Source organism: Salvelinus sp. IW2-2015, linkage group LG30, assembly GCF_002910315.2.
Source record: "Salvelinus sp. IW2-2015 linkage group LG30, ASM291031v2, whole genome shotgun sequence".
Lineage (NCBI taxonomy): Eukaryota > Metazoa > Chordata > Actinopteri > Salmoniformes > Salmonidae > Salvelinus > Salvelinus sp. IW2-2015.
The window spans coordinates 6,352,442-6,474,225 of record NC_036869.1 but is presented as its reverse complement, the minus strand read 5'-3'; the positions used below and the strand labels follow the sequence as shown (position 1 = coordinate 6,474,225).

Below are 121,784 nucleotides of genomic sequence, written 5' to 3'. Positions count from 1 at the left end.
AATCGCATCACACAATAGTTTATACCATCACGACCATCAACATGTGAGCACCAAGTAGAATCTTCATCATAAAATGTATCTCTGACATCACAAATGAAACACCTTGTGCACTGAAGGTCAAAATGAGGCGATGTCCTCACAAATGATTGTGAATTCTGTCGATTGCTACATCAATATTTAAATATTGATAAATTCCACACACACAAAAAAAAATCGGCACAATGACAAAATTCAGTTACAGCACAATTTTAATCATTTCAAATCTGTTTAATCCATCCAATAATATCTGTTCCTAGTAGATACTAGTAGTCTAATTTTGATTGTTCATGCTGGATTGATGAATTCCTGTCTGTATGTTCACTCTCAAGCTAACACACGAAATTGTACATGGAGACCTGTAGTAAATAGTGAACAAACACTGAGCAAAGCTATAAGAGGAGGTGGGGTATTTATTTGACTGAAACTGTGTTGAAATACTCTGTGTCCTCAGTGGCAGTGGGGAGTTTCCTCAGGGCTCCACCCTGGATGGGCACCCTCTCCAGGGCCAGCTCTGTATTGGCCAGGGGCCCTCCTGTCAGGTGGGCTGGAGTGCTCTCTACAGTCATCACCCGCCCACAGAATTTCTGAAACACACACACACACACACACACACACACACACACACACACACACACACACACACACACACACACACACACATAATTGTTTTAAGGCAGTGGGGAAATCAGAGCAACAGAACAAGCATGGAAACAGGGGTGCATGGTATATGTCCAATATAGCACGGCTAAGGGCTGTTCTTAAGGCAAGATGCAATGCGGAGTGTCGTAGGCCGTGGTATATTGGCAATATACCACAAACCCCCGAGGTGCTTTATTGCTATTATAAACGGGTTACCAATGTAATTAGAGCAGTAAAAATAAAAACGTTTTGTCATACCAGTGGTATACCCTTGATATACCACAGCTTTTAGCCAATCAGCATTCAGGGCTTGAAGCACCCAGTTTATAATTATCAATATAGTACAGTACAATATCTGCATCACAATGACTTACTGTAATTTGTAAGCCATGAATCTGTGTAGGATGGAATATAGCTTCCTTATGCTTTGGTTTAGGTCTGGATGAGTCAATAGATCTCTCCTGATGCTCTTTTGTCTCCTGAAATAGAACTTGATAAAGTAATCAATCACAAAGTCTTCTCTACAAATAGCACTTTCAAAGAAAGATTAATTGCTAGAGGCGGACATAGGATAACCTTTAAAATCTTGTAGTTTGATGTCTTTGCCACAAAATGCTCCCAAGACTGGGCTGTAAGCTCCTGCTGTTTCCAGTTGGAACTTATCTGTGAAATTAAGAAATAAACAGAATAACTTAGTCAGACCTTAATTATTTTAGAGCCCTTACACACATTGGGGCCATTTGACCCCAGCTGTTATAATGTCACGGGTGCACACACGCACACACACACGCACACACACGCGCACACACACGCACACACCTCTGTATACATGCGTTTCTCCTCACTGACGTCCTCCTTGTCCCGTTGCTCCAGCATGCTGCTCTGCTGTGTGATGACTCTCCTGGCTGTGTCCTCTGTCATCTTAGCAATGGTATCCAGGGCCTCTTCGTCAGGGGTGACTGGTCTCACTCCCTCCAGGCTCAACTCTTTGGAGATCTCATCCCACACCTCGCCAACCTATTGAGATAGCTTACCGTTAAAAAAAAACGTTTTTTCGTCATGATTTGACATGTTTTTTTCCCCTTCTTCTTGTCTTTGTCAGTTTGACACTGTTCTGACTGATACGGATATCATATCAAGCTTATTTGTGTGTGACTGACCTGTTATAAATGTACATTCTAGGATAGGCTAAGAGAGGACACAAATGTTCACCTTAAAGTCCAGATATCTGGTGACAATGCTTAGGGTGATATAATCTTCCGTTGACAATCCAGGCAGGGCTTCAAAACCTGGAATCAGAAGCATTATTTTACCCAAGGAAACAACTCACAAACACACATTACTGTAAAGCATACATTTGTGATAATTTCGACATTTCAGGGTGTTGGTATGGCAACTGCTCGGCATCGGCCCGTAAGGTGCTACAGAGGGTAGTGCGTACGGCCCAGTACATCACTGGTGCCAAGCTTCCTGCCATCCAGGACCTATATACTAGGCGGTGTCAGAGAAAAGCCCAAAAAATTGTCAGAGTCTCCAGTCCCCCAAGTCATAGACTATTTTTTCTGCTACCGCACGGCAAGTGGTACTGGAGTGCCAAGTCTAAGACCAAAAGGCTCCTTAACAGCATCTACCCCCAAGCCATTAGACTGCTGAACAATTAATCAAATGGCCACCGGACTATTTACATTGACACCCCCCCCCTCCATTTGTTTTGTACACTGCTGCTACTCACTATTTATTATCTATGCACAGTTACTTCACCCCTACCTACATGTACAAATTACCTCGACTAACCTGTACCCCCGCATACTGACTCGGTACCCCCTGTATATAGCCTCATTATTGTTATTTTATTGTGTTACTTTTTATTATTTTTTACTTTCGTTTATTTGGCAAATATTTTCTTAACTCTTCTTGAACTGCACTGTTGGTTAAGGGCTTTTAAGTAAGTATTTCACGGTAAGGTCTACACATGTTGTATTCGGCAACATGTGACAAATAAAGTTTGATTTGATTTAATCCGTCCCTTGAAAATAGTAGTCAATTGTCCTTTACCAAGTTTACAGAAGACAGAGTAGATCTTGAAGCGAAGGTTCTCAGACACATCCATCACTGCAGCACTAGGCCTGTTAGCAGGCAGTGATACCTGGGAATCCTCCTCCTCTTGGTAATAACACAGAATAGGCTTCTTGGGATCTAGCCATAAAATAGAAAAAAAGTTATAGTTTTAGTAGTAGGATGTTACTGTAACTCCATTATGAAACAGACAGAAACAGAGGCAACATTTACTGTATTAGTCAAATAGTATTGACCTCACTGCATAGCATTTCACTGTCATTGTGTGATTGTTAACAGCAGTAATCCCACTTAATTTGAGTGATACCATGGACCCACCTGAGATCCTTCCATAGAGGTCTCTGCTCACCCCCAGCTCTGCCTCTTCCTGCCTCCAGAGCTGTAAGAGTAGCCCCGGGGTGGTCAGGCTCTTCTGCCCTCGCCAGGCCAGGATGTGAGACATCGTCTTGGGGTTGTCACACAGCTCCAGCAGGGTTCCAAGGACCACATTCTGCATGTTCCTAGGGCTCGACTGCAGGTAAGATGGGTTCAGAAATTCAACATGGTGCAGCAGAAAAAGTCCTGCTTGAGCTACACCTAAGGATGCCACACCAAATAGTGTACTTACATGAAGCAAGTCAAGCAGAAGGAAAATGCCTTCTTTTTCCAAAAACACATCTTCTGTGGTGTAGCATCCAACGATACAGGACCTACAGTAAAACAATAGCCCACAAATGAGAACATACAGTACAAGAGTCGCAGATGGAAGAAGTAAACTGATGTATTTGTAAGTGAACTAACCAGACGCAATCCACGGTGGAGAGGATGAGTTTGTTGTGTCCCAGGCCACTGTAGAACTTCTCAGTGCTCATCTTGAGGAAATGCACCGTCATCTCAACTCCCTCCGATCCAAACAATTCCTGAGGCATATAGTAGCGTGGAGTTATACCCATTTTAGTCTCCATTTAAATTCAATGAAAGCGAAAACATCATAGCGCATTGAGGCTTTTTAACTGCTGTTATGAGGGTAACACATCATTCTCCAATATCCTCTTTGAAGATGTTGTATTTGTATATATTAGGGTTCTCCTTTACCTGCTGCCAAGGCAGCAGGTATTCTTCCTGGTGTCCAAACACACTAAGGCACTTACATTACATATAAAACAAAAGATCAAACAGTATATCATATAACAATATTACACCACTACATATCTATAATACAAAATGTATAATACCACCATACAACAATATTACAATGTATGTGTGTGTAGAGTGCGTGTGCTAGCGCTTGTGCACGTATGCGTGTGTGTGTACCTTTCTGTGTGTCTCTTCACAGTCCCCGCTGTAATCAAGGTTCTTGATCTTAGTTTTACCTTTCTGTGTGGATTGTTCTCGCAGAGTGCTGACAGGATCAGCTGAATGTCAGCCTTGATCTCCAAGGTAATAACGTCCTCCTCCTCAGGACTCCCCTCCATCTGCATAATGATCACTGGGAAAGTTGTGCTCAACATTATGGAAAAACACAGATACTTTGTGAAGCTTGCATTTGGAATCAAAATCTAAATATCCATAATAGCTGTAATATTCCAAAAGGAGAGGTACCGCCTGTCATTACCAAGCAGCTGGCTGATGGCTCCTTGATCAAAGAGGTCCTGGTTGATTGCTTCGTTGCCTAGGGACGCCATGGATCTCAGCAGCCTCACACAGTAACGCATCTGAGCCTTCTTACTGCCCCTCCCTCCAGTGCCATGGAAACTATGGCCCTGTCCAAAGTAGGCATCTGTTGGGCATAAACAATGATGTGATACAAACAATAGTTGCAGATCAAACCAAGACACCAATTTCAAGTTCCATTAAATTCATAGCTAAGTCATCATAAGTGGCCAAACAAATGTGTGAGGTACCAGTCTCTGAATTACTCCCACCATACAAGCCAATATATGAAATTAAGAACATTGCTTTGGAGAAGTCCATCTGCAACTAAAGTTGTCTACACACCACTACTTCTGTTCAACTCCTGTCCAAGTTCGTGGTAAGTTCCCAGTGTGTCCCCTCTCCTCACCTCGCTCAGTGCACCACTCCAGCAGCAGCAGAAGGCAGGTGTTTCCCTGGCAGGTCATGTAGTCATCCAGCATCAGTGGAGCCACGGTGGCCAGAGTGGCCAGAGCCTGCAGCTGCAGCTCCTCCTGCTGGACAGGGGTCCAGTTGCGTGGCCCTGACTGGCCTTCAGGAGGAGCAGCAGTGGGCTTCACTAGGTGGAGCAGGGCCAGGACAACATGGCCCTCTTTGAACAGCTGGTAGACACAAACATCATGTATGAAGTTACAGTTTATAACGCGTCAGAAAGTATTAATAATTTGTATGTACTCTGGAATGTTTTTCAGACTATCAATGGCACACTAACGTTAAATAATGCAGCTAATCAATCGTTCACATTACGGAAGTAAAATACTCATTCACCTGCAGAGCAGATAAGTCTTTTGACATGACAACAACCAGATTTAGTAGCAACCTTTTCATCTCAAAATCTTCATTGTTATAGGATAGCTTGAGGTTGCGCACCAACGGGTTGTGACTCTTGACTTGGATACAAAGAAAAATAATATCAAAATAGTTCATGACCATTCAACTCCATTTGGAAGATAACATGTAACAGATTTACTTTATAATGCATTAATAATTATCACTACTTACAAACACATCATCATTTATATATATGAGGAAAAAAGAGGCTTACGTTCTGGAAAAGTAACAAAAAGAATGAGCTGCTTGGCAAATAAACTCTCCTGTAAATGAGGACAACCACTGATGAGGAGACAAACAAATATCAATAACATGTGATGCTTGAAGTGTGGTATGATTATTGACAATTGATGACATTCCTGTGATTTACTTCCTGCTTTGATTTAGTAATACAATTTGCTTACAATGAGTGGAGATTTGGGGTTTTCAGCTATGAGAGTTGTGATCACCAGTAGATCATTCCTGAGTTGGAAGTCATAATGTCGAAAGCCATTCAGCAGCTGGTGCAAAAATGCCTCTTTCAGAGCCCTATGTTTGAGACAATAATAATCATTAGTACTTAATTTCCCTTCACATATTACACAGTTAATTTGTAATGGTTGTAAACACTTCTTCAATGTGAGTACTGTTTATTGCACTCACTCATGCAGAATGTGAATGAGCTCTTAAAAAATGTAGGTAAAAGTCACATACATAATACAGTCCATGTTGCTGAGTTGAGCTGTAACCTCCTCTTTGCAACCTCTCTCCAGCAAGTTCCATAGGATCTCCGAGGAGCGGAACAGGACTTGCCCTGATGGGTCTGGCTCATTCATATGGAAACAGATCTGCTCTGCCCCCTGTGCCTTTAATATTAGGCTACAGTTCACATCTGTGTACAAAACATACACGTGACTGTAGGAGGTGGAATAAATAGAGACAGACTCCTTGACATTGGCAGAGATAAACTGTAAGTTACTGCTATGATTGGTCCTTCTTTAAAGAGCTACATTATCTCAAGAGCTACTTTCTCTGATGAAGGATGAAGAGCTCTAATCCAAAGTAGTGCACTATAAAGGGAATTAGGGTCCCACACTGCCAATATTCTGACTTTCTCTAGGTCTGGGATTTCCGAGACTATGCCAGTTGGGAAACATACAGAAACTAATTCATACAGAAACTAATTCACCAGTCCTTTATAGCAATTCATGTTTGAATTGTTATTTACCAGAGGAGCTGGAGAGCATCTGAAGAGTCTGTAGGACCTGGAGCTTGACTGCAGGCTGGTTCTCCAGGAGGGCCATGGACAGGACCAGAGTCTCAGCCAGCCCACTCTGCTCCAACAGCTGCACCCTGTAGCCTAGGCTGGTAGGGTAGAGTCCTATAGAAAATAGGATATTACAACAGAAGATAATAAGCATATTTCTGTGAAGTGGTACACCATTTCAGACAGGTGAATGTCTTACAACAAACACAACATCAATATCATTTAAAATGGCTCACTCAATGAATGTTTAGAGAATCTGTGAGAGGGAACAGCTGGCTTTGAGGCAGCTGCAGGCTTTGAAAGACTGTCCATACCATCCACACTGTGTTTTGATGTCACAGAGCTGTACACGGATATAATAGAGTGGCAGATTTGGTTCCTCACTTCAGCGTTTGGCACCCTCATCAGGAACCCTGCAAACATTAAATAAATTGGTATCACTTTTGGATGACCAGATGCTTGTATGACCACAGCAGTACTGCATGCGTTACGTACCCATCTGAGAGAGTGATTCTTTGACAGTCTGTGCGTAGGTCACTTCATCAGAGGTCTTTTCCTTTAGAAAAGGAAGCCTAAGTAATACAAGTTATAGTCTGTAAGCTTGTATTTGGTTTGAATAAGCAAGAACAACTGATTGAACAAGCAACAACTTACCTACAAATCTTCAGTAAGTCACATAGCACTGAAGTATATTCAGGGTGATCTTTGGACTTCTCAGCACAGATATATAAAATCTTAAAAACATCAGCCAGCTCTTTCAAAAGCTTGAAAAATTTATTTTAAGGACAAATAAGCACGTGAAGAAGTAGCCTAACTATGGAAATAATGGTGTCTAAAAATACCCCATGGAGACCTACAATATCTCATAACTATAATTATTTCTGGGCAATAAAAATGCTGAACCCAAAAATAATTAGCTGGTAATTGGGACCTAGGGAATTCAATGTGTCTACATTTGGTACTCGGAGGACATGACACTGCCTAACAACATAGGCTTATCTATTTCCAAAACATCATTAGGGGATATGAGTCAGAAGAGTTTACACCCTGGCACAATTAGTTCTGAACAAGAAAATAATCAATCAGCCCAATGAAATCAAGAAAAAGTCAGGTAAGAAGGATACAAAGCCTTTTTGACATCTCTTCACTACTTTCTTCAAAGCAAAAATCTGTCTCTCTTTCAAAGTAGCCTGAAGCAGAGATAAAAATGTTTGATTAACATTTGGCATTTCCATTGAATGAATAACTTAGTTTATGATTTTGTTACTAACCTAGTAATAGTTTAATGATTTTGTTGACAAATATTTATCACTTACTGCTAAAGGATCCTCAAGAAAATGTATCACACGACTGAGTTCAATAGGTTTGGTGAGAACCTGAAAAAACACATGAATGCATTTGATAAATTCACATGAATCCAGATTCATAAGACAAAGTTAACCTTTATTTGAAATGCATGACAAAGTAGTTTAAAACATGTCAAAGTAGAAAAATATAAATAACTTACTTCCTGTTTCTCTTGATCATTGTCTTTTGCTATATGTTTGATAACTGGGATCGCAGGTTTTCTTCGATGCACTTTGGCTTTCGATCCAGTTGAAGTTGTCAAATAACTTTTAGTCATTGCAGCCTCCGATGCAAGCATTGCAAACGCGTTTGTGCAAAAAAAATACCTGCTTTAGAGAGTTCCGCGTGTACAACTGAAAATGTTCAGTTAGTTGACATAACAAACATTACAAATACATGGAAGAAAATAACTATAGTCGATGCCTCTCACAAAAACACCTACTTCTGTGTTGGCCTCAGACCTACCTATGTGCGCCTGTATCCGTTACTATGGTTATCTCCCTACTACCACAAACAGAAAATACCACATCTTGAAACGCCTACTTTCCCCGTTCTGACACATCGGAAGTGGGTTTTTGGTGACAGCATTCGCCATTATTTCCTTGACAGAATAACGACAACAAAGGCAGATTGATTACAATTAATTCTTACAATCGTCTCAAACAAATTAATAAACCCTGAATAACTCAATTCGTCTTTGCACTCGTTCTAAACAACGCGTTTTTATTTTTGCACTCGTTCTAAACAACGCGTTTTTATTTTTATTTTACAAAGGGTAAAGTCTAAAAAACTTAGTCCACTCTGTTCATAACAGATTATATTGAGATCAAATGTTTAATCGATGAGAAAATGTGGAGAATCTCGGCCAAAATCCATCTCGTTCCATCTTCTTCCACTGCCAGCCAGTGAGCAGCTTCTTCATCTTCTTCTTCTACTTCTATGGTATAGTGGCGTAACAATCAAATGTTCAGTCTGCCACCAACTGTGCGGATGGGTAATAAGGATCGGTCCGCAAACATAAAACATTTGGGTAAAAATAAAAGATCACACTAACTACCAAAAAAATTCTAAATAATAACCAAACAAAATGAACCTGCTTTTCTGTAAAAAAAAAAATCGGAATCAGGTCCCAACACAGGTTCAGAAGCCTCCTGTGTGGGCGGGACATTTCCTAGCGACAAAAGTCCTTGTAGTGTTTCTGCCGTGAAGTCTTGGAGCCCCAACAACTTCTCAGTTGCACATATAATGATATCCAGCTTATTTGACTTCTTAGACACTTGTGCTGTACAATTAACCACTGTGGCTATAAATGCCACAAAAATCCACTTTCTTCACAATGAGTGTATCCAGATCACCCGATTGACTTAAAACACTAGCAACTGATTGCAATGCGTTCACCGCCATATCTTCAACAGTGTTGCCTCTTTCCCCTTCGACTCTCTTCACCTCCTCCACATAGGAGATCCTCTGCGCAGCCCTGATCTTTGACACCTCAACCTCCTTCACCCTAACAGGGCACACAAGGAAGTCTGGAGTATGATCCCCACCACAGTTTCAACATTTTCCATTCACAGATTCTTCAATATTATACTTCTCCTGTCTGCAAACATTTGATACGTGACCGTACCCTTTACAATTTCCGCACTGTAATGTTTTGGACACAAATTCTCTCACCGCATACCTCACATATCCAAGTTTTATATATTCAGGTAGAGTCTTCTCAAACAACAATAACATCATCAGGCTTTTCTCCTTCCTTCCATTTACCATACAGGTCAGGCGATGTGCACTGACCACTGCTGGGATTTTCTGACTAAGATACTCATCATCTACAGTACCAGTCAAAAGTTTGGACACACCTACTCATTCAAGGGTTTTATTTATTTTTACTATTTTCTACATTGTAGAATAATAGTGAAGACATCAAAACTATGAAATAACACATATGGAATCATGTAGTAATCAAAAATGTTTCAAAGTAGCCACCCTTTGCCCTGATGACAGCTTTGCACACTCTTGGCATTCTCTCAACCAGCTTCATGAGGTAGTCACCTGGAATGCATTTCAATTAACAGGTGTGCCTTGTTCAAAGTTAATTTGTGGAATTTCTTTCCTTCTTAATGCGTTTGAGCTGATCAGTTGTGTTGTGACAAGGTAGGGGTGGTATACAGAAGATAGCCCTATTTGGTAAAAGGCTGAGTCCATATAATGGCAAGAACAGCTCAAATAAGCAAAGCTTAATGACAGTCCATCATTACTTTAAGACATGAAGGTCAGTCAATGCGGAAAATTTCAAGAACTTTGAACGTTTCTTCAAGTGCAGTCACAAAAACCATCAAGCACTATAATGAAACTGGCTCTCATGAGGACCGCCAAAGGAAAGAAAGACCCAGAGTTACAGAGGATAAGTTCATTAGAGGTACCAGCCTCAGAAATTGCAGCCCAAATAAATGCTTCACAGAGTTCAAGTAACAGACACATCTCAACATCAACTGTTCAGAAGAGACTGCGTGAATCAGGCCTTCGTGGTCAAATTGCTACTAAAGGACGCCAATAAGAAGAGACGTGCTTGGTCCAAGAAACACGACCAATGGACATTAGACCGGTGGAAATCTGTCCTTTGGTCTGATGAGTCCAAATGTGAGGTTTTTGGTTCCCACTGCCTTGTCTTTGTGAGACGGAGAGTAGGTGAACGGATGATCTCTGCATGTGTAGTTACCACCGTGAAGCATGGAGGAGGAGGTGTGATGGTGTGGGGTTGCTTTGCTGGTGACACTGTTCGTGATTTATTTAGAATTTAAGGTACACTTAAGGTACACTCCTCTTCCGCTCTTCATCAACACAATTAACCAAAACAAGGCCGCTTCTAGTCACCTTGATTGAATCCACCTTTCCCATTGCTTTCTTCACAGTCCTCGATATTACAAATGGATTTCCCAAATGAATCTCCTTGTCCAAAAAACGCAGCCCAATAAGAAATGCATTATTGGACCGGTCCTTGTCTTCTACTACAACTTATTTTCCATTAATTATCACACACTTCACTTGCCGCACTTTCGGATTCAAGCAGAGTCGCCATTTTCCCCACAGGCCACTCCCGGCCTCCCACTCCGCGTTGTGCCTCTTGTTTATCGGTCTGGCACCACAGCCAGTGGGATTCCTCTCACTACCATATTTGGTGGAGATGCCAAGCAGATGCTTCACATTTATACATCTGGTGAAATATCTTTCTCATCGTTCTATCTGTGGGAATACACTCGTGTCCGCCGTGGACCGGCTCGTACATAAAGCATCCTCAATTCAGGTTGCAAGGGCATCATTTACCTCCTTAACAAGCTTTAATGGTAACCGTCAGAAAAAAAATTGAAAAATATGTGTACTGTCCATAGATTGTATATGTAAAAGTACTGTTTCTTAATAAAACACAATTTTCCACCACCATGTTTGGATTTTTAGACAAGGCAGAGCCCCACCTGTTTAGCAAAATAATAATTATTACTATTATTATTACTACTATTACTATTATTACTATTATTAATAGTTATTTTGGCATTAATACATGTCACATATCAGTTTGCAAACAATGTAAAAAAGTTAATAAAGCTACATACAAACATGGTCTCTTTTTTGCTTTCTTGAGTAAGGAAGCTCCAAAATGCAGGTGTTTCATCCTAGATCAGTGGTGGTGGGGTAGCCAGCGGAAATAGGGGTTGGTAATGTTCTCTAGTTGCGCTGTTATTGGCTCAGTGTTCTGTCACTCATGGGGACACTACGTCGCAGCAAAATCTACGGGGAGAGCTCGAAAATTCCAGCCCCTTCGGTCCTGCCATAGAGTTACATTAGAAGTGCCCATCCAAGAAAGCTCAAGGTCATTGGCCACAGATAAAATTACGTAATTTTAAATCTACAGTAGCTTTGATTGGACTGATCATGTCAACATCATACTTTCATAATCTTAGCTAGCAAGCTAGCAGTCATCATGAATCAAGTCGACAAACTACTGGCAAATCCTTTTCAATTCTTGTCATTTGAAGATAAATTATAGATAAAATGTCTCGGTGCTCATTTGCCATAAACATTACACAACAAGTCAGAAATTGCAAATACAACAATGAGTGGTTTGGAAGGACGCAGTGGCTAACTGCAAGCATCTCAGAGCAATCACTATTTTGCATCCCCTTCCTGCTATTCAGTGGAGAGAGAAAGTGGATACCTAGTCAGTTGTACAACTGAATGCCTTCAGCTGAAATGTGTCTTCTGAATCAGAGAAGTGCAGGGGGCTGCCTTAAATCCACATCCACAGCCCCTAGTGAACAGTGGGTTAACTGCTTTGCTCAAGGGCAGAACGACAGATTTTTACCTTGTCAGCTCGGAGATTCGATCTAACAACCTTTCGGTTACTGGCCCAACGCTCTAACCTGTGTGTTGTCCAAGTATGGATTTAAGGATTTAATACATGTGTTTGAAAGGGTCTCAAAACATGAGCATTGTGCATCACATATACACAATGCTGTTAAACTGGGATTACTGGGGAAATCAAACGTTGTGGCTCAGCTAGACATATAGACGAGCCACCGACCTTCACAACCAACAAACGGAGGAGAATAGGTACGTGCTTGCCAGAATTATAGCATGCATTAAATTGTGTGGCAATAGGCTCTATGCATTATTCCGCCTCCAACGTTCTAATTTACTTCCGACCGGGTTGATGACCTCCAGAGCAAGTTCTGCTATTGTTTTTATCATTAGCTTACTAGCTATCGTCGATGCATTTCTGACTGAAATAGTTCACAATGACTACGTTTAAATTACAGCCCCCCGAAGGAGGTGCTAATGAACATTGTTCAGTGCCTTTGTGTTCAGTTTCTTCCAAATGTAATGGTATTGTGACCTTCCATCGTTTCCCAGTCGATGTAGAGCTCAGAAAAAGGTGGTTAGAGGCAGTACGTCGTGCCAACTTTACTGTCACCAAACACACAAAGGTGTGTAGTACACATTTCATCGAAAGTGACTTTGTTGAGGGAAAAATTGGGGGGCGACAATACCTAAAAAGAGGTGTTGTTCCTACTGTCTTCGCGTGGAACTGGCAAATTCAAAAGAGACCTGGTGTTTGGGAAAGAAGACTGAAACCTCCTGCTCCGACTGAGGGGGGTGAAGAACAAGGTGCGCTGCCTATGGACTGTGCCGTCTCTGATCCGATCCAGAGCATGGGCCAAGCCAGTGTAAATGTACATGTGTTTATTTGCTAGCAGCAAAATAATAATTTGTTTATCTACGACATGTATCAATCATTTGTGTTGTAGTGAATATCAGTTTGTGTGGAGCTTGTATTGGCTTTAATTAGGCAATGAGTAACAGGGGTGGGGGAAAGAAATCAAGTAAACACAGTACAGCCAGAATGCAAGATTGAATACAATGTTAGAGATGTTGAACATTTGCTGAAATACAATTTTTTAACAAATCTATTCTACTGTAGATTTCTTCACAAGAACATCAATACTTATTTTTCATAAAACCACTAAACTTGGCACCCATGCAGGGGATCCATTCAGGTGCGAGATAGACACTTCTGCAAGTAGTGGTAAAAATAAAAGTGGTCAACCATCTCTCTTATAGTTTTTGAAACCTGTAGATCTTATAATATCCTTTCAAATAGGATGTCCTCCTGTGCACAGATGACAAAGTCACACCAGCTACAACCTGTGAGAAGGATTTGACCTTGCACCTGCCAGTAGTAAGCATGAGATCTCTTCAACTTCAGCTCTCCATTCTGTATCTTCAGGTAAGGGCAGTCAACATAACTTGGTACATTTGGGCACTTGACCTCTAAGAGTCCAAAGTGTGGTCTTACACTGGGATCAATATGATGCCATCTGGAGAGGATCCTAACCATGGAGCATCTGGGGGCAACTACGAAGCCACACGGAAAGAATGTAACATTCTTCAGTGTGCAGTACTCCTGTACAGCCACTGGCTCCATGGCTAGCCCCTCTTCATTCCATGGTCTGCATACCAGATCCCTTGAACATCCGCTCAGCTTGGTGGTCAGCTGAGGTCTCTCCCCGAACATGGCAAACCTCTCGGAAACGAGAGGATGTTATTCTCAATTTTCCTGAGCTGATGCCATTCCGGGCTGCTGCTCTGCTCCCTTGTAGCAACCTGGACTTTGTGTGACATCTCATAGGTTGTCTCTAATGCCTTGAGGTGGAACTGCTCCTGATGGCTAAGGACGTAAGCACACTGGGAAGCCTGAAGCCTGTAGCCATCTAATGGAAGTATTGGTGGAGAAGGGGCATCGGCAATCTTCACAATTTCACGGGTCTTTGGCTGTGGAAGCTGATAGGACAGAACACTGCCGGCTTGCACTGGCCCGAAGGTGGATTCAACCAGGGGCACGTCAGCTGACATTTCCATTGTTGTCACAAGAGGGGCAGTAAGTGGAGAAAAGTTGGCATACGTTTCTGAKACGSRGAGAAGGTCCAYGTCAGRCATGTATCCATTGAGTGCTTTGTCGAGAGAACTTCTGCAAAACATTTTAAAACCTTAACATCAGGTTGGAGAGATTACTATGACAAAGACTCATGTAACTTTTCCAGAAACAGCACAAGCCCGAAAGTTCAAATAAAATGAATTAAAATATACAGATTTATAGATGATATATTTCCCCCCAGTCTTTGTCCCAAACATTTGTCATTACATCGTAAAGACGCCACTGTTTAGGCTTATCATCTGGATACAATCACAAGAAGATGTTTTCTAAAATGTTTCCATTCTAGGAACCTCCAATTTACCTTATTTCATCAGCACACGAGTTAGTAGGTTTACGGAACTCTATCCCATCAACCGGACCTGGCTTCACACCCTAATTAACAAGAATTTACTGTTACATAGGCTGAATACTTTTCAGGTCCATTTCTTTATGGATATTGATAGACTCACAAGTGTTCTTGGCTTGTGCCAACGCTGTTCTGTGTCTGTGCAGCTGTGAACTGGTGGTGCAGCAGGAATGTTTAGTTGAGAGTAGTGCGCTGTCTGGTAAAGAAGGGCCACCAGATGATTGCACAGAGCCCTTCCTGCAACACAGGAGCAGTGGCTTTGGACCACTATCACTGGTATGGAGTGCTTTAACACCATCTGTGAARATAAGTGTGATGAAAGACTGAAGTGAGAAACAAGAATGATGCGGCCCATAAATAACAATAAACATAATAGTGTCTAGTCTTCTTAACTAGGGGCTCATTTAACTATACAGGAATACATTGTGTCTCAGTAACACAATTACCAAACACTGCATCAACAGATCTTTACCAAATAACCTGTTAAGTGGGAAATTCTAAATTGGGATTGGGACCCATCATTAATATCTATCTACTGATAAGATTAAACGTTGACACTCTCCAACACATTTTGACCATGATGACAGTGTCTCACAGAAGATGTTTAAGAAGGTCCCTAGTAGCTATCTATAACCTTTCCCTACTCTCATGCTGTGCTGTTCGGCTTTTCACTCTTCCTCATGGACCTGTGACAGGCAGCCCTCACGGTGATCTCCCCTGTCAATGTATCTTTGTTAGATACTGTGTAGAAGACATGAATAACAATTATTTTTAGCTAGCAAATATAGCTAGCAAGCATAACTTAACCAAGCTACCGAAAATACACACATTCTCAGGTAGATTCTGTCAACGTTACATCATTTTACGAAGTAACTAGCTAGCTACAGTTATGAGTTAAATTAGCTAGCTAATGATTGTAGCTAGCTAATGTCATATCTGTCATTGACTTAGTACTCACCTTCATAGTTGTCTATGTAGCTTCCTATATACATCTTGAACCCCTTTTCATTCTTGCTAGCTGGAGTCTCGGAGGCTGATTTAACAATTCGATGTACATCATTAATATTAATTTGAGGCAAGTCCTGAAGACACCTAGTAAAAAACTGCGACATAGTGGTAGTAACGTTATATCGTCGATAACAACTAGACTGACCTGAAATTGCCAAACCGATAGGAAGTGTGTTTAGAACGTTCGATCATGGAATGTGCATAAGGGCTATTGTGAGACAGCACTGCGGGGCCATGACGAGTCGGCCGACTCCTTGAACCCAGGCGTTTTCAGGTGTATTTTTGAGACCATGCGTGAAGGAGATTACAGGCTACAAAGGCATTATGACGACCAACACATTAAGGGTACATCAAGCACGATCCAAAATGAACTTTTGGATTGTATGTTTGTAGTGTATATAGAAGCTATAGCTGAGGTGTCTGCGACTCCTTTTCCATCTGTACAGGCAGACGAGACCACTGATGTCTCCTGTAAATCACAGATGGTAATAGTGCTGCGCTACATATTACCAGACAACAGTGTGTGAGAGGTTTTTGTAGAGGTGAAACACAAAACTGGTGTTGGCCTCTCCAACACTATCAAACAAGTCCTAGCGCCACTGTCAAGGAGAAGGAGAAGCTGGCTACACAAACCTACGACAGGGCAGTGGTGATGAGTGGTAATGTACGTGGTGTCCAACCGCTACTGAAGGATTCCTTTCTGACTGCAGATCTCCAGTGTGCTACTGTACCAAGCTATGGCCTGTGGGCAACCAGGAGAAGTTGAAAAGGGAGCTGTTCACTGTCTACCGGCATCCTGAGCTGCACACTGGAAAGACAGCACTTTCTTTAATTTAAATCACTCTACGAGAACAACCTGCAGGAAGCCTTGTCTAAGACGGCCTCTCTTTTCAAAATCATCATCACCACTCCGATGACAACCGCCGAGTCAGAGAGAAACTTTTCCACCCTTAAAAGGATAAAAACCTTCATACGCAACTCCATGGGCCAGAAAAGGTTAAATGCATTGGCCATGCTGTCAATCCAGCATGACTTCATCCAGAGAATGCCAGACTTTTATGACAAAGTAATTGAGAAGTTTGCCCAGAAGAAAGACTGCTGTGCCAACTTCCTGTTCAAGTGAGCACAGCACAACAATGGTGAGACCATAAATATGTCTAGTATGCTGCTGCAAAAGTGATGTATTATGTCAGGGACAAATGTACACTACCGTTCAAAAGTTTGGGGTCACTTAGAAATGTCCTTGTTTTTGAAAGAAACGCACATTTTCAGTGCATTAAAATAATATCAAATTGAGCAGAAATACAGTGTAGACATTGGTTAATGTTGTAAATGACTATTGTAGCTGGAAACGGCAGGTTTTTATGGAATATCTACATAGGTGTACAGAGGCCCATTATCAGCAACCATCACTCCTGTGTTCCAATGGCATGTTGTATTAGCTAATCCAAGTTTACCATTTTAAAAGGCTAATTGATCATTAGAAACAAAACTGTTGTGCTGATTAAAGAAGCAATACAACTGGCCTTCTTTAGACTAGTTGAGTATCTGGAGCATCAGCATTTGTGGGTTTGATTACAGGCTCAAAATGGCCAGAAACAAAGCACTTTCTTCTGAAACTCGTCATGACAGCCTTGAGTTGGGGAGGAGTGAGCACTTTGGGGTAGAGGTCAGGTTAGATGAAGTGAGGAAGAACAGATATAACTAAGGTTCTGTCTAGCAACAAATGCATTGGCTGTTCAGTTGTGGAGGAGGAGATAACTGAACAGCCTAGGAGAAAGGGTTAAGTACTATGGCTATGTTCCAATTATCTCTCCTACCTCCCAAAGTGTGCACTTGTTCACTTCCTGTCACTGATTTGAAAGGAAATGACTGGTATGAGAAATATGGTGGTGGAAACTCCCACTAGCCCATGCTTTCACCAATTCAATGCTTTTTAGATGTGATAACGAGTGCACACTAAAGGAGAAAGTGTAGGTTCAAGCTATTGACTACTCAAGGGATTACCTCATTCAATGGGACTCTTTGAACAGCACAGAAAGTAAGGATTAATTATCTTAATCTATGGAAGACACATTTCAGTTGCACAACTGACTAGGTATCCCCCTTTCCCTTACAGTCATTTTAGAGAGAAACTAACGTCCTATCAGTTTGTATAAAAGGGGTGGCAGTTTTCTTTTAGGTTCTGGTGATAGTCCCACTGACTTTTCTTCAGAAGAATATAATTAAATTCAACCCTCCTGTAACGGTTTTCTTCCAGGGGTGAAGGAGAGGACCAAAGTGCAGCGCGGCTAGTGTTAAACATGTTTAATAAAGAACAAGTGAAACACTACAAACAACAATACAAAATAACAAATGTGCAAAAACCGAGACAGACCTATCTGGTGCAGACAATCACAGAGACAGGAAACAAACACCCACCAAATCCCAACACAAAACAAGCCTCCTATATATGATTCTCAATCAGGGACAACGATTACCATCTGCCTCTGATTGAGAACCATATTAGGCTGGACATAGAAACAGACAAACTAGACACACAACATAGAATTCCCACCCAGCTCACGTCCTGACCAACACTAAACAAGCAAAACACATAATAACTCTGGTCAGGACGTTACACCTCCACTTCCTGAGAGAAAGCTGAAAGCCATCCACAGTCTTGGAGCAGGCTTCATTGAAAATGTAAGGGTTTAGAGCTATAATATCTTCTGGGTGATTTAAAAGAAACTGGTTTATCCTGTCACCAAAAACGGTGTCTTGACACACCTAATCCGCAAATTGCTTTGCCGTTCCCTTACCGCTTTTAGGACGAGAAGATCTAAGGTGCAGACTACTTTGGTCACGAAGATGTTGCTGGTCAGTGCATGAAGGTCCTGCGTGAACTCTTCAAGGAGCAGGTAATGGAATAACCCTCTACTAGGAAGAGAATATCGCGCAGATGACATTAATACACAGTTTACATTACTACACAGATTTTATTACTACACAGATTACGTTAGTTACTACACAGATTACGTTATTAAACAGATTACGTTACTACACAGATTATGTTACTACACAGATTACGTTACAATACTACACAGATGGCATTACTACACAGAGGACATGACTACACACATTACATTACTATACAGATTACATTACTACATTACTATACAGATTACATTACTACACAGATTACATTACTACACAGATTATACTACTACATTACATTGCTCCACATATTACATTACTACACATTACATTACTACACATTAGATTTTCAAGATATTCAAGGTCTCCCTTGTAAAAGAGGTCTCCTAACCTCAATGGGACTTCCTGGATAAATAAAGGTTAAAGCTGCAATATGTAACTTTTTTTGTATTAACTTGTACCTTATCCTCACGACTTTTCCATTGTCTTGGCCAGGAGTTCCTAGAGCAAGTGAAGTACTTTGTGATGTGGTARAGCAGACATGTGGTCTCAGATGTCATACAGCTTTGTGAAGACTGGAGGCAACGGGAGGCCTATGACATCATCGCTGAAGATGTCCAAGGAAAAGTGTTCTTTGCTGGGGAGGTAAGATCCATTTTATCATTCTACCCCAATGTATCACACTACAGGGCCCATATTCACAAAGTGTCAGAGTAGAATTGATCATCTAGGATCAGGTTCCACCAGTCCATGTAATCTTATTCTAAAAGGCACAAACCGTCCTGGATCAGTACTCCTACTCTTGAGACACTTCATGAATATAGGCCCAGGTCTTCACAGCAAAGATAATATCGGTGAGAGTAGATTTTCAATGCATTTCATTCTTTGTGTCTTTCTCTCTCCAGGAAACCAACAGAAACGTTCCTATTTGAGTGGTGTCCGTGAAGCAAGTAAAATCGCCTTACCTGTGAGCAGTCAGTCACACAATACCAGCATGACTACATCTCAGTCGTACAGAGCAACGCTTCAGTTCCTCACTCAACTGAGTCACTACTCTTTTAAGTAGTGTTTTCAACCAGTGTGTACTGTACCTCGTGTGTGAGCAGAGATGACCAATGCTGTTTGTAATGCGGCAATGTTATGGACATTGAATCAATGTGGAAAACTGATTGGATTTGCACAAATTAACATAAGGGAATTGCATAATTTTCTTACCCAGCTTTTAACCTAAATGTAATGACATTACGAAATGTTTTGTTGATTTCACGTTAGTTGACAACTAGACATGGAACTGACGTCTGTGCCCAGTGGGACACCTCGTGTTGGTTTAGTTGGAGATCACTGTAATAAGAAATTAAATGATTGGCAGCGCAAGTATGCTTCTAAACAATTAATTTTGATGTACAAATGGACATACAGTATTTCTATTATATATGGATTGTTTGTCAATAACTATTTAGTGAGGTGCATGCCAATGTTGTGCACACATCATCAATGGCTTTCAAAGTTCCAATGTGTTGGTACAATGAGCGCTTAACTGTTGAAGTAATAAAAGTTGATAACTTAAATGGATAAATTAGTAGTTTTTGCATTAGCACTTTTGTGTTTTATAATGATGAATTAATTAATTATAATTTCTGTTTTCAGAACAAAACTGGGCCTGAATATACTTTAAATTACCAAGATAGAACTGCCAAAGGGGGATGAGTTGCAATCTACTGCAGAGTTCTGTCATACTTCCAGGTCTATGCCCAAACAGTTCGAGCTTCTAATTTAAAAAATGAATCTCTCCAGAAATAAGTCTCTCACTGTTCCCGCCTGTTATAGACCCCCCTCAGCTCCCAGCTGTGCCCTGGACACCTGTGGGGGATGAATCAGAATTAGTTGGGTAACATAGATAAATAAGATGTTTTATTGACATAATATGCTTATGTGAGATACTTGTCATTAGAATGTCTCCCTTTGGACTATACTGTTGGCATTTGCACTTTTCCCTTCTCATCTAGGGAAAAGTCACTTGGGGCCCAGAGAGGGGAGAGGTCAGGCTTGTCTTTTACATGTCTCTGGTAATATGCAGAATATCAGAGAGGTGAGAGGTCAGAATGGAACATTGTCTTCATATGTGAATGTATCTGTTAAACCATGTGAAGGGATGGCGTGATTAAGGGGGAACCAATTATCTCTTGGCTCCATAATGTCTGTCCGCAAGTCACTCCCCTCAGTGAGCTTGTCCAGGAGTGGGGAGAAGAGGGGATGTACTTGAGATGGGAGTATCTAGAGTTGACAATTGATATATGCCATTGGATGAGTTGGTGTTTTTGTACTATGAAGTACCAGGAACGAGATTAGAACCTCCTCTTAGAGACCAAACTGAACGATAATTTATAGCTAATGCTATCTGGCTATGGGATACTCCTTTCTCAAGTAAAAGGCCCTTCGTGAAGTTTTACTAAGATCTGTGGTTCGTCATGTATGTTGAGAGAGGTGTATCTTGGCTATAAAAGATCTTGGCATTCTTTTGTAGGGACTCTCAGAATTAATTATAGACACTGAATTGATCTGAGAGTCAAAGGGCTATGGTGAAGCTCATATAATTAAAGATGAGGTTTAAGTATAACGCTGACTGGTGTGTAGTTTGTAACTCTCCTCATTTGGTAATACAAGAAATTGCCACGACACACCATATGTGAATTGATTGCCCCCCATCTATCTTCAGAGTTCGTTCTATTGGGTGACCTAAACTGGGATATGCTTTACACCCCGGCCGTCCTACAATCTAAACTAGATGCCCTCAATCTCAAACAAATTTTCAAGGAACCCACCAGGTACAACCCTAAATCCGTAAACATAGGCAACCTCATAGATATTATCCTGACCAACTTGCCCTCCAAATACACCTCTGCTGTTTTCTACCAGGATCTCAGCGAACACTGCCTCATTGCATGCATCCGTTATGGGTCCGCGGTCAAACGACCACCCCTCATCACTGTCAAACACTCCCTAAAACACTTCTGCGAGCATGCCTTTCTAATCGACCCAGCCCGGGTATCCTGGAAGGATATTGACCTCATCCTGTCAGTAGAGGAAGCCTGGTTGTTCTTTAAAAGTAATTTCCTCAACATCTTAAATAAGCATGCCCCTTTCAAAAAATGTAGAACTAAGAACAGATATAGCACTTGGTTCACTCCAGACCTGACTGCCCTTGACCAGCACAAAAACAACCTGTGGCGTGCTGCACTAGCATCAAATACAGTGGGGCAAAAAGTATTTAGTCAGCCACCAATTGTGCAAGTTCTCCCACTTAAAAAGATGAGAGAGGCCTGTAATTGTCATCATAGGTACACTTCAACTATGACAGACAAAATTAGAAAAAAAAATCCAGAAAATCACATTGTAGGATTTTWTATGAATTTATTTGCAAATTATGGTGGAAAATAAGTAGTCCCCACGATATGCAACTTTTCAGGGAAGTCAGGAACCAATACACACACTCAGTTAGGAAAGCAAAGGCTAGCTTTTTCAAACAGAAATTTGCAACCTGTAGCTCTAACTCCAAAAGGTTTGGGACACTGTAAAGTCCATGGAGAATAAGAGCACCTCCTCCCTTCTGCCCACTGCACTGAGGCTAGGAAACACTGTCACCACCAAGTCCACGATAATCGAGAATTTCAATAAGCATTTCTCTACGGCTGGACATGCTTTCCTCCTGGCTACCCCAACCCCGGCCAACAGCTCTGCACCCCCCGCAGCTACTTGCCCAAGCCTCCCCTGCTTCTCCTTCACCCAAATCCAGATAGCAGATGTTCTGAAAGAGCTGCAAAACCTAGACCTGTACAAATCAGCTGGGCTAGACAATCTGGACCCTCTCTTCCTAAAATGATCTGCCACCATTGTCGCAACCCCTATTACTAGTCTGTTCAACCTCTCTTTCGTATCGTCCGAGATTCCTAAAGATTGGAAAGCTGCCGCGGTCATCCCCCTCTTCAAAGGGGGTGACACTCTTGACCCAAACTGTTACAGACCTATATCCATCCTGCCCTGTCTTTCTAAAGTCTTCGAAAGCCAAGTTAACAAACAGATCACTGACCATTTCGAATCCCACCGTACCCTTTCCACTGTGCACTCCGGTTTCCGAGCTGGTCACGGGTGCACCTCAGCCACGCTCAAGATACTAAACGATATTATAACTGCTGTCGATAAAAGACAGTACTGTGCAGCCATCTTCATCAACCTGGCAAAGGCTTTCAACTCTGTCAATCACCGTAATTCTTATTGGCAGACTCAACAGCCTTGGTTTCTCAAATGACGGCCTCGCCAGGTTCTCCAACTACTTCTCAGATAGAGTTCAGTGTGTCAAATCGGAGGGCCTGTTGTCCGGACCTCTGGCAGTCTCTATGGGGGTACCACAGGGTTCAATTCTCGGACCGACTCTTTTCTCTGTATATATCAATGATGTCACTCTTGCTGCGGGTGATTCCTTGATCCACCTCTATGCAGACGACACCATTCTGCATACATCTGGCCCTTCTTTGGAARCCTCCAAACGAGCAATGCCATACAACACTCCTTCCGTGGCCTCCAACTGCTTTTAAATGCTGGTAAAACTAAGTGCATGCTCTTCAACCAATTGCTGACTAGCATCATTACTCTGGACGGTTCTGACTTAGAATATGTGGACAACTACAAATACCTAGGTGTCTGGTTAGACTATAAACTCTCCTTCCAGACTCACATTAAGCATCTTCAATACAAAATTACATCTAGAATCGGCTTCCTACTTCGCAACAAAGCCTTCTTCACTAACGCTGCCAAACATACCCTCGTAAAACGGACTATTCTACCGATCCTCGACTTCGGCGATGTCATTTACAAAATAGCCTCCAACACTCTACTCAGCAAATTGGATGCAGTCTATCACAGTGCCATCCGTTTTGTCACCAAAGCCCCATATACCATCCACCACTGCGACCTGTATGCTCTCGTCGGCTGGCCCTCGCTACATATTCGTCGCCAGACCCACTGGCTCCAGGTCATCTATAAGTCTATGCTAAGTAAAGCTCCGCCTTATCTCAGCTCACTGGTCACCATAGCAGCACCCACCCATAGCACGCRCTYCAGCAGRTATATTTCACTGGTCATCCCCAAAGCCAACACCTTCTTTGGTCACCTTTCCTTCCAGTTCTCTGCTGCCAATGACTGGAACGAATTGCAAAAATCGCTGAAGTTGGAGACTTATATCTCCCTCACTAACTTTAAGCATCAGCTATCTGAGCAGTTTACTGATCGCTGCAGCTGTACACAGCCCATCTGTAAATAGCCCATCCAACTACCTACCTACCTCATCTCCATATTGTTTTTATTTACTTTTTATTTTATTTACAGTATTTCTACTTGCATATCATCATCTGCACATCTATCACTCCAGTGTTACTTTGCTAAATTGTAATTACTTCGCTACTATGGCCTATTTATTGCCTTACATCTTTACTCCATTCGCACACATTGTATATAGATTTTTCTATTGTGTTATTCACTGTACTTTTGTTTATCCCACGTGTAACTGTGTTGTTGTTTATTGTCGCACTGCTTTACTTTATCTTGGCCAGGTCGCAGTTGTAAATGAGAACTTGTTCTCAACTGGCATACCTGGTTAAATAAAGGTGAAATAAAAAATACATTTAAATTTTTTTTAAATAAGGATGGTCCATTTGGTTTTAATCAGTGACTGGTTCGTGTAAAGACAGTTGTGTATTGGTTGTACTTGCATTGTTTTAGCAAGTAACTTGGACTAATGTCTCTGTATGAAAGGGATATAATATCCTTTTCATACACAGACCAGATTCCCACAAATTTACCATGGCTGCTTTTTTTATGTGTGTTTTTTCGTATATCTGATACCAGTACCCATTTCAGACAGAATACGTGGTATATTACCTTTCAAAAATATAAGGCAATGTTTATATGACCCCCTTTCAAACAGCCCCTTATTTACCACTTTCTTGCAGGTATATCCCTTTTAGGGTTGTTAAACCATGGGGCTGTTTACATTTCAAATTAGGGAGATGTTTTTTTAGCAACAAAACCGACAAGGTTCTCTCAGATTGTTGACAACATATAAAGTATACATATAAAAAACACCCAGTTTAAACATTCCTACATTTGCACAATAAGCACTTGTCTCTCAAATACATCGTTACAGTTGTTGGTTTGCTAGCTAAAGAATTGTTGCCATATTAGCATATACGTCAAAACAAGACATGGTATCAAGAACAAGATAAAACTAGCTGAAACGAGCCACCTACGATTCTCCACATTGCAGCTCCTTGTCACTAGGCGGGTAGCCTAGTGGATAGAGAGTTGGGCCAGTAACCCGAATGGTTGGTGGAACGAATCCCCGAGTTGACTAGGTAAAATCTGTTGTGCTACCCCTGAACAACGTTCCCCGGTAGGCCGTCATTGTAAATAAGAATTTGTTCATAACTGACTTGCCTAGTAAAAKAAAAAATGTGAGAACGTTTACATGCACCGTAATAATTCTGCTGATCTTAATCAAAGTAAACATGCACTTATTAAAACACCTGGTTTTCTGAGCAATCTTTCAAATTATTAGAACATGTAAACCCCTTAATCGGCGTTCCAGCAGTGTATTTGATCTGTGCGAGTGAAGTGATTTGGGAACAACTGAATGTATGCGTTCTAGTAGTTTTATATGTCCGAACTCAGAATCAAATATGCTTAACAAAAATAACATGCTTGCTGTGGTATAACGTTTATTTTGATTGTCTGCATTTATTAGAGTAGCCAGATTTCAGATGTGTCCATGTAAACAGGATTATTAGCGATATCGTTTTTCCTAAAACGTGCAATGCCTGTAAACATTTTAATCTAACTACTAATCTGTCTATTCACAATAATCGCATTATTGTGTGCAAGTACTACTTCCGTTCCTCTCTTCGCCCCTACTTGGGCTTTAACCAGGGACACTCTGCACACATAGCCACCCTCGAAGCATCGTTACCCATCGCTCCATAAAAGCCGCAGCCCTGGCAGAGCAAGGGGAACAACTACTTCAAGGTATCAGAGCGAGTGACGTTCCCGATTGAAACGTTATTAGCGCGCACCCCGCTAACTAGCTAGTCATTTCACATCGGTTACACATGTAACCATACTCATTGTTGCTGGCTATCGAGAATCACAACAACACACATATTTCTGCCACATTGAAGTGTGTGCATTGTTTTAATGATATTGTCAGCTAACCCTTCTAATGGAAGTGTTAATGAATTTACCTGCAAAAAAAGCAGAGAACCATTCACACAGACCCGATACCTGTATTTTGGTTACATGGTCCGTGAAAATAAACACTCGTGATTATGTATTTTACTTATCCATGTCCATGTTTTTACCTCCTACTCTTACTCTCTCCAAGTAATTGAGGCTTTTTTGGTAGGCTACCACACTTTGTTTGTAACACAACATGGGTTTGTTGTTTTGTTTTCTATCAGGTTCCTCCATATTCTGTCAGATGTTACCACGTTTGAACATGTCATTCATGAAACGTGTAGCTTAATAAATTAGCCAAACTGCTCTAAATGACGACTGCCTTACTTAATTGAGACTGAAGGTCGACTGCAATCAATTCTCATTATCTGCACACTACATGGGTGTAATGATTAGTCGAAAGAGTTTCTATTGTACAATGATAGTTTTTATTGGACAAATTCAGGTATGTCCCTCCCCGTTTCGTTCTGTTTGCTTCCATTTAAGAAACGTTTTTGCAACAAAATCGGCGTTTTGAATACGTCCCACCAAACGCTGGACCATGACGTCATCAAAAAAGGACAGCGGGCAATCTCGCAATCGTAAACAAAAGGACATTTTATCTCGCAATTTTTCTACTCCTGGAAAAGTCTCTCCGCACATAGACCTTTGCGTAAACAGCTGTCATAATATTACAAGGCGAAAACATGGTGGATATACGCACAGGTGAATATGCCTCTTGAATCTATACAATGACCGATATTGGTTTTATTCTTTGTGTTCACATCTAACATGTTTTTTTAGCTGTACCGTCAGAGTCCTTAAATATAAGATCATCCGACGATGAACCCTTAATTACATTAATAAACAAGAAGCACCAGCCCAATGAGACCCAGGGTAAAAAAAGCCGGAATATCACTAGACAAGATTCAGGTGAGAGAACATGTGAAATGAAAACCTTTATAAACACCTATTAAATAAAGTAACCCTTACAAAAAATATTGCAATTTTCAAACTGCAGTAAAAGTGCAGTTAACTGGTATTTTGGACGCAATAATTGTAGAATATACTGCAGTTATGCTGCACAATTACTGCAGTAACAAAAACTTATTTTGGATGCAGTATTTGCAGCATACTGCAGTTATACTGCAATCTTTTTTCGTAAGGGAAATTACCTTATTTCGAGTAATATGTTGATATTTGCTGCTTGTGTGATTAGGGTTAGATGACACTTCAGATGATGAACCCTTGACCAAGTTGGAGAAACTTCCCAGACCTAAAAAAGCCACTGTACAAGCGAAGGGGCAAGGGACTACTTATATCAAAAGAGGAACAGGTAATGGCATCCAGAAGACAAACAACAAGATCGCAGGTGAGAACCTCTCTCAAGCTCCTCTAAATGTATGTCCTGAATACTGTAAAATACACACACACTACTACTATTCTGAATGGATGAATGGAAGGAGGCATCAATTTGTTTGGTCTTTGTTGTAATTATAGGTTCAACCCAGGATGAGCACTCCTATGACAGCTCAGACGAGGAACCCTTGATAAAGATGGTTAAAAAGCTCCCTAAACAGACATTATTGCCATTCAAAAAGAGACCCTTCAACACAGCCAGAGAGGTGAAYGATGTGAAGGGCAGAAATAACATCCAGAACACTCATAACATATGCACAGGTGAGACTAGTTACTCAATTCTTGTATCAAGGCTATATTTCTAAGCTACAGGACAGGTATTGAGGAGTTTACCACATCAGTCACCGGCTTCATTAATAAGTGCATCGACGATGTTGTCGCCACAGTGTCCTTACGTACATATCCCAACCACAAGCCATGGATTACAGGCAACTTCTGCCCATAGCTAAAGGCTAGAGCTGCCGCTTTCAAGGAGCAGGACACTAATCCGGACACATAAGAAATCCTGCTACGCCCTCCGACGAACAATCAAACAGACAAAGTGTCAATACAGGACTAAGCTTGAATCCTACTACACCGGCTTGTCGGATGTGGTAGGGCTTGCAAACTGTCATAAATTACAAAAGGAAAACCCAGCCGAGACCTGCCCAGTGACGCAATCCTACCAGACGAGCTGCTGAGGAAGGACGGCTCATAATAATGGCCGGAACGGAGCGAATGGAATGGCATCAAACCCATGTTTGATGTACAGTGCCTCCGGAAAGTATTCAGACCCCTTGACTTATTCCACATTTTGTTACGTTACAGCCTTATTCTACAATTGATTAAATTGTTTTGTCTTCAATCTACACACAATACCCCATAATGACAAATAAAACCCGGAAATATTACATTTACATAAGTATTCAGACCCTTTACTCAATACTTTGTTGACGCGCCTTTGGCAGCGATTACAGTGTCGAGTCTCTTGGGTATGACGCTACAAGCTTGGCACACCTGTATTTCGGAAGTTTCTCCCATTCTCTGCAGATCCTCTCAAGCTCTGTCAGGTTGGATGGGGAGGGTTGCGACACAGCTATTTTTAAGTCCGGGCACTGGCTGGGCCACTCAAGGACATTCAGCGACTTGTCCCAAAGCCACTCCAGCGTTGTCTTGGCTGTGTGCTTCGAGTCGTTGACCTGTTGGAAGGCGAACTTTCGCCCCAGTCTGAGGTCCTGAGCACTCTGGAGCAKGTTTTTATCAAGAATAACTGTGTACTTTGGTCCGTTCATCTTTGCCTTGATCCTGACTAGTCTCCCTGTCCCTGCCACTGAAAAACATCCCCACAACATGATGCTGCCACCAGCATGCTTCACCATAGGGATGGTGCTGGGTTTCCTCCAGATGTGACACTTGGCATTCAGGCAAAATAGTTAAATCTTGGTTTCATCAGACCAGAGAATCTTGTTTCTCATGGTCTGAGAATCTTTAGGTGCCTTTTGGAAAACTCCAAGCGGCGTGCCATGTGTGTTTTACTGAGGAGTGGCTTCTGTCTGGCCACTCTTAACCATAAAAACATGATTGGGGAAGTGAGGCAGAGATGGGAGAACCTTCCAGAAGGACAACCATCTCCACAGAGGAACTCTGGAGCTCTGTCAGAGTGACCATYGGGTTCTTGGTCACCTCCCTGACCAAAGCCCTTCTCCCCCGATTGCTCAGTTTGGCCGGGCAGGCCAGCTCTAGGAAGAGTCTTGGTGGTTCAAAACTTCTTCCATTTTAAGAATGATGGAGGCCACTGTGTTCTTGGACCTTCAATGCTGTAGATGTTTTTTGGTACCCTTCCCCAGATCTGTGCCTCGACACAGTCCTGTCTCTGAGCTCTACTGACAATTCCTTCAACCTCATGGCTTGGTTTTTGATCTGACATGCAGTCAACTGTGAGACCTTATATAGACAGGTGTGGGCCTTTCCAAATCATGTCCAATCAATTGAATTTACCCCGGGTGGACTCCAATCAAGTTGCACAAACATCCCAAGGATGATCAATGGAAACAGGATGCACCTGCGCTCAATGTCAAGTCTCATAGCAAAGGTTCTGAAAACTAAATGGAATTAAGGTGTATATATATTTTTTGTAATACAATTGAAAACATGCTAAAAACCTGTTTTCGCTTGGTATTGTGTATTTTTTATTTATTTAATCCATAACATAACAAATTGTGGAAAAAGTCAAAGGGTGTAAATACTTTCCGAAGGCACTGTATTTGATACCATTCCACTCATTCTGCTCCCTTGGTGTCCCTATCACTAAGAACCATGGACAACGCCTTGTCCCCCTGGCTGATCTTAAAAGATTTGTCATGGGCCCTCAAATCCTCAAAAAGTTATACAGCTGCACCATTGAGAGCATTTTAACTGGCCGCATCACTGCTTGGTGTGGCAACTGCTTGGCATCCGACCGCAAGGCGCTACAGACGGTAGTGGGTACGGCCCAGTACATCATTGGGACCGAACTCCCTGCCTTCCAGGACTTCTATACCAGGGGGTGTCAGAGGAAGGCTCTAAAAATTGTCAGACTGCCATCCAAGTCGTAGACTGTTCTCTCTGCTACCGCACGGCAATGAGTATTGGAGTGCCAAGTCTTGGACCAACAGGCACCTGAACAGCTTCTACCCCATGCCATAAGACTGTTAGGTTAATAAAATGGCCAACCGGAGTATTTACATTGACACCCTTTTATTTATCTTTTATTTTGTAAATAATTGTCTTACTTTTTTAACTCTGCATTGTTGGGAATGGRCTCGTAAGTAAGCATTTCACTGTGAAGTTTACACCTGTTGTATGCAACGCATTATACCAATAAAATTGGATTTGATTCATATACAGAAATGTACTAAATGGCTTTAGCGGGGAATAAACTTGCTTTTCCTGTTCATCTTATTGTCTATTTAACCAGACTCATCAGGTGACAGCTCCGATAATGTGCCACTGATCAAGATGGTAGACAAGCTGAAGACACAAACCCGAACAAAGACACTCCCTACAACAGCCAGAAAAACACCCAGTAAAGTTCTTAAACACAACAGGAGTATAGTTGAGAACACACAGCATCTCTTGTCTCTATACTTTCACTATGGCATAATATGTCTGACAGTTGTATCATTGATTCTAATCCAATAGTCTTGTTTTCTGATTACATGGTCAGAATCCTCCGATGACAGCTCAGATGATGAACCATTGATTAATCTAACCAGGTCTCCATCTAAAGACACTGTGAGGACAATACTGAAGAGCTGTGTCGCTAAAGAATCCAACGGCAACAACTGTAGTCAAAGAAAAGGCAAAACCAGCAGAGGTAATTTATCCTATAGAGCACATTTTTACAAATATTGCTGAGTATGCTGACAGATCATTTTTTTGATGGGTCTCTGTTTTTCCTTTATCCTGTTTGAATTGTCAGAGGAAGCGGGGAATTCTGATTCTGATGACGAGCACTTAATGAGCCTAGTTAAAAAGCCTCTTAAAGCTGTAAAGAAGACCATGACACCAGCGAAGAAGAGTGTGCCAGGAAAGACAAACAAAGCAGTCAACAGATGGAGCACCAACATTGTTCAAAGCACGAGTGAAGGTGAGAATACTTTTTCAGCACTTGTCGAAGCATGGATTTAAAACAATCCAAAATACACCCTAGCATAGATTAGGTTAGGTTGAGTCTTGTTATGCAACGGTTGATTTGTATTGCTTTTTTAGGGTCTTTGGATGATAGATTAGATGATGAGCTGTTGATTAAGAAGATGGTGAGGAATCCATCAATGAAAACCCTGATGGTTATTCTGGAGAGGTGTGAAACTAAAGAAGCCTTGGCAGATTACTATAGAGCCAATGTGGGAAACGCTGGCGAAAGAAGTGCAGGTAAGAATTCCACTTATTGTATATTTCCCTTCCCATTTAGATTATCTTTGACATAGTCGAGAGCTTCACTGTTTGATAAATCACATTGAAATCTGTCAGTGTCTACCTATTATGCAGTACTCATAGGGTTTTTGTGTATTTATTTGGAAGAGGATTAACTCTTGTGAAAGATGGTCACGAATCCCCCTCATTCTTCAACAGAAGCTATGGCAGAGAAGAGAAATCGGTCACAAGACTGCTCTGACGATGAACCTTTGATAAAGATGGTTGGAAACCCAGAGTCATGATTATGGACTAGTATAGATACCGGAATAGTACTTCATTTTAGGACGACAGCATTCAGTAACAAACTTGTTGAAGATGGCACAATAGTTACTGACACAACCACTTTTTTTCTTGCTTGAGTTGACTGTTTTATGGTGAAAAGAAATGTGTGTTGTCTAACTATTAGGTGATTTGGGATAACTATTTTMATTTTTTAATTTGTGTTTTTATAACTTATTTATTTTTGTATCATGTTTACCACATGGATGCTCGTGGTAGCATGTTTTATAGTATATTTATGGCCATGCAAAAGTTGACTCATTCAACAATAGGCCTGATTATTTTTAATTGTTGCCAATTATGGGTCTCCAGCTTAATGAATTACAGTACATTTTTGTGATTAATAGGGGGGGAGTCAGGTACTCCATTTATTTTGACTGGTATGTACCATGAAATAGGGAGCAGTACTATTCTTTTTCAAACACTGAAACTGTAGATGTGCTTGTTACAGTCCACGCATATAATGGCTTGCCATTCAATTGTGTGATATTACATTATAAAAAAATTATTCATGAATTGTTTTCACAATTTTAATTAAAGAACAGAAGTTTCCCATTTGTCTTAGTCATTAACAAAAAACACACCTTCACTTTAATGGGAGATATTAAATCGGCGAAGGATTCCAGCTTCTAAACTGAGACATCTGTAAAATGAGAGGCTTTTTTTTGCAACTCTGCCTAGAAGGCCAGCATTCCGGGGGTCGCCTCTTCACTGTTGATGTTGAGACTGGTGTTTTGCGGGTACTATTTAATGAAGCTGCCAGTTGAGGACTTGAGGAGTCTTTCTCAAACTAGACACTCTAATGTACTTGTCCTCTTGCTCAGTTGTGCACCGGGGCCTCCCACTCCTCTTTCTATTCTGGTTAGAGCCAGTTAGCGCTGTTCTGTGAAGGGAGAAGTACACAGCGTTGTACGAGATCTTCAGTTTCTTGGCAATTTCTCGCATGGAATAGCCTTCATTTCTCAGAACAAGAATAGACTGATGAGCTTCAGAAGAAATGTCTTTGTTTCAGGCCATTTTGAGCCTGTACTTGAACCCACAAATGCTTATGCTCCAGATTAGATGTCGACGATTATGATTTTTCAACGCCGATATCGATTATTGGAGGACAAAAAAAGCCGATACGATTAATCGGCCGATTATTTTTGAATAATAAAAATATATATATTAATAATATAATATAAAAAAAAACATATAACAAATAATAATCATAATAATAAAAAAATATATTATTTGTAATAATGACAATTGCAACAATACTGAATGAACACTTATTTGAACTTAATATAATACATCAATAAAATCAATTTAGCCTCAAATAAATAATGAAACATGTTCAATTTGGTTTAAATAATGCAAAAACAAAGTGTTGAAGAAAGTAASTGCAATATGTGCCATGTAAGAAAGCTAACGTTTAAGTTCCTTGCTCAGAACATGAGAACATATGAAAGCTGGTGGTTCCTTTTAACATGAGTCTTCAATATTCCCAGGTAAGAMGTTTTAGGTTGTAGTTATTATAGGAATTATAGGACTAGTTTAAAAATGTATACTTCTGTGTATTGATTTTAAGAAAGGCATTGATGTTTATGGTTAGGTACAAGTTGGAGCAACGACAGTCCTTTTTCGCGAATGCGCACCGCATCGATTATATGCAATGCAGGACACGCTAGATAAACTAGTAATATCATCAACCATGTGTAGTTATAACTAGATTTWGCCAAATTTGGAAATTTGGCAATTTCCAAATGCCTGAAGGTACCACGTTCATCTGTACAAACAATAGCTTGTCTTAATAGCTTCTACCCCCCCAAGCCATAAGACAGCTAATCAAATGGCTACTGGGACTATTTGCATTGACCCCCCCCCACCCCTTTTTTTTCACGCTCCTGCTACTTGCTGTTTATTATCTATTATCCATGCATAATTACTTTACCCCTACCTACATGTACATATTACCTCAGTTACCTCGACTAACCTGTACCCCCGCACATCGACTCAGAATCGGTACCCATGTATATAGCCTCGTTATTGTATTGTTGCTCATATTCTTTTTACTTTAGTCTATTTAGTAAATATTTTTCTTAACTGCATTGTTGATTTAAAGGGCTTGTAAGTAAGCATTTCACAGTAAGGTCTACACTTGTTGTATTCTGCGCATGTGACAAATAAAATTTGATTTGATGTCAAGGCTTCAAAATTCTTGTGACATCAATAAGGGATCTTAGCTTTCACCTGGATTCACCTAGTCAGTTTCATGACTAGAGACGGTGATCCTAATATTTTGTACACTCAGCACAGGAGGTTGGTGGCACCTTAATTGGGGAGAATGGAATCCTGGTAATGGCTGGGGTGGAATGGTATTAAATACAGCAAACACATGACATTCCATCACTTCGTTCCATCCATTATTATGAGCCGTCCTCCCCTCAGCAGCTTCCACTGACACTCATTGTATGTCAGGTGTGGATTCGCCATGCCAGAAGGGTTTTCCCCAGGTGAATGAACAATGAGGATATTTATTGCAATTTTTTGTGAGAACCTATGTCCAAATGCTCCAGACAGGCTTGATGCAAACTAGTGCCTGCTAAACATGGTTTCTTTCATTTATTTTCAGTTGATTACATTGTGAAAGATATCTTCAATGATCACACCTTTGATCACACATGGGATAGAAATGTAATGTTCAGTCAATTTTAATGGGTTGTGCAAGTTTATTACCTAATGTGAAATCAGTGTAATGTACTGTAGCATACTATATTCGAAGGCAATTTTGAAACATGTATATTASATTTTTTTTGCTATTGGAGTAACTGGTTGTTAAAATAACTAAATTGAGAATATCATTATTTTGTGTTTGTGATTAAACTCATATTTCACAGATCAATTGTTCTGTGGTGAAAGATGTCTACAAACAAAATGAATGCTCAATGAAAGCTTTTGAATGTAAGTCTGGCTGTGTTACCAGTTTGGAGTTTTGTACTAAGAGTTTTGAAAATTCATCACAAAATTGTGAAAATAGGATCAAAGCGATATAAAAACATGTTCAAACAGTTTGTTTGCTCCTCAACGTAGCTCCCCAGCAACTGTTCAATCCATACACTGTGTCGTGTCTCTGACTTTAATGTGATGACAAGCTATTTTGTTTGATTACGTGATTGAATTAAAAATTGCAACAATTAACTCGTTAATAACCTGGAGCACCACGGAAGAGTTAGTTTATATAGAGCGACTATCTCCCAAATCCACTCTTAAAGATCCCTAGATCTTTTATATCAATAGCAGTCAATCAGTCATTAATTATTCTTGACCTAATATCAGTCTCATCTGAACGTCGTAAAATTCTTGGTTATCTGCACGAACCCAGCCTTTACTATGAATGATACATACACAAATTGGCTGAAATATTTATTTACTAACTAATTAAGCAATTACAGAATATACATTATACAGTAAATACCGTCCCCAATGGACTAAACAAAAACAGTTTGGTTATAACACGATAGATTCAGAGTGTGGGGGGTTGGAAGGAAGACTAAGGAATGGGTCTCTATCGGACATGGGAAGCTATTCTCACATAAATACATATGCCACTAACGATCGCTCGTTAGGTCGCCATTGTTCTTGTAGATTCTTCCGGGTCGTCTTAGAGTGAGATGTTGTGATTTTCTGCATCGGTCAATGTTCTTACTAGATTTGCTACCTTTGCAGCTGCAGTCTGTTAGGCTGTAATCTTGGACTCACTTCTTCTTGAGTGATCAATATTTCAGAGTTCATACCATTTCACGCGTGGAGCAAGCTCTCACGTTTTCTGGCCTGTAGAGTTGAAATTAGAATTAGCCCTTTTTAAACAGGTGACTTTTCGTCACGGGGGCTTTTATTCTAGAGTGGAAAAGGGGTTGGTTCATTATTTCCAACCAATTTCTACTCACTTGGGCGGGGCCACTGACTGGGCACACATTACCATAAAACAAACACTTTTCATTTTAGAAGACTAAATCACATTATCTTTTCAAAAGTATTCTTCTACTTCATCAAACATTTTATCCAACATTCAGATGCAAGCCTCAACTGAAGAACCTGTATAAACAGAGTTAGGGTAACGTGCCTGTATTGTCTTTCATTAGGTCACAAACATGAAACAAAACGGACCGGGTGTTAGCTGGCTCCTCCACCAACCGTTTCCACTTTCTCTAAATTAGGAACTATGTTTAATTARGAGTATTTGGCGGGAGAGTTCCTTTGTTCTACTGTGACCCTCACAGTAGGGGGTTGTTCACATCTCTGCTAGCCGATTCATTGAAAGGGCTAGCGTCATGACAACTGATATACACAGTGCCAGTGCGGTACTTTATTTGCATACCCCACAAACACAGGTTTGAGATGAGATGTACTGTATGATGGAAACATTTAGTTTAATAAAAAATAAAACACTATAGGATTCTATGATTAGGATATTGGTCATGCAAATAACATTTTAGGTTCAATAAGTGCTTTACAGGGTTAACCATATTGTTTACAGTTTTTATTTTTACTTTGTCTTTCAGATACACATTTTTAGATTATCAACAATAATTTTCTGTACTCATTTCAAATGCTTGTCCTTCCTCATAGAACATATTMCACATCATTAATAAATATCACTTTGGCTCATAATCCCAGCGATATCATAGATTGCTAGACTGTGTTCCCAACAACGTGGCCTCTGCTCTCCTGTGTTTCTGTAGTGTGACCTGCAGCTGCCAGTATCTGAGGTAGATCCACATGAGACTACCGTTCTTGCGCTTGTCAGTGTTCAGGTACTGTGCACAGTGGCGGTCATTTTTAAAGATGTCCTTGAGGCCGGCCTCCATATCCAGCTGGGCGAGAGCCCGTTCTCTGACAGCTCTGACCAGCAAGTCCTTCTCCATTTCCAGCCTCTTCTCCCGGGGCACCAGGATGCTGCAGAAGGCCCCCTGCCTCTCCACCAGACCCTCCTCCACCTCCCTCAGAGCGGCTATGGCTCCCCGGTGCCACTCGCTCTCCCTCTCCAGAGCCGTGTGGAGGAGGGCCCCAGCTCCGCCAGCCTGCAGCAGTCGGATCTTCTCCCCAGTCAGGGCCTCCCGCTCCTGGCTAAGCCTCCTGCGATCCTCCATCAGCTGCTGGCTCTGGGAGGCTATGGCCTGGCGGTAGCCCTGCACGCGGTTCTTCTCCTTCTCCAGTTCCAGCTCCAGGTGGACCGTCTCCCGTCGGTTCTCTCTCAGCGTGTCCTTGTACTTCAGCTCCATGTCATCACGGATGGCCTGCATGCTCTTGTCAAACTTTTCTTTCACCTCCAACACTTCCCTCTGTGACTCTCTGGACCATATCCACCCTGAAAGATGTTTGCATTTAGCTTGCTATCTACCTGTGCCTTACAAGTTGTGGATGCACAATGTTGCCACTTACTCAGACCTTATCTYACCAAATGAAAGTAAGGAAAGTTTGTCATCAGACATGCCAATCTTGGATTTCAGGATGTGCATTGAGAGTTAATGCATATGGTAAGACATCAACAGTACAGTACATTTTCACTGGCCTAAAATTGATGTATGTAAACTGAGCACAGTGGCCCTCTGATTGCCCAGTAATGCAGTYAGTAACATTGTTATTATGTCTAGTCATAACAGGCAACCTGCTCTGTGCTTCTGAAGTCTTGAGCAGGCAACTTGTGTAATACAGTACTTACGGAAGGCAGCGAGACCGATCATGGGCACCAGTAGGGCATAGTTCCACTTGTTCCCATCGTTGCCCCCACCACCCCCTCTCTGCTCTGGCCTGATGTTCCATTCCTGGGGGTCATTCAGGTTGTTCATCTGGCCTGCAGAGGTAGCATAAATTGAATGAGTGACATCTCTGCATATTAATAATGTGCATGAACTGCTCACAATCTGGGGTAAACTGCACTGGTGAAAACACAACCAATAAATTATTTATTGACGCAAAAGCATTTAAATATGGGGTATTACAAATGACCATATTCGTCATGATTCTGAAGGGTGCGTTTCTACTGTTCCTACTTACTATCTACATGAACTACAAGTTGACAGAAATGGCTCGATGGTTGACTGTCAAACTGGAGTTTTTCATAAGCTTGAATCAGAGCTAGTTTGTTAGCTAACTAGCTATATTTACTGATCTTGGATCGATGCATTCTGAATTCAGTTCCGTTCAAACCAACTTAGTTAATAGGACCTGATCCATAACCTGCAGAAAGTGTTAGCTACCAAAAGGAAAGCATGGCTTAAGTAATATTGCAGATACCTTCTGTTCAAGAATGATAATGTCTCTTCAATCGAACTGCATTCGTCTCTCTTCCGGGTTAAACATAGCGTAATTTMCCAACTAAACTCTGCAGAGGGGAGTTACATTTGAGTCAATTTAGATATTGTCAATATAATGAGTAACCCGAATTATGAGTTGTGAAATATCAAAACATTAATATAGAAAGTTAACGTACTTGATGATTTAATAAATAKATAAACGAGGACTATTTATTTTCCTTTTGAGATGGTATGCTCCGGCACGTGTCGGAGCAGTTTGGGGACGTTGATTTTCCCAGACGAAGCGAGCACCCATCATGGCCGCGGTGTGTACTGCCTCCTGTGTCCTCACCAAAAAGATCCTGTCAGCTAAGGCGGTAAGTACAGTATTTGGAGATAAACTGTTGCTATAGAATATCGCTATGAACTAATTTATCTTTTGGACTCATGAATGTGTTCATATGAGCTGGTATTCGCAGAGAATTTAACTTTAACCCACCCTGTTTTGTAACATCAGCTGGTCAATGATATCTCACCATAGACGGAGTTTCGTAGCTAGTTACCTAACTAGAATTTGCAATGCAATACTAGGAGCTAGCTTAATTTGTCACASCTTAAATAGTTTTCATAATAAATATCCATGGCAATTCGATTCTGACGAATAGTTTAATAAATATAATTTGTATTGCTCGTGTATGACGAGTGAATTAAACCTTGCAGTAGCCATTAACATCAGTGCATTGAAGGTCAACCAAGGCATGTTAGCTAAGAAGCTGTTAACGATGTGGCTGACCAAGCAGTAGGCTAGTTCCCAGTGTTGRCTGAATCTGTGATGAGTTGGTTTGTGTTGTCTGTCAGTCATTGATTTATGTTTGATGACAAATMATGTCTCTCGGCTACCTTTCTTTTGAATGTGTGCTGTGTTTCAAGAGGGGATGTTGAGACTAAGGCAAATTGGTTACTTTGATAGCTAATGTTAGCTAGCTGGAGTTGGCCAGCTCTTAATTGTAATAGTGTGCAACTGCAGCCCGGGATTTGGGGCGTTCCCCCCCCCCGAGCACCCCATTGGTTCCTGCATGAACGAGCACAACATCGTCATGCTTGTGTGACGCCTTTGGATGTGGGTCAAAAGGGAAATAATACTTATCTGAGGTTTTTCGCCCCCGACTGCTGTGTACCAGAGCCATCCTTATGACTTGCTACATAAGCAAGCACAGTGTCTTTCGTTCCCGCCTGCCAAACACCTTCCCTCGCCATCGTTAACAGAACTGCGGTATAACAGTACTCGACGGGCAGGGGCGAAAGACACTCTAGCCACCGTTTTCGGCCCGGCTTCTGTGGGGTTTATTGACGGTTGGCACCCAACAGTATGGTGCATTACAGCCATCGACTGTACTGGAGCGCCCCTGCTTCCCGCCAAGGGACCGGAGTTATAGCTTAAAAATGTACCAACAAAAAGTATGAAGATGGGTTCCTCGAGATGCTGAAATGCCCACATGCAGGAACGCCCTGAAATGCGGGCTGCTTTGCACCCTTCTCCTGAATTTGGGACTGGGTGTGTTTTGAGGATGTTTGAATAAATAAGCAGGGAAGTTATTTGTTTATATTGGAGGAAGTGAGAGAAAATATGTTTCTAGAGAGCATTTACCTAGTTATGATTTTAAATCAATCTTTGTCGCAAAATATGTAAATGTTTAACACTTTATACACCCACACGTGTATCAGAAATATTGGTTGGGATGCTGCTAAGCACTTATGCATGTTGTGAAATTATTTTTAACACAATTACACGGAACCCAAACCGGCTGCGCGCGTGCGCCATCGTACATACATTTATTTTGTCCCTCCACACCAAACGCGATCATGACAGCAGGTTAAAATATCAAAACAAACTCTGAACCTATTACATTAATTTGGGGACAGGTCGAAAAGCACTAAACATGTATGGCAATTTAGCTAGCTAGCTTGCACTTGCTAGCTAATTTGTCCTATTTAGCTAGCTTGCTGTTGCTAGCTAATTTGTCCTGGGATATAAACATTGAGTTGTGCATTTCAGGTAAAATAACAAGGTCCTCTACTCCGCCAATTAATTGGAAGGAGGAGAGATGACTAGAAATGATTCGGTTGACCGTTTTATGTGTGGATTAATTGTCAGAGTAGAGGACCTTGTGCATTTCAGGTAAAATAACAACCTAATGTTTATATCCCAGGACAAATGAGCTAGCAACAGCAAGCTAGCTAAATAGGACAAATTAGCTAGCTAGCTAAATTGCCATAAATGTTGAATGCTTTTTGACCTGTCCCCAAATTAATGTAATTGGTTCAGAGTTTGTTTTGATATTTTAACCTGCGTTTTGGTGTAGGGGGACAAAATCAATTTATGCACGATGGCGCACGCGCGCAGCCGGTTTGGGTTCCGTGTTAGGGTACATGTTGCTGCAGCAGTCTCACCTTAATTAATTATGTAACCATCAGCTGGCTGTGTTTTCACTGTATTTTAAAACATTGAGCAAACTACACTAACGTTAGAGGCCCACAGACAAGTCATAAATTGACTTGACATTTTGTGGATAAGTCTAGTTCTTGCAATTGAGAACATTCATCAATAGCCATGCATAGCCTATGATATATGTCTATGTTCTATATTCTGTCTCCATTTAGCTTCAGGCAGTATCCCAGAGCTCCAGGAAGCTCCACTTCTCCATCTACGGGAAGAACAAGGCTAAAGTGTCAGATGGCGTAAGTCTGCATACTCCATGTTCATCTTTGACATTACTGTATGAATGGATTCAATAGGTTTGCACAAAATATATTGTCTTTTAGATTTATTTAATTTGTCTCAGTGCTTGTAGAGACAATTTCTATTATACAACTCTAGCTAGAGAAAATACTGAAATGTTAATGTTTTGTGCTTGTGTTTTTGCTGGTCTCTACAGATCTCCACACAGTACCCCGTGGTAGACCATGAGTTTGATGCCGTGGTTGTGGGTGCCGGTGGAGCAGGACTACGTGCTGCTTTTGGCCTGTCTGAGGCTGGCTTCAACACAGCTTGTGTCACAAAGCTRTTCCCCACCAGGTCGCACACGGTGGCTGCACAGGTATATGAAGTTATATTCTACAAGATTCAATGGGAAATGACCATGTAACAGCAGGAAATATCCCAGATTGTCCCCTTAAAAACTTCTTAGGGATAGCCCCCTTTTTAAATTTAATTTTAGCCTAAATTGACATACCCAAAACTAACTGCCTATAGCTCAGGCCCTGAAACAACGATATGCATATTCTTGGTACCATTTGAATGGGAACACTTTGAAGTTGTGGAAATGTGAATTGAATGTAGGAGAATATAACACAATAGATCTGGTAGAAGAAAATACAAATATATATATATACTTTTTTTTCTACCACCATCTTTGAAATGCAACAAAGGTCCCACATTTAGCCATCACTCTGTAATTCCGATGGTGTCCATAAGATGGCAGCAGTTTATGTGCAAAGTTTCAGACGATTAACTTGAAGTATGAGCAAACTACATGACATTTAGTGTGAAGTCATCCAGGTACATTTGGGCAAATCGTGAAGGAGACATTTACATTTTTCTGCAAGAATATCATCAAGTCTGTATACTTGGACTTTGATTTAGCTTTTCCAGTATTTGTAGCCATATTATAAGTTCAACATTTGCAAAACACCCAGTTTTCATAACTTCATAACTCTCCATATTCTTATAATTTTTGTCCAAAAGGAAAAAGCTTACTGTCGCACAAGGTTAGCAGCTACATTTTGCGACATACAGGGTTTCCCGATACTCCTGTAAAGCCTAGCTCATTGGCTATCTAGCTAGCTTTGTTTGACCCCGATTGGTGCTTATTTGACAAAGTTACAGTCGATCAAGTGAAGACCGCCCGCATCATCGGTGTGCCATGAAGGGGTCGCTCTCTGACCCAATTTGGTGTCCTATAGGATATACTACACCCATAATGATATAGTGAAGTCTGGTTATGTTCTAGGATCTGAGGAAAAATACGAACATGATTTGACTGGTTGAAACAACGTTTAGGGTTAGATTTTCAAAGATTCCTTTCTTTGCAAATTGAACGAGTGGAAATACAAAATCGATCGTGCATGCTATATGGACCTTGAAATATGATATGAAAAATTATTTTATCTAACGAAACGACACTTAATGTTATCTCTGGGACCCTTTGGATGACAAATCAGAGCAAGATTTCAGAATGTAATAACACATTTCCCCTTCAGAGGTGAATTTATAAAACCTATCGCGGTGAAAAAAAAGTGTTTTGTTGTTAGGAGCTCTCCTCAAACAATAGCATGGCATTTTTTCCCCGCAGTAATAGCTACTGTAAATTGGACAGTGCAGTTATATTAACAAGAATTTAAGCTTTCAGCTGATATAAGACACTTATATGTACCGACATTTGTTGTTACTCTAAAATGTGCGATTGTGACAATGCGCTGCATGATTTACAACTGTCCCGTTGGCGGGACACCTATCCCCAAGAAGTTTACGTTTTTAAAGTCCTGTGTTGCATGATAACAAGTCTCACCAACTCTGTTTGCATTATACACAGAAGGCAGCAATGCCATTTTAAATTCACAATGAATTAACCATATCCCAATGCAGTGGCTTTATTAGCCAACTTAATGTTTTACACTTGTATTAGACCTACATCCATGMAMTATSKACWWWWWWWGTMSATAKTKCAAGTCCTGAACAGTTGTTTTTGCATTTAGGGCGGGATCAACGCAGCTCTTGGAAACATGGAGGGAGATGATTGGAGGTGGCATTTCTACGACACAGTGAAGGGATCTGATTGGCTGGGAGACCAGGACGCCATACACTACATGACAGAGCAGGCCCCACATGCCGTTGTGGAGGTGAAACACACACACAGCTTTTTAGATATGTCAAAGAWAACAAAATAGTAAAGCAGGATATTCACTAACTTAAATTAAACTATGCCGCTGATGGTTCTTTGTGTAAAAACGAATGTATGGAAAGGTAACGAGCCTCTTGAAAGGGGAGTTGGTAGATGGGGCCAGTAGGGGAATGTGGCAAGCGTGGGGCAGCAGGTGGTTAATTAAGAAGTGGTTTTAAGAGCGTTGGGCCAGTAACCAGAGGTTTGCTGGTTTGAATCCCTGAGCCAACTAGGTGAAAAATGTGTATGTGTCCTTGAGTAAGGTACTTTACCCTAATTGCTCCTCTAAGTCGCTCTGGACAAGAGCATCTGCTAAATGACAAAAATGTAATGTAAAAATACATGCTAGTGGTAGTGTAAGCAAAAGTCCCATGCTTAAAGGTGCAATATGCAGAAATTGCTCCGCCATTTCCTGGTTGCAAAATTTTTAAGTTGGCCTTCAGTTTGGGAAAAATCATTGTACCATCTAAACAGCTGGGAAATATCTTTTCAATATCCAAAAATATTGTATTTTCAGCTGTTCGACGCTGGTATAGAGAACCGGATGTAAAAGATGCAAAAACTAAAGTTTTTAGACTAGGAAGCATAGACTTATAAATAGTGTACATAGAACAGATCTACTGCTTCTTACGCTTGCTTTCAATTAGTGACAGGTCTATAACTCACATTTCTATGTGGATTTGGTTGGGTTGCTCTACATATTGCAGCTTTAAAAGCGCTGCAGCAGAATTCAACGGCCCCTCCGACTTGTCATATTAATGAATTAATGCTGTGTCCTGTCCTCTTTCAGCCCTTCTGATGTACCAAAACAAGTGAAAGTGCCCTTTCAATGCCCTTATTCTTCTCTGCAATGTTGTGTAGGTGCCTTTACGTAGACTCAAACAATTTGATKTAATACTTTCTGTGTAATTAAATAATTGGCTAAAGTGCAAGCGTATTAGTGTAATTATGTAGCCTATCATTATTTTGGGATTAAGTTGAACCCCCCCTCCCAATCAGAAAGGATTGGCACAACATCAAAACAAGCGCTGATAAAATGAAAACATTCATGTATTATTTCTTGGCTAACTTACTATTTCTAGCTTCCTGTTGTGAAAATAACTGAAAGCTGGTGTGCCAGTGATTTAACAGGTCTTCTTGATGTCCCCAGCTAGAGAACTTTGGCATGCCCTTCAGCCGTACCGAGGATGGCAAGATCTACCAGAGGGCTTTTGGTGGCCAGAGTCTGAAGTTTGGCAAGGGAGGCCAGGCCCACCGGTGCTGCTGCGTAGCTGACAGAACCGGCCACTCCCTTCTGCACACACTCTACGGACGGGTACGTCACAATGTCTTGACTCAAAATTCCATAATCCACCACTTGCAATCGCGCTAAATTTCCATACCCTTTCTCTGCTGTTCCTCTGAATCCCATTTTACTGACAAACTCTGCTTTTAGAATCTCATGTTCTGTCCTGTTTTTGCTGGTTTCACTCATCTATCACTCTTCTACGCTTCTCACCTATTTAGTCTCTGAGGTATGACACCAGCTACTTTGTGGAGTACTTTGCCCTGGACCTGCTGATGGAGGAAGGAGAGTGTAAAGGAGTGATTGCTCTGTGTATGGAGGACGGATCCATCCACCGCTTCAGGTCCAAGAACACAGTCATTGCCACAGGGTATGTAGATGTTTCTATAGTGAATAAGTTTACAGTTAGAAGACTTGTTTCAAGTAATCTGGGAGCTTTGTCTTACCTGTTATACCAGTTGTAATTTTAACTTTTTAACATCCTCACCCTGAGCAGTAGGTGCCTCCTTGATGACGATGTAAAGTTCTCATATTTTGCCCTGAGTCTTACTCCTGCCACTCTGCTCAATCTGCAGTGGTTATGGCCGTACCTACTTCAGCTGCACGTCAGCCCACACCAGCACAGGAGACGGTAATGCCATGGTGACCCGTGCAGGCCTGCCCTGCCAAGACCTGGAGTTTGTCCAGTTCCACCCCACAGGTCAGTGTTAGATTGGCAATAGAGGCCTGTCTGCTAGGGAGTGAACTTAATAACATTAAATAAACATTTATTTGAGAAGAGTTGATAAACACTCAGAATAGGCCTATCCATTAGAAATGTAACCTCGAAAGTGTTTCTGTCCTTAGTCTGAAGGTAACTGCGAATTATCATGTGTGTTTCATGACATCGTTGGTGACAATGGCTAGTATCGTTGGTGACAATTAAATCACATACATGGCCATAGAAGTCAGAGGGCTGGCAGACATGTCTGTTTACATACTGTGGATACATAATCATAGTATAAATATCATTGGGAGTTAAGTGAAGTCCATCGGTGCACTCAGTGCTGGCTTCATATAACATATGACGTAACGTAATCCCTCTAGGTATCTATGGAGCCGGCTGTCTGATCACAGAGGGGTGCCGTGGTGAGGGAGGAATCCTCATCAACAGTGAGGGCGAGCGCTTCATGGAACGATACGCCCCCAACGCCAAGGACCTGGCCTCCAGAGACGTCGTGTCCCGCTCCATTACCATCGAGATCCGAGAGGGCAGGTAAGATCACCACCAAGGCTCTGCCTTCCCTGAGCACCCATAGAAGTATTGTGCTGATGCTGGATAACTGATGTGATACTGCATACTCTATCGATGTCAGATTATTGATTTAATTTTGGCATGCAAATTTTTAAAACAAAGTGTCAAATAGATGGTCAATCTAGAATCCATCTATTCATGCTTTGGTAAACTAAAATCGGCCTCAAGAATGTTAMATTTTAGTCATTTAGCAGATGCTCTTATCCAGAGCGACTTACAGGAGCAATTAGGGTTGAGTGCCTTTCTCAAGGGCACATCGACAGATTTGTCACCTAGTCTGCTCAATGATTCGAACCAGCAATCTTTTGGTTACTGGTCCATCACTCTTACTCTTAACCGCTAGGCTACCTGCTGAATGACAGGAAATGGAATTCACATGGAATCTACCCACAAATTCCAATTGAGATGTTTCCACCTTGCTAAGGGTTTCAGGTGTGAAAGACAACTGTCATGCTAACAGACTTTTATCTGTGTGTTCCTAGGGGATGTGGCCCAGAGAAGGACCATGCGTACCTGCAGCTGCACCATCTCCCTCCACAGCAGCTGGCCACCCGCCTGCCTGGTATCTCTGAGACCGCCATGATCTTCGCTGGGGTTGACGTCACCAAAGAGCCCATCCCCGTCCTGCCCACCGTCCACTACAACATGGGAGGAATCCCCACCAACTACAAGGGACAGGTAACTAGCAGCATCCGTTGAAAAGAAATGTAATACATTTGCATATTGTCTTAAAAGTCCTATGAAATAACCCTAATATAGGTAAGCAAATCTAGTGAGAGATGTAGTGAGTCTTTAAACTGGACCTCTCTTAGGTTTAATGTAATCAAACGATCTTATCATATAATATATATATTGTCAGCTGTGATGTAATATGTCTGCTGTACCGCAGATCATTTTATGATTTACTGTCCTGTTCTCCACAGGTCATCACCTACACGCCCGAGGAGGGTGACAAGGTGGTGCCAGGGCTGTWTGCCTGTGGTGAGGCTGCCTGTGCCAGTGTCCATGGTGCCAACCGCCTGGGAGCCAACTCCCTGCTGGATCTGGTGGTGTTTGGACGTGCCTGCGCCCACACAATTGCTGACATCTGCAATCCAGGTACCAATTATCTTCTTTACCTGTATGTCAAGACAAAAGCACATACATTAATGCATTGTCCTATAACTTTTTAATGTAATGGCCAGGCCAAGGCTCCCTTGGAAAAATAGTTAGACAATCCTGGCAATGTGGTGTTTCTGCAGGAGAGAAGCTCTCCCCCCTGAAGCCCAACGCAGGAGAGGAGTCTGTGGCCAACCTGGACAAGTTGAGGTTTGCTGACGGCAGCATGAGGACCTCCGAGATCAGACTGAACATGCAGAAGGTATGGATGAAMAAAAATTGTGGGGGGAATGGAACTGATATGCAGCACATCCATATTAGGAATTTACCTTGGATGGTCATCAAATCTACTGGTAATGAGCGTTAAATACTTGTACAGTACCATCACTTCTTTGCTAAACCTTTGTTCCTCTCTCTGTCGTCAGACCATGCAGAACCACGCCGCTGTGTTCCGTACCGGCAAGGTCCTGAAGGAGGGATGTGACAAGATGGATGCCGTCTACCAGACCCTGGACGACATCAAGACCTTTGACAGAGGTCAGCATCTCATTCCCTCTRCTGATGTGATATGAATTGTCTTTCAATTGCCCCATCTCGCAAGGGCAGAAGGTCTTTGTTGTCCCATTGCTGGGCTTGATTGCAACAGTGATTATGTTCTGAAGCAGTGTTAAAGTTCCCTCTTGTCTCCTCCCCTTAGGTATTGTGTGGAACACTGACCTGGTGGAGACCCTGGAGCTGCAGAACCTCATGCTGAACGCTGTGCAGACCATCAACTCTGCCGAGCAGCGCCAGGAGAGCAGGGGAGCCCACTCCAGAGAGGACTTCAAGGTAAGAACTGAAGAGACAGAAACCACTCCTATACTAGCCTGGCCTGCAATGACAATTTGTTGTCTGGCAAAGCGATATTGCTCGTATGCATACGGTTCCATTTTGTTTCATGGTAGGGGCCTCGATTTTGACATTTTTTTTGGAGCTGAAAGTAATGCATATGAACAGACACTGCTTTTATCATCACACAAACATCCACCATAAACTATAGGAGCTCTCTCCAGTAGTAGTTGGACCAGTCTGTAGACTGATGTTTCATTCTGAAAGATTCCTATGTACCATTGCAGGACCGTATGGATGAGCTTGACTATGCCAAGCCTCTGGCGGGACAGGTGAGGAAGCCCATTGAAGCGCACTGGAGGAAACATACCATGTCCACTGTGGATCCTAAGACGGGAAAGGTAAGTACGCTCACAAAACCAAGTCCAATGCCTAATGATTGTGTTTTACAGATTTTCCTAATTAAATTTTTCTARATATAAATGACAGGATTAATTGTAACCTTCTTTAATTCTTAACAACACAATAATAGCAGAGTCTGTGCTTGCCAATTTTAATTTGCTATCACTAACCCATCTCTCCCTTTTTGTGCTTCTGTTATAGGTAACTCTGAAATACAGACCGGTTATTGATAACTCGCTTGATGCAGAGGACTGTGCTGCTATCCCTCCCGCCATCCGTTCCTACTAAACTCATAACTATCTGATGCTGACTCAACTCTTTTATTTATGATCAGAATTTATGCTTTTGCAGTTATCCTTTATGAAGTTTCAACAGGATTCTCATATTGCTGCTAATAAATACTATAAGTGGAATATTTGATATTTTCGATAATAAACCGTACTGTAAATTGTGCGAACTTGAGTGTTTTGTGTGTATTTTAAACTTCTAACACATTTGCTATTGTTCTTTTTGGCAAATAAATACGTATTTCATATTTAAATATTGAATGATTGTAGAAATCTGTCAAAAAAATTAAGTCACGGTTTGAAAAAAATTAACCCCCATTTTTTAGATATCGACAATACAATACTCAATTTCTTCACTCAGTAGCTATCCTTGGTTAAGGAAAAACACATTTCTAATCTGTATCAAGTTCTGTTCAGCTTGCGTGCTTCCTGTTTTGTAGGATTTATCTTGAATAAAGATGCTGAAATAACTCAATCCCTCCTGTCTGTGTAGTATGTCAGATCTTCCAAATACTATGTCAATGTTCCATCTGAAATACAATAATCAAAGTCGCTGGAGGAAGCACCAGCACCCTGTAATTAGATGTCTTTGATTACAGAAAATAACGATGGTTTAGAAGCTTTGACTTGTGTGTTTTAAAATGAAGGCATTGAGATTAACTTTTTTTGGAAGGGGGAATGGTATGCAACCGGCTATACACTGGTGTGGACCGGTTCATAAAACATTCTCCATTCAGGCTGCAAAGGTGTCAATTTCCTCAACACAATTTAATGGCAAGAAGGTGGGGGAAACAACATGTGTACTTTATGAAATACCATTTTCCACTACCATGCTACAGTGGCTAGTCCTGGTCCACATTAGTGTTTTAAAACTATATGACCAGGGGTGAAAAAACTGACTGCTGCAACAAATACAGGGTCCTTGCTATCTGGGTTCCTTGGGACATTACAACTCTGACATTACCCCGTTGAAATTTTTAAATGTTTAGGGTAGAACGCTATAGGCAACATCCGGGACTAGCATTAGCCACTGTAGCACAGATGGTTGTACAAATCTTTGACTGTAGCATGTTGGTGGAAAATAGTGTTTCATAAAGAAAGTAGCGATGTATTTTTCCAGCCATTCGCTTTTGACAGTAAGATTAAACAACTCTATATCGCCATCTGCAGGCCTTGGGCTTCGTTGGAAACATCCACAGACAGCCAAAACCCAGTACCACAAGAACAAAACAACGCAATATAAAAGCCCAATCAATTGTATTAATACTTGTAAACAAAAATAAAGTATATTCTATTAATTCAGAGGATCATCTGAAAGTTATGTGCATGTTTCGCAGAGAAATTAGTAGGTTGATAAAATGGTGTCTGGAGAGGGCAAGAATAATATGTATGTCAGAATAAGTGCAGTATTATAAGGAGACATATACTTGGAAAACGGAGGAGGAATGTAGAAAAAATGCTAGGCAGAGGAAGTTCGAGATAAGGAGGAAGAGGGTGAGCTTGAAACGGTTACAAATGGCGGGGAAAAGGGAGATGGTTTGTTAAAGAAGAATGGTAGAAAGTGTAAACGGTGAGCTGTACACCGGATCGAAGACAGGAGGAGAAATGTGATTGAGGGCGAAGTATGTAGGGGTTAGGTGTGGTGAAGTTCTCGGGAGCGCGAGGCTTGCACCGATAGTCAGGATAAAGATGAGTCTGACGGTGGGAGTGACAATTTTGGGAAAAATGAATCCTTGCCTTTTGGCTGATCCATTTGTGGTTTCAGGGTGGGTGAAAAGAAAGTTGGGTACTGTGGAATCGGTGAAGGTAACCAGAAGTGGTCTTGTGATAATTGTTTGTGTTTCTGCTGGTTAGAGGAAGCAGGCGCTCCGCGTTAAACGAATGGGGACAAGAGGTGTGAATTGTTTTACTCTCAAGAAAAGGGCGCCATTGAAAGGAGTGATTACTGGGGTAGCGGTAAATGTGAAAGTTGACCAACTGAAGGGAATGATTCCCGGTGTTTGGGATGCTAGTCGTTTGGTGCTATGCAGACAGTGGCGTGAGTGGTCAAACAGAAGAGTCGTTGCCTGTTCTTTTGAGTTTTGATGTTGAGTCTTTGCCCGCAAAAGTGGTGTTAGGATATATAGAGCATGAGTCAAAGGAATKTGTAGCTTTGGGGAAAGCAGTGGTATGTGTTAATTGTAGGGGTACCCATGAGGCTGAGGATCAGAAATCTCCGGTGCGAGAGAGGCAGGTTGAGGTTTCCAGGGTTAGAGTAGTGCAGAAGTTGTCGTATGCTGAGGCAGTGAAGAAAGTAGAGGAAGATGCGTCGAGGGCGAGGGATCCTGAGAGGAGTGGTGTGAGTAGTAGATCTTTACCAGTACAGGGGGATAGGCCAACAAGTGATATATGCTTCAGTAAGATTGAATGTGTAGGGTTTATTGCAGTGGTTATCAACTGTACTGCAGGGATGGAACGTAAGTCGCAGAAAATTGGGGTTGTGGGTTTATAAGCGCTAATATCGACTCCGTTTGAGCATGCTTTTGCTGCACAGTTGATAGCGCGCTGGACTTCGGGATAGAAGGTCTAGGGTTCGAGACCTGCTCCCTGCTGTTTCATTAAAAATGACTCAAGTAAAAGTCACCCAGTAAAATACTACTTGAGTAAAAGTATAAAAGTATTTGGTTTTAAATATACTTAAGTATCAAAAGTAAATGGAATTGATCAAATGTACAGTCCAACACGCAGACATAATTTACAAACAAAGCAATTATGTAGGCATTAGGGATGTTCTTTGATAAGTGAATTGGACCATTTTGGACCATTTTCCATTCAAAATATAACGAGTACTTTTGGGTGTCAGGGAAAATGTATGGAGTAAAAAGTACATTATTTTCTTTAGGAATGTAGTGAAGTAAAAGTTGTCAAAAATATAAATAGTAAAGTACAGATACCACAGAAAACTACATAAGTAGTACTTTAAAGTATTTTTTTTTACCTTACACCACTGGGTATTTGTTTATTTTTTTATTTTCAAGGAAAGTTTAAGGGAGTTATACTTCAGTCTAGTAGGTGGCGGTAAAACATTATTTATTGGATGCCAACCGCGGTTAAACCTTATCGAAGAACAAACAGCGCAATGAGCGGAACTTCATGAAGCTCATTTCCGCCATCTGGTCCGTCCAGCAAAGCTTTCCCCAAGACAGATCAACAATGGCTGAACGAGGATACAGCTTCTCCCTCACTACTTTCAGGTAACTTAAAATAACAATATACTTCTGCGTAGAAACACAAGACGTACTCAATTAACACCTTACCATGAAGCCATTTTCTGCGATAGTTGTGATCTTGCTCTTACTACATGGCCATTAAATGCACTTGAGGCAACACTACAAGAGATGCAGTGTCACGCCGATGATAGCTAATGCCTAGCTAACTATCTTCCTACCGCTAACTGTTGAGTTGAAGCCACTGATGTATAGCTTGAGGCGGGTTAGTTAGCGTAAGCTAATTCATCTCTAAGATAGTTAACATGTCTAATGTAGGTTATCTAATGTCAGAATATGTGTACTGCAGTTGCTAACTATTTTTGGTGTTAGCAAGTTAGATACAATCCCCATAGCTTCTGTGTAACGTTAACTGGCTGACGTTAGCTTGCTACATGGACACAACTATTCAGGTTTTGACTACACAGCTAACTAGTTAGTGAGATATTTAGCTAGCTAGTTAAGTTAAGTTAGCTATATGGTTGTAACTAAGATTGACTACATACCTTAACTACATACATTCCCTTTTTCCAACAGCCCCTCTGGGAAACTGGTCCAAATTGAATATGCTCTGGCAGCTGTAGCCGCAGGTGCTCCCGCTGTGGGAATCAAAGGTAAGTACCTAGCTAGTAAAAACAGCAGTTTGATGCAGGTAGTTTACATCCACCCTGTCTATTTATTCGTGTAACACTTTTAAAGCCACTTTGATASCGAAGTGACTTTCGTAGCAGTTTAGTGAAAACGTGTCCCCTGTTTATTCAGTGTTTCATTCATCAGTACCCACCCAATTAAACACATCAACAGGGTTGTACAAGTCACTACTCAACTTTCAATATCACCTTCTCAAGTAGCCTAATGAGAGCAGATTCCAAGCATTGAATTTTCATGTATTTTTGTTCCCCTTCCAGCCTCAAATGGAGTTGTCTTGGCAACAGAAAAGAAACAGAAGTCCATCCTGTATGACGAGACCAGTGTTCACAAAGTGGAGCCCATAACCAAACACATCGGCATGGTGTACAGTGGCATGGGACCTGACTACAGGTAATGAGACCTCCTGCTTAATGGAATTTAACTTCAACACATAGCATGTACTATTCGTATGACACACCCTAGGTACTCTAGTATACTGGCCACTTCATAGGCACAGAATAGGCCTATTTGTAAGATGTATGATCTCTTAGGGTACATGATCAAATAAGGTAAATAAACAAAGTGAACTAAAGCTACAGTCCTTGACTGTAATGAGTACTCGGAGAGATGCTTTTTGTTGTGTTGACAGGGTGCTGCTCCGAAGAGCCAGGAAGTTGGCCCAGCAGTACTTCCTGGTGTACCAGGAGCCCATCCCCACAGCTCAGCTTGTTCAGAGGGTGGCCTCTGTCATGCAGGAATACACACAATCAGGGTATGGAGTAGGCAAAAAGTCAACTGTTGTTTATTCAATGTTTGTTTTCAGACTGTTAAATAAGAATTGTAGAAAAACTCTATTAAAACCCAATTATGATAAGTGTACCATATTAGGTATTAGATCGTTAAAATACAGAAATGTTACATTACCTTGTAGTTTACCAATAAAATGGGCTGGTGGTGACGTAGACATACTTGGTATTCATATTCCTAAAGATATAAATTAACTTACCACAACCAATTTCAATAGAAAGTTATCAAAAATAGACAAGATTCTATAACCATTTATGAAAAAATCACCTTGATTAACTCTTTAGTGCTATCAGTTTACTTACTTGTTTTGTAATTCATATGAGCAAAGAATATTTATATTAATATACTTTATTTGGCACTCTAAGCCAGAAAATGTAAACGTATCTATTTATATAATGAATATGAGTTTGGGGGACTGAAATTATTCAATTTTAAAGCATTAAACCTGTAACTAAAAGCTTCACTGATACACTTAAACCCGAACTGGTTCTCCAGTAGATTACTAAGAAAGGCTCATCCTTTGTTCAAAAATGTATTTTTTTGCCTTTAGATAACTTCTCATTTTCGATTATTTGAAAATGAAACTTTGTTCAAAGTCGCTGTTTTTAAACMAGCCATACAATGGTAATTTCAATTTTATTCTCCAGAAAAGACAGAACAAATATTATTGTTAAACTGAAATATACTGATAAGCTTCTTTATGGAATACATTTTATTTTTTATTAATGATATTATGAATAGGAATGGTGGAGTTATGTCATGTGCAGCTATGGAAAATATATGGGAATGTTTGCTCAATCCAAAGTTACAACCAACTGATTGAAGCATTACTGTGAAAAATGGAGGAGGAAAGTAGAAGAGGGAGAAGGTAGGGAACTTGTTGGTCTGTCATATCAAAGACCGAAATTGGCTGAAAAAGATACTTTCGCAAGCCACTGTATGACTATTCACCCCCCTTGGCATTTGTACAATTTTGTTGCCTTACAACCTGGAATTAAAATATATTTTTGGGGGCTGTCTCTTATACACATCTAGATGTGTATAAGAGACAGCCTTTAAGCTTGGCACATCTAGCCACTGGGATTTTTGCCCATTCTTCAAGGCAAAACTGCACCAGCTCCTTCAAGTTGGATGGATTCCGCTGGTGTACAGCAATCTTTAAGTCATGCCACAGATTCTCAATTGGATTGAGGTCTGGGCTTTGACTAGGCAATTCCAAGACATTTAAATGTTTTCCCTTAAACCACTCGAGTGTTGCTTTAGCAGTATGCTTAGGATCATTGTCCTGCTGGAAGGTGAACCTCTGTCCCAGTCTCAAATCTCTGGAAGACTGAAACAGGTTTCCCTCAAGAATGTCCCTGTATTTAGCGCCATCCATCATTCCTTCAATTCTGACCAGTTTCCCAGTCATTGCCGATGGAAAAACATACCCACAGCATGATGCTGCCACCACCATGCTTCACTATGGGGATGGTGTTCTCAAGGTGATGAGAGGTGTTGGGTTTGTGCCAGACATGGTGTTTTTCTTGATGGCCAAAAAGCAACATTTTAGTCTCATCTAACCAGAGTATGTTCCATATGTTTGGGGAGTCTCCCACAATGTGTTTGCTTATTTTCTTTAAGCAGTGGCTTTTTTTCTGGCCACTCTTCTGTAAAGCCCCGCTCTGTGGAGGGTACGGCTTAAAGTGGTCCTATGGATAGATACGCCGATCTCTGCTGTGGAGCTTTGCAGCTCCTTCAGGGTTATCTTTGGTCTCTTTGTTGCCTCTCTGATTAATGCCCTCCTTGCCTGGTCTGTGAGTCTTGGTGGGTGGCCTTCTCTTGGCAGGTTTGTTGTGGTACCATATTCTTTAACATTTTTAATAATGGATTTAATGGTGCTCTGTTGGATGTTCAACGTTTTTGATATTTTTTTATAGCCCAACCCTAATCTGTACTTCTCCACAACTTTGTCCCTGACCTGTTTGGAGAGCTCCTTGGTCTTCATGGTGCATCTTACTTAGTGGTGTTGCAGACTCTGGGGCCTTTCAGAACAGGTGTGTGTATACAGTTGAAGTCGGAAGTTTACATACACTTAGGTTGGAGTCATTAAAACTCGTTTTTCAACCACTTCACAAATTTCTTGTTAACAAACTACAGTTTTCGGAAGTCGGTTAGGACATCTCTTTGTGCATGACACAAGTAATTTTTCCAACAATTGTTTAGACAGATGATTTCAATTATAATTCACTGTATCACAATTCCAGTGGGTCAGAAGTTTACATACACTAAGTTGACTGTGCCTTTAAACAGCTTGGGAAATTCCCCAAAATTGTCATGGCTTTAGAAGCTTCTGATAAGCTAATTGACATAATTTGAGTCAATTGGAGGTGTACCTGTGGATGTATTTCAAGGCCTACCTTCAAAGTCAGTGCCTCTTTGCTTGACATTGTGGGAAAAAAAACAAAAAACAGCCAAGACCTCAGAAAAAAAATTGTGGACCTCCACAAGTCTGGTTCATCATTGGGAGCAATTTCCAAATGTCTGAAGGTACCACGTTCATCTGTACAAACAATAGTATGCAAGTATAAACACCATGGGACCACGCAACCGTCATACCACTCAGGAAGGAGACGCGTTCAGTCTCCTAGAGATGAACGTACTTTGGTGCGAAAAGTGCAAATCAATCCCAGAGCAACAGCAAAGGACCTTGTGAAGATGCTGGAGGTAACAGGTACAAAACTATTTATATCCACAGTAAAACGAGTCGTATAGCGACATAACCTGAAAGGCCGCTCAGCAAGGAAGAAGCCACTGCTCCAAAACTGCCATAAAAAAGCCAGACTACGTTTTGCAACTGCACATGGGGACAAAGATTGTACTTTTTGGAGAAATGTCCTCTGTTCTGATGGAACAAAAATATAACTATTTGGCCATAATGACCATTGTTATGTTTGGAGGATAAAGGGGGAAGCTTGCAAGCCGAAGAACACCATCCCAACCGTGAAGCACGTTGTGGGGGCGCCCTGCTGCAGGAGGGTCTGGTGCACTTCACAAAATAGATGGCATCATGAGGAAATACAATTTTGTGGATATATTGAAGCAACATCTCAAGACATCAGTCAGGAAGTTAAAGCTTGGTCGCAAATGGGTCTTCCAAATGGACAATGACCCCAAGCATACTTCCAAAGTTGTGGCAAAATGGCTTAAGGACAAAGCCCTGACCTCAATCCTATAGAACATTTGTGGGCAGAACTGAGAAAGCGTGTGCGAGCAAGGAGGCCTACAAACCTGACTCAGTTACACCAGCTCTGTCAGGAGGAATGGGCCAAAATTCCCCCAACTTATTGTGGGAAGCTTGTGGAAGGCTGGCTACCTGAAACGTTTGACCCAAGTTAAACAATTTTAAAGGCAATGATACCAAATACTAATTGAGTGTATGTAAACTTCTGACCCACTGGGAATGTGATGAAAGAAATAAAAGCTGAAATTAATCATTCTCTACTATTATTCTGACGTTTCACATTCTTAAAATAAAGTAGTGATCCTAACTGACCTAAGACAGGGAATTTTTTACTCGGATTAAATGTCGGAATTGTGAAACTGAGTTTAAATGTATTTGGCTAAGGTGTATGTAATCTTCCGACTTCAACTGTATGTATGTATGTCTACAGTACCATTCAAAAGTTTGGACACACCTACTCATTCCAGGGTTTTTCTTAATGTTTTACTCTTTTCTACATTGTAGAATAATAGTGAAGACATCAAAACTATGAAATAACGCGTATGAATTCATGTAGTAACCAAAAAAGTGTTAAACAAATCAAAATCAAATATATTTTAGATTTCTCAAAGTAGCCGCCCTTTGCCTTGACAGCTTTGCACACTCTTGGAATTCTCAACCAGTTTAATGAGCAATGTTTTTCCAACAGCTATTCTAATCTGATATTCAATTAATGTAAAAAATACCAATGAAGGCATTCGCGAGTTAGTCAATTTGTTTCATATAGGCTTAAATGTTTTGTCTATTTCTGCAGGGGTGTCCGTCCTTTCGGAGTATCCTTGCTGATCGCTGGTTGGGATGAGGACAGACCATACCTTTTCCAGTCTGATCCATCTGTAAGGGCTCGTTATCACATTTTGCTATCTGATAATGTTTGCCTTCTGTATTTCTTGTGAGATTACGATGACATCATGGTTTGATTTCTCTACACAGGGAGCATATTTCGCCTGGAAAGCAACTGCTATGGGGAAGAACTACGTCAATGGTAAAACATTCCTTGAGAAAAGGTATTTCAATCTATTTCTCCCCCAGTCCAATTGGCACCATACTCAGAACAGTTGAGGTTAAACTGCAGCTGTTAGTAACCCTTTATGTAAATTTAATGTCTTGCTCAGATACAATGAGGACCTGGAACTGGAGGATGCCATTCACACAGCTATCTTGACTTTGAAGGTGAGTTACTCTCTTGAAAGCCTCTCCTGCTGGTCTTCTATGCGTTCCTGATGTCAGAAACACGTTTATTAAGAGACCAGCCTCTTGTGATCTTACATTTGGGTCATGAGCAGAATCCCGAATGCTATATTTTATTCACAGGAAAGCTTTGAGGGTCAGATGACCGAAGACAATATTGAAGTGGGGATCTGCAATGAAGCCGGCTTCAGGCGACTGTCACCCGCAGAAGTGAAAGACTACTTGGCGGCTATCGCTTAAAACAAATGTGACTTGTGTTAGTGTGATTTGATTGTTTATCTTTGGTTATTGCAAAAATAAATTGACTCTACTGTATTTTCAACAACAGCATTTATTTGTTTGTATTCCAGTCCCTCCCTTCTGACAAGTTCAGTAACTTTCAATAAATTCCAGAAAGTAAAGAAGCTATCATGTCTTTATTTTACATCTATAACTTGAGCTTCTCACAAAATAAAAGTAAACATTTCACACAATAGACAAAATACACTACATGGCCTTGTCAAATCTCATTACAAAATCATGGGCATTCATATTTTTGGTGTTTTATTAGGATCCCCATTAGCGGTTGCAAAAGCTCTTCCTGGGGTCCACAAAACATGAAACAATACAGAACATCATTAGACAAGAACAGCTCAATGACGGAACTTATCTCAGCAAAAAAAGAAACGTGCTGTCAACTGCGTTTATTTTCAGCAAACTTAACATGTGTAAATATTTGTATGATCATATCAAGATTCAACAACTGAGACACAAACTAAACAAGTTCCACAGACATGTGACTAACAGAAATTGAATAATGTGTCCCTGAACAAAGGGGGGGTCAAAATCAAAAGTAACAGTATCTGGTGTGGCCACCAGCTGCATCAAGTACTGCAGTGCATCTCCTCATGGACTGAACCAGATTTGCCAGTTCATGCTGTGAGATGTTACCCCACTCTTACACCAAAGCACCYGTAAGTTCCCGGACATTTCTGTAGGTAATGGCCCTCACCCTCTTATCCGACAGGTCTTAGACGTGTTCAATGGGATTGAGATCCGGGCTCTTCGCTGGCCATGGAAGAACACTGACATTCCTGTCATGCAGGAAATCAAGCACAGAACGAGCAGTATGGCTGGTGGCATTGTCATGCTGGAGGGTCATGTCAGGATGAGCTTGCAGGAAGGGTACCACATGAGGGAGGAGGATGTCTTTCCTGTAATGCACAGCGTTGAGATTTCCTGCAATGACAACAAGCTCAGTCCGATGATGCTGTGACACACCGCCCCAGACCATGACGGACCCTCCACCTCCAAATCGATCCCGCTCCAGAGTACAGGCTTTGGTGTAACGCTCATTCCTTCGACGAAAAGCATTAAACATTTATGGCAATTTAGCTAGCTAGCTTGCACTTGCTAGCTAATTTGTCCTATTTAGCTWGCTTGCTGTTGCTAGTTCATTTGTCCTGCGATATAAACATTAGGTTGTTATTTTACCTGAAATGCACAAGGTCCTCTACTCTGACAATTAATCCACACATAAAACGGTCAACCGAATCGTTTCTAGTCAACTCTCCTCCTTCCAGGCTTTTTCATCTTTTGACTTATATGGTGATTGGCATCTAAACTTTCATACTATTACCACGACGACTGGCAACACAGTTCGTCTTTCAATCACCCACGTGGGTATAACCAATGAGGAGATGGCACGTGGGTACCTGCTTCTATAAACCAATGAAGAGATGGGAGAGGCAGGACTTGCAGTGCGATCTGCGTCAGAAATAGAAGTGATTTGTATTTTAGCCCTTGCAATTATTGAATAACATAGATTTCTACATTTATTTTGCAACGCGCACGCGACGCGAGCGGTGTAGTCAGCCTGTAAGGCACGTTCACGCAGATGAGCAGGGACCCTGGGCATCTTTCTTTTGGTGTTTTTCAGAGTCAGTAGAAAGGCCTCTAGTGTCCTAAGTTTTCAGAACTGTGACCTTAATTGCCTATCGTCTGTAAGCTGTTAGTGTCTTAACGACCGTTCCACAGGTGCATGTTAATTAATTGGTTATGATTCATTGAACAAGCATGGGAAACAGTGTTAAACCCGTTACAATTTTTACGAATTATCTTTGAAAGACAGGGTCCTGAAAAAGGGACGTTTATTTTTTTTGCTGAGTTTACATACATTATGGAATTGGTCACCCCTTTGCTGCTATAACATTCACTCTCTGGGATTGCTTTCCACTAGATGTTGGAACATTGCTGCGGGGACTTGCTTCCATTAGTGAGGTTGGGCACTGATGCTGGGCGATTAGGCCTGGCTCGCAGTCTGGGATGAATTGGAACGCAAAGGCGTTCCTTGGTTGAGGTCAGGGCTCTGTGCAGGCCAGTCAAGTTCTTCCACACCGATCTCAACAAACCATTTCTGTATGGACCTCATTTTTGCACCCTAAATTATTGCCACAAAGTTGGAAGCACAGAATCGTCATCACTCCAGAAAACACATTTCCAGAGTGGTGCCATGGCTGCTGACCATGGAAAACAAATTCTTGAAGGTCACAAACAGTTCTTGTGCTGCCGTTGCTTCCAGAGGCAGTTTGGAACTCGGTAGTGAGTGTTACAATCGAGGACAGACAATTTTTATGCCTTTTCGGCTCTCGGTGGTCCCGTTCCGTGTGGTTGTGTGGCCTACCACTTCACGGCTGAGCTGTTGTTGCTCCTAGACATTTCCACTTCACTTCATTTCCACTTCACCTAAGAAGGGTGCCATGTTAAAAGTCAGTGAGCTCTTCAGTACAGGCCATTCTACTGCCACGGTTTGTCTGTTGATTGCATGGCTGTGAGCTAAATTTTATACACCAGTAAGCAACTAAATGGTTGAATCCACTAATTTGAAGGGGTGTCCACATACTTTTGACAATGTAGTGCATATTAATTGCTTGAAATTACATTAGGATACATTGTAAAACTGTCCTCTCCGAACACAGTTTTTGTTGCTTCATTAAAATAGTTGTTTAAGACCCTGATCAGTCTGCAAGGCTTCTTTAGTGTAAACATGAAAATAACAGGAGAAAGGTAGGACAGTATCCAGGTCATAAATAAAGATTTGTTCCTGCTGATTCTGATGTAGTAGAATAACGTGATAATTCTACAGAGAATGATGAATCTTATATAGCGACCATTGTAATAGTTGACAGTTTACACACATTGCCATTTGGCCTTTTGATAAATCTAAAATGTCTATTTCACAATGCTAAAGGGCAAAGGTGGCTTCATCCGGTTTTCTAATTCTGGATTTCTATATCTGTGATAATGAAAGCCAAGGGACTTGATGACAGTGCCTACCCAAACAGGTTAATCTCCATGACTGGACTTCTGTTTCCACATAGGGATCTGAGAGGAATGGAAATTCATAAGAGTGAAGGGTTATAGATTCACATTTTACAATCACTAGGCAAGTTGATGACCTAGCAACAACTCACATTCTTTCATTTGATATAAAGACTGCATACACATCGTCCAAAGGTGTTTTGAGTCTTGATGTGTTCACATAGTTTCCAAATATTTTCCTCACTGAAAAAGCAAGATTTTTTAAATGTAATTCATGGACCCATTGTGTGTATTTTGCTTAATTTTGATCATGCATGCATTGCTGACATTTATTTGTAGCAGCTTGTGTAAACGCATTCATCCCCGGATGGAGTTGTGTTGACATACTTTGATGAAACGTGTTCTGTATGCATATCTTCCCTGCAATTATAACAGACTGACGCTACAAAACAATTGCATTTAAAAACCTCAGACAACGAGCAGTCGATTTTGCGTCAGCCTAAATATTTTGGTGTTACATTAAGTGTCCGGCAGAGGACGAGAGTCATCTGTAAATTTCGCCCGACTGACGTCGCCACATCGTTCATGCTACAAATGTTTTTGTCGGTAGGGGGGGACATCACATTGCAAAATGTGAACTTGTCCCTTCTCCATTTCCAGAATTTGTTTAAAATTGGCTTCTTGGCGTTCATAGCCATGGTTATCAACTGTACCGCGGAAGTGGAACGTAAATCACAGAAAAAACATTATTGTGGCAGCTGCAGAGAAGTACTTGGGTGTACGAGATTTTACTGTAAAGATGTAGATGTTTTGAACAATAGTGTCTTAGCCCCATCTTGCCTGGCAGCCTGGGAGGACAAGTAGTGGAATAGTGATGATAAATCTTTTTTAGAAATTAATGTCATTTGTATGGTAAAAATGAATGACCGTTTATTGTGGCGTGTAGCGATATTGGTGTTACTCATATTGATAATACACAGGAAACGGAAACCAATTGTTACTTACAGTCTTCATGTACTGGTTAACAACATGCATAGTAAAGTTAACTATATATCTTAACTATATATCTTTCTGTCGTGACTACAACACAAAGCATATTGAAACATGGTGGCAGCGGCACTCAAACGAACCTGGATCTCATTTATGTAAAGGATGAATACATTCCAGGCAGCAGTTTGGAAAAGTTCCACGTTTACAAGCTAACGTAAACTCAAATTCAAACGAGGCTACAAAGAAAACTAATGGGACTGTGTTGACTTCAAAATCGGGGGTGTGAACTAGGTTTCTATTCAAGCGTTGATCGACGTGGTAATGGCTCTWTAGTATTGGAGAAAAGTTTAAAAAACTGACCCTCCGTTACATCTTGACGTGTCATGTCGTAACGTACAGCATGCATAAAGCAACTATTTCTGTCTTACAATCTCTCTCCACCAGGTGTAGCACTTCTCTCATCGTTTAAAAACAAGAAATGGACAGTGACGGGGTAAGGGGGGGATACCTAGTCCTTTTTTTCGTCATCATTGCATGCGATCATCATTCTCAAAGCTGCTGTTTACTTCTAAGATCACTTTAGCACCGCCCTAAAAACCCGATTCAAATTCGACACAAACCTTCAAATAGGTATGCAATGACACATTATATAAACTCTTTATAGTCTTTTATTTACATTTTAGAGGCGATAAGGTGATAAGTTGGACAGATCGAGTGAAAAAAGCAATTTTCCCACAAGACATCTGTCCTTCTCACTACCACGCATTAGTTTCGCTTCCCCACCCGCCATTTTTAAAAAGACCCGACGGGGCTCATTGCCTGCTTGAATTATGCAGAAACGGGGAGTTTTTAGGTCATGTAATCGATTTTGTTGGAAAGGGGAGAAATTGTACTTTACAATGGTATTGACATTACAGTTGATCTGGAAGTATTACGTTTTTGGGGCGCTAAAATAAGGGCAATTGCACGGACCAAGGCGATGTACRAGTTTACGTTAGTCATCGCACCGAACATCAACGCTAGCTGGCAATCGTGAGTGACTGCTAAAATCTAACTGGCTATTGGACTCAAGCAGATTTGTGAGTAGCTAACATTCCATTTTACAACTAAATCTCCATGGAAAATGCACTGAAATCTCTGGGAAAAATAGACTTTGATGATTGGAATTTAGCACTTACCTGGAAAAGATGGAAAGAGGAATTAAATTTGTACACGACTCTTACAATGGGAGAAAAACCTGATGACTACAAAGTGAAGCTAGTGTATTATCTCATTGGAGAAAAAGGCAGAGATGTGTGAGACACTCTGTGAGACACTGTGTGGGCAGTACAAAAGACAATCTCTTTGTTGAGGAAGTAATTGCAGCAATGGATGCATTTTGTGTTCCCAAGAAAAATGTAACAATTGAGAGACAATTTTTTCATGCGCAGTCAGGGCCAAGTTGAGTGTAGTGGCCACCTGCAACTTTGGAGTAATCACAGACTCTTACCAGGGACAGGATTGTGTCACACTTAAGAGAGAGCTTACTCAGAGACTGATCTCAGTTTGGAGAAATGCATACAGATTGGAAGAGCTGCAGAACTGTCCTGACAGAGAGCTAAAGTCATAAATGTGCAGGGCCCTGTAGCATTGCATGCAGTAACACAGACAGAGGGAGAGGAGACCCAGAGGGACAGAGCATTATACCATGCAGATACTGTGGACGGACACATGAGAGAAAAAATAAATCAYTCCCTGCATATGGACAAAAATGTAAGTCCTGTGGAAAAAAACAATCACTACTCGACAGTTTGCAAAAGTGCAGGGACCAGCAATGGAAAATGCATCAGCTTACTCAGAGCGGTGAGGATGATCTCTGCATCACACTAGGGCCAAAGTCAGAGAGCAACAAAATAATAAAGGAGAAAACCACAGACCCCAATGCAGCTCTCTTTGCAACCATGCTGGTCAACAAAACGTCAGTCAGATTTCAGCTAGATTGTGGTGCTAGTTGTAATGTTATCCCTGCAAACCTCCCAAAAGACAGTCACCTAGAGCCCTGCATTCAGGTATTGGTGATGTATAACAAGAGTAATCTGACGCCACTGGGGAAGTGCACACTTAAAGTGATCAATCCACGCAATAAGAAAACCTACAGAGTTGAGTTCATTGTTGTCAACAACAAAGTGCACAGGCCCATTCTAGGCAGTAAGGCCATCCAGGCAATGAAGTTGATTACTGTGCAGCATCACAATATCCTGGCCATCGAGAAAACAACAGGATCCTGGACTAAAGAGCAAATAAAGTACACTGATGTATTCCAGGGAGACTGATGCTTACCCTGCAAACTAAAGCTGGAAGTGGATGAGCAAGTGGAGCCTGTCCAGCTGCCAAAGAGAAGAGTGCCAGTAGCGCTATATAAACCACTCAAAGAGGAGCTTGTGGAGAAAAGAAGGATGATAAAAGCAGTTGAGAAAAGCACAGATTGGATTAGCAGCCTGATCGTAGTGCAGAAACCGGCTGGAAAACTAAGAGTGTGTATTGATCCAAAACCTCTCAAGGCGCTCAAGAGGAGCCATTACCCACTTCCCACTATTGAAGACGTGCTGCCAGACCTGAACAGAGCATGTGTGTTCTCTGTTTGTGATGTAAAAATGGATTTTGGCATGTGGAACTGGACACGGAATCGAGCCACGTTCTCTGCTCCGATGGGATGCTAAAGGTGGCCGCGCATACCGATGGGAATCAGTCAAACCCAGAGATCTTTCAGAGGAAGTTGAACCAGGCAATGGAAGGTCTTCCAGGAGTCCAAATCATTGCATATGACATCCTGATTGTGGGAAAAGGAGACAACAATGAAGCAGCGACTCTGGACCATGACAAGAACCTTAATGCTCCTGGACAGATGAAGGAAGCTCAATATCAAGCTGAATCCGGAGAAGCTGCAGCTCAGGCTGAAGGAAGTGCCCTACACTGGCCACCTGCTAACATCAGAGGGGTTGAAAGTGGACCCAGGAAAAGTGACAGCCATCAGACAGATGCATAGGCCTACAGATGTGCAGGGGGTGCAGCGCTTCCTGGGCATGGTAAACTACCTAGCCAAGTTCTGCAGCCTACGCCACGGAGCTCTGCGAGTCACTACGACAGCTAACACAAAAGGACTCACTATGGAAGTGGTCAGAGAGACATGATCTGGCTTTCAAGAAAATCAGGAATATTGACCCCTGTGCTGAAATACTACAACCCAACAGAGCAGATTGTACTACAGTGTGATGCTTMAAAATGTGAGTTAGGAGCAGCCTGGATGCAGGGTGACAAATTATCACGGTTATCAGTATTATCGTGGTATTGTTAAAATGTGCTGGACATGTCTAAAAGGTACTGATAAACACACTGAAATCATTTCACCAAGTTTTATATTGAAAAACAACAAACGAATAAAATTAGCAGCACTATGCACTTTTTGTGTGCATAAACATTAAAATAATAACATTAACATTAAAGATGGCACCATGTGGCCATGAGAGGTAAAAGTTCCCCTGGTGCAGGTTTAAATGAACACAACCTTAAGTAAGCAAATCAAATGTGCATATAAAAGCAACACAAGTAAAGCAATGTACAATTAATAACAATACAACCATATGTAAACACATCCAATGTGCAGGTGTTGACATTAAAATAACAACACAAAATATGTAAACCAATCAATTGAACAGCACTGATTGTATGTCCGTTCTCTCCTTCATAAAGAAATAAGGTTCTGCTGGCCTAACATCCTGTATGTATGCATCTTCGTTCACTTGAGATTGAAATTTGAAAATGTCAGCAAATTTACTTTGTCCGGTTTAAGTAGTGATCTGCGAGGGTAGACAATGTGCCCGCTGGCACTGAACACTCTGGTGGCATGCTGGTTGCTGGGATGTACAAAAGCTTCCTGGCAAGGTGAGGCAGCTCTGATGCCTCACCTCCACCACACCAGTGGATCCTCTTCTGCTGGAATGGGTGGCAGAGACAGGTAGACCTTGATCTCTTCTTTCACTCTGTCTTCTGGGGTGGTCAGAATCTGACCCTCTTCACCTCTCTGCTGATTGTTGAGGTAATCTTTCTCAGCAACCCAGCCAGGCCTTTCCCCTCCGATGCCGCTATGGGGGTGGTGGAGGTGCTGCTGGTGCTTTGTGGTTCATCCCTGACTTGTGTAGCTGTCAGCTTCGAGGCTTCCTGGGCACAGCTGTCAGTGTCAACTTTTGCAGCCTCAGGCTCATCTAAAAAGCTCCTTTTGAAGCGGGGGTCAATGAAACAAGCCATGTGCATGACTCTCTTTGCCTTCTCTGTGTATCTGTTGTTAAGGTCTTCTCTGTGTATCTGTTGTTAAGGTCTTCTCTGTGTATCTGTTGTTAAGGTCTTCTCTGTGTATCTGTTGTTAAGGTCTTCTCTCATTACTCTTTTTATCTCCTTGGTCAGGGATGGCTCTGTATCCTTTTCCACCAGAACATCACGGGTGATGTGGTGCAGGACAGGCTTGATGGCTGACAGTGTCACTCGTGTCTGAGGCAAGTGCATCTGTAAACTTGCTCAGAGGTTCAAGGATCTGGCACAGTTGCTCCATGACACTTATATCGGCATTCTTGGGCATCAGATGCCATGTTCCTCTTTCTCCAGCCAGTGTCGCACAGACAGGCTGCTGTTGGCTGAGGAAACGCTCAAGCATCTTGTGTGTAGATCCCCATCGGGTCACCACATCATGGATCAGAGCCTTCTGTGGCATGTTGAGGGCAGATTTCTTTTCTCTGTGCTCTCCTTCTCTTCCAGCTCCGTGAGAAGCCTTGGACCAGATGACAGCAGGCCTTGACTGCTGTGTCAACTCTCTGAATTTTCAGAGCCTTTGAGATGTCCAAGTTCAAATTACGGCCAAAGCACCCAAGCCACAGATCTGGGAACTCTTCAAAAGCCTTGATCATGTTTGTTGCGTTGTCTGTGGTTATGCAGACCAGGTCTTTCTTGTTGATCCCCCACTCTTCCAGCATATTCTCAAAAACCTCTCTGTTGAGAGCTGAGTGATCTTCTGGGAAGAACTGAGTTTCCAGGCAGTTTGATTCCAGTAGCCAGTCTGGGGTGAGGTAATGGATAGTGAAGCTGATGTAGGGTTGACCACCCCCGCTTTCACTGGTCCAGAGGTCAGTAGTTGCAGCAAACTATGTGCCTTTGAGCCAAACTTTTTCCAACATCAGCTTTAACCTGGTTGTACAGGTTTGGGATTTCAGTCTTGTAAAATAATGTTGGTGATGGCACTTTGTAGTGAGGCACGGCAACCTTCATCAGCCTCAGAAAGTCTGGCCTCTCAACAATTTGAAATGGCATCATGTCCTTTGCAATGTATTATGAAAGGGCTGCAGTGAGGTCTTGAGCATTTTTTTGATGTGGGTGCATAAGCAGCCTGCCTTTTTTAAATGCTTACTTGAGTGTCTGTGTCACAACTGTAGATGAGGAGGGACCAGTAGCATCACTGGGTTTGCCTGCTGCTCGCCCACTCTGTAAACAAGGGAACAGCAAATGTATTATTATTATTGGTGTTACATTATAATAATTATTATTCACACACACACACACACACACACACACACACACACACACACACACACGGTCTATCTTCTGTGTTGCATTTGAGTATATGCAATGACCCCATGCACAATTTACATAAATACAAATGAGTCTTAAGAAGACTGATAGTAATTGCAATGAGCCCAACAATTTATATAAATACAGGAGTCTTGTATAGGACTCTATAGTGTTTCTCCTGTTGGAACACTTTTACAACCAAGTAGACGACTACCGGATTTTAAATGAACAAAATATGTTGGTCGGGTGACTAAACTAGATGGCGTGTTATCGTGTGCAATGGGCAAATAGAGTCTGCAGTCACACAACGCATACAGCAGCAGAACAACATGTAGTGTTTTTACAAGAGTAGGTAACACTGAAAGCTTCAGTTTACATTATTGACAAGCTATTAGCAAGTTAGACAGACAAACCATGACATTTTCCCCCATTCCGAAGTCCCCACATCATGCATTGAGCTAAAAGTTAACTTACCTTGCATTCGCTAAAAAGTTGTGGGTGGTGGTCACGAAGATGACTCAAGAGATTTGAAGTGTTGCCCCCTTTGGTCCTCTTAGAGGGCTGAAAAATCTCCCGAGCAATGTCGCTGCCTTCCCCCATGTTTTCACACAAAACAAACCCCACATTGCATGCTGCGCCTGCGTCAGACTGTTGCTAACTTTGGTTGATGCTGGACAGTATTTACCTTGAGTTTTTCAATCCGTGGTAATCAAACACGGTTTTAATGATAATAAACATTTGAAACGGTAATAGGCAATGAAGACTACCCTATGGCAAGGCACTACAAGTCCTTACACCATGGCAACCCTGCCTCCCTACAAGCTATGGGTATTGATCATGTTCCGGCCTCTATTAGAAAAGGGGACCGTCTTAAACAGTTAAACCAAAGGGAACGTTTTTGGATTTACAAACTACAGGCCACTAAATACCCTGGTTTAAATTAAGATATGGATTTCTCACCCTTCCTGTAGGGTCGTSATAGGTCCATTTGCTGTCATCTAGTGGACATTTTGCTCAATTGCCCTCAGCTATGTTTAGACTGTTGTTGTTCATGTTTTGCTGGGTTCTAGTGTACTATGGAATATATTGCTTTCTTATTCTTGACACTTCTCCCAGTCATATTTAAGGTTAGAACTACCTTTCTAAGTGTTCTGATACTTCTAGCTTGGAGTTGTATTTTTATGATAACATAGCGACAGTATTTCACCTTTTAATGTGTATAGTATTGCTTACTAGGTGTGTCTAATCAATTTTGTAACCACTCCCTTTTCCAATTAGGGCTAATTGGAAAAGCTGTTTAAAAGAGGACATTGTACTCTTTTTTTGTACTCCCTGACGAAGGCCATGTAGCCGAAACGCGTCGGTATTAAAAAAAACTTTTTCTATTGAACATGCCATACTAATAAAGGCATTTTAATTAATTATATGAAGAGTGCCTTGGTCCTCCTTTCTTTTTGATGACCAATTTACCCCTTTTTCCAAAGAGCACCTTCTATCTACCAAAATGTACTATTGTGTACCTTAGTAGCGCTTCCCTTCCTCCTCTTTCTACTAGGTAATACTAACTGTCGGGAATTTTACCGTGGTTTATCGTGAAACCGGTAACCGTTTAATCCCTACTCCAAAACTACGAGGTCAGTCTCCGACACGTTCCTGGAAAACATGTGGTGCTGGCCGACACCCTGAGCAGGGCGTACCTAACAGAACAAGAAAACAGAGGCCCTGTGGAGGTCGAAGTGGAATCAATCAATATGATACACTACCTCCCTGTGTCAAGCGAGAGACTAAAGGCCATCCAGAGAGCCACTGAGCTGGACCGGGAGCTCCAGACACTGAAAAATGTGATCCTGCAGGGGTGGCCTGAAGTGAAAGAACATGTACCCTTGGAAGTAGCCATATATTTTCACAACAGAGATGAGCTGAGTGTGCAAAATGGAGTTATCTTCAGAGGTGAGCGAATCCTCGGGTCCTCGGGTCAGATAATGCAAAGAATCCATTCCTCACACATAGGAATCGAGGGATGTCTGAGAAGAGTTTGCGAGTGTGTCTACTGGCCAGGCATGAATGCACAGCTGAGAACATACATGGAACAATGTAGCACCTGCACTGCATGTGGTGTGAAGCAGCAGATAGAGATGCTGAGGCCACACGAAGCACCAAAGTGTCTCAGGGAAAAAAATAGGGATTGACCTGTTTCAGTTCAACGACAGAGACTACATAGTCACAGTTGATTACATTTCAAACTTCTGGGAAGTGGAGAACACACCATTTGGAGAACACAGAGTCGAAAACGTTAATTCGAAAAATAAAGACACACTTTGCACGCTACGGGATACCTGACATCCTGTACTCAGACAATGGTCCCCAGTACTCTTCAGACGAGTTCCGAAGTTTCAGCAAGGCTTTAAACGCAAAACATTGTCTCTAGGATACCCGCAAAGTAATGGGAAAGTAGAATCGGCAGTGAAAACAGCCAAAATACTAATGGCAAAAGCAAAGAGAGTAGGTCCTGACCCATACCTGGCCATGCTGGATTACAGAAATACCCTTCACAAGGAACATACAGCAGCCCTGCAATGGTGCTCATGGGAAGATGTATAAAGACACTACTGCTAATGAGTGAAAACCTGCTGAGTGAAAACCGGTGATGACAAACTGTCAGCAGGAGAAGTTCAACGAAAGACCGTAGAGACAGGCAAAGTACTATGATACCTCCGATAAGGATCTCACAGAGCTGCAACGAGATGACAGGGTGAGAGTTCAGCCACTCACAGGACAGAAACAGAGGTGGCAGAGGGCCACAGTAGTCAGACCCGTGGAGCAAAGGTCCTACGAGGTGAAGACAGAACAGGGACAAGTCTTCAGGAGGTACAGGAGACACCTGAGGAAGAGCAGAGAAATAGCAGAGAAATAGACAAGGATTTCCCCACKGTTGAGGAGCCTGGCACAGAGCCAGTAAACAGAGCACCAGCTGATGCCCAGCAGGGTACGGAACACAAGCTAGAGGTGGACGCTGCACATCAACAAGAAGATCCAAACATCTCAGGTCAAGCACCTCCTGATGTAATCAACACTCCCCACACAAGGCCTGGTAGGGCCATCCGAAGACYTATACACCTGAAAGACACTGTGTGAATGTACATTTTAAAATAACAATGTAATGAACAATCAGAGAGATTACACACAAATTCAGTTCACATTTAAGTTTATTACAGACATGGACTACAAGCCAAAGTTGGGTGGAGTCTGCCTTTGTTAAAAAAAAAAAAGAACATTTAGAAATATTGATGTTACACAGGAAACGGAAACCAATTGTTACTTAATGTCTTCATGTACATGATGTGCTGGTTAACAACATGCATAGTAAAGTTTGCTTAACTATATATCTCTGTCTCGTGACCACAACACAAAGCATATTGAAACAACATGAACACAACCAGTCATGATATTTTCATCAAATAAATCACTTCAAATAGTAGGCTACCTGTACATGTTTGTCCACTCCAAAATAATTCCAGCATCCAAACTGCATGTATTTTGGCGCCATTTGATGAATGGAAAAAGACATCTGTTACAAAACACCATAAAGTGTTCCTAATGGYATTCAGTGATTGTCATTGATTAGGCCTACATTAATTGATGCGTCTTGCTGACAAATCTACCTTTTTATAGCTTGAAAAGTAAGGACACAGCTGAAATGGGGCTGAAAATGTCCTGGGAAAACGGGATGGTCACCCTAACACATATGATACATTTACTAGATTAGGCTGCAATGTGTATTACCAATAATGTAGGCCTATGCCATTGCAAAATCGAATGCTTCTAACCCAACGTTAAAACCACCTCTAACAGAAAGAGTCACCTTATAGGCCTACTGTCATTAACTATAGCCTACTTGTTGGATGGATTGGATGCGTATTGGTGTCTAGCATGTCGGCTAGTTGTCGAGTGATATTGTCGACCATAATCAGGTGATCCAGGAAAGACCAAATATTGATAGAAAATAAAGCTAAATAAATGGTCTACTACCCTCAAACTCAACTCTGGACCTGGAAGTCAGTTTCACTGCATTTTGTCATTGTTCCACTCTAATCAGGCACTAATTTAGACCTTTGACACCCATAGCCGTGGGAAGTAGGGGTGCTGAGAGTGCTGTAGCAAAAAAGTAATGCACTGGGCCTTTACTAGTCCTGTATTATCAGACTGATATAGCCATCTGTAACGCAGGCAATTTGTTTTCTTCATTCGGGTAAATCAAGTCTGAAATTTAAATGTGGAAATTCCAAAAACATTAATTCAAGGCTTTTTTAAAASTCATACACTACAAGTTTGCATTTCCTGATTCGCAGGAAAATTATGCGCAACAAAAGAGTGATCCTACATCTGCACAACGCTGTTTTTATTCAACTGTTTTAGAAATCATTAAAAACGCTTCTCCACTTCGACTCGCACTCTCCCTTATTTCAATTTATGCTCTGATGTGCCGCGCAAGTAGTAGGCTACAACAACTGACCTCTGACCAGTGTTATCATATAGCCTAGATACAACAACGGACCTCTGACCAGTGTTATCATATAGCCTAGATACAACAACTAACCTCTGACCAGTGTTATCATATAGCCTAGATACAACAACTGACCTCTGACCAGTGTTATCATATAGCCTAGATACAACAACGGACCTCTGACCAGTGTTATCATATAGCCTAGCTTGAGACTTGAGTTTTGAAATATAAGGGTCTCTACGTTATTTATAATAAAGGGTAGGCCTACATGGAGAAAATCAGACCTCTCTTATATATGAAAAGAGACAAATGAGTGAAACAATTTATTTCCATTTAATGTAAATAGCCTACCATTTTTAGGAATTTAAATGAATTGGAAATGTATATTTTCTGTGCTTCTCCACCCATTCACTATACTTAGGCCCTAGAGGCTACTGATCATTTAATTGCTATCACAGAATAAATTGTAGGGACACTTGATCTCCAGCGCCCAGCAGAGAATTACACTAAGCTTGCAATTTGATTTCGTAAAGTGATCTCGTCTAAGAAAAGGTTGGTGACCAATGTTCTAGCCTATATARGCTATGGCTGCCTATTGTGAATATTACTGTTATTTTTATTTTTTATTTTATGTTTTATTTCACCTTTATTTAACCAGGTAGGCCAGTTGAGAACAAGTTCTCATTTACAACTGCGACCTGGCCAAGATAAAGCAAAGCAGTGCGACACAAACAACAACACAGAGTTACACATRAAATGAACAAACATACAGTCAATAATACAATAGAAAAAGTCAATATACAGTGTGTGCAAATGAAGTAAGATTAGGGAAGTAAGGCAATAAATAGGCCATAGTGGTGAAATAATGACAATTTAGCAATTAAACACTGGAGTGATAGATGTGCAGAAGATGAATGTGCAAGTAGAGATACTGGGGTGCAAAGGAGCAATATAGGAGCATATATTTAACAATATGGGCATGAGGTAGTTGGGTGAGCTATTCACAGATGGGCTATGTACAGGTGCAATGATCTGTAAGCTGCTCTGACAGCTGATGCTTAAAGTTAGTGAGGGAGATATAAGTCTCCAGTTTCAGTGATTTTTGCAATTTGTTCCAGTCATTGGTAGCAGAGAACTGAAAGGAAAGGCAGCCAAAGGAGGATTTGGCTTTGGGGATGACCAGTGAAATATATCTGCTGGAGYGCGTGCTAYGGGTGGGTGCTGCTATGGTGACCAGTGAGCTGAGATAAGACGGGGCTTTACCTAGAAAATACTTATAGATGACCTGGAGCCAGTGAGTTTGGCGCCGAATATGAAGCGAGGGCCAGCCAACGAGAGCATACAGGTTGCAGTGGTGGGTAGTATATGGGTCTTTGGTGACAAAACGGATGGCACTGTGATAGACTGCATCCAATTTCCTGAGTAGAGTGTTGGAGGCTATTTTGTAAATGACATTGCCGAAGTCAAGGATCGGTAGTATAGTCAGTTTTACGAGGGTATGTTTGGCAGCATGAGTGAAGGATGTTTTGTTGTGAAATAGGAAGCCGATTCTAGATTTAATTTTGGATTGGAAATGCTTAATGTGAGTCTGGAAGCAGAGTTTACAGTCTAACCAGACACCTAGGTATTTGTAGTTCTCCACGTATTCTAAGTCAGAGCCGTCCAGAGTAGTGATGCTGGACGGGCGAGCAGGTGCGGTCAGTGATCGGTTGAATAGCATGCATTTAGTTTTACTTGCATTTAAGAGCAGTTGGAGGCCACGGAAGGAGAGTTGTATGGCATTGAAGCTCGTCTGGAGGTTTGTTAACACAGTGTCCAAAGAAGGGTCAGATGTATACAGAATGGTGTCTGCGTAGAGGTGGATCAGAGAATCACCAGCAGCAAGAGCGAMRKCATTGATRTATACAGAGAAAAGAGTCGGCCCGAGAGTTGAACCCTGTGGCACTCACATAGAGACTGCCAGTGGTCCGGACAACAGGCCCTCCGATTTGACACACTGAACTGTGTCTGAGAAGTAGTTGGTGAACCAAGCGAGGCAGTCATTTGAGAAACCAAGGCTGTTGAGTCTGCCGATAAGAATGCGGTGATTGACAGTCGAAAGCCTTGGCCAGGTCGATGCACAGTATTGCCTTTTATTGGGGCATTATGTTTTAGTATCATAGTCTATTAATTATAGACCTATAGTTTATTATGTGTAGGTCTATGAGAGTCGCATGTTGAATGCAAGAGTCATGGATTTACGTAGGCCTACAAGACTATTTGGTCTGTAATGCGAAATTACATGTTAGATGGTTTGTTGTGTGTGTGATTGATTACAGTAGGGTATAGGGTAGGCTATGATAATTTAATAATGATTTGAGTGCACATTTTGGCACGCCTACATTTTTGCTGGCCCTGTCATCAACGGATGTCTGCCTACACCACTGACCCATACGGACACAAGTAAGTCAGCCTGTCTGTCAGTCCATTGTAGCTGGAACAATGTTGAAACCGCAAAAATACTCTTAAAAGTCATGTTGTAATCCTTCATGTTCTATTGTAGCCTATAGGTTGCCTTCAGGGGTCATATTCCCCTTTAATCAAATCATTATGATGCAAAACCAGGATGTCCTGGGAAATGGAGTTTGAGTAAATAATGCAATATGTTAATGATGATTGCCAATGTCGGTCTGCATGTTCACACCATACAGAGATCTTTAATCAGACTACAGAGAATGAAATGCAGACTGAGTGTGAGAGAGAGACAATAGAGAAAGCCCTTTGAAATAAAATAAAATTGAATTGAGAGCGAGAGAGGGGGGAGGTTGAGAAAGAGAGATAAAAAAACAAGACAGAGTGAACGAGAGAGASCTCTGCATTATTTCGTTGTTGGGGGTCTGGAGGGGAGTGGAGAAAACAGCTGCAGGCAAAAGGAACCCCACATGACTGTGATGAGCATGGTACCAAGTCAAGCAACTCCAAAGCCTGCCAGAGTCTTACAGGAAAATTGTATTCATCCCAGGCTTATAGTTGGAGCAGGGACRCGATTCTGTCAACAAAGCACTATTGATTTCTATGCCCAGAAAAGTGTTCATTTCATAAACAATAACTAAGACGAAAAATATTAAAAATCTATTTTTCCAGACCAAAACAAATGATGATAACGAAACCGAATGAAAAAAACGTTTACTGTAACAAATTAGTTTTAATTTTAGTTGAAGAAAATGTGATGAGAATTCCAAGTGAGACTAATGGACATTTAATTTGACACGAAGCTCCTTTTCATCTGCTTTGTACAATCATAAGCAAGCATGGCTTTTGCAGAATATGTAATACAATCCTCTAATTGGAAGAATGAATGTCTTTCAGTTGTGCAGTCTGATTGAGCTGATCTGCCTGGCTCTCCCACACACCTCCTGGGCAGTCACTTCAGTCACTCTTCAGTCTTTTAAACGGATGCCCAGCCAGCAAGCAAAGACATTTACATTGTAACTAACCTCAACTAGAAACAATAATGTTTACTTTCTCTTACTTCATGTAGGCAATTTTTTCTTTGATCAAATGCGAGTCCAGTAGTTTTTTCTGATTGGAAATATTAATGCTATTTGTTGAATATTAGGAGTACAGTATTAATTCTGGAATTGTTGTAAAGCTCAGATTCTCCCCTTTTCAAGGGAAGCCCTGTCATAGGCGCGGGAAGTATGGGTGCTGAGGGTGCTGCAGCACCCACTGAAAAATATTTTTTWAAATTCTCTCACCAACGTAGTGCGCTGGGCCTTTACTAATCCTGTATTAGTGGAACTACATAGCCGTCTGTAGCATGAGCATTAGTATGACAAATTTTTACCCCTTTTACATTTTTCTTCCGTTTTCACCTTTCTTTTCCGCTCCCCTGTTTGGATAGTAGCCTCACACTCCAGTATTGTAGGTGGCGGTCTATGCACCTCTTAGTTGGATGCGATCCGCTAAAACAATTTAAAGAAGTCCAGGGGACAAATTAGGTGTTTTAGAGTGRAACGATCCAAAGAATTGGTTGCATTTCCATGACAATATTTAACAACTTCCCACTGAAGCCACGGAAATAAGATTCATCGAAAAAACAACAACACATGGCTCTAGAGGTAGCCCTCTCTGAGCTCTGTTACAGGTCTGTGGATGTCATCATTCCAATATATGTGAGAGAGAGACAATTTTTACTTTGCAGCTTGGCGATACAGTGTGAACTCACTACCATGTAGGCCTACATTCTCAGAGTCTCCCCGAGCATCAGATAATTCTCTCTCTCTCTCTCTCTCTCTCTCATGCATAGACATCATTATCTCCCTCCTGTTCCCAGAGAGTACCCTATAAACTAAATCCCTCCTTATTTGTAGAATAAGCATCTCTGCCCTGCTATCATAAACTGAGTATGACTCAACAGCATCCATTCTTCAGATGCTTCCTTCTTCTGCTGCCCTGGGTGCAAAGTAGGCCAGCTCGTTGTTAGGGCCGACATAGACTTGTTTTGTTTTGTTCTCAGCTCACTCAAAAAGCCGGTAGGTACTTTGCTCAGTAAGCATTAAAAAGTGGGCTCCTCACTGTTCCTGCTCCAAGCAAAAGCTGCTATTGTTAGTCTCATAGATTTTTATTTGGGCTCTCACTGCTTGCAGTGCACCGTGTTTTCACTCTCATATAAGGATTTTTCTTTGTGTTTGCCTTTATCATTGTGGGTAAAGATTGTATTTCCCATTAGTTTATAAAAAAAAAATCCCACCTAAGTTTGACATACTGTAGGTGTTTGTTTATCACAGTTTGTAAGCCTTGTAGAATCAGCTCTTTCCATCAGGGGTGGTGTCACGACTTCCGCCGAAGTTGGTCCTCCTTGTTCGGCGGTGTTCGGCGGTCGACGTCACCGACCTTCTAGCCATCGCTGATCCATTTTTCATTTTCCATTGGTTTTGTTTTGTCTTCCTTCACACTTGGTTCCAATCCCATCAATTACATGTTGTGTATTTAACCCTGTTTCCCCTCATGTCCTTGTCGGAGATTGTTTGATTGTATGTTTTGTGCAAGTCATGTGTCGGTGTGCGACGGGTTTTGTACCCACTTTTATATTTTTTGTATATTTTGGTTTTTGGAGTGCGCCTGACTTCCTGCCACCAACACGCACCCATTACAGGTGGTTAAAACAACATACTCAGGTGGGGTCCTTGCTCTGTAGAATGTATTCAGCCTAGAAGGCCTTCAGAATTCCATGGGTTCTTAATCAAAGGCAACCTCCTCAAGGGGAAGAAATACCATGTTTCACCTAAATGACTTACTTTGTCTTTTTGTGGGGTGTGAAGGAGGGGACTGGACAGGAGAGGACAGGAGAGGACAGGAGAGGACAGAGATGAGCAGGAGAGACAGTTTCTAACTTTTTTATCCCCCTCATCCTGACTGTCTTTTTCTCCTCTCGAATAGCTGCAGATTTTTAATCAAAAAATTTTACTCCAGATTCCACAGTCAGAACAGGCTGTCAAGAGAACCACAGACAGAATAAGAACAGGCTGTTCAGAGAACCACGGACAGAATAAGAACAGGCTGTTCAGAGAACCACGGACAGAATAAGAACAGGCTGTTCAGAGAACCACAGACAGAATAAAACAGGCTGTTCAGAGAACCACAGACAGAATAAGAACAGGCTGTTCAGAGAACCACGGACAGAATAAGAACAGGCTGTTCAGAGAACCACGGACAGAATAAGAACAGGCTGTTCAGAGAACCACAGATAGGCACTGGATAACAATGGAGCTTCCACTCAGTTTAAATGATCTTTCTCTCTCTCCTTCTATCTGGTTGCTGAATGATCCTACTTCATACAACCACTACTAATCCTCTTCAGCACGTCTTCCTATTCTCTGCCACACTGGTTGTATGATATTGAGATTAATCTACAAGCCGGTGATGCCCAAGCCAGTAAACTTGAAGTGGTTGGCATATTCAGGACACCACTCAAGTCTTGATCACTGCAGCAGTGGCAATACATAGACTTTGGCGCATTGTCTCAAGTGGTTCAGCCAGGGCCGAACGCCACCACTCTGCCAGCTCCTTCAGGACTGTGTGTGGGTGCAGGACCAGCTCTCTAATCAGCTCTCTTTTCTTTGGGTTCCTAGAGAAATATAAGTGAGAGGGAGAAGACAGGTTGTCGTCTTTGGATGCTGCGGTGCTGTGTCAGGGTCACCTAGGTTGCCTCCCTCAGTAGAGCTGCGTTTATCCCCCGTGCGCRTGTTCTTGTGTGTGATTTTTATCCCTGCTCTGTGGCCATCTATCCCCCCGGCAGTCACTCCTAATTGGTTGCTCCTCTGAAGTGCCAGTGCCGTTATCTTTCAATATCACAGAACGGTTCATTAGAGAGAGGTAACATCTCGGCAAGGATGAACTTTCCCCATATTTCTTAGATTAGATTAAAACATATGACTGGACTGGTTCTGGCATGGGTGTTGATATAGTATACAGAATATTGTTATAGTTGTAACATTACATAGAAGTAGTAATATGGTTACTTATAGGGTTTTTCTATAGGCCTATTAGTGTCTGATATAGTGTATGGTTAGTACAGTGTGCAGGGCAGTGTTTCCCAAACTCGGTCCTCGGGACCCCAAAGGGGTGCACGTTTTGGTTTTTGCCCTAACACTACACACCTGATTCAAATGATCAAAATTTGATGATTASTTGATTACTTGAAGCGAAAAGAGCACCCCTTGGGGTCCCGAGGACCAAGTTTGGGAAAGGCTGGTGTAGTATATGGTATTGTGTTAGTGTTGTCTTATATTAGGGTCTGGTAAAGTGTAGGCCGGTTCGCTCAAAGACATCAATTATGTTGAGTAATTTTGTACTAACAGCATTCACAATGTTTTCTTGTTGGATCAGAGATGAGTTCTTAGGCTCTGTTGCTTTGTGTGTGTAAAATAAAACCATGGGGAGACGAGCCATTTATTGTTGGATTAGGATTTAGGATTTTATTAGGATCCCCATTAGCTGTTGTGAAAGCAGCAGCTACTCTTCCTRGAGTCCACAAACAACATGAAACATGACATAATACAGAACAATAACAGACAATAACAGCTCAAGGACAGAGCTACATACATTTAAAATGTATATATAAATACAAAAGGTTCTGTACTGACAAAACACTGAGAAGACAGAGATACATATACACTCTTAGGGAAAAAAGGTGCTATCTAGAATCTAAAAGGGTTCTTCGGCTGTCCCCATAGGAGAACCCTTTTGGTTCCAGGTAATACCCCTTTGGGTTCAACGTAGAACCTTTTCCACAGCTTGTTTCATTTGAACAGACACCCACCCGCTGGTTTCATCTGAAGTTTCAGAGTTCATCTTCCTCATCCATTGTTGTTGCTCTTTAAGCCGACGAGGGCAGCCGCGGCGGCACAGCTAAACATTTGTGTCTGTTTAATGAATATATATTGTAAATAAACATACAAAACAGGTGGACGGTGGATTAGGAGTGCCTGGCTGCTTTGGGTTGCTTAAGCTGCTTAAACGAAGAGCTCTCTCTCTCTAGAAATGCTTGCATGGTAGGCTATAATATGTATCACAAGTAAATACTAACCCTCTCTTTTTGCATCTTGGTACTTTTCCTCTCTGCTACTGCAATGTGAACCTTTTAATTCTTCGACCTCTGTGGAAGAGACCCAATGCTTCCCATTGCATTTCACACATTATTTGGTGAGGTTTTCTGTAAAGCTGGATGCTGTTTTTGATGTTTTGTTGCTCAGATGTTTGTTTACATGTCACATATGAGAAACACTTATTTCACAGAAGATTTAATTTCTCTTAGAGATATTTAGTGAGGTCACAGACTAGGTTTGAATGCACGCACTCTTGCCTCCCCACCCTTCAGACTTAAACTTTTAGCAGCATCTTTCTTTAGAGGGTAAATTGAATGAAACCACAGCCAAGTAAATGAGCCATAGATCTGAACTCTGCTTGGTACAGCAAAAAAGTGTGTACTAGTCAATTAAACTCCAATTACTCTAGCCAAATAGATTTCGGTTCAATTGACGGCACATTATGTGACCAACGTGCTGATCATTTGGKCATGGTTTGCCCTTTTCCCACTCAAAGTTACCAAGAATAAAAGGGAGACAAGTTGGTATAGCACTGCAATAGCCCGTTCCATTAGAACTAGGTCCGTGTACTTTGTACTTTGTGTAGTACTTTGTGTAGACCAAAAGGGGGCATAAGTGGTCCACTCAAAAGGGTATTTAACAGTACAAGTGTTTGCATGTAATGAATGTAGGGGTTCTAGTTTAAACATAGCCATGCACTGCAAGTGGTTCAGGTCATAGCCTGGAGGGCTGTAGAAGAGAAGGAGGAACCTACAGAGAGGAGAGGTCCCTCTTTCATTCATCAGGTTTCAAGGGTTGGTTCAGGCAAAAAATACAATTAAAGCCAGACAGACTCTAGAGTTCTCYGACTTTTTCCCTCAATTGTTTTACATTGGAGGCTGATGGAGCTGCTGCTTGAGTATGTGCTATCCATCGCCATATGTTTCTACCATTAAAGATCTGCCTAAACATACACTACTGCTTGAGTATGTTCTATCCATGCTTCCACGAGCTTTACTGTAGGCCAAAAGCTGAATATGCATGATAGATTAGCCTCTATCAAGAGCTAATGGGTTGTGATTGGTAATGAACAGACATGCTTGGTGAGAGAGAGAGGAGACCCAACCCCCACTATTACACCCGCCCAAGCCCCATCCTGCGACCTAAGAGGTATGTGTCAGATGTTCAGAAATGCTCTGCTCACACCTACTGATGGTGCTGGCCTAAACCACACAAAAACAACACTAGACACTATGAAACACAAACTTTTACTATCTCATCCTGGAATATACAAGGTTTGAGGTCATCTGCCTTTGGCCTAAAGAGCAGGAACACAGACTTTTTCAAAGAAACATGGTTATAAAGGAGATGGGCCCTCTGGTTGCCCTCTAGGTTACAGAGAGCTGGTAGCCCCATCCACCAAACTACCAGGTGTGAAACAGGGAAGAGACTCTGGGGGTATGCTAATTTGGTATAGAGCAGACCTAACCCACTCTATTAAATTAGTCAGAATAGGAACATTTTACATCTGGCTAGAAATTAATAAAGAATTGATCTCAACAGAGAAAAATGTCCTCATGTGTGCTACCTATATCCCCCCAGGGACATGTACTGGTCTGTGGCAACCTAAATGCCAGAACTGGATAAGAACCTGACATCCTCAGCACACAGGGGGACACACACCTACCTGGAGGTGACAGAATTCCCTCCCCCATATGCCTCCCAAGACACAACCACGACTACATAACCAACAAAAATGGGTCACAACTCCTGGAGCTCTGTCGGATGCTGGGTACGTACATAATCAATGGTAGGCKTCGAGGGGACTCCTATGGTAGGTAAACCTATACCTCATCTCTTGGCAGTAGTACTGTAGACTACCTTTTCACTGACCTCAACCCAGTGTCTCTTAGAGCGTTCACAGTCAGTCCACTGACATCTCTATCAGATGATAGCAAAATTTCACTCCACTTGAACAGAGCTAGGCTCAATCATGAGGCATCAAAGCCAAAATAACTGAATAATATTAAGAAATGCTATAGATGGAAGGAAAGTAGTGTGGAAATCTACCAGAAAACAATTAGGCAACAACAAATTCAATCCCTTCTAGACAATTTCCTGGACAAAATGTTTCACTGTAAGAGTGAAGGTGAAAACTTGGTAGTAGAAAACCTAAACAGTATATTTGACCTCAACTTTCCTATCAAATTTCAAGCAGACAACCTAAGAAAATTAACAACAATGACAAATGGTTTGATAAAGAATGCAAAAATCTARGAAGAAATTCAGAATCCTATCCAACCAAAAACATAGAGACCCAGAAAACCTGAACCTACGCTTTCAATATGGTGAATATTTTTTTTTTTACAGAAATACCCTACGGAAAAAGAAGGAACAGCACGTCAGAAATCAGCTCAATGTAATTGAAGAATCGATAGAATCTAACAACTTCTGGGAAAATTGGAAGACGAACAACAACACGAAGAGTTATCTATCCAATACGGAGATGAATGGATAAACTACGTCTCCAATCTTTTTGGCTCTATGACAAAGAACAAACAGCAAAAACATATACATGATCAAATACAAATCTTAGAATCAACTATYAAAGACTACCAGAACCCACTTGATTCTCCAATTATGTTGAATGAACTACAGGACAAAATTTAAACCCTCCAACCCAAAAAGGCCTGTGGGGTTGATGGTCCCCTAAATTATAAAATATACAGACCACAAATTCCAATTGGCTATACTTAAACTCTATAACATCATCCTCAGCTCTGGCGTATTCCCCAATATTTAGAACCAAGGACTGATCACCCCAATCCACAAAAGTGGAGACAAATTTGACCTCAATAACTACCGTGGGATATGCGTCAACAGCAACCTTGGGAAAATCCTCTGCATTATCATTAACAGCAGACGTGTACATTTCCTCAGCGAAAGTAATGTAGTGAGCAAAAGTCAAATTGGYTTTTTACCAAATGACCATACGACTGACCACGTATTCACCCTGCACACCCTAATTAACAAACAAACAAACAAACCAAAACAAAGGCAATGTCTTCTCATGCTTTGTTGATTTCAAAAAAGCTTTCGACTCAATTTGGCATTACGGTCTGCTATACAAATTGATGGAAATTGGTGTTGGGGAAAAAAACATACGACATTCTAAAATTCATGTACACTGTCACGATCGTGTGGAAGAGATTCGGACCAAAACGCAGCATGAGGAAAATAAGCCATCTTCTTTTATTAAATGAACGAAGATGAACATGAAACAAAACACTATACAAACTAACAAAACAACAAAACGACCGTGAAGCTACAAACGTTGTGCACATACATACAGGCTACAAACGTTCTACATAGACAATTCCCCACAACAAACTAAAGCCTATGGCTACCTTAAATATGGCTCCCAATCAGAGACAACAGAAACCAGCTGTCTCTAATTGGGAACCCATTCAGGCAACCATAGACTTTCCTAGACAACTACACACAACATAGACACAGCTAGACAACTATACTAAACATAAAGCCAACTACTCTAAATAAACCCCCTAAACCTTACAATCACCCTGGACACTACAAAACCCACATAAATACCCATGTCACACCCTGACCTAACTAAAATAATAAAGAAAACAAAGAATACTAAGGCCAGGGCGTGACATACACAAACAAGTGTGCAGGTAAAATTGACAAAAAACACACACATTTCTTTCCTTAGGGCTGGGGGGTGAGACAGGGATGCAGCTTAAGCCCCACCCTCTTCAACATATATATCAACGAATTGGCGAGGGCACTAGAACAGTCTGCAGCACCCGGCCTCACCCTATTAGAATCTGAAGTCAAATGTCTACTGTTTGCTGATGATCATGCATAACAGAATTAAGCCGTTACCTGCTAATTATCAAAATCCAGAAAAGAGACGTTAATTTCTACAACCACCTAAAAGGACGCGTATCCCAAACCTTCCATAACAAAACCAACACCTACAGAGAAATGAACCTGGAGAAGAGCCCCCTAAGCAAGCTGGTCCTGGGGCTCTGTTCACAAACACAAACAGACCCCACAGAGCCACAGGACAGCAACACAATTAGACCCAACCAAATCATCAAATCAAATCAAATTTTATTGGTACACGTGATTAGTAGATGTTATTGCGGGTGTAGCGAAATGCTTGTACTTCTACCTCCGACAGTGCAGTAATATCTAACAAATTACACAACATATACCCAATACGCATACATCTAAGTAGGAATGAATTAAGACTATATACTGTACATATGGACTAGCGATGTCAGAGCAGAATGGACTAAGATACAGTAGAATAGTATAGAAAACAGTATATACATATGAGATGAGTAATGCAAGATATGTAAACATTATTAAAGTGACTAGTGTTCCATTGCTTAAAGTGGCCAGTCATTTCTAGTCTATGCCCATAGGCAGCAGCCTATAATGTGCTAGTGATGGCTGTTTAACAGTCTGATGGCCTTGAGATAGAAGCTGTTTTTCAATCTCTCGGTCCCAGCTTTGATGCACCTGTACTGACCTCGCCTTCTGGATGATAGCGGGGTGAACAGGCAGTGGCTCTGGTGGTTGATGTCCTTGCTGATCTTTTTGGCCTTCCTGTGACATTGGGTGCTGTAGGTGTCCTGGAGGGTGGGTAGTTTGCCCCCGGTAATGCGTTGGGCAGACCGCACCACCAYCTGGAGAGCCTTGCGGTAGCGTGCGGTGCAGTTGTCGTACCAGGCGGTGATACAGCCCAACAGGATGCTTTCAATTGTGCATCTGTAAAAGTTTGTGAGGGTTTTAGGTGACAAGACAAATTTCTTTAGCCTCCTGAGGTTGAAGAGGCTCTGTTGCGCCTTCTTCACCACACTGTCTGTGTGGGTGGTCCATTTAAGTTTGTCAGTGATGTGTACGCCAAGGAACTTGAAGCTTTTCAACTTCTCCACTGCGGTCCCGTCGATGTAGATAGGGGGGTGCACCCTCTGCTGTTTCCTGTCCATGATCATCTCCTTTGTTTTGTTGATGTTGAGTGAGAGATGGTTTTCCACGCACCAGACTCCCAGAGCCCTCACCTCCTCTCTGTAGGCTGTCTCGTCATCATTGCTAATCAAGTCTACTACTGTTGTGTCATCTGAAAACTTGATGATTGAATTGGAGGCGTGCTTGGCCACGCAGTCATGGGTGAACAGGGAGTACAGGACCACGCATCCTTGTGGGACCCCAGTGTTGAGGATCAGCGGAGTGGAGGTGATATAATCCTTGACTAGTCTCTCAAGCACTTCATGATGACAGAGGTGAGTGCTATGGGGCGATAGTCATTAAGTTCAGTTACCGTTGCCTTCTTGAGTACAGGAACAATGGTGTCCATCTTGAACAGCATGTGGGGACAGCAGACTGGGATAGGGAGAGATTGCAAATGCCCGTAAACAAACCAGACAGCTGGTCTGCGCATGCTCTGAGGATGCGGCTAGGGATGCCGTCTGGGCCGGCAGCCCTGCAAGGGTTTAACACGTTTAAATGTTTTACTCACGTCAGCCACGGAGAAGGAGAGCCCACAGTCCTTGGTAGTGGGCCACGTCGGTGGCACTGTGTTATCCTCAAAGCGTGCGAAGAATGTGTTTAGCATGTCCAGAAGCAAGACRTCGGTCTGGTTTTCCTTTTGTGGTCCGTGATTGTCTGTAGTCCCTGCCACATACGTCTCGTGTCTGAGCCGTTGAATTGCAATTACACTTTAGCTCTGTACTGACGTTTAGCTTGTTTGATTGCCTTGCAGAGTGAATAACTACACTGTTTATATTCTGCCATATTATCAGTCACCTTGCCATGGATAAATGCGGTGTTTCGTGCTTTCATATTTGCGCGAATGCTACCATCTGTCCACGGTTTCTGGTTAAGGTAGGTTTTAATAGTCACGGTGGGTACTACATCTCCTATACATGTCCGTATAAACTCAGTCACCGTATCCGTGTAGGCGTCTAGATTATTTTTGCAAGCTACCCGGAACATAGCGCGAGATGGACAATTGATATGTTGATAGAACTTCGGCAGCCTAGTCCTCAGATTTGCTTTGTTAAAATCCCCAGCAACAATAAATGCAGCCTCAGGATATGTGGTTTCCAGTTTGCTTAAAGTCCAGTGAAGTTCATTGAGGGCCGTCAAGGTTTTCGGCTTGAGGTGGGATGTAAAATGGCCGTGGCGATGACAGAGGAGAATTATCTTGGGAGATAATATGGTCGGCATTTAATTGTGAAGTATTCTAGGTCGGGTGAACAAAATGACTTGAGCTCCGGTGTGTTCCTAGAATTACACCACGAGTCGTTAATCATGAAACACCCCCCCCCCCGCCATTCTGCTTCCCAGAGAGATATTTATTCCTGTCTGCGCGATGTACTGAGAATCCTGCTGGCTTTACCGACTCCGACAGAGTATCCAGAGAGAGCCATGTTTCCGTGAAACAAAGTATGTTACAGGCCCCGATGTCTTTCTGGAAAGAAATCCTTGCTCATCAACTTTGTTATCCAAAGACTGAACATTAGCGTGTAATATATTCGGAAGCGTTGGATGGTGTGCGCACCTCCTAAGTCGAACCAGCAGGCCGCCTCGAGTGCCTCTCCTCCGCCGCTGATGTTTTGGGTCGGCCTCTGGAATAAGTTAAATTCCTCTGGGGAGAGTGAACAAAGGATCTGCTCCAGGGAAGTCGTATTCCTGGTATTCATTTTATTTTTGTATTTCTTTTTCTTTTTCTTTCACCTTTATTTAACCAGGGAGGCTAGTTGAGAACAAGTTCTCATTTACAACTGCGACCTGGCCAAGATAAAGCAAAGCAGTGTGACACAGACAACAACACAGAGTTACACATCGAATAAACAATAAACAAGCCAATAACACAATAAACAAGTCAATGACACAGTAGAAAAAAAGAACATCTGTATACAGTGTGTGCAAAAGGCATGAGGAGGTAGGCAATAAATAGGCCATAGTAGCTCACTGGTCACGATAACAACACCCACCCGTAGCACACGTTCCAACAGGCATATCTCATTGATCATCCCCAAAGCCAACACCTCGTTCGGCCGCCTTTCCTTCCAGTTCTCTGCTGCCAGTGACTGGAACGAATTGCAAAAATCGCAGAAGCTGGAGACTTATATTTCCCTCACCAACTTTAAACATCAGCTATCTGAGCAGCTAACCGATCGCTGCAGTTGTACATAGCCCATCTGTAAATAGCCCACCCAATCTACCTACCTCATCCCCATACTGTTTTTATTTACTTTTCTGCTCTTTTGCACACCAGTATCTCTACTGGCACATCATCATCTGCTCATTTATCACTCCAGTGTTAATCTGCTAAATTGTAATTCTTCGCTCCTATGGCCTATTTATTGCCTACCTCCTCATGCCTTTTGCACACACTGTATATAGACGTTCTTTTTTTCTACTGTGTTATTGACTTGTTTATTGTGCTATTGGCTTGTTTATTGTTTATTCCATGTGTAACTCTGTGTTGTTGTCTGTGTCACACTGCTTTGCTTTATCTTGGCGAGGTCGCAGTTGTAAATGAGAATTTGTTCTCAACTAGCCTACCTGGTTAAATAAAGGTTACATTTTTATTTATTTTTAAACCACTGCCCACAAAACGAGGTGGAAACTGAGCTGCACATCCTAACCTCCTGCCAAATGTATGACCATATTAGAGACACATACTTCCCTCAGATTACACAGACAGACCCACAAACATTTTGAAAACAAATCCAATTTTGATAAACTCCCATATCTATTGGGTGAAATACCACAGTGTGCCATCCCAGCAGCAAGWTTTGTGACCTGTTGCCAAAAGAAAAGGGAAACCAGTGAAGAACAAACACCATTGTAAATACAACCTATATTCATGTKTGTTTATTTATTTTCCCTTTTGTAATTTAACTATTTTCACATCATTACAACACTGTATATAGACATATGACATTTGAAATGTCTTTATTCTCTTGGAACTTTTGTGAGTGTAATGTTTAGTGTTCATTTTTGTAACGTTTATTTAACTTTTGTTTGTCTATTTCACTTGCCTTGGAAAGTAAACATATGTTTCCCATGCTAATAAAGCCATTAAATTGAAATTGAAATGGAATTGAGAGAAAGAGAAGAGAGGAGACAGAGAGAGAGGGAAACAAGCTGATAAATGACTATTTAACATACTGATTATCCATTCAACCAACGTCCGTGACAAGCTGACGGAGGTCAGAGGCCGTCCCTCTCAACCCCATTAGGCAGCCAGCTGTTGGTGTTTATCTTCACCCCTGAGACTGGAGGTTTACCACGATAGCCCTACTGAGGGGACAGAGTGACAGAGAGCCAGCRAGCTAGGTGCAGGGGAGAGAGAGGTTGTCTCCTCAGTGTCAGTTGGATTGTTTAAAATTAATTTTGTATTCTCAGCTGGATTAGGCAATATCTAAATTTGCTATACTCTGACCACTGATTAAGCAGTGCACATTTTTTCAGGGGTGATTGTTGTTGTTGTAATTGGCCTTCTCTATGGAGTTGGAGCACCATGCTGACCAAGTGGCCAATCGATCAGGTTTTTAAATAAGCATCTGCTCTGTTTTGAAATTGAAACTCTGTTAATTACTACTCTGATCAGCAGAAGCTGGTCTCTCTCTTCCTCTCTCGCTCCCAGAGCTACAATGCCCTGCCCTGGAGAGGAGCTAATTTAAGGAAGGTGGTTCAGAACCACGCTTGCATGACAATTAACGTTGTTTGAGACCTCAAGACTTGCGTTAGCTCCCCGAGCTATGCATAGGCTTCAGCTCAGTGGGATAACTCAGTCTTGTCGTACTCAGGAACTCTGGGAATTCACACTACCTACCCGGCATCCCCTGTGGGAGACGTAGCCTAACACATAACAATTTAAGATGGATGACATGGGAGTCCCTGTTCTTTATTCAAATGTCCCTGGTGTTATTTTAGCTTTCTCTTTGGACTACAGAAGGCTCAGAAAGTAAAGATGAGGTCCAGATCTGAGTGTGCACCATGCAGCTGTCCTGAGAGTCACTGTAAATAGCTGGAGAGTTCAGGGACGATTCACCCGAGACCCAGATTAATAGTTGGGATGGAAGACTTGATTTGGCTGTAAAGCCCTGCACACATCTGAAGCCTGTGTAAAATAGATTGATGTCTGTAATGTTGAGCGAGGAGAGGATTCTGAGGAGAGGAGAGGCTGCCTGGCAGAAGAGGAAATAGACAAAACTCTAATTTCTCTGTGTCCTTGAACGGCTTCTGTAGCGTCTGTTGGGCTGCGTGCGTCTGAATGTGCCTGCATGAATGCGTACTGTTCTGTGTGTGTGTCTGCACAGTGTGTATATATACATGTATTTGTGTTTATCTGTATATGGAAGAGTATTGCCATTGGTTAAACAACCCAGACCACCTTCTCTATAGTCATAGGTTATTGAGAGGAATTCATAACTAGTGCCACTAAAAGCCTAAGCAGGGAATGTCTTACAGCAGCAGCATTATGAACAGATACTGTTCCACTGCTCTCTTACTGTGTTAGCCCTGCTGTCTCTCAGTATTCACATTGTTTTCCTGTGTGGATGGAGCTGTGCAAGACAGCCTGGTTGACACACAGACCCAGGGGAGCAGCACTCCCTGCTCTCTTGAACCCTGAAGACCTTGTAGAAGTGTGCGTGCGCGTGCGTGTGCGTGGGAGAAAGACAGGTGACCTGCTTTTCCTCTTTCACCTGGCCACAGTGGCCCGATCCTCCCCTGATCTTGTCTCTCCGTAAGGGAGAGCTATACTCTAGTTTTACGTTTTCAGATATTGAAATGTCTCTTCACAAGTAGAAGCCGGGTAATGTCATCTATATTGTCGCGTAATCTGAATCTACCTTTTACTGTAGTCTAGCATCACTTCGTATGAACTTTTGCCCTTTATATCTCTTCATAGTGTCTTTGGAGAATGTGTTTGGTAATTTCTCAGTTATACATGGGGAATGACAAAGCCTTAACCTATTTAAAACTATTTTAATTATTCTCACTGCCTCAATGGATTCTTGACACTGTAGTGTAGGGGGAGAGGATCGGGAGAGAGGTGCTTGTGTCACTTGTGTTCCTCTCGCTGCTGGTCCTGATCCAGACTTAGGTGTTTCTTACCCAGTTACACACTGGGAATGCTACAAAACCTTTTTAAAACTCCCTGAATTYCTGACACTTTGTAGCATAGGGAGAGAGGTGCTAAGTCTGGGTCTCCTGTGTTCTTCTCTCTGCTGGGCCTAATCCAGATTTATGCTGAGTCCCAATTCTCCACCCTAGAGTGCACACTTCCCGTCATGGATTTAACAATGGTATAAACTCTCTTCAGCTAATGATTTCACCACAATGTTCACTCTGGGAGAAAGTGGAGAATCTGAACTCAGCCTTAGGTGTTTGTCTCTCTCCTGGTCCTGATCCAGACTCCGGTGTTTCTTTTTCTGCTGGTCTTATTCCAGATGTAGGTGTTTGGTGTTTATTTGTACCCTGCAGGAGGCCTGTGTATGAATTAATGATTCAGAGGATGTCTGGTGTCTTTTACTAGTGTTACCTTCTCTCGCCTCATTAACCATGTATACAGACCTGTCTCTGACTCCGTTTCAGTTCTCTCTCACTCACACTTTCTTTCTTTCTTTCTTTCTTTCTTTCTTTCTTTCTTTCTTTCTTTCTTTCATGGCAGTCTAGCAGGGGGGGAAATGAGCAGGAACTCAAGCGGGTTAAATTTGATCTGAAAGAGGTTAAAAAGGAATAAAAATACAAATTTAAGCTCAAAAATAGAATATAATACTCATCGGATAGCGATAGGGGTGTTTTTCTCAGGTCAGCTGGATACAGTATGTGTGTTTCTGTGTGTGTGTGTGTGTGTGTGTGTGTGTGTGTGTGTGTGTGTGTGTGTGTGTAACATGCGAAGTGAAAGTCTATACACCCCTTGTACAGTCTTCACATTTTGCTGCCTTTTTTCCCATACAGATCTACACAACCTACTCCACATTTTCAAAGTGAAAGAAAGTGATAGAACATTTTCCAAATTAAGAAAAAGAAATAATAACAAAGATGCCTTGATTGCATATGTCTTCACACCCCATATTTATTACCAGGTGGAAGCACCTTTTGCAGGCATTACAGCTGTGAATCATTTTTTATAATATTCTACCAACTTTGTCCAACTCTTAGGGCAACATATATCTATTGTTTGTATCAAAATTGCTCACGCTTAGTACATTTGGTTGGGAATCATTGATGGACAGCAATATTCAAACTTTGTCTCTGATTTTCAAGCAAATTTACGTCGGGACTGAGACTGAACCACTCAGGAACACTCAACCCCTATTGGAAAGCCATTCTGGTGTGTCTTTGGCCAAAAATGTGTGTAGATGTAACGCGGAAAAATAAAACTCTATCCCAGGGTTAGGTATTCAGAAGACAGGGTTTATTTTTCACTGTTATCTGGGCTTTACTCCGGTCATATTTCTTTTGATCCTGACATACTCCCCAACGTGATGCTGCCACCACAATACTTGAAAATACAGAGGATCTACAACATTGTATTTACTCCACATTACTGGCCTGTAAGTCAAAATGAAAAGAAGGAAGCCTGTGTTCAGAAATTCACTTCAAATCATCCATTCTGTTTGCAACAWGGATGTTAAGTAATACTGCAAGACAACACAGCAAATAATTTCACTTTTTGGCTTAAATTAAAAACTACAAGCTTGTGTCAAATCCAATACAACACAGTGTATTTTCAAGTATTGTGGTGGCAGCATCATGTTATGGGTATGCTTGTCACCGGCAGGGAATGGGGAGTTTGTCAGGATCAGAATAAATATAAAAGGAGCAAAGCCCAGCTAAAAAGTTAGAAGAARAATCCACCGTAGTCTTCTGAAAACCTAACCCTGGGATATAATTTTATTTTTCAGCTAGACAGTCACACACATTTTTATGCCAAAAACACTCCAAAATAGCTTTCCAAGAGGTATGTGCTCCTGAATGGTCCAGTCTCAGCCCTGACTTCAATCTGAGAGGTTTGAATATTACTGTTCATGAATGATTCTCAACCAAATTTACTKAGCTTGAGCAATTTTGACAAAAACAATGGATATATGTTGCCCTAAGATAGGGGTGTCAAACTAATTTTGCCTCGTTCTCCCGGGGGCCGCACTGAATGTGTAATATTTCCTTGCCATCAAAATGTGCAAAAAATAGTCCTCTATCCATTGTTTTTGTAATTTTCTATGGTCCCTGACTGTCTAGTGATTATTAGCAAGCTGGACAATCATGAAACTGTATGAATGTATAAAGTGTATAATTTGAACTGAATAATTTCTACACTGTTTCGATTTGGTTTTAGTCATTTTAAAGTATTGTTTTTTTGTTTTGTTTTGACTCAAACCACCTGCTGGCCGGATTGGACCCCCTCGCTGCGGCCCGTATGTTTGACACCCCTGCCCTAAGAGTTGTGCAAGGTTGGTAGAATCTTATTCAAAATGATTCACAGCTATAGTGGCTGTCAAAGGTGCTTCCACCAAGTATTAACTATGGGGTGTGAAAACATACGCAATCAATATGTCTTCCATTTAATAAAAAAAAAATGTTTTAACGTTTTTTMTAGAATGTTTCTTTCACTTCGAAAATGTGAAAGATGTGTTGATCTGTAGGAAGACATTCAAATGTAATCTGTTTTAGATTACATTTTAAGGCAGCTAAATGTGAAGACTGTGGAAAGGGTGTGTAGACTTTCACTAGCTACTTCAAGGGGTGAATCAGGCCAAAATAAAGGAAAGCCAAGTCTTATATATGAATACGTGTGTGTACGGTATATGTATAAGTGAATATTGTATGTGTGTGTGTTGTGAAAATATGCCCTTCTGAGGATCCTGAAAGTCCGCCCCTCCGGCCCAGCGCCCACTGATTGATAATCACATGGCAGCTGTCCAAAGCCCACTTAGCCCTACAGCCACATCTAACTCTGTTTAGAGGGCAGCAAGTTGACTGATTAGCACCAATCCATATTTTGGACTCAACTCGCTCAACTGTTGGATCCGGAACTGTGATCATGCGTTATTCATTTATTGCGCAACCAAACACCCACTTTCTTGCTAAGTGAACTGTATCATCCTCATAATAATGAATGTGGTGGGCTTTTTATTGTGTTATTGTTGGTTTCATAATTGTACTGTGGTAGGGTGGTAGCAATCTAATGGCTTGAGCTTGTGCTGTGGAAGAAATAACATTGTGCAAGGGATCATGTCTATCCAGTAGCCACACCCCTCCAGCCCACCCCTGGTCACCCCTCATATTGTGAAACATCCATCCCCAGCCAAGGAGCTTTATTGGGAGGGAGGGTGTGGTAGAGGAATTACACCACATCTTCCCTCCCAAAGAGCACAGGATACTGTGTTATGGTTTCAGCTATAACAGCTGACGGAAGTAGAGACCAGACAAAACTAGCCAGTTTTATAGACCGTTCAGATCAAGCAAACTTCATTCTGAAACAGCATAAAACCATATCTTCTCATCTTGGCTGTTAAAGATGTACCAGGCTTTTGGCTACTCAGCGGTTAACTACATGCTAGTGTAACTGATCTGAACCTCGGTCTCACACTGTCACGATCGTGTGGAGGATTAACGGACCAAAACGCAGCAGTAGGAAAATAAGCCATCCTCTTTTTATTAAGAAGAAGGAGAACCGAAAACAAAACACTCTTACAAAACTTACAAAACTAACAAAACAAACAATGACCGACCGTGAAGCTAATAAACGTAGTGCACATACAGGCTACAAACGTTCAGACATAGACAATTACCCACATCAAACGAAAGCCTATGGCTACCTTAAATAGGGCTCCCAATCAGAGACAACAGAAATCAGCTGTCTCTAATTGGGAACCCATTCAGGCAACCATAGACTCTCCTAGACAACTTACACCCAACATAGACACAGCTAGACACATACACTCAACACAAACCCATACACTACACCCAACACCCCCTTTACCATATAACCACCCAAAACCGATAAAACACAAACATTCCCCATGTCACACCCTGACCTAACTAAAATAATAAAGAAAACAAAGAATACTAAGGCCAGGGCGTGACACACACTCATGAAAACCAACATCACCAGAGGAAATTCCCTATTGGACCCAGGGTGAAGCAGATTTTAAGTTGCACGCAGGGTTACCTCAAAACGACAGTGCGAGTCCAACTCACCTTCATTACACTAGTAGAGTTAGTTGATTCACAGAAATGCAACATCTTTTGATGTTTTCAGTCAGTTTTGACCATTGCACTATGAAAAACTTAGAGTATTCTTTACCAGGCCTATTAGAAACATGTTAAATGGTTCCATACCAGTCAAATACCAAGGATGTGTTCGCCATACTGGGGGGTATGTTTGTTTTCATCGCCGTCAAATTTTTGGGTTGGATTTCAAACACTCTGTCCTCATGCAGATCGTAAATGGCTTCAATCCCCGATTGAAAGGTGTTAAAGGTGAACATTTGTTGTGTCCTCTATTGTTTTTTCTCTGTTCCTCTAATCCTGGTCAAGTTCTCAGAGTAGTTAACCAGAACAGATGTCTGTGTGTGTGTCTGTGTTAGTTTGTTTGTGTGTGTGTGTGTGTGTGTGTGTGTGTGTGTATTACGTGGAAGAGATGAAAGCTCTGGTATTGTGTAAACTCTATAGAAGGCAGGTCAGACACGGCCAGAGAAACACACAGTAAAGCCTGGTTCTAAGACCTCACACACACACACTACTACTATCCCCTCATATAGCTGGCACATTGCTATTGTAGCAGATGTGTAACCAATGCCAGCCATGATTTACCATATATAGATGTAGGATATTCATTTTTATCATTCTTTTGTTGCTGAGAATTTTCATTCACAGCAGGAAATGCAAACTTGTAGTGCATTGAAGGTTTACATATCCACTTTAAATGTCAGACTTGATTTGTCCTAATGAAAAATGTATCAACCCCYCAAAAAATTTCCATTAATTATAATCCACATAATAATTCACATTTCCTGTTGCTGCAGGATTATTTTAAGATTCAAATTAAGATCCTACATCTGCAGTGGCAATGCATGGGTAAAATCATTGGGGAAGCCAAGCCAGGGAATAAAAGCCTTATTACAACCTTTGTGATAATTGTGTTGTTTGCTCATAAGTTTGGACACACCTACTCATTCAAGGGTTTTTCTTAATTTTTACTATTTTCTACATTGTAGAATAGTAGTGAAGACATCAAAACTATGAAATAACACACATGGAATCATGTAGTAACCAAAAAAGTGTTAAACAAATCAAAATCTATTTCATGTTTGAGATTCTTCAAAGTAGCCACCCTTTGCCTTGATGACAGCTTTGCACACTCTTGGCATTCTCTCAACTGGCTTCATGAGGAATGCTTTTCCAACAATCTTGAAGGAGTTCCCACATATGCTGGGCACTTGTTGGCTGCTTTTCCTTCACTCTGCGGTCCAACTCATCCCAAATAATCTCAATTGGGTTGAGGTCGGGTGATTTTGGAGGCCAGGCCGTCACTCTCCTTCTTGGTCAAATAGCCCTTACACAGCCTGGAGGTGTGTTGGAGGTCATTGTCCTATTGAAAAACAAATGATATTCCCACTAAGCGCAAACCAGATGGGATGGTGTATCGCTGCAGAATGCTGTGGTAGCCATGCTGGTTGTGTGCCTTGAATTCTAAATAAATCACAGACAGTGTCACCAGCAATGCACCCCCACACCATCACTCCTCCTCCTCCATGCTTTACGATGGGAACCACACATACAGCGATCATCCATTCACCTATTCTGCGTCTCACACAGACACGGCAGTTGGGACCAAAAATATCCAAATTGGACCCTTCAGACCAAAGGACAGATTTTGACCGGTCTAATGTCCATTGCTCGTGTTTCTTGGCCCAAGCAAGCCTCTTCTTCTTATTGGTGTCCATTAGTAGTAGTTTCTTTGCAGCAATTAGACCATGAAGCCCTGATTCACAAAGTCTTCTCTGAACAGTTGATGTTGAGATGTGTCTCTTACTTGAACTCTGTAAAGCATTTATTTGGGCTGCAATTTGAGGTGCAGTTATCTCTAATGAACTTATCCTCTGCAGCAGAGGTAACTCTGGGTCTTCCTTTCCTGTGGCGGTCCTCATGAGAGCCAGTTTCATCATAGTGCTTGATGGTTTTTTGCGATTGCACTTGAAGAAACTTTCAAAGTTCTTGAAATGTTCTGTATTGACTGATCTTAAAGTAATGATCGACTGTCATTTCACTTTGCTTATTTGATCTGTTCTTGCCATTATATGGACTCAGCCTTTAAAAAAATAGGGCTATCTTTTGTATACCACCCCTACCTTGACACAACACAACTGATTGACTTAAACGCATTAAGAAGGAAAGAAATTCCACAAATTAACTTTTAATAAGGCACAACTGTTAATTGAAATGCATTCCAGGCGACTACCTCATGAAGCTGGTTGAGAGAATACCAAGAGTATGCAAAGCTGTCATCAAGGCAAAGGGTGGCTACTTTGAAGAATCTCAAATCTCAAATTATATTTTGATTTGTTTAACACTTTTTTGGTTACTACATGATTTCATATGTGTTATTTCATAGTTTTGATATCTTCACTATTATTCTACAATGTCGAAAATAATAAAAATGAAGAAAAACCCTTGAATGAGTAGATGTTCTAAAACTTTTGACCGGGAGTGTATTACAAATACAACAGTATTTATATATATTTTTTTATTGGTACATTTTTTGGGGAAGCGTGGCTACCCTTGGCATCCATGAATACACACCACTGTTCAAATCTGTAGGCTACAAAGCCTTGGCTACAGGCCTTTACTTAATACCCATCCCGGATCCGGGAGCATCCTCATCAAAAAAGCTGACTAGCATAGCCTAGCCTAACGGGACAGGGATATCATATAATATAATTTTCATGAAATCACAAGTCCAATACAGCAAATGAAAGATAAATATCTTGTGAATCCAGCCATCATTTCCGATTTTTAAAATGTTTTACAGCGAAAACACAATATGTATTTATATTAGCTAACCACAATAGCCAAACACACAACGGCATATTTTCACCATGTTTCCACCACATAGGTAGCTTTCACAAAACCCACAAATAGAGATATAATTAATCACTAACCTTGAACAACTTCATCAGATGACAGTCTTATAACATCATGTTATACTATACATTTATGTTTTGTTCGAAAATGTGCCTATTTATAGCTACAAATACTGGTTTTACATTGCAGCCACCATCACAAATAGCACCAAAGCAGCCAGAATAATTACAGAGAGCAACGTGAAATACATAAATACTCATCATAAAACATTTATGAAAAATACATGGTGTACAGCAAATGAAAGATAAACATCTTGTGAATCCAGCCAATATTTCCGATTTTTTAAAGTGTTTTACAGCGAAAACACAATATATATTTCTATTAGCTCACTACAATAGCCAAACACACAATGCCATTTACTCCCCGCCAAAATAGCTTTCACAAAACCGACAAAATAGAGATAAAATTAATCACTAACTTTGAACAACTTCATCAGATGACAGTCTTATAACATCATGCTATACAATACATTTATGTTTTGTTCGAAAATGTGCATATTTAGAGCTGCAAGTCGTGGTTATACATTGTGAATACGTAGCAACAATTCACCAAAATCTCCGGAGATATTTTGGACAGTCACCTAATCTAATCAAGGAACTCATCATAAACTTTACAAAAAAAATACATGTTGTACAGCAAATGAAAGATATACTGGTTCTTAATGCAACCGCTGTGTTAGATTTTTAAAAATAACTTTACTACTCTACCCCATTCAACCTTCTACTGCCTGTTGACATCTAGTGGAAGGCGTATGAAGTCGATAAATCGATAAATTAAAGCCAGTTGAATAGGGAGGCCCTTCCATACAGCACTTCCTGTATGGAAGTTTGCTGCCAAATGAGTTCTGTTTTACTCACAGATATAATTCAAACAGTTTTAGAAACTTCTGAGTGTTTTCTATCCAATAGTAATAATAATATGCATATTGTATGATCTAGAACAGAGTACGAGGCCGTTTAATTTGGGCACAATTTTTTCCAAAGTGTAAACAGAGCCCCCCCCTATTCACAAGAAGTTAAACAATTTAGGCATACAGCTCTTTTCTCCCTATCATTACCCTGGGATGGCGATAAATAACAGTGATTCACTTAAAAAGTGGACAATCTGAGCTTTACAACAATTCCAGAATTAATACTGTACTCCTAATATTCAACAAATAGCATTAATATTTCCAATCAGAAAAAACTACTGGACTTGCATTTGATCAAAGAAAAAATTGCCTACATGAAGTAAGAGAGAGTAAACATGATTGTTCCTAGTTGAGGTTAGTTACAATTTAAATATCTTGGCTTGCTGGCTGGGCATCCGTTTAAAAGACTGAAGAGTGACTGAAGTGACTGCCCAGGAGGTGTGTAGGAGAGCCAGGCAGATCAGCTCAATCAGACTGCACAACTGAAAGACATTMATTTGTCCAATTAGAGGATTTCATTACATATTCTGCAAAAGCCATGCTTGCTTATGATTGGACAAAACATATGAAAAGGAGCTTCATGTCAAATTAAATGTCCATTAGTCTCACTTGGAATTCTTGTTTCGTCACAAATTAAAACTAATTTGTTACAGTAATCGTTTTTTGTCATGGCGTCTTGTTATTGTCATTAGTTTTCATCTGGAAAAATAGGTTGTTGACAAATTTTTTTCGTCTTAGTTATTGTTCATGAAATTAGCACTTCTCTGGAAATAGAAATCAATAGTGCTTTGTTGACAGAATCGCGTCGCTGCTCCAACTATAAGCCTGGGATGAATACAATTTTCCTGTAAGACTCTGGCAGGCTTTGGAGTTGCTTGACTTGGTACCATGCTCATCACAGTCATGTGGGGTTCCTTTTGCCTGCAGCTGTTTTCTCCACTCCCCTCCAGACCCCCAACAACGAAATAATGCAGAGCTCTCTCTCACTCTCTCTCCCTCTCGCTCCCTTAATCTTTCAATTCAAAATATTTTATTGGCATGGGAAACATATGTTTACATTGCCAAAGCAAGTGAAATAGATAATAAACAAAAGTGAAATAAACAATCAGAAATTAACAGTAAACATTACACTCACAAAAGTTTCACAGGCATAGAGACATTTCAAATGTCATATAATGGAGCATGTTGAGCATTTGATACATACCCGTTAGGTCTCAAATGAGGCTTGGGTGGGTGTATTAGTGGGGGTTAGGCCTGGTGCTCTGCTCACGGCCTGGGCATATGTGCATCTTTCATGTTGTTCTAATGTGGCCTATAGGTTGCCCACAGGGGACACATCCCCTTTAATTAAATCATTCTAATGCAAAACCAGGATGTCCTGGGAAATGGAGGTTGAGTAAATAATGCAATATGTTAATGATGATGATTGCCAATGAGGGTCTGCATATCTGTCTCTTATACACATCTAGATGTGTATAAGAGACAGCATCACACCATGGTGAAATGTGTAGAATTGCAGGGAAATTAACTTTAAAACATATTTTTTCGCTTCTCTGCCACGAGGGGGGCCACTAAAATGTTTACCTTTCAAGGTCTCTAGAATTCATAGACTATGAGACAAGAACATAATGCCCTGATATAAGAGTAATAATCACAATAGGCAGCCATAGCCTATATAGGCTAGAACATTGGTCACCAACCTTTTCTTCGAGAGCACCTTAAAATGCAAGCCAAGTGCAATTCTCTGCTGGGTGCTGGAGATCAAGTGCACCTACAATGTATTGTGTTATATCAATTAAATGATCAATAGCCTCTAGGGCCTAACTATAGTGCATGGGTGGAGAAGCACAGGGCAAAGATCTGTTTCCAATTAAATTAAATTCCCCCAAATTATAGGCTATTTACATTTACTGGAAATAAATATTGTTTCATGCATTTGTCTCTTTTCATATATAATAAGAGAGGTCTGATTTTCTCCATGTAGGCCTACCCTTTATTATAAATAACGTAGAGCCACTTATATTTCAAAACTCAAGTCTCAAGCTAGGATATATGATAACTCTGGTTGTTGTAGCCTATTAGCCTACCTACGAGGCACTTTGGAGCATAAATTGAAATAACTGTTTTTTATTTCACTGGACTGATTGTCATGTCTCAGCGGAGGGACGGAGAGAGTGCAAGTCCAAGTGGAGAAGCGTGTTTCGTGATTTCTAAAAGTGATTTTGAAATAAAGTATTGCAGTGCTGAACAACGTTAGAATTGTCTCTGAATGTACTAACACTGTATTTAAGGCCCCGGATTAGACCAATGTAACCAGTGATTGATATAGAGGTGGACTGGAGGCAAATGCTCCAATATCATCTTCTAAACAGTTCAAACTCAATATTAGGAAGGTGTTCCTAATGTTTGGTATACTCAGCATTCGGAACGTATTCAGACCCCTTCCCTTTTTCCAAACTCTGTTACTTTAAAGCCTTATTCTAAAATGTATTAAATTATTATTTTTACTCATCAATACCCCATAATGACACTGCGAAAACAGGATTTTATAAATGTTAACACATTTATAAAAATTTCAAAACAGAAATACATTATTTACATTAGTATTCAGACCCTCTGCTATGAGACTCGAAATTGAGCTGAGGTGCATTTTGTTTCCATTGATCATCCATGATTGGAGTCCACCTGTGGTAAATTCAATTGGTTGGACATGATTTGGAAAGGCACACACTTTTCCAAAACCAAGCCTTGAGGTTGAAGGAATTGTACGTAGAGCTCCAAGACAGGATTGTGTCTAAGCACAGATCTGGGAAAGGGTACCAAAAAATTTCTGCAGCATTGAAGGTCCCAAAGAACACAGTGGCCTCCATTATTTTTAAATGGAAGAAGTTTGGAACCACCAAGACTCTTCTTAGAGCTGGCCTCAAGGATGATCAATGGAAACAGGATGCACCTGAGCTCAATTTTGAGTCTCATAGCAAAGGGTCTGAATACTTATGTCAATAAGGTATTTCTGTTTTTTATTTTTAATAAATGTTTTAACAAAAAATCTAAAATCCTGTTTTCACTGTAATTATGGGGTATTGTGTGTAGATTGACGAGGAGAATGTTTTATGTAATCCACTTTAAAATATGGCTGTAACTTAACAAAATGTGGAAAAAGGGATACTTTCCGAATGCACTGTAACTATTTGTTTAGGACCTTTGAAATGTACAGCGACAGAATTCAGAACATGGGCCGTTCTTACAGCATTCTCCTTGTACACCAACTCAGAACTGTAGGATAAATAAAAGGGGCATATAAGCAGACAATGAAAGCTCTTACAATATTCAATGATTACATTTCTCTAAAACAAGCTATAGGCTACATGAGCACCACCAAGACAGAACAGTAGGCTAAAATATGAGGGGGAAAGGGACCAAATTATTACGGTAAGGCACATGGGCTACTAACAGGTTACTACACAACATACACTTCTTAGCTACTGTATACATATCTCCATGGCATATTACATAATTTATGCAGCAGCATACAATACCTTGTTGGACTCACCTTGGAGGTCCTTCGTGGGCAAATTTTGCCATCAAACTTTGTCATTAAAGTCTGGCATTCTCTGTATTTATGTTGCTTTCAAGACAACTGGGAACTCAGAAAAAAACAAGATCGAATCATGACGTCAGTGATCTTCAGGTTGGAGCTCTAGAAAGAGAGCAGAGATCCCGACTTGCAATTCCGATTTGGATGACCGTTGAAAATGTATTTTCTCAGTCGGAGCTAGTTTTTTTCAGAGTTCCTGTCACGCCCTGACCTTAGAGATCCTTTTTATGTCTCTATTTTGGTTTGGTCAGGGCGTGAGTTGGGGTGGGCATTCTACGTTTTGTGTTCTATGTTTGGCCAGGTGTGGTTCTCAATCAGAGGCAGCCTATCAATCAGAGGCAGTCTATTGTTGTCTCTGATTGAGAACCATTCTTAGGTAGCCTTTTCCCGCCTGTGTTTTGTGGGTAGTTGTTTTCTGTTTTTGTGTCTGCACCAGACAGAACTGTTTCGCTTTCGTTCTCCTGTTTGTTGTTTTTGTTCGATTTGTTTTTTTGGATTAAATCATGAACACTTTAAATGCTGCACCTTGGTCCACTCTTCCTTCAGCCCAYGAGAAGCGTTACAGTTCCCAATTCTCTTGAACTCACTGAAGTCTGATATCTCCCAGTTCTGAGTTACCAGTTGTTTTGAACACGGAAGAAGTCATGCTGGTTTGACAGCATGGCCAATGTTGAATGTTTATCCTTTTAAGCTTGGAAAAGACACCCTTAAAACCAGAATTGGACCACAAACCCACTCCACGGAATAGCAGGCTAGAGATTGCTTTGCAATTCTTGCAGTTAGCCACTGATTCCTTCCAACCACTCATTGTTGAATTTGTGATTTCCAACTGTAATGTTTATGTGCAATGGCCGGTGAGCACTGATACGTTTATTTACGTTTAAACTTTTTACTCTTTATTCATGATATCCAATTGGTAGTTACAGTCTTGTCCCATCACTGCAAATCATGTAAGGACTCGGGAGAGGCGAAGGTCGAGAGCCATACGTCCTCCGAAACACGACACTGCCAAACCGCACTGCTCCTTGACACCCTGCTCGCTTAACCCGGAAGCCAGCCGCACCAATGTGTCGGAGGAAACACTGTACTTCTGGTGACTGTGTCAGTGTGCATGCGCCCGGCCCGTCACAGGAGTCACTAGAGCACGATAGGACAAGGACATCACGGCCAGTAAAACCCTCCCCTAACCCGGACGACTCTGGGCAAATTGTGCGCCGCCTCATGTGTCTCCCTGTCGTGGCCGGCTGCAACATAGTCCGGGATCAACCTCGGGTCTGTAGTGACGCCTCAAGCACTGTGATGCAGTGCCATAGACCGCTGCACCACTCGGGAGGCCCCCGCTACGATATGTTTTATTTATTATAATTTCTCTTCACATGACAAGGATTGAAAAGGATTTGCCAGTAGATTGTCGACTTCATTCATGATGATGACTGCTAGATAGCTAGCTAAGATTTTGAGAGTATGATGTTTTCAGTTGTGCTAATATAATTGCAAAGGGTTTTCTAATGATCAATTAGCCTTTTAAAACGATAATCTTGGATTAACTAACACAACGTGCCACTGGAACACAGGAGTGATGGTTGCTGATAATGGGCCTCTGTACATGTAGATGTATATCTATGTAGATATTCCGTAAAAAATCTGCCGTTTCCAGCTACAATAGTCATTTACAACATTAAGAATGTCTACACTGTATTTCTGATCAATTTGATGTTATTTTAATGGACAAAAATGTTGCTTTTCTTTCAAAAACATGGACATTTCTAAGTGACCCCAAACTTTTGAACGATAGTGTATATATATTTTTTAACTTAACAGGTGGGGCTCAAAACAGGTCGGGCTCTGAATGATGGGTCGCCAATGTGTGTAGATTGAAGAGGATTATATATATATTTTCAATACATTTTAGAACAAGGCAGTATCGTAACAAAATATGGAAAGTCAAGGGGTCTGAATACTTTCCGAATGCACTAAATATCCCTTTCGTTTTCCCACCCCCTGGCCTCCCTACTGCTTGCTATGAATTCTATCTGATGATGTATGCATGTTTAGGCCAGTGCTTGACTTGGACTGAAATAGGTGCTATCAATACTTTTGAGCAAGTCAAATACTGTGCTTAGGTAAAAAGACAAATGATGTCCCGTTTGGGACACAGACAAGTACAGCACAATATTTTTGTGTGTGTGTGTGTGTGTGTGTGTGTGCTCAATCTGATTGGGTGCCTATTGGGTGTTCTCTCCCGATGTTTGGGGTACCACAGAGAGCATCAGAGCTTGCTGTAGTTCTCGAAATAACCCCCCAACAATAATACCAGGAGGCAGGGAGGGAATTTGGGAGGGCGGGAAGGAGAGAAAGTGGAGGGTCTTACTGTATGAGGACAGGACCAGAGGGATCAATCGGACTGACCAGGGTTGGCAGGGTGTGTGTGATCTTCTGCTAGCAACACCAAGCTAATGAGATTATCTTCGGTCACTACTACAGTAACAGTACCACCTCAGGCGGTGCGGGATGTGTCTGTATGTGTGTGTGTGTGTGTGTGGTCATTGGCCAACCACTACCACCTCAGGCGGTGTATGACAGGAAGTGCTGAAGCGATTAAATAATGCATGATGGGTAGCGGGTTTCTACCCAACCTCCGGTCATATTGAGTTAAGCTTAGGTGTCAGGGAACATTGGATAAAGATGATTATTTATGGACACTGTTTTTGCTGTTTGTTTTTGTTTGGGAATCAATCTCAACTGATATATCTCTCCAACCCATCCTTTAATGTGATGGGGATGGTGTTGTCCTCCCCTTAATGTGCCTATGTGTATAACCAGGCAAATGAGGTGGCAGAGGACCCTCCCCTGTGCTAGGTTCCATCCCTCAGCCTCAGCCCCAGCCTCTCAGTCCCTGTAAAATACCCAGCAGAATTATAGATCCTAATGGATATTTAAACAGACTTCATATGGAAGGCAGGAGGCTTAAACTATATGGGCCGCAAAATATGTACATTCAACCCCTTTAACGAGCAGTCTGGTGGTTCACTGTTCTTTCCAACTGCCTTATTTATTAGTGCACCCTCTCCTCCTCCTTTTTCCTTTTCCTTAGGGCTCTCGTTTCCCTCACGAGAGTTGATCTGTCTCCTCATTCCTCTCCTACTCCACTCTCCACTCCTCCTCCTTTCCTCTCTTTTTGAACCAGCCTCTGTGTTCAGCCTGGTCTGTGTGTTGGCCTCTCATAATTCTGGTTGGTGCTGGTTGTTTACTGGGCTGCTGTGTCTAATGATGCTCTGTCCTTCCTTTTGTTCTGTCCCTGTCCTGTCCTGTCCTGTCTGTCCTGTTCTGTCCTGTCTGTCCTGTCTGTCTGTCTGTCTGTCTGTCTGTCTGTCTGTCTGTCTGTCTCTGTCTGTCTGTCTGTCTGTCTGTCTGTCTGTCTGTCTGTCTGTCTATCCTCTCTCCTCTCTTCTCTGTCTGTCTGTCTGTCTGTCTGTCTGTCTGTCTGTCTGTCTGTCTGTCTGTCTGTCTGTCTGTCTGTGCTGTCTGTCTGTCTGTCTGTCTGTCTTGTCTGTCTGTCTGTCTGTCTGTCTGTCCTGTCTGTCTGTTGTCTGTCTGTCTGTCTGTCCTGGTCTGTCTGTCTGTCTCTCTATCCCTCTCTCTGTCTGTCTGCCTCTGTCTCTCTATCCCTCTCTCTGTCCTCTCTATCCCTCTCTCTATCCCTCTCTCTGTCTCTCTATCCCTCTCCTCACAGAGGTTTGCTCCTGTCATATGCCAGCCAGAGTCAGGCTTTTAGAGGATGTGATAAGCTGTTATTTGCTAACCCCCCACACCCCCCCGCCCCATTTGACGGCTGCCGTCTACCAAGCCTTGTTGCAGGTTGATTCACGATGGGCTGGCTTAACACAATGCTGGATTTGGCTGTCACTTCTGGGACCGGCATCAGGTCCTCCATCTTCCAAGCATGCAACAGCAGGGGACCACGCAGGGCGGCTGAGGAGGGCTAATGCCGGGGTGTGTGTGTGTGTTTCTCTGTGTGTGTGAGTATGACTGAGATGAAGAGGCCACAAAGAGAGACTGTGCTTTTTGTGTGTTGCTATGTCTGGCTGTCTGATGTTGCCATGCCGATGATGTATCACTTGATACACCACTGATTAGTAGCCGTTTTGACCCACATCAGCGCCTCGGTACACAGTGGAACACTAGGTTCACATTACACAGAAATCTTAAAATGCATATGCACCCATTCCTCTCTCTCTCTCTCTCTGCTCTCTGCTTCCCTCCTCCCTCCTCCCTCCTCCCTCCTCCCTCCTCCCTCCCTCCCTCCCTCCCTCCCTCCCTCCCTCCCCTCCCTCCCTCCCTCCCCTCCCTCCTCCCTCTCCTCCACCAAGCCAGATGAATCCTGTTCTGCTTCTGTGTTAAACATTGTGCTAGCTAGCTAGCTCTCCCCTGAGTCTCCCTCTGTCTTTTTTATTAGCAGGATTTATCGGCAGTAGTAATTACAGAATGCTCTCAAGCCCCACACGCTCCCAGCCAGCCAGCAAGTCCCTGATGAAAAAGATTTTGCATTAGCAGTGGTGCTACACTTGTGAGAACTTAATTAGCTCCTTTTGTTGTGGATCCCCCTTTTACAAAGGCAGCAGAGACAGGCTGTAATGAATGAGGGTTGCTTTGAATGATATGTAGGGTGGCTGTACAATAACATGGAAGGGAGTTGCACATCATGCAGATCAACACATGGACACGTACGTATGTAACCGGTGTAAAATGGCTAGCTAGTAAGCAGTGCGTGCTAGTGCTAGTAGCATTTCAATCGGTGACGTCACTTGCTCTGAGTCCTTAAAGTAGTTGTTTCCCTTGCTCTGCATGGGCCGCAGCTTTTGTGGAACGATAGGTAATGATGCTTCTCGGGAAAGGGAAATGAGGGATACCTAGTCAGTTGGAGGGTGACTGTTGTCAATGTGTTCAAAGGGTCCCTGGTATGAGCCCAGGTCGGGCGAGGAGAGGGACAGAAGCAACACCGTTAAAGCGATGCTGTTCACCCGGATCACTGGTTGCTTCGAAGAAGGAGGAGGTCAAAGGGGGGGTAAGTGTAACCGGTGTGAAATGGCTAGCTAGTTAGCGGTGCGCGCTAGTAGTATTTCAATCGGTGACGTCACTCAGTCTGAGACCTTGAAGTAGTTGTTTCCCTTTCTCTGCGAGGGCCGTGGCTTTTGTGGAACAATAGGTAACGATGCTTCGTGGGAGGCAGTTGTTGATGTGTTCAGAGGGTCCCTGGTTCAAGCCCAGGTTGGAGCAAGGAGAGGGACGGAAGCCAGACTGTTACATGTTCACGCATGCACGTACGTACTAATGAATGCATGCAGGTCCGTATGCACACACACACACACACAGCATTCTCTTTCTACTCGAAGAAGCTCGCCTCTGGCTAAAAGTGAACATATTCTCCATATTTGCATCCTAGCGGTGTAGGCAAAGAGATGACACAGACAGAGAACTGTGACATGAATAACCAAGCTTCAAATGCTATAAGAGTCAGTCAGTCACATATGTCATCTGCCCTGCATCAGAATGAAGTCACCTCCACCGCCTGCTGCACCACACTACCTCTCCTGAACCCCCAGGTGGCACTGTGGCACTGCAGAAGAGTTGGATGCGCTGCTGTGTAGAGACTGGAGACTGAGAGTGAGGGAACACACACTTACACAAACACACACACATGCAAACACACACTCACACCGACAGAGAGGGCGGAGGGAGTGGGGTTTGATAAACACATAAATAATAATGTAGATGGTTTAAAGATTGCCGCTTCATGCTGTCTGAGATGACCCCAAAGCCATATATCCTTTCAGAAAAATTGAGTATTCATTGTGGAAATGATGTGCTTCATTAACATCAGTCCTGGGAGAGCGCTGATGGGAATGGATCTGCAATTTGGGCTGTTTGTTAGTTTGTGTTGGCCTGACGGGTGGGCATTATGGCTGTGGTAATGATCTGGCAGGGAGGATGGGTGACTGGGTGGACTGCGGTTATACGTGATGGAGGGGAAGAATATTAAACCAGTGTGTGAGTGTGTTAGGTGTGTGAAAATTATACTAGCTAGTGTTGAGTTGTCTTAATTATTTCCTGTGTGTGTGTGTGTGTGTGTGTGTGTGTGTGTGTGTGTGTGTGTGTGTGTGTTGTGTGTGTGTGTGTGTGTGTGTGTGTGTGTGTTGTGTGTGTGTGCCCAACTGCCCATATGTGTATACACGTTAAGATATATGTGTGTACACGTTAAGATATATGTGTGTATGTTTTCTATGTACTTGCATGAGTGTGTTCACGAAGAATATACAAGGTCTATCTGTACAGTAGGTGTGTGTTGTATCCATTCATCAACTCACCCTGGGCATGGAGGAGGAAGTGATTATCCCCTCTGCGGGCTAGCTGCCTCCATCACATCATATTGATTATTTAAATGCTTTGATTGATTAGAGCAGTACTCTGGCTCCTAGCGCCAGCTAAGGCTACACGGCCTGCCTCTCTAAGTGTCATTTCACAGGTCTTCATCATTAACATCACACACAGGCTGGAAGGAGGTACGGAGGGATGCTTGATCCTGGCCCTCTGCAGACCTGTGCCGTATTCATAAAGTGTCTCAGACTAGGAGTGTTGATCTAGGATCAGGTCCTCCCTGTCCATGTAATCTTATTCATTATGATTTAACCCTTGTCTGGTGTTCGGGTCTGTGGGACCCATTTAAAATATTTACTAAAAGAMAAATGATACAATTAATTAGAGACTCATTGGCCTTGGCTCATTTTCTGTGAAGAACATGTAAAATAACACATTTTCATTGAGTGCACACTGTGCACTCCCCTAAACATTTCTATTACATACAGTTGAAGTTGGAAGTTTACATACACTTAGGTTGGAGTCATTAAAACTTGTTTTTCAACCACTCCACAAATGTCTTATTAACAAACTATAGTTTTGGCAAGTCGTTTAGGAACTCTACTTTGTACATGACACAAGTAATTTTTCCAACAATTGTTTACAGACAGATTATTTCACTTATATTTCACTGTATCACAATTCCAGTGGGTCAGAAGTTTACATACATTAAGTTGACTGTGCCTTTAAACAGCTATGGAAAATTTCAGAAAATGATGTCATGGCTATAGAAGCTTCTGTTAAGCTAATTGACATAATTTGAGTCAATTGTAGGTGTACCTGTGGATGTATTTCAAGGCTTACCTTCAAACTCAGTGACTCTTTGCTTGACATCATGGGAAAATCTAAAGAAATCAGCCAAGACCTCAGAAAAAAATTGTAGACCTCCAAAAGTCTGGTTCATCATTGGGAGAAATTTCCAAACACCTGAAGGTACCACGCTCATCTGTACAAACAATAGTACGCGAGAATAAACACCATGGGACCACGCAGCCGTCATACCGCTCAGGAAGGAGACGCGTTCTGTCTCCTAGAGAAGAACGTACTTTGGTGCGTAAAGAGCAAATCAATCCCAGAACAACAGCAAAGGACCTTGTGAAGATGCTGGAGGTAACAGGTACAAAAGTATCTATATCCACAGTAAAACGAGTCTAATATCGACATAACCTGAAAGGCCGCTCAGCAAGGAAGAAGCCACTGCTCCAACACCGCCATAAAAAAAGCCAGACTACGGTTTGCAACTGCACATGGGGACAACGATCATACTTTTTGGAGAAATGTCCTCTGGTCTGATTAAACAAAAATATAACTGTTTGGCCATAATGACCATCGTTATGTTTGGAGGAAAAAGGGGGAGGCTTGCAAGCCGAAGAACACCATCCCAACCGTGAAGCACGGGGGTGGCAGCATCATGTTGTGGGGGTGCCCTGCTGCAGGAGGGACTGGTGCACTTCACAAAATAGATGGCATCATGAGGCAGGAAAATTATGTGGATATATTGAAGCAACATCACAAGACATCAGTCAGGAAGTTAAAGCTTGGCCCCAAGCATACTTCCAAAGTTCTGGAAAAATGGCTTAAGGACAACAAAGTCAAGGTATTGGAGTCGCCATTACAAAGCCATGACGTCAATCCTATAGATAATTTGTGGGTAGAACTGAAATAGTTTGTTTGAACAAGGAGGCCTACAAACCTGACTCAGTTACACCAGCTCTGTCAGGAGGAATGGGCCAAAATTCACCCAACTTATTGTGGGAAGCTTGTGGAAGGCTACCTGAAATGTTTGACCCAAGTTAAACAATTTAAAGGCAATGCTACCAAATACTAATTGAGTGTATGTAAACTTCTGACCCACTGGGAATGTGATGAAAGAAATAAAAGCTGAAATTAATCATTCTCTCTACTATTATTCTGACATTTCACATTCTTAAAATAAAGTGGTGATCCTAACTGACCTAAGACAGGGAATTTTTACTCTGATTAATTGTCAGGAATTGTGAAAAACTGAGTTTAGATGTATTTGGCTAAGGTATATGTAAACTTCTGACTTCAACTGTATATACAGTACCATTCAAAAGTTTGGACACACCTACTCATTCATGGATTTTCTGTATTTTGACTATTTTCTACATTGTAGCATAATAGTGAAGACGTCAACACTAGGAATAACACATACGGAATCATGTAGTAACCAAAAAACTGTTTAACCTCTTTGGGCTGCAGAGCCAGTATTGAGTAGCCTGGATAAAAGGTGCCCATTTCAAACGGCCTCGTACTCAATTCTTGCTCGTAAAATATGCATATTATTATTACTATTGGATAGAAAACACTCTCTAGTTTCTAAAACCGTTTGAATTTTGTCTGTGAGTAAAAGAGAACTCATTTGGCAGCACACTTTCTGACCAGGAAGTGGAAAGTCTGAAATCGATGCTGTGTTCAAGGGCCTGCCTATAAATGGGCATGATACGTATGAATATACTTGCACGTCATACACCTTCCCCTAGATGTCAAGAGGAAGTGAGAGGAGAAATGAGTTGATTATCTTGGTCTGAGATGGAATGAATCCTCTTGGAATGACGTGTCCCCCATTTTCGGTTTTCTGGAAGGCGCGTGGAGGGACCTGTAATTGCATTCTGAAAAGCTGTCGTTAAAGGCGAATACTATCTCCGGCTTTGATTTTATTTGATACATGTCACAATATCATCGTAACGTATGTTTTTTCAATATAGTTTTATTAGATGATTGAAATTTTTTCGGGACGTTAGGCGTGTTGCTTTGTCTGCATATGTTCAGGAAGGATAGCTTCTTGCCACTTGGCCAGTGTGCTTGCTAATTCAAGAGGGAAAAACGACGTTCTGATACCAAACAAAGACGGTTCTGGACAAAGGACCCCTTGTACAACATTCTGATGGAAGATCACCAAAAGTAGGACCCATTTTGTGATGCTATTTCATATATCTGTCGAACTGTGTACTAGTAGTTTTGCGCACAGAATTTGGCCACTCTCTCGCTAATACATAAGCCTTATGTCGTAATGAAGATATTTTTAGAATTCTAACACTGCGATTGCATTAAGAACTAGTGTATCTATCATTTCCTATACAACATGTATTTTTTTGTAATGTTTATGAATAGCTATTTGGTCAGAATAGGTGAGAGTCTAATAGAAATATCCGCACRTTMTGGGAAAAAKATGCTACGTTAGCATAATGGATAACCACTGATTTCAGCTCTAAATATGCACATTTTCGAACAAAACATAAGTGTATGTATAACCTGATGTTATAGGACTGTCAWCTGAGGAAGGTTTATGAAGGTTAGTGAAAATTWATATMTTTTGCTGGTTTATTCGCTAACGCTAACGTGCCTATTGCTATCGCTAACGTGCCTTGATGAATGAATGCGGTTGTGTGGTAGGCTATTGTAGTAAGATAATATAATGCTATATTGTGTTTTCGCTGTAAAACACTTAAAAAATCGGAAAATATTGGCTGTATTCACAAGATGTTTGTCTTTAATTTGCTGTACACCATCGATTTTTCAGAAATGTTTTTGATGAGTATTTAGGTATTTCACGTTGGTCTCTATAATTACTCTGGCTGCTTCGGTGCTATTTCTGACGGTAGCTGTGATGGTAGCTGCAATGTAAAACTGATTTATACCTCAAATATGCACATTTTYCGAACAAAACATAGATTTATTGTGTAACATGTTATAGGACTGTCATCTGATGACGTTGTTTCTTGGTTAGTTTGGTTGGTTCTTGGTTAGTTTGGTTGGTTTCGTGCATGCTACCTGTGCTGTGAAAAATGTCTGTCCTTTTTTGTATTTGGTGGTGAGCTAACATAAATATATGTGGTGTTTTCRCTGTAAAACATTTTAAAAATCGGACATGTTGACTGGATTCACAAGATGTGTATCTTTCATTTGCTGTATTGTACTTGTTAACGTGTGAAAGTTAAATATTTCTAAAAAATATTTTTTGAATTTCGCGCTCTGCCTTTTCAGTGGAATGTGGGAGGAGTTCCGCTAGCGGAACGCTGGGCCTGTAAAGGTTAACAAATCAAATATATTATATTTTTTAGATTCTTCAAAGTAGAGCCAACCTTTGCCTTGATGACAGTTTTGCACACTCTTTGCATTCTCTCAACCAGCTTCACCTGGAATGCTTTTCCAACAATCTTGAAGGAATTCCCACAAATGCTGAGCATTATTGGCTGCTTTTCCTTCACTCTGCGGTCCAACTCATCCCAAACCATCTCAATTGGGTTGAGGCTGGGTGATTGTGTGTCACGTGTGCTCCCTCTCCGGCCTCTAGGTCACCAGGCTGCTCATTATGGCACACACCTGTCACCATCGTTACGCCCACCTGCGCGTCATCAGACTTACTTGGACTCCATCACTTCCCTGATTACCTTCCTTATATTTGTCACTCCCTTTGGTTCCTTCCCCAGGCATTATTGTTTCTGTTTCAGTTTCATGTCTGTGCGTCGTTCGTGTTTCTTGTTTTGTATTATGTTGCGTTTATTTATTTAAACACTTACTCCCTGAACTTGCTTCCCGACTCTCAGCACACATCATTACAGAATAACACCTCACCTAAGGGAAGCATCAGGGAGTGTTTTTTTATGTAATATTTTTTTGGTGTGTCAGGTGGAATGACATTGGGTCTGGGAGCTTCTACAGGCGTTCATGCCTCAGCCAGATCGCCAGGTTCCCCTGCCTCCACCGGCTCGTCAGGCTCTCATGCCTCAGCCAGATTGCCAGGCTTTCGTGCCTCAGCCGGATCGTCAGGTTCCGCTGCCTCAGCCGATCTGTCAGGTTCCCGTGTCCCAGCCGGTGACCGGTTCCCGCGCATTGGCAGGGGTGACCGGTCCGCTCCTGAACCCCGGGATTGTCCCTTGGGTTGGCGTCCTGTGGCCGGAGCCGAACGTGCCGGGAAGGGGGTAACGTCAGGTATGCTCTGTCTCTGGCGCTCTAGGTTGCCGTGCTCCTGCGTCTCAGCCAGAATGACAGGTTTCCTGCGCCTCTGCAGAGGTGTCYRCTCCTGATCCCYGGGATCGTTATTTTGGTCGGCATCCTCTGGCTGGAGCCGCGCGTCGGGGAGGGGGTACTGTCACGTGCTCCCTCTCCGGCCTCTAGGTCACCAGGCTACTCATTATGGCGCACACCTGTCACCATCGTTACACGCACCTGCACGTCATCAGACTCACCTGGACTCCATCACTTCCTTGATTACCTTCCCTATATATGTCACTCCCTTTGGTTCCTTCCCCAGGTGTCATTGTTTCTGTTTCAGTTTCATGTCTGTGCATTGTTCTTGTTTCTTGGTTTGTATTATGTTGCATTTATTTATTAAAACACTCACTCCCTRAACTTGCTTCCCGACTCTCAGCGCACATCGTTACATTGTGGCGGCCAGGTCATCTGATGCAGCACTCCATCACTCTCCTTCTTGATCAAATAGCCCTTACACAGCCTGGAGTTGTGTTGGGTAATTGCCCTGTTGAAAAACAACACTAAGCGCAAACCAGATGGGATGGCGTATCGCTGCAGAATGCTGTGGTAGCCATGCTGGTTAAGTGTGCCTTGAATTCTAAATAAATCATAGACAGTGTCACCAACAAAACACCCCCACACCATCACATCTCCTCCTCCATGCTTCACGGTGGGAACCACAAATGCAGAAATCATCCATTTTCCTACTCTGCATCTCACAAAGACACTGTGGTTGGAACCAAAAATCTCACATTTGGACTCATCAGACCAAAGGACAGATTCCCACCTGTCTAATGTCCATTGCTCGTGTTTCTTGGCCCAAGCAAGTCACTTCTTTTTATTGGGGTCCTTTAGTAGTGGTTTCTTTGTAGCAATTCGACCATGAAGGCCTGATTCACGCACGTCTCCTCTGAACAGTTGATGTTGAGATGTGTCTGTTACTTGAACTCTGTGAAGCATTTATTTGGGCTGCAATTTCTGAGGCTTGTAACTAATGAACTTATCCTCTGCAGCAGAGGTAACTCTGGGTCTTCCTTTCCTGTGGCGGTCCTCATGAGAACCAGTTTCATCATATCGCTTGATGTTTTTTGCGATTGCACTTGAAGAAACTTTCAAAGTTCTTGAAATGTTTCATATTGACTGACCTTCATGTCTTAAAGTAATGATGGACTGTCGTTTCTCTTTTCTTATTTGAGCTGTTCTTGCCATAATAGGGACTTGGTCTTTTACCAAATAGGGCTAACTTTTGCCAGAATTCAATACCTCTCTTGGCATGAAAAAAAAAGTTTAATGTTTGCAATATAAAAATTATAATTAAATCAATCAGAGTAAATTCAAGTTGCCGCCTCTGTAATTCTCCTGCCCCCTAATAAGCTTAATGTGAAAATGTGCCTGATATTCTAACAATGTATTTGTGTTGGGTCGGCCCAGGTTTATGGTTTGTGCAGCATTGTAACCTGTATAGACCAACTCGTGGCAATTGTTGTGGAGAGAGAGAGAAGCGTGCCTGATTCATGTTCTATGATCTCTCTCCCTCTCTCTGTGCTCTGATAGACATGAGCCTGAAACTCGCATCTCTCCAGCATCAAACTTAATATTTATTTCCTCATAGAATCATAGCCGCGGAAAGGGTGCTGGAGGTGTACCAGCACTCCTGATAAATACATTTGCCGAAGTTATAGAATTTCTGCTGTCTCTTCAGGAATAAATTAAATAATTCAGAACACTACACCAGCAGTAGGTCTATAATGTAGCTACAAAGGAAAGTAGCCTAGCTTTGGATTGTGTAGCCCCATCCAGAGCGAACAGCTCCCCTCTGTCTCAGGATGTGTAGGCCATCTATCTGATGCTGTCTGATCAAAAAGAGTATGACATTGTAGCATTGAATGCAAGGGAAGCCAGCGAGCATTTGGCTTCCCTTGATAAAAAATCAATAAAATAATAGCCAATCAGCGTTGAGCTAAACTTAGTGAGCTCAACTGTGAATGGTCAAAAGTGCTAAGGGAAGCCAGTTTGGATTTGGCTTCACACCAATCACAAGCCTAATGTAATTTACAGAAAAAACTTGAATTGTTGCATCTCGTTGTGTCGTTGTCCTCCGGTGGCTAGCTAGCTAGCTAAAATCGTCCCTTTCCTAAATTAGCCATGGATGGAGATAGGGATTTTGACTTGTGGTTTTAATTCATTGTCTGTACTGGCCAATGATTATAATGGGGATTCTGATCTACCCATAAATTCATACATTGCACCACCCTATCCTGAGATGATGGAAGTTCAATATGTACTGTAGCTAGATGTAGTAGGCTAATATTAACTAGCTGGCCTGGTGTATCGTTGTCCATGAAAGGAAGTTAGGCGTATATTGCGAATGTCTAGCAACCCGAAGGTTGCGAGTTCAAATCTCATCACGAACAACTTTAGCATTTTATCTAATTAGCAACTATTCAACTACTTAGTACTTTTTAGTTACTTTGCAACTGCTTACGATGTTAGCTAACCCTTCCCCTAACCCTACACTTAACCCTTTTTGCTAACCCTTCCTCTAACCCTAACCTTAACTCTTCTGGCTAACCCTTCCCCTAACAATAACCTTAACCCTATAACCAAACTCCTAAATTTAACCCTAAACCATAACCATCATCCCTAGCCTAGCTAATGTTAGCCACCTATCCACCTAGCTAGAATTCGTAACCTATCAATTCATAACCTAACAGATTGTACATTTTGACACACACACACACACACACACACACCTGTCTCTTATACACATCTAGATGTGTATAAGAGACAGTTCCAACACAGCATGTTGTGACTTGTCTTCAGGGTCATGGAACTCACATTTCTCATGTTCCTCCTCCAGGCTATTTTCCATCTATTGTGCTCTTCTCCATCACCTTCACCAACAGGGATGTGGCTGCCTGGGTAATGAGTGCCCAGGAGGGGGAAATGTCCACCTAGTCTCTCCGAATGTGTGTCTCCTTCGACCCCGGGGTGCCTGCTGACTGTGCTCACGCCAGGTCTGGAGGGCAACAGGAATGCACATGTTAATTCCTGGTGTTATTCATGAAAGGTGTGTTTATTTGAGTGTTTGGATTCCCATTAGCTTTTGCAGAAGCAGTAGCTAATTTTCCTGGGGTCCACACAAAACAAAAAACATGACAAGTAACAAACCACTGACACACTGATAGACAAGGACAGTCACACAAATTTAAAATACTGTCACGACTTCCGCCGAAGTCGGGTCCTCTCCTTGTTCGGGCGGCGCTCGCCGGTCTTCTAGCCATCGTTGATCCACTTTTCATTTTCCATTTGTTTTGTCTTGTTTTTCCACACACCTGGTTTCAAATCTCTCATTTACTTGTTGTGTATTTAACCCTCTGTTCCTCCCATGTCTTTGTGTGGGATTGTTTATTGTAGTGCTTGTGCACCTTCCCCGTGAGCACACAACGGGTTATTTTTGTGCCCATTTATCTTGTTGTTCTGGATGCCGTTGGTTTTGCTTAATAAATCTCCGGTTATTACCCAGTTCTGCTCTCCTGCGCCTGACTTCTCTGCCGACAATTACGAACCCCGCTACAAATACAACGATATACAAACAACACAACAAAACAATGATGTGTGTTTTAGAGTGTGTCTGTGTGTGCATGTGTTTATGTGTGTCCCCTCACAGTCCCGCCATTCTATGAGATGTTTTTTAAAGTAATTTTGCTGTTTGCTTGGAGATGGGAGTTCCATGTGATCATGGCTCTGTATAATACTGTGTGTTGTCTTGAATTTGTTTTGGACTTACTGTGGTGGCATGTCTTGTGGGGTATGTATGGGTGTCTGAGCTGAATGTTATTTGATTATGCAGACAATCTGGAATTTTCATCACAGTAAAATTTCTTATAAAAACTAGAAGAGAAGCAGTTAATCTCTCATAAACCCTCAACCAGGAAAGTCTGGCATGCAAGTTGTTGATGTTAGTTCTGTATGTGCAGTAAAGGGCAAAGCGTGCTGCTCTGTTCTGAGCCAGCTGCAGCTTTGCTAGGTCTTTCTTTGCTGCATTTGACCATTTTACCGGACAGTAATCAAGACCAGAGCCTGAATAACTACAGTTGTGTGTGTTACTAGTTCATAAGCGAGTCAGTAGTAGCTGATTAGGGAGTTCTTTGTGCTTCCCTAATACTCAAGTATTCCTATTAGAAGGCAAGAAAATGACAATAAAAAACCTATATGTAAAACCTCTTATAAATGAAGTTAATTTTTACAATAAGTAGATTTACGCTCCTGTTTTCATTTGACTATCTGGCAGATTGTCACGCTCTTCGTCCTCCTCATCTGAAGAGGAGTAGTTGGAAGGATCGGAGGACCAATATGCAGCATGGTAAGTGTTCATCTTGAATTTATTTAGAAAAGAGAACACTGAACGAACTATACAAAAATAACAAACAACGAACGTGAAGCTATCGAATAATAGTGCTGACACAAAACACTACACATAGACACGGAAGACAACCACCCACAAAACACAACAGAAAACAGGCTCCCTAAATATGGTTCCCAATCAGAGACAATGACTAACACCTGCCTCTGATTGAGAACCATATCAGGCCAAACGAAAAACACAACATAGAAACACAAACATAGATAACCCACCTAACTCACGCCCTGACCATACTAAAACAAAGAAAATACAAAAGAACTAAGGTCAGAACGTGACACAGATAGCATAGACTCACTGAATATGATACCATATCTGTCTCTAAATCATAGCCTCCCTCTATGAGATAACCTATCAGTCCTAGCGTCCATAACACACTGAGTGTGTTAGAGCAGATTCCTTCCAGAGGTTATGAGTCAGTGGCCCAGGCTGGCATGGCTTTGGTGATCCATCTGTGTCCTAAATGGCACGCTATTCTCTACATAGTGCACTACTTTTGACAAGAGCCTACAAGTAGTGCCCTATATAAGAAATAGGGTGCCATTTGGGATGCACATCAGTAAGTGTCCTTACATGCTCCCCTAGATAATAGCTTCACTCCAGCTTAATTTACACACCTCCTTAATTGTCGTCTCACCTCGCAACTCTGACAAGGTGCTGGTAGGGGAGTGGCGGTGCTCCTGTACGATTGGGATGGATGCATTCCTTTATCTGTGTGTGTGTGTGTGCGTGTCAGCAGATAAACTTATCTGTGCTCGGCACGCTTTGCCCCTCAGCACTCGCCTTGCCTCCCTCCTCCTCACTTCCTCTCACCCTCCTCTGCTGGCAGGTCTTTAAGTGAAGCTGGAAGGCTCTGTGGAAGGATGGAGGGATGGCAGGAAGGAAGGGGTGATGTGAAGGGGTCCTAAGAGGGTTTGTTTCGCACCTTGGCAACTAAGAGGATGAAAGGGGCTAATGCTGCTAATGACTTGCAACGGTCATCAAAATTGTTAAATGGTAAAAAAAAATGTTTAAAGAAATGCAACAGTTGGACAATAGATGAGGATACTCCAAACTTTTTCCCCAAAAATTATCCATCATATAGTGACCTATTTAGAGCACATAAGACAATTTACTGGCATGGACAAATAATGAAGTTCAGGGATTTTGGTGGGAATTCATGTATTCAATTTATTGTAAAATTTCACTTTTGTTTTCTTAGAATGCAGTCATATATACTTGTTCTAATGGTATCAGGTATGTTTTTGTAAAAATATTTGGTGGTAAAATAAAGAAAATGAGATGTGCCTCATTTGCATAAATACATTAGATGTATTTGCATATTTGAAAAGATTACCTTAAAGGTGTGGAGCAGGGCTGCAGCCACCTAAAACATGCCCTGTCTATGCTACCTGCACACACCTGCGCTGTCTAGACTGCCTCATTAATCAAATCATATCAAAATCAAATTTTATTTGTCACATGCGCCAAATACAACAGGTGTAAACCTTACCATGAAATGCTTTCTTACAAGCCCTAATTACTGTTGTTGTCACGTTCTGTTGGATAATTCAACAAGTGTGTCAATGGCAGGATACCCTCAGATTAAAAATCAACAGGCTTGGCTCTAGATTAGAGCCTATCTAAACATACTTTACATTGTTTGTGAGATCAGACATAATATCACAATAATCAGTGTTCATTTTCAGATGTTGCTGTAATTTCAATGCATCTAATTTGTAAACATTTCAACGGTATTAAATTATAACTTTTTTAAAGTCCACAAAAATGAACACCCATCAAAATAAAGTTATCTTTCTTCTCTTTCTTGTGATGTAAGTGTCTAGATGATCTAAATGTCTAGATGATGCGTTAAATCCCAGATGGAGTGTTCTTATAGATGCAACAGAAAGACAACGTATTCCATTCAGCCCATTTCAGACATTACCAGAGTGTGTTTGACAGATCATTACAAATATTTCCGCTGAAAAAGACAGATCCTCAGGTGGGCGGGGCATGCACATTGCTACTCATAGACAAGCAAACAGACTAGCCATGATCAACACACATATGCATGCACACACACACACGCACACACACACTTCCTCAGATGTCGGTTAAGCAGCGACTACACTGATTCATTGAGTGACTCAGTGCCACTGAGCATGGTGTAGGGGTGCGTGTGTGTGCATGCGTGTGTGTGTGTGTGTGTCTATCAGGGTTTGTTGATGAGGGAATCAAGTAAGAGAGAGAGAGACAGAGAGTGAGACAAAGAGATGGGGGGATATCTGTGTTTAGCTAACTTAGCCAGTCTTTTAGTAGTGTTCTCAGAAGAGAGGAGAGGAGATCACCCTCGAGCCAGACTCCACTCCACTCCTCCCCTCTCCGTGGAGACCAGAAAAAAGAGGCAGACAGTGGGAAATTAGTGAAATGCACCAGGAAAAGAGAGTTTACAAATGTGAGAAGTTGAACCATCGAATTACTAAAGTGATGATAAACCAAAAGCTAGAGCTCTCTAGTCTGGRAGGCAAATTCCAAATCACAACAGCTCCTCATACACGTCTCCAAGGTCATGCTAGCTGGTGTGATTATAATTACCAGTATAAGAGCACATCAGAGACAAGAGCCAGAGTTCAATCAGAGGCAGCAGCTGCTATCCAGTATGGGTCCCTCCCTCCCTCCCTCCCTCACCCATCCTGATCACAGGGCAACTACAACAAACCCGGCCACCCAGCCTGCCCTGCAGTGGCCTGCGTTCTCACCCCAGAGAGACCTCTCTGTTCTGGGCCAGCTGACTCCAACAAGAGGGTCGAACGTTCTGGTCATCCATCCACTGCTGTTCGACGGCCTATGTCTGGTTCAGCTTGGAAGAATCCATTGGAGATGTGGGAGGAGCTAATTAGTGTTGTCGTGGCAACGGAGGCTGCAGCAGAAGTTAGAACCTAATATCTCCATGGTAATATAGCTAATGCTACCCTCTAATTAGTTGCTAATGACCCGTTAATGAACTAGTAACACGCACACACACACACACACACACACACACACACACACACAGAAACTCTTAACACTTGACTGTCGGTCTGTCTGCTGAGTGAAACTGATGTTCTTGTTTGTATGTATGGCTTGTTGCTGCTGTGTGTGTCTCTCTAGCCTGCTAGCTCTCCAGTTGTTCTGGGTGAAGCCTGGCTGAAGGTAAAGTAGCCAGAACAAAGCTCCTGTGGACACGTACACAAATACTGGCACCACTGGCTGCCTATTGAGCTGCTAGCCTCAAACCCCCTTAGCCCAGTGCCCAGTCAAACGTGAGGGGTTGTGTGAATGTGTGCGAGAGAGAAAGAGAGTGTGTGTGTGTGTCTGTCTGCACTAGCCAGTCAGACAGGGGAGCATGTCAGAGCAGAGCAGGGTAAGGCTGCTGAGTTACAGACATAATTGAGGGATCTTTGAAACATATTTGAAATGTTCAGAGATTATTTTAGTGAATGGGTGAAAATAGAGGATCTGGCCCTTGATCCACAGTCCAAACAAGGTAACACAGTTTCCTATCAGGTACAGCTGGTCAGGACAACCCTGATTGATTACAATGGGACCGTTCTTTATTGCCCCAATGGGAGCTTGGAATATGTATGATAATTTTGACTTGTTTCAGGAAACTAGGCGTATGCCGCGCGTCACTACTTCACAGGAGAGCCATTTGAACATAAATGTAAAAAATCTAAATGTGTTTTTTGAAAAATATATAAACAGCCTAACCAGCTCTGCTAGGGCAAGTAAAATGGTCAGAGTGAGCTGTTCTCTCATTTGTGTCTGGAGGTAGCTAGCAAGCTAGCTAACGTTAGCCAGTTAGCTTGGGTGCTTGACTGCTGTTGTTTGGTCAGAACGCTCAAATCAACCCTACTCCTCTGCTAGAGCGTCCAGTGTGATCTCGGAACGCTTCGAGAGCGAAATGCTCTGAATTTACGAAGGGACAATCTGACAACGCTCTGAGTTTACGAACGCCCAGAAAACACTCTGGCACTCCAGATTAAATTTACGAACACACGTGAATCCTTAAAGAGATGGGTGGTGCTAAAGCTTAAGAGGGTGTGAACAATTCTGAATGGGTGTAGACAAAGAAGAGCTCTCCAGTATCTGTACCAAAACATTCAAGTGCCATTTTCTCAAAAGTGATTTTACAAGATTATCAACTTTCAAAGCAGAATTATTTTCCTTTTGTTCCTCAAGTGTAGTGTATGATATACCATGTTCTAGCTCTGAGTCTCTACTTTTATCCAATGTAAAAAACACAATTTCAAATTTTGCTTCATAAGACCAAATATGTGCCCTGATTTCCTATCTAAGATTTATGCAGGGAACTGCACTTAATGCTGCCCCTTACTTAGTTCTTAGCTGATCTCATGGGAACTGACATAAATTGTGGAATCGTCTACTATTTCCCTGCTACCATGATGACTTGATCTTCTTCTTCTTCTTCTCATTTCAATTTGAATCTGCACAGAGACCTTCTGGTTTCTGTCTCTTTTCCCAGGYTGTGTCTGGGTCATCAGTGAGGCCCATATGAGTTGGTTGACCGGAGCCGCGGGTTCCCAGAAACTGCCTTATCACCGCACCCGTCCCTCCCTCCTCCTTCCCCATCCTCCCCGGTCACCACAGATGACTTTCTAATGGTGGGCCCCTCTAGTATGTTATTGTGTTTTGTGTTATTTTCAGGGGCCCTGTGTGTCATAAAAACAGGCGTCTCTCCTCAGTCTGCTGACAGAAAGCAGAGTTGGTTTGGGATGTCTGTGTGTGTGAGGGATGTGTGTGTGTATGTTTGTGTGTGTGTGTTAGAGATGCGTGTGTGTGGTTTGGGTTTACTATCCTTGTGGGCACCAGAAGTCCTCAAAAGGATAGTAGAACAAGTCAAATTCGGACAAGTGGGGACATTTCGTCGGTCCCCACAAGCAAAAAGGCTATTTTAGGCTTAGGGGGTTAGGTTTAGGGTTAGAGTTAGGGGTTAGAGTTAGGAGTTAGGGTTAGGCTTAGTTTTAGGGTTAAGGTTAAGGGTTAAGGTTAAGGTTAGGGTTAGATTTAGGGGTTAGGGAAAATATGATTTTGAATGGGAATACATTTTTGGGTCCACACAGGGATAGTAAAACAAATGTGTTTGTGAGGGATGTGAGTGAGGTGTGCTGTTTTCTCAGTCAGTCAATGCTGGGTTTTGGGTTTGACTCTGGGCTGAGGGGAGTTACATGTCTCTCTGTCTCTCTC

The 121,784-nt window shown here is 41.8% G+C and overlaps 5 protein-coding genes, 1 long non-coding RNA gene and 1 pseudogene across 11 annotated transcripts; 5 read left to right on the top strand and 2 right to left on the bottom strand.

Moving 5' to 3' along the window:
* Positions 1 to 230: 230 nt before the first annotated feature.
* Positions 231 to 8,510, bottom strand: LOC111955240 (cilia- and flagella-associated protein 69). 5 transcript variants are annotated; one of them, XM_023975407.2, is made up of 23 exons: positions 8,010 to 8,510; positions 7,819 to 7,878; positions 7,627 to 7,692; positions 7,157 to 7,266; positions 6,998 to 7,074; positions 6,739 to 6,915; positions 6,464 to 6,616; positions 5,950 to 6,127; positions 5,661 to 5,784; positions 5,471 to 5,519; positions 5,194 to 5,315; positions 4,796 to 5,027; positions 4,349 to 4,513; positions 4,107 to 4,222; positions 3,535 to 3,653; positions 3,362 to 3,443; positions 3,073 to 3,265; positions 2,734 to 2,874; positions 1,891 to 1,967; positions 1,498 to 1,695; positions 1,255 to 1,341; positions 1,053 to 1,168; positions 231 to 623 (listed from the first exon to the last, which is right to left on the bottom strand). In XM_023975407.2, the coding sequence occupies exons 1-23, from the start codon at positions 8,145 to 8,147 to the stop codon at positions 605 to 607; spliced, it is 2,799 nt and encodes a 932-aa protein (XP_023831175.1). In that variant the 5' UTR covers positions 8,148 to 8,510; the 3' UTR covers positions 231 to 604. The 5 variants fall into 5 exon arrangements, with proteins under 5 accessions (XP_023831175.1, XP_023831172.1, XP_023831173.1 ...); XM_023975404.2 differs by having other exon boundaries at positions 1,053 to 1,157; XM_023975405.2 differs by having other exon boundaries at positions 1,053 to 1,157; positions 6,817 to 6,915.
* A 4,132-nt stretch (positions 8,511 to 12,642) lies between these two features.
* LOC139023262 (THAP domain-containing protein 1-like) lies at positions 12,643 to 18,503 on the top strand (annotated as a pseudogene).
* A 4-nt stretch (positions 18,504 to 18,507) lies between these two features.
* Positions 18,508 to 20,119, top strand: LOC139023299 (uncharacterized). The gene is made up of 3 exons (XR_011474431.1): positions 18,508 to 18,593; positions 19,105 to 19,254; positions 19,515 to 20,119. It is a non-coding gene; the product is annotated as an uncharacterized lncRNA (long non-coding RNA).
* A 6,324-nt stretch (positions 20,120 to 26,443) lies between these two features.
* LOC111954704 (nucleolar protein dao-5) lies at positions 26,444 to 32,058 on the top strand. The gene is made up of 9 exons (XM_023974590.2): positions 26,444 to 26,595; positions 26,674 to 26,802; positions 27,089 to 27,241; positions 27,370 to 27,549; positions 30,224 to 30,331; positions 30,473 to 30,622; positions 30,728 to 30,895; positions 31,018 to 31,179; positions 31,381 to 32,058. The coding sequence occupies exons 1-9, from the start codon at positions 26,577 to 26,579 to the stop codon at positions 31,464 to 31,466; spliced, it is 1,155 nt and encodes a 384-aa protein (XP_023830358.1). The 5' UTR covers positions 26,444 to 26,576; the 3' UTR covers positions 31,467 to 32,058.
* Positions 32,059 to 34,895: 2,837 nt separating this feature from the next.
* ccdc127b (coiled-coil domain containing 127b) lies at positions 34,896 to 38,052 on the bottom strand. Of its 2 annotated transcripts, XM_023974852.2 has the most exons (4): positions 37,979 to 38,052; positions 37,783 to 37,870; positions 37,208 to 37,339; positions 34,896 to 36,853 (listed from the first exon to the last, which is right to left on the bottom strand). In XM_023974852.2, the coding sequence occupies exons 3-4, from the start codon at positions 37,332 to 37,334 to the stop codon at positions 36,168 to 36,170; spliced, it is 813 nt and encodes a 270-aa protein (XP_023830620.1). In that variant the 5' UTR covers positions 37,335 to 37,339; positions 37,783 to 37,870; positions 37,979 to 38,052; the 3' UTR covers positions 34,896 to 36,167. The 2 variants fall into 2 exon arrangements, with proteins under 2 accessions (XP_023830620.1, XP_023830621.1); XM_023974853.2 differs by lacking the exons at positions 37,783 to 37,870; positions 37,979 to 38,052 and adding an exon at positions 37,543 to 37,736.
* On the top strand, positions 37,999 to 48,390 carry LOC111954921 (succinate dehydrogenase [ubiquinone] flavoprotein subunit, mitochondrial). The gene is made up of 15 exons (XM_023974850.2): positions 37,999 to 38,158; positions 40,443 to 40,520; positions 40,718 to 40,879; positions 42,537 to 42,680; positions 43,872 to 44,036; positions 44,228 to 44,376; positions 44,582 to 44,706; positions 45,093 to 45,261; positions 45,783 to 45,978; positions 46,224 to 46,398; positions 46,542 to 46,660; positions 46,824 to 46,935; positions 47,096 to 47,226; positions 47,514 to 47,627; positions 47,830 to 48,390. Exons 1-15 carry the CDS (start codon positions 38,099 to 38,101, stop codon positions 47,914 to 47,916), a joined length of 1,986 nt encoding a protein of 661 aa, XP_023830618.1. The 5' UTR covers positions 37,999 to 38,098; the 3' UTR covers positions 47,917 to 48,390.
* A 2,626-nt stretch (positions 48,391 to 51,016) lies between these two features.
* LOC111955341 (proteasome subunit alpha type-2) lies at positions 51,017 to 57,454 on the top strand. The gene is made up of 8 exons (XM_023975554.2): positions 51,017 to 51,148; positions 51,698 to 51,774; positions 52,069 to 52,201; positions 52,440 to 52,562; positions 56,614 to 56,695; positions 56,793 to 56,866; positions 56,975 to 57,032; positions 57,174 to 57,454. Exons 1-8 carry the CDS (start codon positions 51,048 to 51,050, stop codon positions 57,288 to 57,290), a joined length of 765 nt encoding a protein of 254 aa, XP_023831322.1. The 5' UTR covers positions 51,017 to 51,047; the 3' UTR covers positions 57,291 to 57,454.
* Positions 57,455 to 121,784: the final 64,330 nt, after the last annotated feature.

Excerpts from the sequence above, each read along its gene's own strand:
- LOC111955240 (XM_023975404.2), bottom strand. The coding sequence starts at position 8,147 with ATGCTTGCATCGGAGGCTGCAATGACTAAAAGTTATTTGACAACTTCA. Across the intron at positions 5,785-5,949 it reads AGCAACATGGACTGTATTAT|GGCTCTGAAAGAGGCATTTT; the intron begins GTATGTGACTTT and ends TCTCAAACATAG. Across the intron at positions 4,223-4,348 it reads AGCCATCAGCCAGCTGCTTG|TGATCATTATGCAGATGGAG; the intron begins GTAATGACAGGC and ends CAACTTTCCCAG.
- ccdc127b (XM_023974852.2), bottom strand. The coding sequence starts at position 37,334 with ATGAACAACCTGAATGACCCCCAGGAATGGAACATCAGGCCAGAGCAG. Across the intron at positions 36,854-37,207 it reads GATCGGTCTCGCTGCCTTCC|GGTGGATATGGTCCAGAGAG; the intron begins GTAAGTACTGTA and ends AACATCTTTCAG.
- LOC111955341 (XM_023975554.2), top strand. The coding sequence starts at position 51,048 with ATGAAGCTCATTTCCGCCATCTGGTCCGTCCAGCAAAGCTTTCCCCAA. Across the intron at positions 51,775-52,068 it reads TCCCGCTGTGGGAATCAAAG|CCTCAAATGGAGTTGTCTTG; the intron begins GTAAGTACCTAG and ends TTCCCCTTCCAG. Across the intron at positions 56,867-56,974 it reads AAAACATTCCTTGAGAAAAG|ATACAATGAGGACCTGGAAC; the intron begins GTATTTCAATCT and ends TGTCTTGCTCAG.